This window comes from Channa argus, chromosome 15, assembly GCF_033026475.1.
Source record: "Channa argus isolate prfri chromosome 15, Channa argus male v1.0, whole genome shotgun sequence".
NCBI lineage: Eukaryota > Metazoa > Chordata > Actinopteri > Anabantiformes > Channidae > Channa > Channa argus.
In genome coordinates, this window is record NC_090211.1 from 21885855 (window position 1) to 22025405 (window position 139551).

Genomic DNA, 139551 nt, shown 5'->3' on the forward strand with positions numbered 1-139551 from the left:
CAAAATAAACTATTCGGTGGAGAAATGTCAAATATGTTATTTATCTACCATCTTTAAATCCAAATAGCAAATAATAATAAACCGCTGGGGAGACGTAGTAGAAGAATATGAAACAAACTTAAATGTAAAAAATAATAATACACTTTTATCCATTTCTAGCAATAGTGATTTATTTCAGCCTTAAATTTGTTCAGATCTTCTTGTGCTGAAAGTTTTACCACATCTACTGATGTTTTTATAAGTCTAATATAATATAATTATTATAATTACTAGTTTTTGTCAGAACATAAAAACATTTGTTTTTCTTATTTGAAGTCTTTTGACTGGACGTAAAATATGTTAGAAAGAAACAAAGCAGACTGACTTGCCAGCAAACATTGTTTGAGACTCTTTTCATGGTGGAAACTTCCTGCGTTTTTTTAGTGTGTATTAAATTGTCAGAACGCTGACTATTTTAAAGGGTGGTGTTGATTTCAGTACTCAGATACTGCAAGTTATTTTAGTATTTGTACTGACTTTGTTACAAAAAGGCTCCAAAAGCTGCAGCTGATGAGGAACTGACTTCTCAAATGGGATTTTGCACAAAGAGTGTACAGAGGTTACAGCCATGAGTTTCCAGGTTTGTCGTAAAGTAAGTTAACTTTTATTACCAAAGTAATTGTACTTTGAATAATTTGTTATCTTATCAAAATATGTAGTAAACCTACTCGCATATGTTGAGTAACTTTAATTTTAGTGTAGTTTACTCTAACACAGTGTGTTATAATCGTTTTAAAACAACTTATCTTAAACTTGGTTCACAGGTTTGCTTGGTAAAACTTTTTTTAGATCGACAGTGCAGATGTGGAAAGCAGTAGAGTAGCGTGTCTCAATGACGGCAGAGCGATGTCTCCTCCATTTTAAAACTGAAACTAACACAAAAAGGCTGTAGAAGTTTCCCTCGGTGTGTCTGCTCCAGCTGAGAGACACAAAGCAAAGAAAATGTCAGGAAGCAGCTTTTTCTATCACTGGATATTAACCCATGAACACGGATACAAAACAGGACCACAACAATCTCTCATAAAGGCCACTTTAATAGATAGATAACCGAAATTAACTGTGGCGTTTAAAATCTTCTTCAGAGCCTCTAAAAACATTTGCTTGTGTCGAATTACTGAATCATTTCAAAGCTTGCAGACAAATGCGTCCTTGCGACAACTGAACAACTGTGAAGGAGAAAAACAACAAGACTACGAGTAAGAAATTCATCAGGCTCCTTGTATTTGTACAAACGCCTTCCTGACAGGATGTCAGCCGCTGAGCTCCGGCCTGTAATTTTACAGCCTAATTTTCATTGGCGATTAAGAACTAATCATAATACAAAAGTGAAAAGACAAATGTGTGTGTGGCGATTAGCCAGTGGGAGTGAACGCGGAAAAGTTCAGCTATTGACTGTGAACAATGTGCTGCTGTAGGAAGCCATTTTAACCTCCCTGCTAAGATCCTTAAATCACTTTTATATCAGCTGTTATAGGAGTAATAACCTGCGTTATTAATCCTTCCATCCGGTTAATGTCTGTGACATTTCCTGAATACTTCTTATACTAGATCAACCATTGTATTAGTAATCTGCTCCTGCCTGTGAGCTGCCTGCTCAGTCATTAAATGTGGTCACGTAACAGCATAAATCCCCATGTTTGTCTGTATTACAGAGGTTTCAGGAAGATTCCAGACGTCCGGCCGCTTGCTGCACATTTTACTGTTCTGAAAGGTTGAACCATCGCCCCAAACTCTGGCTTTCTTGAAGAACCTTTGTGTATTTGGCTGCAATTATCCTCATCTCAACTCTGGCCAGTCTGTCTGTCGCTCGGTCCACTGACTGATCACATCCACAAATCTGTGGTCTGACAAAGTCCAAAGAGTCGCTGCCTGCTGCCTAACAAGAGGCTTGTGCTGCCACCTTCTCCCATCTGTGCAGAACCTCTGAGGCCTCAGTTCTTGGTCCCCTCTGTGACCAAAGTTTTTGTTTGATCTGATCCTAAATCGAAGACTCACTGCAAGCAGAGTCCATTTGACTGAGCTGCTCCTGGGACAAATGGTATTGTCCACTTGTCCCGATCTGCACATTAAGTGTATTTCATCTGATTTTATGGCCATATTTTTGTATTTCCAAAATATCCTGTTGCTCCCGGTGGTTGAAGATACTTCATCTGAAAGGCATCTTCACTTCCAGTTCAATGAACTAAAGAAACTTTTGTGAGGATACTGAACTTGTAAATTTAGTACTTTTCACGTTTTTTGCCCTGACATGCAGTGTGAATCTTATATAAGCTGGTTAAATTTTACACAGGTGGACTCAAAGTAATCAAAGTAAAACAAAAATCATGCACCTAAACACATATGGGAACCCAAGCAAAGGCTCTGATTACTTTTTTTACGGACCATTTTTCATTTATGGGTTTTGTTTTGGCAAAACAAACGTCTAAAAGCAGGGCGGCACGGTGGTGGAGTGGTTGATGCTGCTGCCTCACAGCTAAAATGTCCCATTTTCCTCCCGTGCTTGCGTCGGTTTCCTCCTTTCTGGTTCCTTATTTAAATTGGTGACTCCAAGTGTGAATGGTTGTCTGTCTGTGTACGTCCCTCTGTGTTTGCCCTGAGATAGACTGGAGACCTGCCCAGGGTCTGAAATAGTCTCCAGACCAGGGTAAGCAGTAGCAGATGATGTGTGGATGTTTAAAAGCATGTTTTCACTTGGTTGTGGTTTCCTAACTGGACAAATCAGAATTACAACACGACAGACTGTGCACACAGCGAAGGGATGTGCATGTTTTCTGAAGCCACTGTACATCAGCGGGTGCACAAAGGCCAAAGCCTGTTCTCTGAATGAATGATGCTGGATTTTCCCGACATCGTCATCGCACAAAAGAAGTTGGTTATGACTGTATTCTCCCATGCAGCCTGCCCACGCTGCCTCTCTGTGGAAATAAAAGGAGCTCTTCCAAGAATCTGACCCCCGACAGAGAGAGCTGCTGGGCCAGTGGAGTTTGAAAACGTCTCACTGAGGCCAACTACTAATTCTTATGACTCACCCCCACCCTGCAAGCCGGCGTACATCTCTTCTCCACCCACATCAACCCCTTTCTCCCCTTTCCCGATCCCCAATGTGGGAACACTCTTTTGCTTTTTGTTCCACTCTGTGCTCCAGGATGAACTCATCGCAAACCGCCACAGTAAGAACAAAACAAGCTTCTATAAAGCTGCCCAGTCCCATCTCACCCCCTTCTCCACCTTAACGTCTGATATGAGCTAGGATCCATATGTGTTAAAACATGGGTGACCACCTCTCCTGTGCAAACTTAATTCAATTCAATTCAATTCAACTTTATATATATAGCGCCAATTCACAACAAAGTCATCTCAAGGCACTTTACAGAATAAAGTCAAGATTATAAAGATGTATAGAGAGAACCCAACAATTCCCCCTGGAGCAAGCCATAGGCAACAGTTGAGAGGAAAAACTCCCTTTAACGGAAGAAACCTCCAGCAGAACCAGGCTCACTTATCAAATGTTTTTGAAAAAAGGAAGCGTTTGGGATCAACCATGGCAAACGTTTAAAATGCACCGAGATCGCGTGAACCCTTCTTGCAAGTTAAACCATGAAAATGACTAAAATTGGAGTTAGAAAGGCTCTGCTCTCAAGAAGAGACCCTACTAGGAAAGAATGCCTCCTTATCAGTGTTGACACTGTTCCTCTTGGGGGTTTTATCACACAATATGGGACAAGCAGAGGGTGAAGGGTGGAAGGTTAGATGTTTAAGTGTGAGAATGTGAAGACCGAGGGAGGAAAAGAAAAAAGGGAGCCAACATGGAATGAAACAAAGCCTCTATGGTTTGGAGAAGAAAGGAAGCTGTCGTCACTGCTAAATTTAGTTTGGTTTCTGAGGCCGTGAATGAGCGAACGCAGGGCAGCGTGGAAACACCTGAGACGTTTTGTACAGACAATGAGGGAGCTGTCAGTCTCTTACGTAACACAGCGAAATCTGCACCTTCTGCTTGTCCCTTGAGGGGGGGTCACAGTGGAATGTGTTCCGCACGTTGATTTGACATGAGTTTTTACGCCGGATCCCCGCAACCCTCCCATCTTTACCCAGGTATGGGACCGGCACCATGGTTGGCCTTGATGGATGGACAGGGCCACACATGCTGGGATGGGATTCGAACCCACGGCCTTCTGCCTCCCAAACCCGATGCTCCACCTAAGAGAAAATAAATAAATACACAAATAATAATAAAAAACTCTAAATCACTACCCCTAAAGTCTAGAAGAGCTGTAAAACAAATGTAATTCCTCCTATTCACGTTTATAAGGAGCCAAAAAGCTTGAAAATGTAAAAGCAATGTAAAAATGTCTGTATAATATCTATAGTTTTTTGTATTTTGGGGGGTGGGGGGTGTGCATGCACCACTTTTATAGGACCGAATCAGCATAAGTAAAGAGTCATCTTCGGTGGAATTAAGGGCATTTTGGGGGAAATTCTTTGATCTTGCCAAGCACAAACATGTCATTCAGTGGAGCGGTTTGGGTGGCTGATGTGGTCCGTGGCACTGAGCCCTGCAGTGATGCCATTGTGGATTTCAACACTCACAGCATGGAAAGTGCAGGGCTGGAGCCAGAGCTCAAACACTGAGACCTGCTGAAGGTTTACATGGGAAATGAGGATGTTTGTCTTTGCATATAGACACAACTGACACTCACATATGCAGGCTTATGTCTAATCAAAAGCTCCAAATGGAGCCTCTTCCTGTGTTTATTTGCATCAGAAAATCCCTACTGAGTGCAGCAAGTTCAAGCAGCAAAGCTACTTCCGCCTCCTGATTCATGCTACATGGGATCAGATTCTTTTTCTTTAAAAGACAAAAAAAAAAAAAAAAAAAAAAAAAAAAAACAGCTTTGTTTAAATGAGGGAATTAAATGAATGAACATTTCTGTGCAGAGGATTTTAATAAAAGCTAGCGGGCTTTAGCAAAAATGAAACGAAGGGGTTTTTCCTGTGAAAGATGAGGCCTAACGGGTGGTGAGCTCTGTGGGAGCCTGAGTAATTCATCAGTGTGAGCAGTGTCCATGATCTTTTATCATGTGGTTTTACTGGGCCCCCCCTGCCCTATGGTGGATAGGCAGCCACACCACCAACTGAGCTGCCCCCCCCCCACCCCCCCACCCCCACCCCCCCACACACACACACACACTCATAATGCAATTAATCACATTTAAATTGAATGTATGAAAAGTGCATGTGAGTTATTTAACATCATCTATGTGCATGAGTTTCCTAGTTTCTAGATGCTTTAAATTCATGTTAAACTACGAAAAACAGAATTTGTTTAAAATTTGTGTTAAACAAAGGACCTTTGAGCAGAAATTGTGTTCTTGTGCTTTTGCAAAGATGCTTTCTAGGGTTCCAGGTCATTCGGCTTGAGAGGATTTCACAAATTACCTGTTACGTCACTCATGCTGTACGTTACAAACAGAGCGGAGTTTTCCATGATTTGCATCTGGTTGAAGGAGAAACGGTTGAAGAACAGTAAACCGTGTTGCAAATGCAGTCAAATGCTGAGCGTATGAAGCATTAAATCCTGCTGGATAAGAGAACAAAGGGACAATGAACATGCAGACAGAGCAGCTGGAGAATCGGGGGGTCAGGTACAGCGGCCCGCCTGATTTAGAAGCAATGGAAAAAACCATTTCCAACATTTACATATGTTCTTCCCATTTCCCCTTATTAGGAAGCTGAGAGCGAGGTCGTTGCCCTGCACAGCTGCACATGACCCAGTGTGGCAGAAATGCTGCGCCGACAAAGGCGGGTCATTTCTAGGATTCCCATAAATGTCTGGCAGCCCCTGCGGCCCACTACATCAGAGCGTACAGAGACGTTCTTCCTCCATAAGCACTTCCCCCAAACTCCAACACAGAAGGGGCCAAAGAATCCATGGCCTCAGTTCGGCCTTAACTAACAGAGTATCAATATTACTAGTCTGAGTTTATTATCAGCAGTCGACATGATGATGCAGGCTTCAAGTTGACAGACACCAACTATATTAAAGCTGGTAACAGTCTCAGAGTCGCTTAGCAATCAATGAGAAGCTAAGTAGCATATTTTCTATGATGAACTATTCATGTTACTCGACAATATTTCCGTGAATAAGCAGCAACACCTGCAGTGTGAATTCACAAGTTCTGAATACTAGTTGTTTAAAGTGAAAAAAGGTGTGAATGCTTTCACTGGGGCTTTCTGTTTCTGTCAGAGGTGGGAGCCGCATTTCGAAGTGTGATTTTGTTTTACCCCAGGGCCATCGATAACACCTTGCAACAGGTTCGAGTGCTCGACGCAAGGCTTCGAAAAGATGTGTTTACAGTGTGTGAACTGAACCACGGGGCTTCATGAAGCAGAAAGCTGAGGACAAGTGGGACGTTTTACAGTCTGTCCAAAAAAAATTATGATTATTTACACAAACATTCCATCAGCCAGACAAACAATGTCGTCTCCTCACAAACAGCCGCAAATCTGAAGCCCGACAAAAAACAGGACCCACTTCCTTTCTGTAAGAACATTAACGTCACAGGAAAAAATGAGCCAGAGCCAGGACTCCTGCTCAGAACTGACTGAATGCAGAAACCCCCTCCCCTCCCCTCCCCCCCGAGTAGTGACACAGCTGGGTGGGTCTGGACTGGTCACTGTGTGCTAACAGTCTGCCTGCGGGCTGAGGGGAGGAGGCCGTGGTGCAGCAGAACCCATCTGAGGGACAAGACACAGAGCAGAGAGTCCTGCTGTCAGGTCTCTGTTTGGTAACTAATCAGAGGCTGCACGCTGGGAGTCCGTCACAGTGTCACAGCGGGGGGTCAACTGCCACTTAGAGCCTGTGAGGGGGGGGCAGTTCATTGTGGTTAAAAGCTGCGTTTACACTACTGCATTATTACACAAACACACACACACACTTCATCCATCCCTGAGACATACTCAGGACACACTGGAGTCACTGCCACCCAAACACATTTAAAACAAGTAAAGATGATTTTCACACAAAAAACTTCAACGAAAACATCACATTTTGTGCACTGCACTATTCCTCATCCTATTTGTTATGCAGCTGCACTTTTCTTCTCCTTGGTGTGACCACATGTGCCTCATGTTGTTCAGTGTGCACGTGTAGAACGTGTCCACATACCCATGAATGTGTCTTTAGGGATCAAAGGAAATGAAGAAAAAAAAAAAAAAAGTCAGGCCGTTGGCAACATACTGGAAATAATGGGACGAGTCTGGGAAATCCACTTTTTTTTCATACTTTTTTCATGGATCTTTGCAAAACCTCAATCCTTTGGCATCTTTAACACTTTTGTCATTTATGAATACAATACAGTTTATGAGCTTATATAGTCTTTGTTTTCTACCCGTTATTCGTTTTCGGCTTTGTGAATACCAGGATCTTCTTTGCAATGTTGCAGTGGTTCAGTGTCTTGCCCAAGGACACATTGACACGTAGGCAGGAGGGACCGGGAATCGAAGCACCGACCCTGGGAAAGACCCCGGGCCTTTCATAAGTCATGTTGCTGCGATCAGTTGAATAAACTGAAACGTGACGATTCCAAGTAGAACCTCAAATATGAGCCTACAGCTGCTGAAGTCAAGATCCCAGGAGGAAACAATCAGTGTCTAATGAAGTCTTCATGATGTGCTGGAAACTTCCACCGCTAAAAGTGGAAGTGAGTAAGTTGTAGGTTATGTGTTGGCTGCACGTCACTCTGTAGTCATACCCGCCTTCGTGTGTCAATTCCGACTAATGACTTCATTTGTGTTTTTCTCAAGGATATCCCTCTCCTTTCTAGGCACAATGAGGCCACTTCCTGTTTAGAGAAGGTCCAGACCCGGCTGCACTCAGCCGCCCTCTGGCCTTACGTAATTTCCCCTCCTTTTTTAAGGCTGAGCAGTGTCAGTCGGGGGCTTTGGACGATCCTTGCAGACAGTTGTAGCAACAATCACCATTGTTTGGGTAAAAGGGTTAAAAATGTCTCTGAAATTGCAAACAGAACTGATGAAACTGAATGATGCAGAGATGGTCGTACTCTCAGGCATAAGTGCTGGTTTGCCGCATACTTCTGTCTTCAGTTCAACAATGGAACACTGCAACAAAAGCAGTTTAAACTGTCTATTTGTGGAGCAACATTTTGAAAACAGTGGCAGCAATGACGACGTTCAAATCTATGTTTACTGCTAACGACCGTCTGGCTGCAAGAGTTTAAGACAAAGTTCATTTCCGTGCACAACATGCGTTTGCACATTTAAGAAAAGTTATATGAAAAGTGCAGAAATTTGAGGAAACAAAAAAGGCTTTTTTCAAATTTTGGCTGACAGTTAAAAACAACTGGGTAACAATGACACATTGAATAATTCAATCTGCTCATACTAGAATACATCCTTCCAAAGCTAAACCTCGGCGTTACTATTGTGTGTATATGAATTACTATCATTCATATACACACAAAAACTGCGTTAACATTAGGAAAACAACTTCAGGCTACGTCACGTTACAAGAAAAACACCTGTACCCTGGTCTCCCGTGGAAAAGTCCTCTGACTTGCTGTACCGTCCACCTCCCTTGAGACTTTTTCACTTTATATTCTACAGTAAGTCATTGCTTTACGCTCAAACACTGAGGCATTAGCGTCTCCTTTGCACCACATTGACAGCTACAAGCATTGATCACCAATGCAAACGGGTTCGCTACGCGTCAGCACGCAAAGCAGGAGGGACAGGACACTTTTTCATGCTTTGGGAATGAGAACGGGCTGTTGTGACAGTGTCCAGATCCCATTGGGTCCCGATACATTATCATCTGGATGGAACCATGTGTCTCGCAGCATCTGGACTAGTTGAGGATTTAAACGTAATTATCTTTGGCCAACTACTAGGAAATTACTGCTACGTTTAGAGAGAGAGTGTGAATTCTTCCATTACAAAAGACTAAACTAAGACTTGACTGAGAAACTGGTTTCAGTTAATCAGAAAGTGGTCGTGGGAGGTTCTTACCCGACACTGGCAGGTGAAGAGATGCAGAGTTTGCTGATAAGAGATTTGCTGGGATCTCTCCTGTGGTGTTTGTTAGTGTGACGGTGAAGTCAGAATTAAAAAAAAAGAGGAAATCAGCTCATTCAGGGTGACAACAAAACACCACTAATCTTAATTTCTTTAGCACCTTCCACAACAAAGCCAAAGACAAACAGCTTGATTAAAAGGTAAAGGAGGATTTTATAACCACTAGTATGGTTTGTAATCACCTTTTGTGATTTGTATCATTGTGGCTTTCATGGCTTTTCTCCGAAAGCGGAGAAAGTGTGTTCAACATGTGCAGAGTTGATCTCTAGGAAAAAATAAGATCCATAAAAGGCACGTTCGCCCAAAAAAAAAGGTCACATTTGAAATATGTGAGCTAAAACATAATAACAGATCTGTGCAAGTTATTTTCTGAAATCTGGGGTTTCTGGGCTGCAGAACAGACCCAGCTGCACCACACTCACAAATTACTGTTTTTCCAAATTAACCTGTGGTTGAGTTTACTTACGAGTGTGAAGTTTCTCTTTTATTAACTGTATGTGTGGAAGAGACAGAGAAAACATGACGGTGATGAAAGAGCAGCGACTGAGCTAACAGTGTGTAGGAAGGTTGAATCAAATGTGACACATTGGCACAACAGATCAATCAATAAACATCAATTTGTCAATCTATTCTATTACTTATACTACATGTGGGGATATGAGCCCATTCTGTACATGGCAACTACAAAACATGACAGAAGATACTGGATGGGAGCAACAGAGTCACAATCCTGTTTATTGGCCAAGGAAGCTAACGCATCCAAGCAGCAACCAGCTCGTATGAAAAGTGTCGGAGATGTAAAATTAAATGTTACATGCTTCTACGGACGAAACAAGACGAACAAATATAAATATGAAGGCCATCTTAACACTTCTGCACTGGTGAAAATGATGTCAGAAATACTGCAGTTCATTAGTGACAGGGCTGCGTGTCTGTGTTCACGATGTACATTTCATCATCTCCCTTTACTGAGTAAGGAGACAAACTCTCTGTGTGACGGGGGGGGAGGCCAGAAACTGAGGGTCTGCAGGCCCAGGGACTGTGCTGGGCAACACATTTATCAACACTTTCGCTGCTGCTCGCTCGAACACAGAGGAACAAAAGTTGACAAGTTGTGAACGTTTGTTCAAGCTTGGGCCCTGCAACATGGCTGTGAACACGCTTGTGAACTTTTGTTCACAAGCACAAAGCTTGTGAACCACTTTGGATTCACAATCTTGTGAACTTTTGTTCACAAGCACCATGGGTGTGCACAGCCGTGTTGCAGGGCCCAAGCTCTACAGGTCCAGGCCTAGTTTCCATTCAGGTGTCCATACAGGTTTGACATACTGGAAAACAGGATGGCACCTCTGGACAGTAGCAACAGGCTAGAGGGATGTAGTGGGGACTGGACAGGTGAAGCGGTCTGGGAAAAGGTTTTACCCCTAAAAGTCTGGAATAAACACCAAAGGAAGATCAGAGGAGTGAGGACAGATTGTGAGCAGCTTTATTTGGCTGCATTATTACTGATCCAAACACCAATTCCTGCTCATTTCCCTCATTAGTGTTCAGTTTGGTTCCGTCTTCATTTCACACATTTTCTTCAAGTTAGTTTTCTGTTTTCGTTCTTCTTTGCAGTGTTTGAAAACCTGCTCTCCTTCCTCCAGTGTTTGTTCACGTCCATGCTCTGGATGTTATTGGCACTTTTACAACATAATCTGACAAACCTGATGAGCAACACAGAGCCGCAGCAGCACAGTCATAACTACACTGGATAGTAGGAGGAAAATGCACTTGGCACCGCTGACAGGAGCTCGCACCTCAGGGCAAACTGATAAGGTGAGAATCTCACTTTCTTCTAAGGAACATTAACTGTGTCTGAGCTGCCAGTATTTCCTAAAGAGGAGGAGTAGGAGGAGGAGAAAACCCCTGGAGAAGAGAGAGGGAGACCAACCCACTGCGTGTCGAGTCCTGCCCTGCTCCATCCCCACATCACACTCACGTCTCCGCGCCGATCGGCAGCCTGCGTCCTCCGCTCCCACCGTGGGATCACAGCTGCCGCTCAAAACTGGATATTCACACGCGTCTCCAGGTGCGTGGAAAAAATTTTTCTTATTAAATATATATGTAATAAGCAGAGAAGCTGTGTGCAAGAGTCGTGTAGTGCGTCCGAGCTGCTCGGTGACACACTTCCAGTGACTTTAAGTCTGTGACATGGATCATTCTGACTCACTCCACGGTTTTACTGCGAAAGGCGGATTTATGGTTTATACGACAGAGGGATTATGATATTATGATCTGGAATTAGATTTGCCGGTCTGTTCGGGGTCAGTAGGAGCGACACCGAACCAGGAAAGAGCTGAGGAGGTTTTGAGTAGTTTATGATTCGACCAACATAGCAGATGACAGGTACAAATACACAAGCGCAATACTCAGGTAAACTGAAGTAAATGCTTGGAAATGTACTGTGAGCAGCAGCGCTGCGGAAAGACCGTGATGTCTCTGGGCATTAATCCCATTCACTTACTGAGAAAAGGATTTTAGCAGTACTGAACTTGTTCCTGGTGCATGTAGGTACAAGCTCGGAGCCGATTTGTTCCATGTGTTTCTGCAGAATTTTGAAAATGCGCAGTTTAATTCGCACGGATTTCTGACTAGTTACTGTGAAAAACCTGAACTTTTATTTCATTTCTTCAATTCAGAAATACAATTACAAAAGTACCAAAAGTAAAATGCAGCGTAAAGAAGCTTCGTAGTACTTACAGTAGAATGTTACCACTGTGTGGGTATGTGTTACTACTGAAAAGTACTAAATTAATGAGTCAGTAATTATATGTTTTTACGTCATGACTCATGTCTGATACACATTTTTTGTTCATGGTATCAATTTAAATTCCAGTCGAACATTCGTCATAACTGTCTACGTTTCTAAAGCCACAATATCGCTTTTTATTTTTTCTAAATGCATCTAATAAACATCCCGCACATTTTATACTGTGAGATCGTGTTCAAGAAAAGCTTGATGTCACTGGATCAGGGTCAGTTTACAATTTGAAAGGGTTTGAAGTTCAAGTTCTTTTTCCCCTATAAAAACATGTGGTAGTTTCCTGCATGATCTGGTATGATGTGACTTTGTGCAATTATTACTGTGAGCTCTTAAATGTGGAGAGTTTCTTTAATTAAATGTGTTTTTTTTAACCTTTGTTAATTATGGTTTTGTGTGTTGCCTCCTCGTTTCACGCAGGCTGGAGCTCATCGCCTCCTAGTGGCCAATATGGGGATTGAAAAGAAGTGATTTTTTTTTTTTTCTTTGGAGGAAAAATTCTCAAACCACAGGAAATCCTATCTGATAGCATCAAAAGAAGCACTTTTCCCCTACAACAGCTGTCAGCATCTTTCTCTCTAAGTTGTCAGTGCGCAACCAGGGGAACTTATGACGCCTCATCTGTGGATTTAATTTGAGAAACTAAGTAGGAGAGGAAACGATTAAAACATCCACTTCTGGTAGATGCCAAAAAATGTCTGCAGAGCCCCCCCATGCCGGCTATCCTGCTGTAGCCCCCTCTGTGATCCCTATATCCCCCTCCTCAGGAGAAATGTTCGCTGCGTACCACAGCAACGCCGTCCTCATAGAGCACTACAACTACACGGGCAAACTGAATGGGAGACAGGACAATGAAGGACTGAAGCCTGAGGCCGTAGCGTTCCTGCTGGTCTGCCTGCTGATAGTCGTAGAAAATGCTGTGGTTCTTCTGGCCATCTGGAAGAACAAGAAGTTCCATATGCCCATGTACTATTTACTGGGAAACTTGACTCTGTCGGACATGCTCGCAGGTTTCACCTACATGGTGAACATCATAACATCAGGCGCCAACACGCTAACTATGACCCCAGTGCTGTGGTTCCTGAGGGAGGGGGGGGTGTTTATCATGCTGGCCGCCTCCGTCATCAGTCTGCTGGCCATTGCCATTGAGCGCCACGTCACCATGGTGCGGATGAAGCCGTACCAAGGGGACAAACAAGGGCGGATGTTCGCTTTGATCGGAGCAAGCTGGGTGCTGTCCGTCTTCCTGGGCATCCTGCCCGTCCTCGGCTGGAACTGCATGGGACGTCTGGACCAGTGCTCCACGGTCCTGCCGCTTTACGCCAAGAGCTACATTCTCTTTTGCATCACCATCTTCAGCGCCATCCTCATGTCCATCGTGGTGCTGTACGTCCGCATCTTCCGTATAGTCAAGGTTAACACCCAGCGCCTTGCTTCGGTTCCACACCGCAAAGGCCTTTACCGCAAGTCCCAGAAGTACATGGCCTTGTTGAAGACGGTCACCATAGTCCTGGGGGTCTTCATCTTATGTTGGCTGCCCCTCTTCATCCTCCTGCTACTCGATTTCTGCTGTACTGCCAAAAGCTGTGATGTCCTCTTCAAGGCTGATTACTTCTTGGGCATTGCCATGTTTAACTCGCTTCTCAACCCCATCATTTACACGCTGACCAGCAAGGACATGAGGAGGGCCATCATCCGTCTGCTGTGCCGACACTGCCTCATAACAGAAGATGGACAAGTGAAGAAGTTTGGGATGCCCTTCCTGGACTGCAGCACCACTAAGACAGAAGGAGCCTCTCACAGACTGGAGGGACTGGATACAACCGTGTCTTCCGGTAACTTTACACCCTCCACTATCAAAGCCATTTACCCCAGGATGTGTAAGATTTGACACAGAGACTCTTTTGGACTTTGCCCAAACAGCAAGCGTTCAAACAAAGAGTCAGACGACTGATTAGGCCACGTCGCTCCTCTCTGAACTGCATTAAGTACGTGCTCTAATCGAGCAAACGTACGAGGAGCTGACGTTTTGTGATGCAGTGTGCCACAGTTTCGGTATTATTAATGCTTGACATACTGTCTGTGAAAGCTCTGCAAGCTGGGAGACAAAACAATGCATATATTTTACAAGGGTGACTTGAAAATCTCCCTGCCTTCATAGTAGTTGGAGCTTCTTGGGAATCAAGCATTACATTTGTCTTTGAGACTAAACAAGGCCAGTATTTGTCAGGGGAGGTCCATCGTGTACTTCTCGTGTACATCCAATGAAAATCCAAAGCCAGCCATGCTGTGCATAATGGTCAGAAAGATCAGGCATTAAGTTCACGCAGGAGATTTATCGTCATCTCCTCTGCCTGTGAAGCCAATAATGATATGTTGTTACAAACAGAGCATCCACACCCAGGACCTGCTGCCAAACCCATGTAATCTGTGCCATGTGAGTTTTGGTCAGCAGCAGTGCTGGGTAGAGGTCCCCACGACCAACATCAGAGGCTCAGCGGCCGGGAGACGCACTGACGACGTCATATGGAGGGATTGTGCTTGGCGGTTTGCAGCTTTGGAGGTCCCTTCGACATATGTAGCAACACATGATGAATGACTAAAAGCAATAAAAGCTGACAGTGGAGGACTGTCGACGGGTGAACAGACTAGAACGTTGCATTGATGCACCACAGTTTGGGTGCAAACATTTGTGTTTTGAAGCTGTAGCGATGAGATAACTTCATCTAAATATCATGAAATGTCTGATTTTCTTGTGAAAGAGCACAAGTATTACCTTGATGCCCGTGAAAACCATCTGTGAAAACCCAGACATCTCTGTGTGTGGGCTTCAAAGTACTGAGGAACTTCACTGTGGTAAAACCTTGAACAGAACACTTTCCCTTTTGTCATCTTGTAAATACATGTAAAAAGAAAAAATATATATTTACGGATGTTTTTATACTTTGTAAATATCTATAGTCTGTTCTGAACTTTTGTATTGTGTAAAAAAAAAAAAAAAAAAAACTCACTTAAGTTATGTCAATTTCATATACGCACTGAATAAACATGTGAATTTTACATTTATATTTGCTCTGTGAATAGTTTTCAAACCGACAATGTGGCAGTTTCGCTTCTCACACTGACATTTTCTATTTGTCTCTGACTAAAACTAAACTAAAACTAACTAAATTTCTGAATAAGCACAGGCCGTGTGATTTTGATTAGTATAAAGTACAGTCTGATAATCTACTGTTTAGTACATTCATATTAGCTTAAATTGAAATTTTTCATTACACTGATATTAAGTTGCTGTTGCTTTCTGCAAATATTGACCCCAGAAGCCACTAGAAGATGCAAGGATGGTTTTTTTGTTTGTTTGTTTGCTTGTTTTTTTAATAAAGAATTTTTGCCCCCGCACTAAACATATTTAATTATTTTAATGAATAATGATGAGTACTTGTAAAAAAAAGTACATGAATACGTGTAAAAAGTTTCATAGAGATCTTAATTATAAAACTTGCTGAGGACCAGTGGTTATAGGTGTGAAGCTGACACAAAGATGAATATAAAATTCCACTCAACAAAGACTCAAACTAGTTGACCCCGTTTACTCTTGACAGTAAACATTTCGAAGTGAAACCAAACTTTGACGAATAGGTTCTTGACACAACCAACCCCCACCTCCATGGAAACCACTTGTTAAAACCGCTGTGGGTAATAAAAGCTAGAGTTTAAGCAAGAAGCCTGTGTATGTATTCAGTGCGCTGTTTACCGTAAGGAAACCACATTTTGGTGCGTGATTCTTACAAGTTATGGTACATGTGAGTAGAAACATCCCCAACACCATAGATCACCCAGCCTACATTCGGCCACCTGCCTTTCTGCAGGGGTACGCAGTTGTGGCACATTTTCAAAGAAGGTTGAAGAAAGTTTCGGTTCTCAGTAATACAGGCCCATGGGTATTCAATCAGCATGCTTTGCACAACAGAAACCGTACGTGGGCACCATCAGTCAAGTCTCACTACACTTGTTTACATGCATCACCATCGTGGCCTGATTGTTTTTCCATATGGTACGTTGCTCACCCTTTCTTCTTCTTCCCAACTTAGCTTTTCTGCTAACTGAGTGAGTCACGAGTCTAATTGGCCAGAAGCACCTGGCAAATAATTAAAGGTAAATGTGCCAGAAATGGACATCTAGATGCATCAGTAACAGCAAAGAAACATTGTTTACAGTGTAAACCGAGAACCAGAAACATTCGATTTGGTCACGAAATGAACCCGACTTGCCCAAACCAGTGATTCAGTTGAGCCTCGGGCCAGACAGACAGACAGACAGACATGTCGACAGGGTGGGAGACGTCACGGGAGGCAGAAAGTTCTTGCTGGTTCTTATTGTAACATGGCGATTTAGAGAAATTAGTCACTAATGGCCATTTTGAAAGAGTTTCCGTGGCAACTGTAAGGGAACAAATAATGAGCTTAACAGTTAAAATGTGGCTTCACAACCTTATTAGCTAGAAAAACTTGAAATAATGAATAAACAATGGAAATGTAAAGGAGAATAAAATAGATTTAAAATAGTAAAAAGTGGTTAAACATTTGACAATTTGATAAATTGCTGAAATAGTTAAATTCCTCCAGTAGTATGTGTGCAAAGTCCAGAGCAACCCAAACCAGGATTTTTCCATTTGATGGGAAAAATATACATTTTAGTTGATATAACAGTGATGTAAGCGCACAATCAGAGGTTAAAAACCTCTAGTCTGGCTAATCAGCCACAAGCCACTTGAAAGCTTTCAGCATCTCGGCGCGTTCAGCAGGAATTTGCTTGGTTGTCACGACGCCCAAAAACATAAAAGGAAGCTTCTCTCTCAGCAATGTCTCATCTGAGCTGGTAGATCTTTACAAAAATCACACGTCTGACAGAGTTAGTCCAACAAAAAAAGAGCAGTGCAGTAACAAAGACAATCAGGACAGTGATACATGAACCAGGTCATAAACTGCTTGACTGGCTCCCAGTAAAACACATTGTGCTACTGGTCTGCACAGCTCTCAGTGGTTGGGGCTCTGCAGTATGTGTCTAACTTGAGGTGGAGGCCTCGGGTGATGTTGTAGCCATCTGTACCGAGAACAAGATCCACATCTTAACAGTGAGCTTACAGATACTTTGGCCCTGCGCTGCACAACTGCCACATGTAGTTTAAGCCTGAAGTGTGACTGTTTCCACATGTAAAACACAGCTTAAAACCTGTTTCCTCAGGTCCATGATGATGTTTTATTATTATTTATTTATTTATTTATTTATTTTTAATTATTATTTAAATTTTAAAATGCTCTAATTTTGGTTTTTCTGTCTGTTGTATTTCCGTATTACATGGTCTTGAGCATTGATGTATTTGCTTTTGTGCTGGTTTTGCACTTTGAATTTTACCATTATTTTTTTAAAGGGCTATGCTTTGACAGCTATTGTCATTTATCACACACACACACCTCATTTGTATCCAGCTCAAACCTCCTTGTGTTTTCTCCACTGAAGCCTCCATCCGGGTGGATTTAAAGGTCTCGTTTGAGATTTGCTTCACCTCAGATTTTCAATGTGGTTTCACACTTTTGGACATGAAACCTATTTACTGCTGTTCACTGTGTTGCACAACACTTCTTCAATCAATTAAAACTGACTTTGCTTCACCCCTGTTTAGCTCTGCAGTGACATCTAGTGACAGACAGTCTGCGTAGCCTCGTCAATACGTGAAATAATAAAATACCTCAGAGAATGTTTCTAACTAAACATTAGGAAAATTTAATTTTGAAGACAATATAAAGGATGTATAGAATGTAACCAAACACATTTACAGGACAATATATAAACATTTATGAGAACACATCTACTATTCAGTGCTGACAAAGCTCCACAGCTTGTCGCTTACGTCAATTGGTGATTGCGTGGAGGTGTCAATGTTGATGGGTGCTGCCAACTCTGCTCCATAGTGCACTGCCAAAAAACAAAGTGAAGCTTTCACTGGAGATCATCGTTATCAAGATCATTATGATACATTTCCTGTAATAGTAAGAAACTGCTCAGAGATTTTTGATCGACAAATGTGCACGTGCATCAACGTGGCTGCACAGTCATCCTGTTAGACCACTGTTGGTAGGTACTGGCTGCTAGACCCAAACCACATGCTGCTTTGGAGACGCACTCGTCACAGTTCGATCCTTGTCAGAGTCGGCCATTTTTCCTGCTTCCCAAACCTCAACTTCAAGAACTGTCTCATTTACTTGCTGGCTAATACATCCCACCTACTGACTGGTGCCACTTTAAGAGACTTGCTTCACCTTGCAGTGACTTTAATGTTATGGCTCATTGATGTATGCTAAATATATTTCCTCAATAACCTTATTAAATGTGCACACATTAATAATTATCTGGCAGTCTAAAAACCGTGTCGTCCATATCACCAGCACAAACTTACACATGTCATAAAGTACTGAACAAATAACAGCAAAAAGCACAACTGTACCTCCTTTTAACATGTGGGGTGATGTCTCATATTCCCACTTGATCTTGGTTATCAGGTAGTACATCTGTGCCACATACCTGTAAAGGAAAGATTAAAGAAACTTATGAAAATGCAGTAAACTACTTTCAGTAATGCTAAAACACGTCTGGTAGCAAATGAGCTGCAAAGTTAAATGCATGTTTTGTTTTCCTAAACTGAAGTGTTTTTTCTTGCCAGCTAATATACAAAGTTTTTCCAATTATTGTGTGGTTTGGTTTCTGCCCTCATTTTACCATCTTTATGCCATTTACTAGATTATTAGACAACGAGTGAATGTTTTTACATAAAAATACTGGCAAATAGAAAATGGCCAGTATAATTTTGATAGAATCTAAGATGTTGTCGTCAAATATCTGAACCAATAGAAACTAAAGACGTGCAATTTACTAGCATACAAAGGGGACAAGCCCTGGTAAATTATGATAATAATAATTATTATTTATAAAGCAATTTATATTTGCCAGCAAATCTGAAAGTGCAACACAAGCACATTAAAAGCAAGAGCAAAAAAAAAGTAAAGCATAGAAACATAAAACAACAAAAAAGGTAATGATCACATTAATATGTTTTTTCTGAACAGAATAATGATTAATAAAACATTAATCAACATGTAAAAAGTAACCGGGACAATAAATTAGTTATAAGGACACATGTCAATAATTTTCTTTGCATTGTCCAAAAAACAGAGACCTTATCGTACATACCAGTGATGTTGCCAGACCTGGAATGCTTAGAACTCGCCTCAGAATCTTCAGGTTTGGCAAAAACTAAGGGCTAATACCTTATTCGACGTGTTCGGATTTTCAAAACCACCCAACAGACCCAAATATTCCACTAATGTTCCGAATAAAAGCCCAATAAAATGCACCATGTAACCACTTTAGTCGCATTAGACTCCGCCTCAACCAGAAGAAATGTTCTGAATGAAAGTGGTGGTGCAACGTTTTAGTCAAGTGAACACTTGATCTAATTATTTCTGTCTTGATAAGACAGTTTGCTATGTTGTAATGTTTGCTCATGTCCCACATGGGGGTGAGGTGTCAAATTTTATTTTTCTTTAAAAGGTTTTTTATTCATGACCGAGGACAGTAATCTCTCATTGGACGTGTAGTGTACAATATACCCATTTACATCTGTCTGCTGTACAGCTTTTCAATAATTTCTGTAAGTTCAGACAAACATAAAAATGTGCATATTTCAGAAGGCAATAGAAAGTCATGTAACTTTATTTGTGACTGAGTAACACTGACTTTGCTGAAGGGATGATCTCTGTGGTGTCTTCATCCACCTCATTCTGAAGAGTCTCAAGCTCGTGATTAGTGTTTCTCAGATGCTCCAGTTCTCCCTTTAGGAACCTGGAGGGGGGGTTAAGGATGAACGAAGCAAAACAGGATTTTCAAACCACGCTGTTCACAGCCTTGAACTTTCCAAACAAATTTTTAAACAAAAAGATACTGTAATTCTGAGTCAGTGATCTGGCTCTTGGCTGTGCACTGCCTCAGCTGCTCCTCAAGGTTCATCAGATCCCTCTCCCTTTGTTGCTTCTCCTCCTCCATGTCCAGGAATCTCTGGCCAACACCTTCCTGAATCTCATTTTTCTCTGTGCGATGAGGAGATAAAGGAATAAGTGAAAGTGAAAGCAAGAACTTTATTTACAGTGGCAAAAAAAAAAAAAAAGAGTTATTGCAGTGTTGGCAGTTTCTTGGTTTTCTGCATAAATTGATCATGAAATGTGATCTGATCCTTACCAGTCACAATTATCAACACGCAATATTTCTAAGCTGACAGAACACAAACTCATAATCTTTCATTTCTTTTTTAAAACACAAAGTGATGGTGGAAATACTAATGGCAAAATTGGTTTAATGATTGGCTGAACCTCTTTTGGAAGCAACGACCTTAGGCAAGAGCTTCCTGTGGTTTTGGATCAGAGCTTCAGAACCATCAGGAGGTTTTTACCATTCATTACAGAACTGCTTCAGATCAGCCATAATCTTAGGACATGTCTGTGTCTCTGTAGCTGTTCTGTAGTAGCTTCTTCTAGCTCCAGCCTAGAAGCTGGTATTCTTAGCAACTCCTTCATCAGTCTTGTATCCAAGGAAACTTTGACATGACCAGAAGGAGCCAGGGGTCGACCCCCTGACTCCACAAGTACAGAGTTCTTCCACTTCTTTGATAATTTTTTACAAAACTTCAGCAGATTTGAAAAGGTGAAAAAAAAGATTAAATTTCTCACTACTTGCCTTTTAAAATTTCTGTCACAATCTTTTTGGTTTCTATGTGCTGGTCAAATAGAGCCTGGAGTTCATCTTTAACTCCTCCGAGTTTCTCAGTTTGGGCGCTGTTGATCAAGGCCACCAGTGTCTCGCCAGTCTCCTCCAGGTCTTGAAATTTATGACCCAGATCCATTGTGGCTGCAGCGACTAGAACTAAACTAAAAAAAAAAATAACACAACAAAACAAATTAAAGTAAAATTATTACGCATTTTGCTCCGTGAGAAGCTCTGAGTGTGACAAAGTCGCTGCTTGTCGAGCTTTACAGTATCAGCAACAACATCCAACCAGTCAGTGCGTGTTTGTGCAGTGGTGGTTACTGCACATAGTAACCACACAGTGTAACAATACTCCAACAGTATTTACCAAAAATACGTACATCAGTTTGCTACTGAGCAGAATCTAAAAACGAAATCGCTTAGGATTCCTAAAGTGAAATGTCCCACACAACAGAAAAGCAACGCGTTCGACCAGTGACGATGCTGGGAGCAAGCTAGCTTCGATATTTCGCCTATTTCACGTCCGTACACTTACTGTCTTCTCCTCGGTGAATGTTCAACCGTCAAAGCTAAAAACACGTCGCTGTTGGTGCGTTTGTTTGCAACGTTAAATGGGCCTTAAAGCGCCACTGACACACGTTATATCTGTTAATGTTTATGTGAGGACGATCTGGACGTAACGCCACATACCGGACAGGTCGCCTCCGTAGTTTAAACTGAGCGGCAGCGCGCCTCTTCTCTTCTTCTGTGGTAGTTGGAGAATTGGGACATGCGCACAACGCCGCCTGCTGCACAGGGTCAGAGGTCAAACGGTTCCTCTTGTCAAAAAAGTGCTCAATAAACACAACAAGTAATAGATTTAATTTAATAAGTTTATAGTTTATTGAAAATTAAATTTTGTTCTGCCGTGGTTACAATTTATTTTAAATCAGTAACTCAGTCGGATCGATGCCTGGAGAAGTCACTTCCTCAATGAGAAGAAAGCACTTTAGCATTTAAAGTGGTAATTTTACTTGCAGTGCACCACTTTTTAGTATTTTACCCAAATACTGAGTTTCAGTACTTCTGCCACATCTGGCTAAATTTGAGCAATGGATTAGAGTCTAAATGATAAATAACTGAAAAGCCTAATGCCTCCACAATGTTTTAATAATTTCTTCCTCCCCCATGACAACTACAGACAAACCAGAGCTCATTAAAATCTTTTCAGCTGCCCTGAGTAAAGAGGCACAATTCACCTTTGTGACGTATGATGTATTTGTTCTAGAATAAATGCGATTCAGTTTTTTACGTCTACATTTCTTCTGTCCACCAGGGGCAATTAGCTCACCAAAGACTTAACGAATCCTACAGAAGTTTGAAATCTTGATTAGTCAAATCTGAGTGGTCAATATGCAAAATAACTTACATGTAATTCATAAGAGTCCCGCCCCCTTCTCACACCAAAGTATCATTTGACAATTAGTTGTGCGCCGCTAAAGGCAAAAATACATTCAGAAATATGTTTCGAGATGTTTCACAGCAAAATGTGAGTTGTGGACGCCAACATTTATGTAAAGTTTCAGGGAAACAGCTCATCAGTTAGTCTGGGTTGAAATAAGTTACGAGAACAAATGTCACAAAGCACGAGTGGCTCTCGGCCATTTTCATTTTGTAAAAGTAGCTCACGGGCAAAAAAGGTTGGAGACCCTGATCTTTACACAGTCTTTACACATTTTTTTGCCTATATAAACAACCTGACAATAATGCCAGTATGTCCACACACAAAAAAAACTCCACACAGATCATATGAATGATTACAGTTCTTTTTAGTTTTAAGAATGTAGGAATACACCCGTTCAATTATTATGCTGTACTGCAAGTACATAAATAAACCTTACAGGTCAAAATTCAACACCATTTAAAATATTCACTCTTTTAATTGGAGGCCATGAAGCAGAAATGCTTCCTCATATTTCATGTAGAAAGCATGAAAAACATAACCCAGTGGAAGCCAATCTCACTCCTTGTTCTTCTGCTTCTCCTTCTTCTCCTGTGCTTTTCGTTTCTGTCTGCCGAGCTGTCTGAAGTACAGTCTCTTGGGGTTCAGGCCGTAAGCCTTCAGCCTCTGCCTGCTGAACTCCCGACCGCCTATGTTCACCCCGACAGCTCTTGACAGGAGACGTCCACCGGAATGCTTTTGCTTCTTCTTGGACCATTTTGGCCTCTCAGTCCTGCTGACCACTTTGCCAGCTTCATCTGCTGCTTCCTCAGCTGAAACCTGGGGTTTCTCTTGCAGTTTCATCTTCTTCTTCTTGGGTATCAGAATGTCTTCCTCCTCTTCTTCCTCTGCCTCTCTGACAGCTTGGACCGGTGTCTCCTCTGTAGAGTCCACAACAGAGGCTTCATCACCATCCTCTGCTCCTCTGCCCTGTTTCTCTGCATTCCTCAGACGATCTCTTCGCTTCTTCCCCACCTTGGATTTAGCCTCTGCCAGTTCTACATCTTCTCTGTGGATCAAAGTTAGATAAATTGTGTTACATATTGGTGGATCCCTTATTAGGGGGTTTGTGAGATTTGTGTGTGCATCATGGTATACTCACTCTGAATATACAGAAGTCAGAATGTCTTTCTTCTTCCTGTCATTCTGAGCCTTGATTTTATAGTTCTTCAAATCACTCATCTCTTCTTTCAAAGACCTTAAAAAACATTTATCAAAGCTTCCTTTAAAACACTAGACTGGGGTCCACACGTGATAAATTGAACTGTTTGCAGAAGGTTTAGAAAGGCCCACATCTGTTTACAATGTGTTTACAGTTTCTATAGAAAGCACTAAACTAAGGACTGGAAGACTTCTGTGACTGAGATGTTTCCACTGTCACGGTTTGTTACTGAGTGTAAACCAAACATCCAATTCAAACCAAATCTAAAAAAAACATTAGCATCTAAAAAAATGAAGCTTTTTTTTTTTTTTTTTTTTTTTAGAAAGAGAACAGACAGTACCTGAACATGCAGGTCTTCTTCAGGGAGCACCACCTGTTCAGCTCCTTCTCATCAGCTTTTAAAATCTGGACAAAGAACAAGAATCCCTCATTAGTTCCAATGAAAAGCACTTGCAAAGCACATTCTGTGTTTTTTTTGTTTTGTTTTGTTTTTGCATAATTAGGTAAAGATTTTACATTTGCTGCTGTGTTGTCTGCTCAGAGAGAAGATTAAAGTGAGATCATTCCCTGGTCAGAGCTCTCCCCAGAGGGAAGCAATACCAGATCAGTCCCTTCAACACTCATCATTGCACAGATTGTACTACAGCTGTGAGCTGAAGTGTCCCACTGTTCTCACCTCATCTGTGCTCAGGCCAAAATCGTTGGGCACAACTTCCCTGTAGCGAAACCTGCACGGGAGGTCGTCTATGATGTCCTCATAGTCCAGCTTGTAATACTCATCCAAGTACTGCTCGAAGCTTTTCTCCTCTGAAACACACACAGCCTTCAGTCAGATTATTGACTTTATTCCCAAAATCCCCAAAAAATTAAAAATAGGTCAGTTTCAACTGGTGGTCTGTGTTTTACAGACTAATATAACGTTTCTCCACAATATAATTAAACCAAGAGCTTGTTGCATTCAAAGTTAAAGGGACGCAGTTCATTCAACACAAACATTCACCGAGCTGGTGGAAAAGTAAGTGAACCCTTGGAACTAATACGCTCATCCCACAGCTTCTTTTTTTGACCCAAAAAGGTGGATATTCTGTTCAGATTTACTTCATTGTTTAGAATTATTTTCCAGCTGCATCAGCTGCTCGTGACACTAATAAAGTCTTTAGTGTAGTGTTACTACAGAATTAAACTCCCATCTCCAGTTATGGACAGTTAATCCAAATGTGACCACATGAAAATTCAAAAATCATTGAGAATATTTTCAACCTTCACAGCTGTGTGTATAATCTACAATATAATGTCTTTAGTGATATGTTTGGCGCTTGGTTTTGGGATTCGAACTAGCTCTAACCCCCCCACTCACATCACTGACTGGAGATGTGTTAGTTAATGTGCTTAAGCTGAGGAACTCGCACGCTTTTATAAATGTAACACAAAGGTCATTGCAGAGAGTTCACTTACATCACGCTGCCACTGTTCTACTGTGTGTTACGAGGCGTTAGACGCCGACTTACGAGGATCAAACACAGGCTTGTTTTTGGTGATGACCTCGGCAAAGTGAGATTTCTTTCTCTTCTTGCCCATTTGTGGCATATCCTCTTTTTTCATCTTCTTCCTCTCCTTTTTTTTCTTCTTCTTGGAGGCAGAGTGCTGGCTGGGGTCATACTCTGCATCCATCTGTTTGAATAGATGACATCAAGTGGGCACATTCCTCTTCACCACCGACAGACACCAGTCTCTCTCTGTCCTTTGCACAAAATACTCACAACGAAGCCTTCGTCCTCACAATGTGGCTCCTCAGCGTCAAAACCCTCCCCCTCATACTCTCCTTCCTCTCCTGTCCATGTGTCCCAGTTCCAGTGCTCTGCAGAAACAAGAAGCCATGTGTTAAATTAAACTGGCCAAGCATCCACACATCCTGAGCTGTCAAAGTCACAGTAACACTTCATCTCATTTTCGTTTTGTGCTTTAATAAAAAAATGTTTTCGTTTTTCAACACAAAATACAAATAACCAACAATGTTTCCATACGATACATTTAAAATTTCCAATTACTGGGACAAAAGTGAAAAAAGCCATTGATTTATTAGAATAAATTGTAGATAACATATCAATGACTTATTCAGGATTTTTCGAGCTGGTTTAAATACATATCTTCCAGCCATGTGCAGGTCTGCTGTTCTAAATCTGCCTGGACTTAAGTGAGTTCAGTGAATTTGTACTTAGCAGATTCAAAAGTTGAAGAATTCCTGCAGTTTGTGACATACAATAAAACTCGCTCTGGTTCTGGTTGTGGATTACGTTTGGTTGTATTCTGATAATTTTGACCCGACAACTGTTTTACCTGAGTTTCTGATTTACTCTGTGAGTTGAGGATGTACCTGAACACAGTACTTAAGGTCCATTTGTCTTTCACATTTAGTTTAGTTAAAGAAAAGAAGAGCTCATCAGTGTCAGCAAGGCTGACAAATATTTTTACTTTACATTCTGCATCTTTACGACAGGACTGAAAACTGGCTTCAGCCACAGTGCACCAGTCAATATGCAGAAATCACAGGCTTACCCTCATCTTCACCGTCATCATCATCAAACTGAGGCTTTTCTTCTTCTTCTTCCCCATAGTATTCATCTCCAAAAATGTTCTGGAAAAAAAAAAAAAAAAGAAAAGCTGATTCATATTATGAATATTAGTATTATTCATTTTATAGCCAAGAAGAGGAGAGTGACTTCTTTTAGCAACAAACATATTTTAAATGTATGTTATTGACAAAAAACACTGTTAGTTCAAAACATTCGGGCTGATAAAACCTAACATTTGTGTTTGTAGCCTCACTCCTCAATGAGACCATGAAACTCTGTTGAAGCTCTTTTGTGTCCAAACGTCCAGACTTTAGTTTGTCACAGCATAAAACAAAGAAGCTGCAAATGGAGCTGAATTCTGCTTCTTCGCATCAAAGGCCGTCTCAGGTGCAGCTTCGGTCTCGCTGAGCTGCAAAGTAACCGGTCGAGGCAGATGATCGTCCACCCTGAGCCTGGTTCTGCTGGAGGTTTCTCCCAATAAAGGGAGTTTTTCCTCTCCACTGTTGACTGGGGCTTGTTCAAGGGGGAATTTTCTATACGTCTTTATAGTCTTGACTTTATTCTGTAAAGGATCTTGAGATGACTTTGTTGTGAATTGGCGCTATATAAATAAAGTTGAATTGAATTGAATTATTGCATTTTAGCATAACATGTCTAGTCTGTCGAACACAGAACTCAGGGCAGTTGATCCAAATTATTTTCTGTCGATTTGCTCTTATTTAAAAGAAAATTATGTTTTTTATTCTTGGAAGAAAACGAACTCTTGTCAACTGACTCACCTGCATCAGCTGGTCGTGTTGGTTTGAATCAAAGTCTCCGTCCAGGTCGACCTGACTGAAGGCGAGCTGCTCATTTCCACTCAGCTCCCGGAGCTTCTTCAACTTCTCCATGATCTCGTTCCTCTTCAGGTTCTTTAGCTGCTTCAGCTGCTCCCTCTTCTGTTCTTTCTCCTGAAATGATTGACAGGAAAGATGCTTCTATTAACTAAAGAACCAAAGCATTTTCACTGATTAGATTCTTGTAATGCGACAACACACCTTTCGCTTCCTTGCTTTCACTTCCTCCCTTTTGCGTTTTCTGCTGTCGTCCTTGGAGCGCACCGACGTGGCGATGTTGCGGGGGTACGTCTTGACTTGCTGGGCGTCAGGTTCTTCAAAGCGAAAGTTGTAGCTTCTCTCGAAGTTCTCCTGCCGCTCTAAGAAGGACTCCCCTTCTTCTTCTGAATCCTCCACATCATCCTGGACCACCTCATCGTAGGTCGGGATTCTGAGTAAATCAGAAGAACCTGCTGTTAAAGCAGACTGCAACACCCAACTCAAAAGCAGAGTTGTACTTCCATTCTTCACACATAATTCTTTTTAGTGGATTTTAGCTGGAGAGGTTTTGTTTTCCACCTTCATCTTTAAAATTCAAAAGTCCTCTCACTTTGAAGTGTTAAAAAAGTAAAACCAGACGTCTGTAATTATCATGTTTGTACTATTCTTTTTTCCTTTTTATATACACATATGTATATAAAAAGAGTTTTGTTACTTCCAATGGTAAAGAGATTCATACTAGCTGAACGTGCATAGTTGTCAAGTTAGCTTTAGGGTTAACTTTGCATCCACTTCCACTGAATTTGCATGTAGGTGATGCAAACTTTTAAACTTTGATCTCCTTTCAAAACTCCTGTAGTTTGTTTGGGATCACTGTCATTTAAGAAAATTACTCTCTTGCCAAACATCTTGCTAGTCGGGTTCATTGAATTCCAAAGGAGAAAAAAGTGATCGCAGGTGGACTGACTCCAACTGATTTTGCTGCATGATTTATCGTTTCAGCATCGCTGCTGCGATGTGCACAGACGCAATATTCACATTGCGATAAAAAGTGAGGCAAATTAATGATGCCACTGGTAAATTGTATTATTTTTTTGTCCTTTCAGCTTATCCCGTGTTCTGTCCCGTGAGTTCAGGGTCGCAGCGGATCATTTTCCGCATGTTGATTTGGCCGTTTTTACGCCGAATGCCCTTCCTGACACAGCCCTCCCCAGTTTCCACCGGGCTTGGACCGGCACTGTACAGCTGGGGATGGAAAAGGCCTGTTGGGAGACACTCCAATGTTTGGCCGGGACCGGGGATCGAACCACTGACCCTGTGGTCCGTGGATGACTGCCACTGGTTGTTTCAGAAAAAAATGACAACATTGACTAAAAACCACTTCCTTTCTCAACAATAACTTCCTGCTTTCCTTCATCCTACTTCCTTAGGGAGGTGTTCAAGGAGCGTAGGTCATGTTTTTCAGCTCCAACATCGCCCCAATCCTTCTAGAATGATCACTTCTTTACAAATGAAGCTATTTAAGCCAGCTAATGAAAATTGTAGAAAGACAACATTTTGCAACATACATTTGTCCAATATTGTGCAGCGCTACTTAGGGATGTACACCAAGGGCTTCATGTTTCCTTCATAGTTTCAGCAGCTACTTACCGTTCATTATTGTCGTCGTCATCCAGATAAGCCTTGTTTAGGACATAATCTCTGAGGAAACGCTCCTTCTCTTCGAGCTCTGGGTCATTCCAATAGTCCCTTAGGTATCGCTGTTTCAACACACACCAGCTTTGTTATTCCACAGTGTTTTGCAGTTACACACTTTCTTCCAGCCTGTGCTGTCTGCAGCTACTCACCATGTCCTTCACCTCCTCTGGGTCCTCGAGCTCGGCCTGACCTTTCAGCCATTCCACATAATCCGTCTCTTCTTTGTCCTACAAGCAGACACATTTCTACATCTCACATCTCTAATGCTTTTCACTGTATCAAGGTGAGGAGCAGCAGCTGGTAGAAGCTTCTCACCTTCTCCTCCTGTGTTTTGATCCTCCTGGTCAGCAGCTGGGAGCCTCTGTCTTCCTCACCACCTGCATCGTCGTCGCTGTCCTGGACGAATTTACTGAAGCTGAGGACAGGTTTTGGTTTCAGTAAATACTGTGTATAACAACCAGTGTATACAGACGCATTCAGAAGGTGCAAATTTTACCTTTCTTTCAGCTCCTTTTGCTCCTGGATGTAACTCGGAGATGCTGCTCTCTAAAGGAAAACAACGCTAGATTATTAATCCTGACATAAATTTAGTTCAGTTTACTTTCTCTGGGGCGGTAAGATCTTCCAATCCATGAGGGAACCCAGTTATTTTGTAACTTTGTCTACCTCTCTTATCTTGGCCGCCTCTTCATCATCACTGTCATCATCATCTTCATATTTTCTGGAAAAGTAAGTACAAAATTAAGCTTTGTTTTTACAACAATCTAGGAGTAAAAACGCGACTTCCTGACGCCTTGATCTCCTTACAAACACAAACATAGCAGAACGTTTGTTGCATAGTAACATTGTAACTTAAAAATGATATTTCATGCAGCCATGAAATCCTTCATTACAGTAGCTGCCAATTAATTTTGAGACATTCAACAAATCAGTTAATGGTTTCAGTTCTAGGAAAGGCACAAGGCAGCTTCACATCATTAAAACACATTATGAAAAAACTACATTAAGCTAAATTCTGCTTTACATTACTTGATAAGCCTGTCACAGATGGATGTTCAGTCTATGAACATCAATTGAGGGCTTCATAGACAACTAGAATTTAAAATTAATCCTTAGACACACGGGAAGACTGATGCTATGTTTTCTCTTCTATTGTTAAATCAGAGTCTTTGCCTAAACAAAACTGGACGTCTCCTCAACATCAGCGCGGACACATTTTGACAGATTCCCTAACCTGACAAGTTTTAGACACTACAAATTTGAACGTGGTGCGGCCGAAAGTCAATGACGACACACGAGCTGCTTGCTCACCCTTCTTTTTCCAGTATGACCTTCCGCTCATAGTCCTTGAGGTACATCGGCTTCGCTGCTTTCTTAGAAACTGAAGGTTTTTCGTCACTAGTGGACGCATCTGAAAGCAAGAGACAAAAATTATGCGCCGTTTGTTTAACATTCAGGTCACAGTGATAACCATAAGTCTCTCTAAAAGTAATTACTAACGCTGCTTGAAATTTCCAGTGAGTCATCTACGATCAGAGATTTTGGACAGAATATTATAGAATCCAATGGATTGTAGAGATGCCTTCCGAACAACATTGTTGATTAAAATAATTTTTAATTTTCATTGTATTATTTTCTAATATATCAGGTAAAACCCCGGTAAGCTTGGCAGCTTCCTTTCCTACTGAGACCTGATTGAGACCATAATTTTCTCTATGCAAAAAATAAAAAATAATATATATATATATATATATATATATATATATATATATATATATATATAATAAGAGCACCAGGAAAAGAGAAATGAGAAGAGGCTTGAATCCGTGTTTGCTGTAGACAGACAGCTTACTTTCTGAGTAGAACGTTGCATCTTTTTGGTAGATCTTCTGGTCTTTCTTCTTCAGAAGGGACAATGTTCTGTAAAAGTCTCGTTCAAGTTCTGGGTCCAGTTCCTGCAAGGGTAAATACAAGTGCAGAAAATAAGAGCACATGTATAGAACGGCAGATAAAGGGGGTCTGGACCACCCTGAAAGCTGATGGAGAAGACTGGATTGGATTACTGTCTCCAAAGGTACAAAAACCACGACAAAAGACGAACGCACAGAGATGACAAACTGCCAAACTGAGTCAAAAATGACATCAAACTGTTGTACACTGTACCTCTGTTATGGCAAGTCAATAAAGATGTGTTCAAAAGTGAAGATCCTCACCACTTCACTATCATCAGAGCTGGACTCAGACGAACCGGAGTCGCTGTCATCAGCCGGGTCTCCGTACCGGTCCTTCACTGCACACAAATCCACACATTAGCCTCAAACAGACACCAAACTTAAAGCCCCTAAACTTGTACAGGCCCACGTTGTGTTGTTAGCATTCAACTAGCTTAACTTAGCTAGCAGCGCCACACTTACGCCTCTGTAATTCTTCCTTTTGTCGGTATTTTTCGTATTTCTCAGCAAACTGTGAGTTGATTTTCAGTTCCGCTTTGCCCGACATGTTCCTGCTGACAGAATTGAGCTTTGCGCTACGGTAAAATCTCAGTTAGTAAAGAGAGAACATCCCAACATGTCCTGCTGCTAACACACGCGAAAGGGCGAAACCACGTGTTTCCGGTGGCGTAACGAAATCTGTTCCTCCGGTAAATAGTGTCCCCTCGTGTTAGAGCGGCTTTCACTGTGACACGGGGAGAAGGTGCGCGTGTGTGTAAATACAGACATTTATTATATACACATATATTTGGCTGTGCCCATAGAACGCGTCCAGCGGGGGTTTGAAGATTAAGGGGGCGGGACACAATCCACGTGGGAACAGATATGACGCGCATTGTCCTGCTGAGGGCGAACTAGCACCTAATTATTCAGTATGAAGTACTTATACTCTATGGGCCCGCTCGTGATCTACTCTTTGTTTTTACTTAAGTTCAAATGTTTCCTATAAATCAACGAGGAGCGTATGAAATATGAATCAAACTACTCGGCAGTAAATACAAGCAGAGCTTAAATGATCAAATGATCAGCAATAGTGATCATCACTGAAAGCAACTTTTCAACTGTAAAAATACCAAATATTTTCTGGTTCCAGCTTTGAGGTTTAGACAAAACGCAGCTATCGTCTCACTTTGGACTTATTTTTACTGATTTTTACTAAACAAACAAACGAGTCATTACGTAAATAATCAGTAAATATTTTTACTGTATTACTTGAATTCGTGTGCAAACTGGATAAAGTAGTTTAAAATATCTCCACCTTGAGAAACTACAACACTAAAATGTTGCTTGCACATTAATGCACGAGTGATTACAGACATTTGAGTACTTTTAACACATTAAGAGTATTTTTTTTGACTATAATTCCCATACGTTGACAAGTAAGCTTTTAACTGCGGGACTTTTATTTGACATATTAAACTTTTATAAGATACGTCTGCAGGTCACATTTGTGTCTGTTAACAGTTCGTTTTTTCAAGAAAACAATTTCTAGTCTCTTTCATTTCTTGCATCTCTTGATCTCTTGACATCCAAATGAAAGAAATTCTAAATAAAGTGGGGTTTTCTCTGAGCAGACAGGAAACATGTTTCCAGTGTGAATAATCCTTTGAACACTTGAATTAAGTAAATCAGTAAAGTGTCAGGCTGGTCTCTTTTGCAAAACGCATTCCGAGCAAAGGTCAGTGGCAGGACAGGGATTTTGGGCCTGGTGAGTTGGTTTTGTTTACGTAGTGTCGGGTGAGTGGTGTAATGGATAATGTCAAATCCTCACATCACGTGTGTGATAAACACCAGGTGCATTTTATTGGAATCTGCTCTAAGATGTTAGGAGAAGGTATAAAACACGACACTGAACAATGTTTATCTTTTTTCTTTAATTTATTTATGTACTTATTGTATGTTCCATGTTACCTGTTCATACCTTCACTTACAGGGGGTAAGTGAAGGTATGAACAGGTAACATGGGTTATGTAGCATGTGCAGTAAACATGTCACGGTCATGTCATGTTTACTGCCCCAAACCAAAAAATCTATCTACAATTAGAGTAGACTGTGTTCCACAAACTATTTTTTTTATTTCTAGGGGAGGGTCGATTTAGGGGGCCTGGTGACTCAGTGTTAGAGCATTGGGTTGGGACGAAAAAGGCCGCAGGTTTGAATCCCACCCCACCAAGTGTGGCTGTCCTCAGCCATCAAGGGCGACCGAGCCCAGATAAAAAAACCAAAAACGTGAGGGTTGCAGCAGGAAGAGCATCCAAATCAACCATCAGAACACATTACACCAAAAGCTGTGGATCTGATCGGTCAGTCAATTTACGTAACGTGAGTCGATGCGTCGCAAGGCTCCAAATGAAGCCTGTCCGGTTTCCCCAGGGACAGTAAAAGTCGCACCTGGGACACAAAGATTCACAATTGTTCTGTCCAACCTATGGGACAGGCCGAAAGACAAAAAAAAGACAATAGAACAACAAATAAAGTTCATAAGAGTTTATTTTATTGATAAGAAAAGGTTTTTAAATTTGAATTTAAAAACCCTTTTAAGTCATTTTCTAAATGCGCCCCCCTCTTTTAAGCTGGCCACCCCTCTAAGTTCTAGATTCGCCCCTGATGTTCAGGCCTCAGTAATATTTACTTTATTCATCTGTGGAAGCCACCGTGGACCTTTGCTAAATTAATCATTAGTCGAAGGATTCAGATGAAAACCTTCTTTGACAAACAGATATTTTCTGCTACGCTTTCTGTTTTCACACGTGTAGAAATCTTTTCCCGGTCTTCTGTTTTCAGCTCCACACTTCGACTCGTCTCAGCCTTGAACATTGCACATGACATTCACAGATGTTTGCATCTCTTTTCTTTGGCAAAGAGTCCTCATGAACACGGGGTTTATTTTTCTAAATGCTTATTTAAACTCCAGGTACAATTGTTATTTAGGAAATGAAATTTGAAAGCTGTGGCCGGAGTCAGGTCAGACCACCACTCTGTCAAAATGATCGGTTTTATATTCCAAGAAATAAAAATACATTGGACACACACACACACACACACACACACACACGGCCTTGGATGTTGTTTTTCCAAATCCCAGTGCAGGATAATTTCTAAGAAAGTGTGTGGCTCCACCTTTCACTGTGACGTCTGGAAAAGGGCTTGTTTTCCAAAGAAGAAAAGCACAGCCAAAATAAGGAGGGGTTAACCCCCCCACACACACACACACACACACACCCCCACCCCACCTTACTACACTTTCAGCTATGTGTGCAAACCAAAGCTGTTTGACGGTGATTAATGTTACAGTGATAACGACACACAGTTAGACAAATAAAGAAGTGTGAAATAATGTCCTGAAACTGGCTGAGGAACATCTTCATGTCCTACAGCTGCTCGTTAACGCAGACAGACCCCTGTGGATTAAACCAATGTGAACCAACTTAAGCAAAACACACTAACTCAATTAAACGCGTCTGCATTTGTAATTGATTAAAAAGTCCCATTTGTTGGGGACATTTTAGCACAATGCGGAAAATGATGATGTGAATCGAACGATTAAACAGCTACAACTGTGCGTGTTCCAACCGTCAGCTGAAAGCAATGGGAGGGTTTATCTCAAGAGCTGAAATGGGTAAATTTACTAAATAAAAAGACGGAATATTTAATTGTTCTGTTCCTTTTTCATCCATTGTCAGTTAGTTTGCTGTTGCGACACTTGAATGAAGAGTTTGGCACAGTAATAATTTCTTTTTCAACAGAATTTACAAAATAAAAGGTAAAGTTCTGAGATCAAGTCAAATCAGCCACATCTGTCCAAAAACTGCAACAAGTTTCGATAATAAATAGACCAGTTTATTTATGTACAGCAAATGTTGAACATTAACAGATTTTAAAACCCTGACATTATCCCCCTCCCCCCAAAAACCCAGTAAAGAACAAATATTTACATTTATGGACATTATATTTGCAGAGTTTACCTGCAGAGATTACAAAATGAAGTCATGTGGAGCTTGTTTTGCCCGTGTGTCACTCAGTCCTCATGTCAGGCAAACACGACTTCCACAGCACCAGCACGTGAACCAAACGTGTCACGGAGAAGCTTCCCTCCCTGTCCCGCCTGAAGCTGAAGTCCTGGTCCTGAGGATGTGGATTCGTACGCGCGCTGTAGTACAGAGCATTAGACTCTGCCCCACTGCTCCCACACGCTTCCATCGAAGCTCTTCTGTTTTTTTAGGAATGCAGCGGGGCTCCTGAGAGGGGCACAGCCAGGAGGGTCCACTCCGTCAAACTTCAAGAGGGTCCACCGGCGAGTCTTACTGCGGTTAAACCGGCACATTCACCTGCTGTGCTGCACCCGACACAAACCCAAACAATCAGGGCGTATCAGCTCTTTTTCTGGAAGAACCCGTCTGTGGCTTCAGAGGCACTAAACTGTGTTTTGTTAATGTGTTTCATGATGCGATAAGTTCTGTTGTGTGTGTTTGCAGAATTAGACGTGTGCAGGATTCAGCTTCAGAGTTACAAGTACAGAAACAAAATGATTTGGTGGATGGAAAAAAAAAAAAAAAAAAACGATGTGCAACCTGAGCAAACGTTTTTTTTTTTTCCACTGTAGAGAGCTCGTTCGTGAGTGAGGATATAGTGGTTCAAGATTGTCTGATACTGTCTTCGACCTTCATGTCTTTAGCTGAGTGAGGTAAAAACACGCAAAGGACGTCAGCCGTCTTCTGCAAAGACAGGATTGTCTGCTTCTTCATCCAAGCTCACGACTTGTCTCTGTGAGAGCGGCAAATAAAAAGGCAGTCAGTGCAATTTATGCAGCGGTGTTACTACTATTCAGAAAATAGAATTAGGTTCTGGACCCACCTTTGGGTAGGAGTAACCATCAGGGCTGTGGCTCCCCCAGATGTGCACCTGGTCCTCTGTGGTTTTCTTGTAGACGGGGTTGTCAAAGTGAATGATGTTGGTGTTCTTCAGCCTGTAGTTCCTCCAAAGCAGCAAGCCGCCAACAGCCACCACACAAACAATCGCTGCACCAGAACAAGAGACGACGTAAGATCACACACTGTTCGCATTAGCTTCAATCTTTTTATGCGTAATGAAGGTTTGTGCAGCAAAATACCCAGAGGCAGCACGATGTAGAGAGCCGCTGGGGTGGTGGACACGGTCTTTGGCGAGGCCGGAGCAAATTCACGTGCCACACCTGCAGGAAAATTGAAGACACTTGGTGACCTGAGAGCCGCTCAGCCAACAGAAAAGCCAAAAGCCACCGGCACGGTTGCTAAAGTTACCTGCAGACGAGAGGGGGGCCTCTGCGGTGGTCTGAGGAATTTCAGGCTTCGCTGGCTTCGGTGAGGACGTCTTTGGTTCCGGTGTGGTCGTCCTCACAGGAGGCTGCGTGGTGTAGGGCAGTGGCTCGGCCGCTGTGGTGGAGATCACGATAGGAGCTTTAGTGGTGGTGTGTGGCTCGGGTTTGGGGGTGGTGCTAGGTGGCAGTCGAGGGGAGCTGGCAGGGGGAGCTGGAGCTGAAGGTGTCGGCACAGCTGGGGGAGAACAGAATCAGAGATGGAGGAATGAGAGCTACTAAAAACGTCCATTGTGCTCCTGTCCTTTTCTTCTGGACAGCGTTTTTACTCACCAGCTACACAGGTCCTCATGTCCCCGGCCAGCATCATGTTATCTGGACAGACGCAGGTATATTTGGGGGGGTGTCTCCCAATTTGAGGAGCTGCCAGACACATGAATTCACAGCCGCCGTTGGACACTTGGCACCAGTTCCTGCCTGTAACAAATAAGCAGATAAAAGGGTTTTTTCCAAGCAGAAAGACACAAACTCAACAGTCAAGCAAAAGTTCTCTCACCCGCCAAAGAGAGTATGGACAGTTTTAGGAGACAATGCAGGGGCCTCAACATTTGTTTCTGATCATTCTGAGTCTGTTTGTGGTTATTTCACTTTCATTTGGCCTTTTTTGGGTCTATGTCTGTGAACTTGTTGTGGATAGTTTTGGTTAATTGTTTTTGTGTCGTTACATCAAGTATCATCAGCAAAAACTGGGGTGAGAAAAGTTTGTATCCTCTTATTTTGACAGGGCAAACAGGAAAACAACCGAATCATCAACAGAATATTTAATTCAGCTGGTACAAATGTCCCTTCATCAGAATTTACTTAGTTCATTTTTTATTAATTAACAAAGATTTGCACTAATTTAACTCTTTCTTTTACTAACTTTAACTTATTTAAAGGCTTTGTAAATTTCTTTTCTTATATTTTGTAAATTATTTGTTGTTGCAGTTGCTACCTGCGATTTCACTGGAAGTGGATGGAACCTAAACCTATTGAATTTCTGATGAAGGGAAAAACGAAAATGAATAATTTTACGGCCTTTGCCATCTTAAAATAAGGGGACACACTTGTTTGAAGTATATTTGCTAATCAAACCTTCATCTACTGGTGGGGGTTGTGTTTATTGGTGTCCCATGTCTCGTACCTGCAGGCTGTTTGAGGTTATGGTAAAGAATAATGTCTTCAGGGGACAGTAAGTGCTCCGCCACCGGCCCGATGTCTCCGCCCGTCAGCCTGTTTGCACTGAGGATGGCGTTGTTACTGACGTCTGTCCAGAACACTCGCTCCTAAAAGCCCAAAGCAACAGAACCTTAACATTTAAGAGCCTGAGGACTAATGAGGAAAACTGCTACCAACACAAAGTGATGTCAGCTACAGCAGCAAATTTTCCCGTTACAACAGAATTCATTGTTTGTGGACAGCAGAGGTCTAACAAACTATCTGAAGCAGGCGGCAGACTCCCAGTCTGTGGGGGAGTTGTTGAATGTATTCTTCATTAAGGAAATGACTAAAGTTCTGCTTAAATTGCTTAAAAATCAATATTGATCGATATAAGACAGGTGGTAAATACCTACTTCAAACACAGTGACGCCCAGAGGGTGAGCCAGCCGGTGCTCGTCAGTGATGAGGGTGCGTCGGCCTCCGCCCTGCACGTCGATACTGGAGAGGGTGTGCAGCTTAGAGTCGACCCAGTAGAGCCGCTGGTTCAACAGGTCTGTGCGGAGGAGGGGAGGATGGAGGAGGAGGGAGGGGGGGAGGGGGGGAGGGGGGAGACAACCAGTCAGACCAGAGTGACCACCGGGAAAATTACTTGAAACCAGAGACGTGGACAAGCAAGCTTGACTTTACCAAGTGTGATGCCGTTGGGCCACACAATGCCGTCAGTGACCAGAGCCGTGCGGTCTCCTCCATTAAGACCCCCCTTCTCAATCTTAGCAGGAGTCCCCCAGTCAGTCCAGTAAATGAAGCTGGGAGGTGTAAAAATCCAGTCAGTTAAATCCCTCAGACATTCTGTTCGTTTTAGTCGCGACTGCCACTTTTTAACCAGCATCGGAACGTTAATTCTAAATGAGCTGCTAACAGTTCAAGTTCTGAAGCTTTTAATTTCCTGCAGAATCACCTCAAAACACAGGTCTGTGCTCGTGATTATCAATTATCGAACAGCAGAATTCTGACATTGAGTCTGCTGCTGCCTTTTATGTCACAGATGTTGGTCTGGTGGAAATGATTGTCTCTAATTATGACGTAAGGAAAACAGAGGACTTCGTAAAGATTGGATTATTATTATTATTGAGTTTTAATCAGCTCCATAAGACTCACTTGCTGTGGGGGTCGACCACGATAGCACGAGGTTTTGACAAGTCTTGGTTGAAGAGGGTTTTGCGGCGGCTACCGTCAGCAGTTACTACTGAGATGGTGCCGCGGATGCTGTCCGTCCAGTACAGGTTACCGTGGATCCAGTCGAAGGCGATGCCTTCAGGAGCGTCGATCTCGCTGCCGATCACGACGCTGTGATGAGCCAAGTCTTCAGCCGAGTCCATCTGAGCTCTGGATAGAAAAAGAAGAGCTGCTATCAGGGAAGAATAAAAGAAACAAAGAACGGATTTCAATCAAGACTTTCATTTTTGCTCACCTGTAGATCTTCTTCTGGGACAGGTCTGACCAGTAGAGCTCTTTGGTCGCCATGTTCATGTCCAGGGCCACGACATTCTTCAGACGGGGGATGACTCTTGTGTATTCGCTTTTGTCCAGAGTCATTTTTCTGACCTCGTGATGGTTAGTAAAGAACAGGTAGGCTATTGTTCCTGCAAATCAGAGCGGATGAGATGTTTTTTTTTATTGGAGGGTTTGAGTTTCTCACAAATCAACGCAGAATCTAAAGATTAATCTGGATGAAGCAGCAAGTACAGAAAGCTGCTGTTTATGATCCACGGCAAGTCTCTGTAGCAACACCGATCTTTGTCCTCTTAAAAAAAAGCTGCAGTCTTTTTCAGCTTCACAAACACGTAACTAGAACGTTCAGCTGCTATTTACCAACGGCCTTGCAGGCTTTGGTTGCAGGGTCGACTTGGTAACCGTCTTCACACTCGCATTTGAAAGTGCCAATCTGGTTGATGCAGATCTGGCTGCAGGCGTCCGGGTTGGCACACTCATCGATGTCTGAATGAGTCACACAAAGAGTATTATTAGAGGGAAGTTGTTCACTGTGGCACCAGATGGACTTTAAGACAAAGATGGTTGGCGTTAGGTCAAAGTCAGAAGCTCCAGAGACAAGAATAAAAATGTTTACTTTCCGCAGTCTGAGATCTTTATCTACAGACGGGTTCCTCTCAGTACTCAGATGCTGCTTCTTTCTGCAGCCTCAATGTAACATTTTAAGAAGATTCCTTTAACAGAATCCGCCTAAAGTCATAATTCTTTAGGAACTTTAAGCAAAAACACCTTTTTAAAATATTATCAATTATATCGTGACAATCATCAGTATCTGCTGAAACGATTGGCCTCAGTGTGACGTCGTTACCTTCACAGCGTTTGTTGTTAACCAGCCTGTATCCGACAGGACACAGGCATTCATAGCCAATCCTCAGGTCATTGCAAACATGAGAGCAGCCGCCATTGTTGTACAGGCACTCGTTGGAGCCTGCAACGGGAAGAAGTGGATGAGAACTGAAGCTGCAGACATGCTCATTAAATGCCTACAGTACAAGTTAAGCAGGGGCCGTCTAGACTCACCACATTCCCTAAGAGGCTCGTCCGACCAATCGCTGCAGTCCCGCTGGTTGTCACACACTCTCTCCATGCTGATACACTCTCCGCTGAGGCACTTGAACCTCGCAGGACCCTCGCAATGAGTTACTGTGCACACGACATAGGAAAAGGACTCACATTTCTGAAATTCACGTGGTTGCCAGTGACTAGGGCAGGAGCTGGTGCAGGATTAAAGTCTATAACATGCCCCCCAGGTCCCCTTCCTTTCTAAGCGGAGGGGCTTGGGCCATTTTTGGGACCCTTGATTCAAAAATAAATCAACGTGTCACTTACGATTGACTGGCCTTGTGCCTACTGAACTTAAATCTGCCATTGTAAAACCTAAGCACCGAAAGCCAAACCTTGATCCAGAATGCATTAGAAACTCTCACCCACTTTCAAACCCCCCTATTCTCTCTGAGATACTGAAAAAAAGTTTTGTTTCAACAACTATCTAATGACATTCTCCGTGAAATGGACAAATCTGCATTCAGACCCAGGAACCCAAATGAAACCCCACTCAGTGGTTGATCTTTTAATTAATGTGGATTTTGATTGTGTTTCTGTTTTGTTGTACACAAGAGATCACAGTTTACTTCTGCACCAAGCTGAAGGAAAACTGGGGGCCTCAGGTCTTGCTTTTGCATGGATGAAGTCTTATCTATGTGACGGAGTCCAGTTTTATGCTGATGATATTCAGCTTTATGTCCAAGTAAATCTGGATGATGCTTCTGGCATCATTAGGCTCCAGACATGTTCTCTGAAAATTCGTTGTTAAATCATTTTTTTTGCTGCAGATGTTGAGGTTCGTACCATTGACACAGCCCATCTCATCGCTCATGTCCCTGCAGTCGAACTCATGGTTGCATTGATGGCTCCCATGGATGCAGGTGCCATCACCACACTGGAACTCATCGGGCCTACAGGTGGGATGTGCTGCAGGGATGCAACATGCAGGAATTAGTTTGAGAGTCCAAGAGATGGCGGCTTGGAATGAAAAGACGGGGAGGGGTTTTGTAATGGCTCTTACCGCAGTCGGCTTCGTCTGATCCATCGAGGCAGTCGGCTCCTCCATCACACTTCCAGATGTCAGGGATGCACTCTCTGCTGGCACAGTGAAACTCCAGGGACGAGCACTGACGGGTGGCACCGGGGGGCGGCCCCTTCGTACTACAGGTCTGGGGCCACTCATCCGAGCCATCGTTGCAGTCGCTATCACCGTCACACACCCACAGACGGGGAACACAGACTGTGTTATTGCACTGGAAAGACGTGCTGCTGCAGGTGACAAGGGGGCAGGACTCCTCGTCACTGCCGTCGTCACAGTCGGCCTCGTCGTCGCACACGAAGTAGGACGACACACACTGGCCGCTCCTGCAGCTGAACTCTGTGCTCGTGCACTGCTTTGGCGCTGAGAGAGAAGAGACGTGACATCAGAGCAGGAAGCGAGTGAGAAATGAAGCTGCACATCCTCTGAGGTGTGCGGTAACTCACCACAGCTCACTTCATCGGCTCCATTCTCACAGTCGGCTTTGCCGTCACAGCGCCAGCTGCTCGGTACGCACTGGTTCAGACGGTCTGCACAGCTGAACTCTGACAGTCTGCATGTTTTAGCCGCTGAAATGGAAGTTTAAGCAAATCAATAACGGGGAAGACATAAGAGTACAGGACTGTGAGACTCACAGGTCCAGAGAGACAGGTCAATTAGGGGACACTTCATACTCACAGCAGGTACCAGGAAGTTCATCCGTGCCGTCTCCACAGTCGTCTGTGCCGTCACACACCCACCTGAGTGGGACGCATTTCCCGTTTCCACACTGGAACTGGTTGGATGCACATGTTGTCAGTGCACCTGCAACACAGACATGGAGACACACAGTTCAGCTCACAGGAGGAAACCGCTCAAAAGGACAATGCTAACAGGCAGCATGATGTCCACCGTGTCCGTTATCTTGGCTTAGTAGACACTAAATGACAGCAGAACACGTGATGTGGTAATTATTTTGTGAGATTAATTGGACATGAATATCTGCACCAAACTTAACACTCATCCATCCAATGTTTCCCAAAGTCAACCTGCTGATTCCTGTGGACCTTCGTAAGACATGTTGTGGCCATATTTAAGACACTGAATTCCAGATTAAAGTGGTGGATGGAAAGAGTAAAAACGTTTCTGTGGTCAGTCTCAAGCTGAGAAAAGGCGATTAACGTGCTGCCAAAGCGGGAAAAGGACATGGACATGTCAAAGACATGGACATGTCACCATCTTATTTTGCTGTTTAACACACTGTCCGACTGAGTGAAAATCTTTGATTTATTCACCATCATCATTATTTTGCTCTCAGAAAGATGCTAAAGCGTCACATTGCTGCGACGCTCTGCACAGAAACGGGATTTAAAATGCAGTTTTCATGCACCATCGTCAGTCTTTGCAGATCCTTGAAACACCTCTATAATACGAGTGTGTGATGGTTTAAGAATCACAGTGAATATCTGCATTTCAGGGAATTAACATTTATGGGAGGCATTTTAAGCATTTTGACAAGTTTGTGTCCCGTTAAAAACACAAGATTTATCTCTTTGAGCTTCTGCAGGTTTGGGGAGAAGGTTGTAGTATTTTCGATGACAGAATAATTACACGCTGAAGGAAAAGCCAGTGATTTCTTTATGGCCAATCTCATGAAAGACTCTGTCAAAAAGATCCGCACTGGCTCCCTCAGCCAGGTCTGAGCAAGAAATACAGGAAAAACATGCAGCTACCTTTTCTCCTGGAGTTTCCAAATTTTAGATTCATGGTTTTAAAGGTGAAAAACTGCTGAAAATATAAAGACCTGATGGATTTAAGTCTCTGTAGTGGATCATTGCTCTTGTGGACAAACCCGTTTTACGAAACCTTTATAAGCATCAGTGTTTGTGACAGAAAACAGGATAAAAAGCTTCTAAGGTTAAAAATCAGACACCACCCAAAATATGACAAAAAAAAAGACACTAAACAAACAGAAATGAGCTTAATTTGTAGTTTTCAAATATGAACTATTATGAAAATACTGCAGTTTCTTTCTTTTACATGTTGTGAGTGTAAAGGCCTAAATGAGAAGAAACATCTCGTCCTAAACTGGTTATTTACTCATTGAGCTTAAAGTTCAGACCTCGAATGACAAATGGACCAAAAGTACAAATCAGCTCTGGTTGTTTAATCGATCGTCTGTGATGTGACACAAGAAACTAATTAAAGGAAAAAAAAGTGCACAAGTTTAAAGTAAATACACCCGAAAGTTCGTCTGTGCAAACGTGACACAGAGGGTTTGTGAAGAAAGGGGACGGAGACATTAAACACGACACCACTGTCAGCGACGACCAGTTCCAACACGTTTTGTCATCACTTCCCAGAACCACCAACGGCCTGGGAACAGGTCTGTCAGTGACTCAGGGTAAAAGATGGCTTTTCATTCACCACCACTGTGTACAAGTACTGCAGTTTGTACTCACGTTTCTCTTCTACACTGACCTTTACATCATGTTGGGGAAAAGGGTTCGTGGTGGGTTGTAGTATTCGCTACGGCTTCACGTGAGACCATGTGGGCTTCTCTAAAGACAATGACCTGCTTCATGTTAGCAAACCTGACCCTCAAAGGTTTTTCCCTGTTGGCATTAGAAAGAACAAACTCTTCTATGAACGGCCCAATTCAAATGTGATCTTTTCTTCTTTTCCTATAAAATAATCTAAACTTTATTTTAAAAGGTTCTTTTTTCTGGAAAGGTTCATACTTTTTTACTAAATCGTGCCACTGTTGCATCCACCAGCAGAAATGCAGCAAAGTTTGAGCTGATTTCAACACTTTGTGTCACTTCCTCCACATTAAAACCACAGAGTTGATCCTGGTTTGACAACGTGAACCTGCAAAGTTGCTCCAGTAACAAAACGTCCTGATGGAAAAGTTCAGCGGGAAGCACCTCGGCCCTGCAGCTTGGACTCACGACGCTCCTGCCCTCCGCATCATGTTCCTGTGACCGGTTTTCTACAAGCACGGAACAACAGATGCACCACAAACCGGCTTTTCAGAAACCCCGCTTGGCACCTCTGGTTCGGCATTGGCTGCTGCGCGCTGCGCGTCACCAAACGCGCGGCTCCATTCGATTTAAAAACGCACGTTTCCTGATGAAAAGAGGCTCCCGAGGGTCGCGACGTGGACAAATGTAACGGACTGCGGATGGAAACGTTTTTTTCCGTGTGGGGGAATCGAGACCTGACCTACATTTGGGGAATAGTCGCGCCCTCCCCCCATAACGCGCATCCGGTGCTGTCAGAGGAGTGGGCTCAGCCTGAGCACTCGGTGGGGTTGGGGGGGGACAGACTGTGCTCCACAGCATCACACAGCGAGTCGTTGTTACCCAGAAAGTGTGAGAAAACGCTGAACTTACTTGTTGTGTGGAGCAGGGCGCAGGTGAGAAGCAGCAAAACCCACTGTTCCATGGTCTCTGATGGGACCTGGTCTGTCACGGCACCAGCTGCAGAAAAGGTCGCGGCTCCTGGTGAGGACGGACGCCCGGCACACTGTTTGACAACAGCCATCAGACCTACTTCAATGTGGCCCAGAGGTGGGCGGCGCCCACAGGGGGCCCCAGGATGGAGGAAGGCGGGATCTGGAGTGGTGTGATTTCTGAGGCTCCCAGGCTCAACAAATGGGAGGCGGGTTTCCCTCTGGTTTTAACCCTTTCATACGCCCACACGTGCACATGCAGGATTTGGTTTCAGACGGACCAGTGCAGGACTCACAGGGGCTAAGCGAGAAATATGAGGGGGGGGGGGGGGGGACTTCTCAGAGCCAGAATAACTGCTGGGGCCACAGAGAGACAACAATAATAAGAAAAAATGTGAATGTTCTTCAAAACGGTTTCAATGGTTTTAAAAAAGTTTAAACATTTCAAAAATACATTGGAATTATTTCGAAGTTTAATAAATATTTAAGAATTCGATCTTTTTAGCAAAAATACTTCACAAACATTATTAGAAATCACTTTTGAATATATTAAGAAAACGTTTGATGTATATATATTATGGGCGGAGGGCAAAACCTTATTTTAATACTTTCAATATTTTAAAGACAAAGGTGGAAATATTCTCTCAATAGTTCTAATAACAAACACTTCCTCAAATGTTCCTCAACAATATTATTGAAACCATACAACAAGAATATTCATGTATAAGTATTTGAAGAAACGTGGACTTTTCACCCCAAAACAGTTTTCTGTGGTATTAAGTGAAGATATTACTTTTTCTCATTGTTTTTATTCTTATCATTTCTTCCTTCTCATCAAACAGACAACAACACATTGTTCCTCAAATGTAGTTTCCCTTATAACATGTAAAACTTACATGTTATTCACAAAATATTCAAGTAGGTTTTTGTTCAAGTAGTGTTGTTCCTCCAAGAAAACAAGGTGTCCCCAGTCCACTGGTCTGAAGTCCAGACTTTGTCCCCAGATGTGGCCCGTGTCGGTCTAGAGCTCTGGCATGTGGCCGAGTCGAGCAGACGGTCAGAGTTTCAACACCAGGCAGAGATTCAGATAAATGAGTTAAAAACACTCGTAATGTTCATTTATTGATCAAATATTTAGGAACAGCAGAAACAAGTAACCGCGTGCATGTAATAAGTACTTTAATTACTCCCTAAAACCAAATATACTCAACTAAGACATGATGGGATGTCCGTTTGTTTCAAAATCCAGGTTTTTGAAGTGTTTCAACCTTTGAATTCGTGCACGAACTAAACTGAACAAGACGAGAACAGAAACACGTGGAACAAAGCTGAAGTGAAGTCATCGACAGCATCAAGCTCGACTGGATTGAAATACTTTGTTTTTATCAGTTACTCCGATGTCAGATTGTTGCTCAGAGTACGTTTGGACTTGAAGTACAGGTGTGTGGTACCTCCCAGGTTACTCAACCAGCAAGTAAAACCTTTACTGAAGTAGTAACAGGAGCACAGCTGTTATCTTCACAGCACCACTTCCTGATCTGAGGTTTGTCACCTCTGGTTAAAACATGTGTATAAGGTTCAAAGTCTAAAATACTTGTAGCTCCATGACAGAGTTTACAGTGAGGTTTGTATCTGAGGAGATAAAAGCTCAAACAGCAACCAGCGCTGCAGAAACACACCTAATCCAGATGTTCCTCCTCACATCCAAGGAGGCTTTTACACAAGTACTTTAAGGGGAAATACTGCAACTTCCCCCTGTGACATGAAGGGCTGCACACTCACATTACACACATTCCTCTTCTCTGTAGCTTTTATCACGTGGGACCTTCAGTGTTACTCTGATAAGTGTTGGAGATGCTTGTACGCTGCAGTTACACTTAGCAGATCCGCAGGTGGACGACGCTTCAGGAATGTTCCAGCACCCTCTCGCTTTTAGCACAGTTTTACTTTGTAATGGATGAAGTTTCCACATGAATCCAAACACAATGAGCCAATATTGGAAAGCGTTTCGACCAGTCAGGGTCAGTCCCAGGTGTCTTCATCAAGAACTTCTGTTTTTTGGCTTCACACTCTCGTCATCCCTGAGCATATATTTATGATCAAAGACGAGTAGGTGATTGTTCAGGGGCTCATGAAATGTTCAAACGCAGTCACAGTACATTGTCTAAAAAATTAATTTGCCAGATTTTCTACAACTGTTTTGTGAAACTGAATCCCAGACACTGCAGACAAAAGAAAAACGGGAGGTTTGAGGAGGACACACCCCTTTACTCACTGGCTTTCCTGCTCGCTCTCAGCCGCCCTGAACACGTTCTGGTTCTTCCAGTTCACTCGTCCCCCCCCCCCACAGATCCTCTCCCAATAAATCAGATTCAGTGAAGCTTTTTAAAACATTTTTTTATTAATCATTGGCTCCTGTTGACATTCGGATGCAGCAATAGTTCAGAAACTCTCAGTACTGACTCAGTTTGAATACTTGTACTTTTTGTGCTCACTGTGGGGGAGGGCAGGTCCCTTAAACCCATTCGCAGTTGTCGCCTTGGTCCTGGGACACAGGGGAACAGGGACAGGGTTTCAGTCGCCCTTTAGTTTCATGTGGTCCAGGTGAAACCGAGTGGGCTGTTTACATATGAAACACTCGTCATCAGACGCTGACTTTTAACGGGGGAGAACCTGCCAATAATCCAGGACCCTCAGGCTGAGCCGAGGCTTCAGAAACCTTCCACACAGCAGGTTCATGCCAGAGAGGACGCCATGAAAGATGTCTCTCCCGTCTCCTGTGAGACAACGGTGAATCAAAGTAAGTCGAAATAAATACACAATACACGGCCCAATCTGTTTTTTTTATTTATTCATTATGTTTGATCCTGATTTCATCCAAATATATGAAGGTTTGAAGACCAGTGGGGCAGGAAGTTCGAAGGTGCAGAACTACTGTGGTTCAGTAGTAGAAGATGACACCTTAAGGTTTAAAATCACACCAGTACTCACAGTTTTCACTATGAGCAGTTTTGGTCCAGTTTATTGTACTGTGTGTATTTATGTCTGTGTGTACTTATACTTACATAGTTGCCACATCAATGCTGATGGTGATGACACCATGATGTGGAACACACAGAAATATCTGTAAATAAGTATCAATTCTTGTTTTATGTAGATTTTAAAAACCAAAACCAGGGACAACTGCTGCAAAGTAGCTTCAGCAACATGTCCCATATACACATATGGAGCTTAAACCAGCAAAATATTAAACAAATCTGAAATAAAGGGTCAAAGGTCAGATTCTAAACAATATCCAGACACTAAGCCTTAATTGGTAAAAGCTGCAGCGGCCTGGGTTTGTCGTGGGTCTGAGACGGATGGTGGTGATGTGAGCTGCTGTTCCTGGCACTTAGTAAATATTTGTTTTTTCATGAGCCTATGATACCAGTACTAGTATACTAGTATAATCATAGCTACGAGAATATTTAAATATAGTGCTATTGAAAGTAACTTCATAATTTAATTACTATTATTTTATTTTCAAAGTGATGAAATGAGGACGTTCAGTTTGACAAACCTGCAGACGTTACTGAAAACTTCTTTCAAAGCTTCATCCACCAAATCACCAGTTTGAATTATAAACAGCAGAGAGTGGGAGTAAAAGTGAAAAACTAAGAAGGACATGGCTGTGACGCGGCTTTACGTTTCCATGGTGACAGGAAACGTAACATAAAATGAGTTCACCCGAGTTTCCTTGTCGTTTGAACAGCATATTCGGTTTTGTGTATTTGAAGGTAAACAAGTAGCCTGAAGTAGTAATTAAATACACTATTAGAGAAAATACTACATGGTGAGAGGCCTCCATCAGATAAATACTGCACTTATTAATACGTCTCCTATGGCAACTAGTTATAAGGCCCGGATGTAATGAGTAGCCAACTACCTGAATATACTGACCACGTTTTTCAGGTATATTTCACGATGATTAACGATGAGTCCAGCCCTTAAACCAACTGAGAATCTTTGGGATGGAGAAGACCAGGAAGTGGCCTCCAGTCAGTGGCCTGACTCCTATCATCAACACAACATCTGTATGAAAACGTGTGAGACTTTGTTGTTTTCCACCACTTAAATCCTTGATGTAACTGGATGGATGCAGCCTGTTCTCTCTGCACCATCTAGTGCACAGACATGATGACTGTAGAGCAAAAAAGGAAAATAGCTCAGACAGATTAATTATGAGATGCCTTTATTGTACTTTTTGGAATCCAGTGACACCGACACGAGAAAATGGTCCCATCCCTTCCCCCCCCTTTACATACAAAACCTGAGAGGGAGAGGCTGCAGGGTGGGAGGTACCGTGATCCCGCCTGTAGTCTTAAATTAAACACAGAGATAATAGTGAAGACACATCCAGGTGCATTTCCACAGACACGCACGACATGCATTCAGAAAGGGACTTCAGCCAACGCAGTGGCTCCCGGTTCGTGGAGGCTTTGTCTCAAAGTAAAAGACGACAAAATGAATACCACTTAAAAACAGCTGTCTTCATGATCAGTCTATAAGTCGGGCTCGGCTGCGTTTCCACGTACAGGAGAAAAGAAAAAAGGCAAAGAAACTACTATTCATACTGGGAAAATCGTTAAATATGGGAGTGAAAGGTTCATATCTTTTTAATTAATGGTTTAATGAGAATACAATAGTCTCACTAAAAATCAGCTCATCTAGGTAAAACTAGCCCATTTCCACTGCCTGACTGTCTCCCAGCTGTATCTAAGTAAAACATATAAAGTCCAGTCAAGTAGCCGAGTGGGTTGTTGGTCCAATCAGGGGGGATTTACTTCAGTCGTCCTCGCTGCCGCTGGCCGAACGCTCCTGAAACAAAGAGGCAGGAAACAAGTCGGTTTACTATACGTCTTTATTCAGATCCTTAACTCAGGCAAATGTCCTGCTGTGAGAACGTCCCGGTACAATTCACACATTTAAGTCCTGAGACTTCGGTCAAAAGGCTTTAAAAGTGATGATTATTGCTGATACGTGTGGTAATGTGTGAGCAGCATCACGGCCGTGTTGGGCTACAATAGCTTCACCTCAACCATCTTATACAGAAGTGCAGGTATTTTTTTTTTAAAATCAACGACTAATTTGCTGATTTTCTTCCTCAATGACTCATTAGGAAACCGTGAGTTCACAGCTTCTCCGTTTTATCTAGACCTCAAAAGAATTTAAACACTAAAAAGATTTAAAAGCAGCAAAAAGCCGCTGTAACAGGAAATACTTGGTTTTTCTACACAAAATATCAGTTCAATAAATCTAAAGTAATATTTTGAGTATTGGAAATTTGAAGTATCTATTGAAATACATTTCAATAACTAATAAATCTAATACTTTCAGCTCTACTTGTACCTACGGCTAGAAGGTTTAATTAATATTAAAGCTTCAGGTTTTACTCCTTTGGTTCGTGTAAAAACCACGAGTTCCCTCTCAGTTAAAATGTATGTACATCTACCTTCACACTACAATAGTGAAATGTACTTAGTTACATTCCACCAGTGTCATCAGAGCCGGTGTCGACTTGATAATTACGTCCAATAAGAAGTTATGTTCATTGCCCACGTGTTGCTTTCTATAGGAATAAAATACTACAATACCAACAGTACAACTATTTCTTTGTGGGGAAAACTACAGGTCTAAATCTTTTTAAGTGCTTCGTAGATTTGAAGTTAATGATTTAAACATCTAGAACTAGTGAATATTTTCTTAATGAAATTGTTGTGAGTTTTATTCTGCAGTTGGACTAATGCAGGTCAGAAAGCTTTAGCTGTGTCGGTTCAGGCTTTAACACCGATGCGCTTGCGTGTGAACGTGTCTCACCTCCTCCTGCTCTTCCTCGCTGTCATCGTCGCTCACCACAGGTTTAGCCCGGGAGCCGCGGCCCCTTCGTCGCTGGCTTTTTCCTCCTCTATCCCCCTTTTCTTTCCGGCTCAACTTAATCTTCACCTTCACTGAACGAGCTGGAGGAAGAATCGAACACAAAACACAGAATGATGTTAATAATGTCTGATGTGGTTCCAGTGTAAAAATACACACGCTGTTTTTAGTGTTGTTGATTCTCACATTCAGACTCCGAGCCTTCGTCTGCCTCCTCCTCCTCTTCCTCGCTGTCCTCTCCTTCACTCTCGTCGTCCTTTTCAATCTTCTGCCTCACGCTGGTGAAGACGGACTGCAGCACAATGGAGTCCTCGTAGATCTGAGGAGAGGAAAGATAAGGGCTCAGTAACCCGGACTTTTCTTCAAATGACTAGTGCGTGTGCGTCACAAAGAACTCACCAGAGACCCCTCCAGGTTGAAGGTCTGGGCATTTTGACACAGCAGCATCACATCCTTCTCCAGGTCGTTGAGGCTGCGGTACTTATGGCTGCGGATCCTCTCCTGAAGGAAGGAGGTGAACAGGAAGCAGCATTGAAAACTCACAGGAGATAATGACATGATGAAAACACAAAACAGGCTAAAAAAACCCCCATTTTTCTGCACCTTGATCTTTCTGAAGTCCACAGGTTTGCGGATCAGCTCGTAGTACTCGGGCAGCTCTTTGCGAGACGGCAGCTGGATGAACACTTCGCTGAGCTGTCGCCCATTTCTACAGAGGCACAGAGAGGCCGAGGTCTTAGTTTCATCACTGTTAGTGTTTCAAAGGTAGCATTTCTGAACCATGTTCTCACCCGTCCTTGTACTTGATGACAGCATCCACGATCTTCTTCATCTTCTTGGTGAGGGAAGGAGGGTTGGGAGAGAGTTTCTCAGCCGGTGGACGGCCGCGCTTCTTTGCTTTTTTCACCTCCTCGTCTTTGTCTCGACCTCGGCCGCCGCTGGAGCTCGGCGTGGCCGGGCCGCTGTCATGGTCGCGGTCTCTCTTGCGCTTTCTTGTTGTCTTTTTGTGTCGCACTTCTTCCTCGATGTCTTCTAGATTACCCTCCTCTATGGCCTGTGAAGAGAAATCAGACGGTCGCTATAGATAACTTCAATTTTGGGCTTTACGTGATCTTATTCAGGATGAGCTTAAATAGTCGTGATATCTTTGCTCCAATTCATAAGCTACAATAACACTGCAACACATTTACACTTTGATAAAGTTCTGAATAGTTCATAACCGTTGGTCGCCAAGATTCAAAGAGGCTTCTTTTTCCCACCTTGAGCCATTGTTTCTCAGTGAGAGAGTCACTGTAGTCCACCTCCTTCCTCTGGCGCGATCCTCTGCCAAACATCTTCTCCTCCTCTTCCTCACAGGTCAGCCTCTCCACCTCGGCATCATCTTTCAAAATCCAGCCAGGCAGGTCGTCCTCCTCCATCAGGCGGGGTTTTCTCTTAGGGTTGCGGGCGTCTTCGCGACGTCTGTCTAGATCCATGCGCTGGAACAAACCAAATCAGCACAGCAGACGGTTAGCGGAGTCACATTATACAATTTCCAGCATTTACTAGTTAATGTGGGAGGGGGCCAAACCATGAACTGCTCAAACTCCTCTTCACTTCTGGCAATCATCTGATTGACAGTCTCATCATCGGGCACTTCGTCTTCCTCCTGCAGACGAATGAAACAAATTCAGTGAGAAGATAATAAAGACACATTTATGTGGCACTTCAGAGCCAAGTCTCTGCACCAATGATCCATCTACACATTCAGGTCCAAAGGTCTAAAGCCAGTTCAGTAGTTAAAACGAGTTTCTCCTCTTGTAGTGATCTGGAAACGCTCACTATGCTTCTATCAGTTCAAGGCTGGACTAGTAATCTGCTGTTTAGTTAGTATCACTCGATCGGGCTAGTTCAAAACGCAGCGGCACATGCAAACATGATCACATTAGCCTGGTCTCTTCATGCTGCACGGGCCCCCAGTCAAGCACAATTGATTTCAAGCACATTGTTTGTTTATTAACCTTTGACTGGTCAGACTCCACAATACGGTTCTGGGCTTTTAGATTATTATAAACTAGTCAGACCACTGAGATCTTCAAATCACCTATTCTTAGAATCCCATGTCAAAACTGCAAACGCAAGAGCGACCAGGCCTTTGCAGTGGAAGCCCCCCGACTCCAGAACAGTCTTCCTACATTAGAGCTGCAACATGTAGGGAATGTTTTAAATCTGTGCTCCAAGTGCACTTGAGTTGGCATTCGGCGTTTCAGCAGTCACTGGACTTCTTATTAGTACCGTTTCTTTAACTAGTGGTGATATTTTTGCTTTTGTTTGTTACTTTTACATTCGCATCTGTTTGGTGGAGATAATAATAATAACAACAACAACAATAATAATAATTATTATTATTGCATGGCTCCAACAGTGTGTGGAAACTAGATCAGTTTTGTCAAAAGATCCCGATCAGGCACTGACAGTGTCCACAGCATCAGTAGGTCAATACATCAAGCGTAGTAAAATCAAATCAGACACTGCAGCCATTTTCATGACAGGTAAAAAAACATGGCTGCTCTTTATTTTACATGTTTGAACTTCATGTGTCTCCAAATTCTCAAATGTTTTCAATATTTCCCCCCCAAAAAATCACAGGTTTTCCTGCTGGATTTAGACTTTTGGACCCCATTGTGTATAACTCTTTACTCCATGTAGACATTGGAAATCACTAATCTCTGTTACATCTCTTCATATTCAGTACTAGAAAAAACACTAAGTAAATAAGTGTCAAAAATATTTTGTGCAAAAACGAGGGGGGGAAAAAAAAAAAGAAAAAGGTAAACGTTATGTTAGTGTAGAAGATAAAGTGTCATATTAACCATCAAAGGTTTGTGCAGAAGCAGAAATTCATAAAAGTCTGGGCTGATGAAAGCTCACAAATCCCGAGAAAAGAGAGAAGTAAGGAAAAGAGACAGAGGAGGAGAAGAAAAACTGGAGAGAATGAAGAGGTGGGGCAGTGCACAGGCGGATGTGGGTGGGTGGGCGATGTAGGAACAGGTTCAGATCACACCCACCCACGCCCCCCTAGCGCGGCAGCCTCCTCGAGCCCCGACCTCGTCCTGCTCCTCGTGCTCCAGAATGGCCTGTAAGAAGGCCCGGCGCTCATAGCCTGAGGACTTCTGGTCGAACATGCCGGCCTGGATGACCTTCTGGTCCACGTTCAGTTTGTACTTGGCTGCCGCCAGGATCTTCTCCTCCACGCTGTTGACGGTGCAGAGACGGAGCACGCGCACCTCGTTCTGCTGACCAATGCGGTGGGCTCGGTCTTGGGCCTGCAAGTCCTGTAGAAGAATGCACACGATTGGTTTAGCCAACAAAACAACAAATGTGATCTGCTGCATGCGCCGCATACATATAGATTTAGAGTTTCCAGGTTGCTAAGCTGCAAATGAAAGCAGTCATCATCAGGCAACTGTTTCACCAGTTAATGCAGCACAGCAGGGCCCCGATCATCACCTTAATTCACCCCCTTACTTCTTGTTTTTCATAGTCTGCGCTCTTGTATGGCTCCAGTTGACCTTTTTCATTATGTTATATTCAGTATATTATGTTTGCTACCGGTGCCACCTCTATTGATATGTTGGCATTTGAGTACCTGATGTGGGTTCCAGTCACTGTCAAAGATAATCACGGTGTCAGCAGACTGCAGGTTGAGACCCAGACCTCCTGCCCTGGTACTGAGCAGGAAGATGAAGTACTCAGAAGCTGGGTCATTGAACGTCTTGAGCAACATGCCACGGTCTTCTGCTTTAGTGGTTCCTGTGGGAGGACATCGGAATGTTATAACGTGCAACTCCGAACACGAGAGCCCGAATATTACTTATATCACACGAGTCTCACCGTCCAGACGCAGGTACTTAAAGTTGCGGTACGCAAAGTAGTCTTCCATTATAGTCATGAGTGAGGTCATTTGACAGAAGAGCAGTACTTTGTGATTGGTGGCCCGTAGCTTGGGTAAGATTCGATCCAGCAACTCAAACTTTCCGGAGGCGCGGTACAGGTCAGGTCTACACACACAGAAAGAATATGAGCAAAAAATATCTTGCACGCAAGTAAGAGTTGTAAAAGTATAAACAAATCAAGGTTTACATACCCAGTTACAATTCCTCCAGAAAAACCGAGGTGCTCAGAGAAAGACTCCTGCAAAACAAAAAGAAACAAGCCAGAAATGAAACCACTTTGCTCTGTATCGTGTCATTTACTGCTTTAATACAGTCAACTCGGGGGGAAACCAGTGTTTAAGGTGGTGGAGCTCATCTCTGGTACCTCAATGTGCTGGAACATGTAGGGGTGGTTACAGATCTTCCTCAGTTGCATGATAGTGTTCATCAGAGTCTTGGTTCCACCTTTACCCTGGATGATTCAAAGAGGAAAACAGTTAGTTCCCAAAAATGTTTAAAACAACATTTCTATTATCCTCAGAACCTGCACAAAATGTGGTTCCACCAGTGAAATCTTCTTACCTTCTTGTCTTTTTCTGACCCATCTGTCAGCAACACTCCCTTGGCCTGCATGTGTCTATACAAAACCCTCTGTAGAGCTGACATGTCGCATTTTATCACATACTCCACCTAAAAACGCCAAAGAATGGAAAGACTTACATTTAGTCATTTAGCTTTTATCCAAAGCGACTTACAAGTGAGGTACAAGGCAGCACAAATCAAGGAGTCAAGGAGAAAACATCAAAGCCAAGTCCTATCTTAGGACTAATCCAACATGTATGCATTTCTGAGTTAATGTATAGATCTGCATATTTGTGCAAATGACAGTTTCAGAAATCTAGAAGTTGAAATAGTGGACAGGTAACTATTTAAAAAGCTGAAATAGTTTTGGCTTAAATAACCAAAGGGTGTGGTTAAATTACTCAAATGAAAAAAAAAAAGAAGTCAAATAAAAATCTTAAACATCTGGCAAAACTGATAAAATTGTAGCCATTTAAATAATTAGCTGCAAGTAATGAAATAAAAACTGCTAAATGTAGACTGAGCCAAGGTTAAACCACAGTTAGAAAGTGAAAAGACCCAGGTGGCCTATTTATCTATGTCGTCTATATGCAAAACAAAAGCCTTAAATAACTGAAGTAAAAATAAATAAGCCGAAAATAAATTAATAAAAAAAGGATGCATCAGTATGTAAGACACATGGAGGATAGTAAACAGTGTAGTGAGAGATGATATATAATAGGATTCCTTTAAAAGTGCTACGGATGATGTTAACAGTCCATTATTAACCTCAATACCACGTGTTTGGGTGGAAACGATCTATGATTGTACGGGAAACGATCGGCAGGCCGATGGGTTCGATCTGTCATCACCCAAGAGCTATATTGATCGTGTGGTCAAGCCATTTACCAATATTTGTCTTTTGAAACTGGGGATTTCCAGATCAGATGCAAACTGCTATTCATTACATCTTGTAAGTCTGTTCACCGATTTTAACCATAAAAAGCCGTTTCATACCACAGATCATATTACTGTTGAAGAAGTTGCTTAGTAGGAGCTGTGCTATAGTTTGTTTTTAGCTTGGAGGACTCGTTGATATCTTAATTTATTGACTTATTTGTCTAAAATAGGACCGAGATTAGGATGATGCCATAAGCCTACACAAATACAAAGTAGGGCTATAAAACAAGCTTTGGCTTTCACCTACTTCCTCTTGGTTTTACTTGAGAGGACATGGCTCATCATGTACTGGAGCACTGACTGTAAATGTTACAAAGATGCACTGATAAGTATGATTAATGTTCATTTCATTGTAAAGACTCAAAATAAATCAGAAAGAAATAACCACTGCTTCTACAAGACTCAGAGCTGTGAATAATTCATTTGGGAGAAACCAAAGTGAGGAAGTAGGAAGTTAATTAAGTGACCTTCTCTGGCAACTGGGCTTCCACTTCTTTCTTGAGTCGTCGCAGCAGGAAAGGTCGAAGCACCTTGTGTAAACGTCGAATGATCAGGATGGTCTCTTCTTCATTCAGGTCAACCTTAAAGAAAAACGCGAGTAGGAAGGCGAAGCGAATGAGTTCACCATCGACACAGATAACCCCCCCCCCACAACACACAGACCATAACTCACCTTCTCTCCAGTCATGGCAAAGGGAGCATTGAACCACTGTTCGAAGGTGCTGCAGCTCTTGAAGATGGTGGGCAGCAGGAAGTTGAGCAGGGCCCAAAGCTCAGGTAGTTTGTTCTGCAGTGGAGTTCCTGTGAGCAGCAGACGGCGTGGAGCCAAGTAGTGTGTGTTCAAGACCTGGGTCAGCTTACAGTGGTGGTTCTTCATACGATGGCCCTCGTCCACAATCATGTACTTCCAACGGATCTTTGGGAAAGAATAACAGACAAGTTTAACAGACTGTTTATACGACAGTATAAATGTTAATGTTTAGACATTTAACGTAAATGATGCTTTCCTACCTTTGCGAGCACTTGCTTATCTTTGATGATGTACTCATATGTGGTGAGCAGCACGTTAAACTTGCCGCTGCGCAAGATGGGAACAAATGAACGACGAGCAGCTGGAGATCCCTGAAAGAGAGAGGAAAGGAATCAGTTCGTGTTCGACATCATGCACGAATCAGCCAAATCAAAACCGATTGTCCAAGTCAGCGCCGCTAACCTTGTAGGAGACCTTCACGACGGATGGTGCCCACTTATCAAACTCATAGACCCAGTTTGATAGAGTTCTGGAAGCAAAACACAACTCTGGTCATAAACATGAAAGCACAACTCCGACTGATTAGCTCGCGAGGAAGAAGCATTTAAACTCACGAGAGAGGTACAATAATGAGGAAGGGTCCGTTGAGGCGCTTGTACTCCATGAGGTAAGTAATGAGGGCGATGGTCTGGATCGTTTTTCCTAGACCCATCTCATCGGCCAGGATGCCATTCAAGTTGTTGTTGTAAAGCGACACCAGCCACTCCAGACCTTTGATCTGAGGAGCAAAGGGACAGTTAGCTTCAGGTTACTCACATCATTACCGTGTGCTTCCATTTCAATAAACACTCAGAAAGTCAAACTTCTCCAACACAATGTTGCATTTCAGTTCATTAAGTTTGGTGTTTGTGCAGGAAAAATTAAACAATGAAACAGTTACTAACTGCTTTAAAAAAAAAAATCTGCTTGTGTTCTACTTATATATACAGTTAGGTAGTTAATTAATTTGGTCTGAATGTAAAAATGTTGATCTGTAACGTAACTAAAGCTGTCAAACTAATGGAATGGGGTGAACTGCTCCTTCTTGACACATGTTTTGTGTTCGCAATTATGTAATTGAGACTAGTTGTGTGGCTCTTAAAATTTGAAACACTGCACTGAGGGTTGGCTCTTTCGGGAACCACGACCCAACCACTTCCCTTTCTGCCTCCTTCCTCAACGCACCAAACAACTGTGTTTTTACTTATAGGATCTGGCAGATGAGACAACAAATTCAATTTACATTGAATTATATATTTGACCAGCTAAAATCATAATGACCATCATAATGGCCTAGAATTCATTTCCCTGCAGTTCTTTCAGGTGGCTCAAGCAGAACATACTAAAGCTTTCTAGCTCATGATGATAATGCAACATACGAAAACTCAACATCGTGATGGTCGCAGACAGAGCACACACATCCTCAGACTCGTACCTGGTATTGCTTGAGCTGCCCGTTGATCAGCAGTGAGGACTGTCTATCCACTTTCTCGGTGACAGCGTGAGCCACGGCGTAGTAGGACTGCAGGCCTCGATTGAAAGATGCACTGCTGTACTCGTCGTCTACATCCTGCTTGGCGTGTCTGGGGGGGGGGGCAGACCAAACACAGAATGTTAGAGATGCACAGAGACCGTGTGACTTAAAGGAATCTTTGTGCGACAAGACCCAGACACAGAAACGACTACTTTGAAGCTGCCGCAGTCAAAGTTGGAACAGAATCGAATAAAAACATCCCAATGCTTTCATCGTACTCAATGATGTGCATGACGTCCACTTCAGACACATCCTCGCTGTCAGGGTCAGGAATCTTCTTCTTGTCCTCTGTTGAAGCTGAAGAAGGCTGAGGTTGCTCATCTTCTTCCTCCTGACAAAAAATAACAAAGAGTCCTACAGAAACCATTTGCCAGGAAATTACAAGTGAGAATTTTATTTACCGTGTCACTCACCTCGTCCTCCTCCTCTTCCTCCTCTGAACCACTGTCTTCACTGTCTGAACGCGGCGCCACTTCATATCTGAAAATGTTTCACATATAAAGATACGATTACAAGATGTCGTGAGTCATTTCTGTTCTGCTGAAGGATGAAAGTTCTCTATGCTAAAACAAAGCTTTGAGGATGATTTCTGATGAAATCCCTCCTCCTACCACATGGGGACACATCAAAATAAAAGCTTTCCTGGAACTGAAGTGTCACTTTCGGCATCAGACTGATCTGTAATCAGCCCTGCGCTGCGCTAAAACCACGGGGAACACATGACACTCACCCTGGGTTCATTTCGAGCCAGGCCTCCAGCTGACCAGCCCTAGGTGCATCGACGCCAGTCAGGATCTTTCCACTGTCCACGTGAATGACCTTCACCGGCAGGTCGCTCATCTGACTGGTCTCATCTAAAGGCTGGGACAAGAACAAAAACGTGTTTTAAAGCCGATCCAGTTAGATTTAAATGGAAGAATATTTTCAAATGTTGTAAATTGGTATTTGTCCTGATAATTTATTCTGTACTTTCAGAACTCACCTCTCCGTCAGGTCCCAGAGCAGGAGCACCACCCTCTGCTGCTTCTGGCTTCTGAAAATGTCAAACAAATTTGAAGTATGTGTATTAAATGGAAAGAAAATTAATAACGCAAAAGCCACATTTTAGACACCCGCTACAAACATTTACCTTCTTTTTCTTCTTCTTTTTCTTCTCTTTGAGAGCCTGTGCAGCCTTGTGTGCACGCACCAGCTCAGTGAGGTTGGCCACGTACTCGTCTGTCTGCTGCAGCAGGTAAGCCAGACGCTTGTCTTTCTTCTGGTCGATAAGTTTACGATAACCTTCTTCATCTTCAGCCTGAGGAAAGAGTCACACCGAAAGGTCAAATGCTGACTGATGGAACCGCCCCCTCAGACTGAATGCAAACTCCCGTAATATGACACAGTCTCACCATCAGCCTCCTCATTCGCTCCTTTTCAATGCGTTCATTCTCCTTCTTCTGCTCACGCTCTGTGTTGGCGTGGTAGGTGGAGACGGCTTTAGTGGCCTTCTGGATCTTGGCTGTGATGGAGCGGTGATACTCCTTAAAGTCCTTGGCGTGCTGCAGGATGCTGTTGAGGTATTCCTATCAACAGAAGACGCCACTGCCATTAAATAATGTGTCAAATTCATTCATTTAAAAATGTTACTTTTCCTGCGACAAAATAATTAGAGCAGAAAAAACTAAACTGACTAAACTAAACTAAACTGCCCCACTTTAATCCACACGCATCTGTCTTTTCCCACCTGGTGTTTCTGGCGACGTTTCCGCTCCTGCTCAATCTTTTGCTGTTTCTCAAGCTTCTCAGTGATGCGGGCTTCACGCAGGGACTGACGTTTGCTGCGTTTGTAGGCCTTAGCATTGAGGGCGGTTTCCAAAGCAGTGTCACGACGCATGCACACCACCACCTCTTGACGCAACTGTAGGGACAAAAAAAAGTTTCTGATAATGTATTTATTCATTATTTCATTTGTGAAAACACATGCCAGTGACCAGTGCACTGCTTAAATAAACAAGAGGCACTTGTCAAAGTGCACATCTACCTGTCTCTGGAAGTTGAGCAGCCTGAGGGCCTTCAGCTCAATAGTGGCCTTTGTGCGCAGGTCCCCAGCTAAAGACCCCGGCAAGTGCTCCAGCTCCTGGATACGGTGAGCGATACGGGCCTGTAGCCTAACACAACATAAAATGAAATCGGTATCAATAACAACCACAAAAGAAAAACTGTTTTGTCACCTTCCGAATGATCATCTGCACAACACATGTAAAATAACTCCATCCATAACTGCAGGAATCACAAGAGTAAAATGTATCCTTCTCTTGGATCTTCTGGAACTACGGAAACACACAGCTGTGCTACAGAGTGGAGCATCTTGCCTGATAAACAATCTTTGGCTGAGTAGGACACCAGCTACAGAGACATGAGTCTCCACCATGTCTCACCTGTATTCTCTCTCTTGAAGTATTTCCACTGGGTCCAGCCCACGGGGTTTTTGGATGGGGGTAATGCGGTTTTGCTTCTGGTGTAGCATCATTGGAGGAGGCTGGGCAGGCTGCCCTGGGGACTGTGTCTGAGGGGGCATTACAGGAGAGGCAGCAGGGGGCACAGAGGGAGGAGCAGGAGAGGGTCTGCCAGTGGGTTGAGGAGGAATTAGTTTCTGAGGAGGGTTGGAGGGAGCAGCAGCGTTCACCATTGGTCCTGGAGGAGAGGAAGCAGAGATCATCAGTTTTTATTCAGGTGCACATAAAAACAGAGTCCTGACAGAAGTGAGCCACCGAGCACAGTTTACCCTCAGGCCACGATTTAGGGGGTCCATTGGTAGGCTGGCCTTGCATGCCTGGGGGGACTCCAGCAGGACCAGGAGGCGCCATGTTGGGACCAACAATGCCTGCACCAAGATGAACATTACGCAAATGTTGAGACAGATGAAAATAAATGATTGTTCAACCACCAGAGGTCTCTGTTGAGCTCTCAGATGTTTCTTTTGTTCATGGCCTCTGTTACTAATAGGTGGGGATACAGAGTGAAAATGGTATTTTTCATGAAACCCCGGATAGAATCAAAAAGTTTGAGAATTTAGAAACACAACACGTGTTCTAACGCGTAAAATAAAAGGTCAGAAATTAATCTGAAGCTGATCATTGTCAAACCAGGCAGAAGGGTTGGAGATGCCTCCTCATTCCACTTGTGAAGCCTCTGAGTAGGTTCAACCCAGAACTATAAATGTTCTCCACTAATGAACTATGACCTTGTTACTTATTCAGCATTGTTTTGCTGGGAACTTGAGGCAGAAGTGAACAACAGCTACAGGTTGATTTGCTGGAACAAGCTGCTGGTGAGTTGACCAAATTCACATGAGTCATCTGAATAAAAGCTTCAGTGGAGAAAACTCAAGTTAATATGAGCTTTGACCAAAGTACTTAACACGGTAAATGACTGATCAGCTTCACGTTGATTCCTAGCCAAGAAATGGTTCAGAATCTGAAATACTTCTTCATTAACCATGTCAGAGCTTCCTCTTGATAGCCAACTTTCTTATTAATTGCAGGTTCACATAAAAATATGAATGTTTTGACGTAGTCAGTCTGTGCTGTAGAACACACAAAATTCTTCCAGTCAGGCTTCACTAACTTACCATGCGGTCTGTTGTAGTTGGCCTGAGCTGGTCCCGGCCCAGGCCCACCCCCAGGGCCTGTAGAAGGGGGCATGTTGGGCATCGGCTGTTGCTGCATCCCTGGCATCGGCCTCTTCCCCTGCACAGCCATCTGCAGATGCTCTGGTAAGGCCTGATTGCGTGCCAGCATCTTGTAGGCCATAATCTGGGCCCGGAGTTGGTGCAGCTGGTTCTGGTTGAAAGGAGTGGGTCCACCAGCGCCACCAGGCCCTCCGCCTACACCTCCTGGCCCACCGGGCCCAGGGGGGCCTCCGCGATTAGTTTGACCCATGCCCTGATTGGGGTCGGCACTGCCCTCCATAGGCCCAGTCACAGGCCCAGAAGGACCTCCAGGCATCATTGGGCCAGAAGGAGGGCCATTGGCCGGCACAGGGCTCGGAGCGTGCTCTGAGCCTCCTAGTGGAGAGGGGTAACCTGGGGAGGACAGGACAAATGCATGATGCCATAACCTGATTCAGGCAATGCGCTAATTAGCTTTTAAACAACTGAGGCAAATGTACCCAGATTAATATTTAAGACACCGAGTAGCATTAGTTTAGCTGCAGCTGTAATAAAAAACATAACACTTCTTCCGCAGTGTTGGCCTCTGTCTGGAACAAAATGGTGCTTTCTCCGTGTAAAACTGCGCTTCACAAAAACCCTCTCTTCGCAGTGTAAATCTGACACTGTCCTGCTGTCGTAGTGTGCAGGAAAACAGAGTTTGTAGTAGTGCTGGTACATCAGTAACCAAACAGATGGTGGGGTGATTATGCATTTCAGCATAAAAAGCAGTTTGAATTGGTTGTTTATGCAGACAAAGAGTCTGATTTGCTCTCCCAACATTCTTGTCGCCTGTTCAATATAAACAATGAGCTTGATGCAAGAATGTGTTCTTGCCTCAAATCTCCCTTTCTTCTCTTTAGCAAGTGGCTTTAAATGTCTTTTTTTCAGAGTGATGGACGTCACCTACTCATTAGGTTTGATCCTTAACATAATTTAAACCCATAAAATCACCACAGCAGGATCCTTTTCTGCCTAATTTGTGTGGAATAACATCAGACCAGAGTAAAAAGCCAAATGTGTTAGTGTGGAGAACAGGACACGGAGAAGCTGAGTCCAAGTATGATGAAAAAAAAACAAACAAAAAAAATCTCAGTAAACTAGAAGCCATGATGAGGATTATATGGTGAACAAATAAATATTTAGAATCAAATTTTCTATACAGCCAACTTAAATTCTCCTTATTTGCTCATATACACAATATTGTAAACAGATTTTTAATACAGCTAACACTGCTGTCAGTCCCTCTCTTCCTATGCTGATTGCAGTTGCCTTTGTTAGTGCCTGAAGCCCCCCCACCCACCCACCCACCCACCCACAACTGCCAAATGAACAGCAGGAGAAACCAGCTTGATGAGTCCACTCACACATGTGGCACTTGTTGCTCTTACACCATGTCTGTGTAACTGTTCTATGTGCAGCTTTACAGCAGCAACAAGATATTTAACTTCAACCTTTATTAAAAAAGAAGAGAAAAAAAAGAAGAAAAAAAAACAAACCTTATGTTTGTTGAAATGTATGTGTGTCTGACTGGCTGCATAACAGTGAACTAAATAGTGAAGCTTGTGTGTGTGAGTGTGTGAGAGTGTAGTAGTAGATGTAGTTAATGAATGAATGAAGGAATGACACCCTTCATTTTACTGACTACTCATTGTTTAGTGTGCAATTTCAATTTTGTAATGAGAATCAAAGCCATCTGCTGAATACAGACCTTGAAATACATGAATATACATAAAAGTGTGAGTGGGGGGCATCTTACCCTGAGAGTGTTGGTCCATGGGGCTGGGTGGGGGTCCCATCCCACTGTGGCCCCCTGGTCTCATCCCCATGCCCTTCATCTGGCTGTAGCGAGGGTCGTCAGTCATTCCCTTCTCATGCATGGCTTCCATGGGCTGATTCAAAGACGCACAATAAGAAAGCATGACACCCAGTAAAAATACATTTTACAACTTTTATACAGTTTTTGTTATTGGAGATGTAGAAGTAATTATTTAAATTAGGATAAAACAAAATGAGTCACAAGGTGAGAAGTTAGAATGAAAGCGCTACTGATTTTAATTACTTTATAACTATGTTCATATAGGCAAGGAAGCAAAGGAATAAAAAAATATTAAAACTGTACTTTGTGCATCTGGTGCATGTTGTCCTGAGGATATCCTGAGGGTCCCTGTGGAGGGTGGGGGTGTCCAGATCCAGGAGGACCTGGGCTGGGCCCCATCATGCTGTGGGCTGAACCCGGCGAGGGACCTGGACTCGGGCCCATCATGCCTCCTGGAGATGGTCCTGGGCCTGGGGAGGGTCCAGGCCGAGGTGTCCCTCCCATAGGGGGGTCAGGAGTGGACATCTCTCAGGGAGAACTGTGTGACAGCAGCGAGTAGCACCAAGTACCCCTGGAAAGCCAGGTGACAACAGAAATTTTACAAATTATCCCACTAAATCATAGAAAACCCAACACGACCCACCTCTTCATATAATGCAGTCCAGCATGACTGCACCACAGGCAGGTGGAACTAATATAGTGACCAGTAAGACGTTTTTTAATTATGTTCTTTAATATGTAAGCTGATACTAAAAAAATGTCCACTATCATTTCCCAAATTCAAAGATCCCCTTCTCTGTTTATTTGGTTTTGACCAAAAATATCATGTGGGTTCATTTCCAGCGATTTACCAAAATATAATTCGATAATTCTCAGATTTTATAAGCTGGAATCAGTCAATGTTATTGAATGACTGAAAGTATATTAATCTATATCCTTATTCCATTTTGTTTCCTTGTTATTTCTATTTGTCTCTACTCTTAGTTCTAGTTTTCACTGCACCGTATCACCAAGTCAGTCTCTGTGCACAGTTTACATTTATGATTTTGAAACGCAGGCAGCACGGTGGGGGAGTGGTTAGCACAGCAGCCTCACAGGTAGAAGGTTCCTGTTTCAAATGTACCTGTCAGCTGGGTTTCCTCCCCAGTCCAAAGACATGCATGTTAGGTAAACTGGTGACTCTACACTGCCGTAGGTGTGAGTGGTTGTCTGTGTATGTCTCTCTGTGTATGTCTCTCTGTGTATGTCTCTCTGTTGGCCCTGACACTGGAGAAATGTCTCCGGTGACCCTGGCTTCTCACCCAATAACAACTGGGATAGGCTCCAGCAACCCATGACCTGGAGCAGGATAAGCGGTTACAGATAGACTTAACAATGAAAACCACAGTGGTGGATTCACTGGTGGTATCAATTCAACTTTCGCACAATCACAATCAGATAAACAGACAACCGACTGGTGCTGCACTTAGAAAGTCGGTGACAAGAAGGGATGGATGCTTTTATGGTACTAGGTGGTGAACTGTACCTTTTGAATTTGTTCAATGTTAGCTCACATTGTGACAAACTGTCAACTGATGAACAAACACTAATGCCCCACTTGTCGGTTTATTAGGAACACTGAGCTAAGACTTAGTCAGTATAATCCAGGGTGACTCGTGCTAATGTTCACTTTGTGTTCATATTGTTTCAGAGAGGATCTGATTTAGCTGTGTGATGTATTTTTTTAACCATCAGCAGCACCTCGTTATAACGCAGTACAGTTCAGCATAACTAAAGATCATCATGCTACTGTGTAAATGATATTCCTGCCTCATGAGGATCAATCACCACTGCAGAACGTTTTCCAACATAAATTCAGATATATATATATATATATATAAATACAAATGCACACACACACACACAGAGAGAGAGAGAACCCTTCATGTCTTTATCAGAGAACTACAGCGCATTTAAACGAGCTTACAGAAAACAGAAGTGGGACGATGAGAGCAGCTGCTCCCACTAAAAGCAGCGTGACAGCCTTGTTGCTATCATGTTTACATTTACTCACAAGTAACAATTAGCGTTAGTAGCTTTGTTAGCGTCAGCCGGGCCTGGCCGGATCCTGTAATTTACATTACATTATGTCGAAAACCGTTGACTCGCCATTCAGTGTATTGCGATGTGGCACGAGTTGGCTCCTATTCACTTGATAACAGGTATAAAACCGCTTAAAATCTGCCGGGAATTTACGAAGAGCCCAGGTCAGACTAACGTTAGCCTGCTAGCATTAGCTAACATAACAACATAAGCTGGCAGCTGACGATGACTACCGTGCTAGCTAGCTAGCTAGTTAGTTAGCCTAGCCCCGGCCATGCTGTCTGAGGACAATAAAGCTGAATAAACTGGTGTTTTTCCGATTTGTTTGCCCAGAAGCGGCGACGTGTGAACGGGGAAAACATCCCTCACCGGCAGGGATGATTGATCCCACGCGCCTCCCGTACCCTTGGCTCAGACCTCCGTCTCCAAAAACAACTTTCATTCATTGCTCGCTGCCGCGCCACAGCAGCAGCACCGTAATGTCGGTCTCGTCTTTTTCCACAGAGAAAAAACCCACCGCAAAAAGCACATTTATCCCATAAGAGCAGCGTTGCACACGCGCAAAACGCCAACGAGCCAATATCAGAATAACAGCGGACTTACACGAGTGGCGAACGTTGACGTTTCAGGCTTCACCGCTTTCAACGTCTCGTAGTTTTCCTCCCAGCCAGAAACAAAGACCGACCGACCCAGTTGTTTTTTTTCCTCCACCCCCTCCTTCTCCTCCTCCCGTGTCGCCAGGCATGTGCGGCTCTGCAGCGCCCCCATCCACCGCCTCACTACCCGCACACAGTGGAGGTACCAGGGAGGGTGGAAAAAGCGAGAAGCCGGCGTGGGGGATGGGAGAGCGGCTAACGCTATTGTGAAGGAGACGGTCATTTACCAACCGAAATAGGTGAAGGACGTTATCCACAACTACACACTTACAAATATCATATTCACAGGTTTGACTACAACTACACAGTAGAAGCATGGATACATTTCATGTACCTGAATTATTAGTGTGGTTTATGCAGAATATTGTTGGATTATAAATAATAATGCATTTATGTGTAAACATCAGTAATGAAGAAGATAGATGTGGACATTGGAGTTGTCAACTGCTTCGTCCGCAACACATCAATACATTTCATACTGAGAGTATATTAAGCTGTCAGGTAAAAAATATAGTTGAGCTTTTTGGGGTTTTTTTTGCTCTTTCGGTTTATCCCGTGAGTTCAGCGTCGCCGCAGAGGATCATTGTCCGCATGTTGCTATGGACGCGAACCTCTGACCCTATGTTCGGTAGTCCACTCCACCAACTGAGCCACTGCCGCCTCTAGATGGATATTGTTGAGTAACATGTACAAATCTAAAATGTAGCATAGCAAAAATTAAATAAGTCCTAAATTATTTAACAGTACTCAAGTTTATTGTGCAATGATACAGTCCATCATCCAAAAACAGGTCAAATCTAATCCACAAACATGTCCTTTATGTCTTCATAAAAATAACTGTGTTCCTGTCCTCATCCGTAAACTGTCCATTCAGACAAAACAAGAATCCAGCTCATAAGAATATTCTCACCGTACTTCCTGCAAGAGATTCATCATAAAACCATCATCCTTCTGTTTTTAAATCCATGTGGATTTTATGGACAAGCACAAATAGTTTGACAAACAATTCTAAAGAGATCACCAAGTAACTAGTATTCATTTCACCTTTCTCCTCCTAAAAGAAAAAATAAAAAAGTAAAAATGAGCAAAAACGGCAATAAAAATATAGCAGTGTCATTACCAATACTTGACCCCTTTTCAGGCCTCAGGTGCTTATTACACTTAGTAGTAGCTACACAGTCACATTATTGTATTGATCATCGATTCACAATAGAACAAACTCATCCATGCTGCTGCTCGTGTTCGCTCTCTTCTTCCTCTGGATGTGGGTGATGTTGTGCCTGGGTGTATCGCTTCGTTCCTTCTCCTCCTGAATGCATCCCTCTGCAAATATAAACATGGGGTACGACTCTGCAGATGTGGACAGAGCCTATAGGAGAAAAAGAAAAATTACACACACACAGCTGTTGTAGCAGTATCTACACCTGAAAAAACAATAAATCCACGAGCGTTTCCACAGTGGCTGAGTGCAACCTCTGCTAATTCACAAGCCGGCAAAGTGTGAGAGTACAGTGGGCAGGCAGCACTTCTCTACTCACTGACTGTGGCGATGCTTTTCAAAAATCACCAAACACGATCAGAACACAGCCTTTAACTCACCAAGGGGGGGGATACTCACAAGATGGCACCAGGTGTCCCCCAATAGTTAACACTGCGTGCTATCAGCTTTACATTATCTATATGATCCATTAAAACAAACCAACCCAAACAACACAGTTACATACCTCGTTCACAACTGTGCACAATGAGTCAAATTCCTTTTGGCCCTTAGCATAGAACCCGATGGTGCAGCTGGGATCCATGCGTGAAAAAGCCATTTTCCTGGGGTATTTACAGTGAAACGACTGCCAGCATTGTGAAGAGAAGAAGATCAGGAGAAAAACTAAGATTAGAAAAATGTATAAGCCCAAAATATTTATGCACTGCAACATCTACTGTTATTAACATTTATAAAGTCAAAAGTCAGACTGCTGAGTAACTAGAATAAAAATTATATTATATATTAAATAAAATATTAAAATTATTGTAAATCTAATCAACTGAAACACTTGAACACCGGTGTGTGACAACTGTTAAGGCAAATCTAATGATAAACTGCTAAAACATTTCGCTTTTAATGTGTAAATTGCTACAAAAGTGGAAAAATGGGTGACAATGTAAAAGAAAGCTAGTATAAAAATGTATAAATGGTCAAACATGTCTATAAGCTGTGTATGTATTTAATTCAAATACATATAAGTGGTTAAACAATGCTGCTAAATGCTAAAATTTGTGTTTTGTATTTATCACAAATTCCCGTGTAAACAGTATCTGTTTTAATTATTACAAAAGTTGACTATAATGGAACAAGCACAGAAAAAGTTATAGCTAAAATGAAATACTAAAATGGCCTAAGATGAACGCAGGTCTAACATGCCTATGACAGTTGGTGCTGACGAATGGATATTAGAGTTTGTCAGGTCGGGTTTATGTGACTGAGCCCAGCTGCCACTTGAGAACACAAAGCCGAATGGCGACAGAAGAGAAATGCTACTTCTGCAAACCTCCAAGGGAAAATTCTCCTTTGTCGTATCCACTGTGGGCTGACAGTAGTGAGGATCCAAGTACAGCAGATGGTCACCTTTCACACAGCAGGGCCAGAGCAGGACAGAAAACAAGTGAAAGAACTGTCATGAAACAGCTGAGGACAGCAATTGGGACGTACTCTGTACTGCACATACCCTGGAAGCCAACAAAGAACAAAGAGTGCTTCGGTTTGCCCCCAATGATTCCAATGCAGCAAGTTAACATCAAGAGTTTCTATGAAGACAAAAAAGAAGAAGGCTTTGTTGCTCTTTGTACACGCAACACACACTTATTCGTGGTTGTTCTGGGTTTGAGAGCCAATAACGCTGTAGTTAATACTTAAAGCAAATGACAAAGCCCCTCATTTTAAGAGCTGCTGGTGTTGAACATTTCCCACAAATGATTCAGTTTACCCAGAGAGAACAGAGGAGTGAATGCATTCAAATATCGTTTAGATACTTTGACACAGGTTATGTAGGTGGGATTAAGATCTTGTCCTCCGAGCCTCACAGGAACCAGGATGATGACAGACTTCCAGGGCTGAGGTGGAGGCCGCTCACACGCCCTCTTCACGTCCTCCAAGTAAACTGAACACACAGAGAAGGAAAGACACATTTGTAGGCATCTCCAGACTGATGGTTTATTATAACCCTAAAATCAAAACTGCACGGACATTTTCATAAAACTCAAAACCAGGGCAGACAATCCATATGAGAAAAGGTTTGGAGCGAATTATGCTCCACATGTCTGATAACACCCACATCCTCCCTCCACAACTGGAGCTTGATTTAGTACCATGTCCTGAAGAGGAACAACATTTAGCTCCTCAAGTTTGTCTCCAATGCAGGCAGGGGACAGTTAAAACAGAAGCAGAACCTGCAGGTGGAAGTTCAGACCTGCTCCTGTAGTAGCGAGGAGCTACAAAAAGACCCCAGCCCACTGGCAGCCAGTCCAGAACCCCGCAGCTGCAGTGTTGGTCACTTTAGCTGCAGTGCTAAAGTGACCAAAATCAGATTGTTGCCATTAAGAGACAAACCAGGTGTGAACAAAGCAAATCAGGTTTCTTCATTCTATTCAACTTCCTCTTGTGGCGACAACTGTCAGAATGCCAAGATCAGAATTAATTAGATTTTATTTTTACTTTTTTTTTTTACATCTGACTTCTCTGCACATATCACCTGTCGTCATCTTTCAGCGTCGGCTCCTTACAGCCGGTAAAAAGAGGAGATAGAGGAGATCAACAGGCAAGAGGGTCGATGGAAAAAGGAGCATGTGTTGGACTTTCATTCATTGTTCAGGACAAACGGAAAGTGCTCACTTTGACTGTCACACAAACTGACTTCCTGTTATTGTTCACATCTGACTTATTTCAGTTACATCTGATCACGGGTGGCAGCCAAGCAGCTGGACAGATGTCACCAACAAACAAAAAGATCAGAAATTAAGCATCAGTCAGTAAAATCCACTGGCTAATGTGTGTTTGCCACGTCTGAGGTCAAATACACCGATTACTGTGAAGGACTCACCAGTGCAGTCTTGTGCTACATACACAACCAGGTCAGGAAGGTGCGATGATGCTGCCACAGCTTTCCTGAAACAAGATGATATTAACTGTAGGATGTGACATCTTGCTAACACATGGACTGTTTAGTCCTCACTTAAGGTCTCACCTGATGACATGAGCCACGATAGAAGGACCATACCAGTCTCCGGCTTTCTTCCCTGAGCTTTTGCCCAACTCCACCAACTGGTGTAACCCAAAAGGGGCTGAGGGCTGGTCTGCAAACCAAGACACCACTCTTCTGTGCTTTGCCTCCCTGGGTCTTTCCAGCCGGGAACCTAAGCTCAGGGTTCGGCTTCTCTTCTTGGGACCATCTTTGAAACTCTGCCCATCATCTGCAGGGTGACTCTCCAGGTCCATGTCATCTTTGACCACATGGTGGCTCACAGAGCAAGTCCAACCTCAAAATGATTCAAAGGTGGAGTAGTAAGATAGTGTACGAGTAAGAATGTGGACTACATCCAGTCTGTGACATTGCAGTGCATCTCTGTGTGTCGTCACCTGGTGGTAGCAGGTGCAGCAGCAGACCTTGTGCCAGCAGCATCTGCCCTGTGCGCAGAACGCAACCCCAGCCGCTGTCGGTGGTCAGGCCGCAGCCGGCCAGCGGAGTGAAACCACGTCTGTACGTCAGCCACAGGAGGGAGACAAAGGAGCGGCGGAAACTTTCTCTCTCCCCTGACACAGTTACAGCTTGAATTAACATCACACGATCATTTTAGACAAAAGCCAAATGTTTAGGACGTCACCTTGATCTTTGAGCTCATAGGAGGTTCCCAGCAAGACCACAGGGGATCTCTTGCTGAACTTGGATTTCTGCTTCCAAGACCAGCCTAAAACATTCAAGGGAAAGAGAAACTGTTAAATCTAGAACAAGTGATTTGGGCTCAGTTCACATCATTTTTGGTTCCCTGTCAGTGGGTCGATTACTTTATCTGTGTTCACCGCTAATGATTCCAACAACGTCAGGGAAACCAGAGATTTACAATAAATAAAACTTGTCTGAATGAATGGATCTGTGATGCACTCAGTGTTTGATTTAACAGTTCTGATGGATCCAAATCAGCTGCTAAAATATTAAAATAAGTAATTCTGGTGACTGTGGTTTGGAGGCAGCATTTTTTTCCATCATCTACTACATCTGTCACAAAACTGTCACAAAAAAAACAAAAACTTCTTGTCATTATATGTTAGAAACATCTCTGAACCTACATGTCTGTCTGAACACCGTCTCCTCACAACTCCTCACCAGTTTGAACAGGTCTGGAGCTCTGCTACATTTTAATAGAGAAAGGACTGATTCTCTAAATTAGGAACAGTAATAAATGTGTGTTTTAGTCCTAAAAATACAAGCAAAATGTGCCACTCCAAGAATTTCATTAGATACTCTAACAACAGCCGTGCAGTGCCGGACCAAGCCCGGTAGAAATTGGGGAGGTTTGTGTCAGGAAATCAACATTCGGACAATGATCGGCTATGGCGACCCGGAACTCACGGGATAACCCGAAAGGACAATACCACCCCCCACCCCCCCAAAAAAAACCTCTAGAAACACATTTCCTGCTCTGAGGTGCTTTGTATATACAGGCCCTGCTCCTTCACGCAGAAAATATTAAAACTGACCATATTTAACACTGTTCCATGCTGAGACCAGCTTGGATTTGAGCTTGCTCTTGTCCTCTGCCTCGTGGTCAATGCTTGCTTCCTGGACTTGAGGCCCAGCAGACTCAGTAGAGAGCAAGAGCCAGTCATCCATGAACTCATCTGCAGAGGACTGGTCCTCTGGAGGTCCTGATGAGGTACTGGGATTCATTACAGCTGAACTGAGGAGAAACGCTGCTGATCTCCATGGCAGCCTGACAAAACCAACACAGACAGATCTTTAAGGGTTTGGACAGTGGTTCTGTACACTGCCACAGCTTTCAATTGCACACGCTACACCTGAAATCAACTTTTGTGAAATGAAAGCTGACAGTCAACACTTTAAATTCACTGTGGTGGTGTAACGAGCCAGAAATGATCAAAACTGTCACTGTCAGAGAATAAACAAAGTAGGCTGTAGAAGTTTAGGATAAACTTTTACAAACAATGTGAAAAAGTGTGGAAAATGTATTGATCTAGAATTCTTTTTACTATATACACTGAGACATCTTTGTTTTACTGTTCTGTTAAGAACTCCAACTCTGTTTTCACTGTAATATGTGGGACTTTTTTAATAATATGACATAAATTGAGAAGAAGTCTAAATTTAAAACTAAATTTAAGACTTTGACATGTACATTTGTGTCGGAAACCTACAAAAAAGCTTCCTACAGCCAATGATAAAGGGGAAATCTTCACTGGAGCTGGAGGGTGGATGTTAACTACAGCTAAGTCAATAATTCTCCATCACAGCAAGTAAAAGGAGAAACCATGTGACTGCACCCTGTGATTCAAGGAATTTGAAAAATGTCTGTTTCGCTAGAAATGGTGAGAACTGCACCATCACATGGCACAGACGCCAGTGACATGGATACAGTATATTCACAATGCAATAAATGATGCAACGAGTACTCAGAATGTTACAACATCCAATTGTTAATACTGGCACAACAGCATGGAGTCGTCATGAGACAATTATTAGAGAAGGGAAAGAGCAGAAACAAAGCTCTGCTCCTCGAATTCTTACTCTCCATTTGTTAAAGTTATATACAAGATAATTAATGTTAGTTGTGGCTCAAACTACTTTCTAACTAGAGAAATGTAGTGACTGCTGGCAAAACTGTATGACCCTTAAAAAGGTCAAGTGGGATCTTTAACAGCAACTTTTCATCAGTTTCTCTTATGATTACACCGATGATTGGTACGATTACACCAAGAAAAGTACCCAGTTAAAAGTATGTAGGTGAAAGTATATTGCGTTGTCTACACTGCCACAACACAACACACTACTTGGTTTCACTACGGAATAAAACACATTAAAAAGTTCGCAAAGATAAATTATCCAACTGTCAGTGTGATATTAAAATCTTCGGTCAACTTAATTACAAATATCTTAGTTAGAATAATAATTATCCGCTACATTTCTATATACATAAGCGTATCTACCTTGTAGCCACACGTGTAGCCCGTTAGGACTTAAACACTGGGAGCAAACTCCTGCTGTCATTTCTCCGTTTTTAAAGTCCACAAATGAACTTTTGAGGCCAACGATGCAGACACGCAAAAAAAGTTACGTTAATGACGTAAAACGCGTAACGCTGCATTTACCTTCATCCACACATCGTTACTGTGTTTCCGTTCATTAGATTAACAGCGACTGGATTCAGCTGAAGATGTTTTCTTTACGTTGGTGTCAAACGCTCGGAGCTCGAATTCCAAAAAGCAAAGCGGACGTCAATTCGCTGACACTTCCTGTTTATATTTGTCACGTGTTAGCACTATCAGGATTGGTCAAATTAAAAACCAATCACATTGAGTTACCGGTTCTTTTTTTTTTTCTCATGCTTGTTGGCGCTTCCAGGCTCGAGCTCTGGTTTAGGTGTATTACCGCCCCCGGGTGGATATTTGTAACAATAATAAGGACAAAATATATATATATATATATATATATATATATATATATATATATATATATATATATATATATATATATATATATATATATATATATATATATATATATATATATATATATATATATATATATATTTTGTCCTTGAAAGGGGTCAGCTTTGCCCCACTTCCATGTTATAGTCTCTGTTACAAGCCACTATTAATAGACTAAACATATATATTTAGTTTTTTCATTATACGGGACCATTCGTGAAATTACAAACACAAAGCCGAGAAATATCCCCCTTAAAAGACATTTTATTAAATAAATTAAGTAAGTAGATTTACTTATCCGCAAAGGTCTTGCTGTTGTTGTGCAATAATAATGTTTTCTGGTTAAAAAGTCAGACACAACACGTGTTTTCTCTGAATATTTATTAGATTTCTGCACTCTAAGCTTTTTGCATTGCTTTTTTACAACAGTATTTAGTAAATATGTAATGAACAACAACAGTCACAGAGCGAGCTGTCGGAGAAAGGTCGAGCACTTGGACAACGAGGGACATGACAGCAACATTACAATTTCTGATTTATGGAACATCAACATCAAAACTGCACAAACTGGGGCCACAGACGTCTGGTAGATACTTCAATGCAGATGTGGATAAGATAGATGTCATAAATAAATAAATATTCACTAATAGTATGTAAACACATTTGAAAAAAACAAAAACAGAAAACAAACAAATGTAAAAAATATGAAAAAATGTAGTTGACACAAATGTGCAATAGTCTTACATCACACACAAAAACAATTTGTGTTTATTAAAATCAAGTTAAAGTCAGCATATTAGATAAAATCAAGACTTTCAAGCTGCAAATCTGATCTAAATGTGTTCATCAACAAGAAAATTGAGCATCGAATTTACGTTGTAAGAAATGTAAAGATCCACAGACGTCTGATTAAATCTAACAAATCTGTCTTTGTTCGTCAGGTGTCATCCACAGGGAGACAGTCTGAGAGCAGAATCCCAATGTTAGATCGTATTTCAGCTCTAGACCTCAACCAAAACTCCCGTCTGAACTGAGCTACTCCCGGCTGTGTGGCCTGTCTGCTACAGACACAGGTACACAGGGTTACGGAGCTGGGCACTCATGGATTGCATATCATTGTACATTAAAGTGTAAAAAACATAAAACCACATCATCTTTAACATAAAACCCTGGCATGTTCCCTCACACGTGACAATATATATATATATATATAACTGTATGTGCACAAACAGAGAATGTAAGAGCCTTCGCAGCTTTCTCTCCTGTGAGAGCTATTACGCTTCTTATAATAAAACATATTTCACCACACAAAGCCATAATTTCCTTTTCAGATAATAAATACATTTTTCCTCAGATTTTCACTATTCTGATAAACATTGAAGAAGAAGCTACACTGAACGACCTTTATATGAATCAGCAGATTTACAATAAAAGTCTTGTATTGTAGGCCTGTATATTTTAAAAAAAAGCAAACATGCCATTCATATTCTGCATCATTTTTAATTCAGTTTATTCATATTAAAGCTACAGTATGAGCCAGCAATCTGTCCACATCCAGGCCTCCTCCTCCTCGTTTCTCTGCTACGCTCCACTATGCTCTACCACGCTCTGCACAGCCATTCAGATATTAGTCAGTATCAATTTAGATCAAATAAGAATCTGCTAAACTTACTGATGAAGCAGAAATCATTAAAATTCTGTGTGGATAAACATTTCGGGGCAAATCTCTGGCCGTAACGTTTTTCAAATAGAGGCCCAAAACCTTTTACACCCAAATCCACAGGTTTTTCTTGCATTCTCAAGACCTACTTCGTTTTAAAAGATATTTCCATTAGAAAATGTTGGACAATGTTGGACATACTGGAGCTTTAATATGATAAAAAAAAAAAAAGACAAATGCGCTTTGTGAATAAAAGACAGTAGTTTCATCAAGAGGTTATTTAATGACAGTTGTGACTTGGGTGTTTGTTTGCCAAAGCAGGAGGACTTGTGATACAAATTTCCTCCAATAAATATCAAATAAAAATACCTTCAACAACTAAACAGCGCTTGTCATCAATTTAAAAAAAGTTTTTGCAGCTGGGACGTTTTTAGATCCTTCAGGCAGCGAAAACATCCCTGATTTTACCTGATTAATACTTTGTGAGTGTGTAAATTTTAATGCAGACGACACTATTTTATATCTGTGTGTGAGGCTTCCAGTCCACACCAGCTTTAACTCCACAGTGAAGCCTGCTACACCTCAGATCTCAGTAGTCAGTTTGTATCGCTATGATCCAATCGCTACTTCAGCTTAGATGGGCAGAAATTATTATTTTTTTTAAATTTCCATTTCCTCAATTTCTGTTGGACATAGCTGTTTAGTACTTGTACTTGTTATTGTAAATCACTGTAAAAGTCTTATTATGAATGCTTCTTGTTGCCAGGTCTAGCTTCAAAATACCCTAATGGAACTACCTGAAGAAATAAACGGTACTTTAGTGGAACACAAGTAAAATAAAGTTTTAGCTTGTATAATCAGAGTGGAGCACAATGGCTGCACTGGAATTTAAAGGGTCACAAGCCTAAAAGAGTGGGAACCACTGCTGTACACACACAATGTATTTACCTAACAGTCTAAAATATTCAGATTGATGCACAGTTCACTACAAACGCTAGAGACATCTTTTAAAATGAAATGCTTGGCTTATTGCAACCCTTTCCTCTGTCTTCCGTTTGCTCTTCGTGTAAACATGTTAGTAGGGGACACCAGAAAAAGTGGCATCGTGAGCACATTGCATAGTGTCCCTGTGCAAGTTCCTCTCGTCTCCAGCCCTTAAGCAGCTCTGAAACCAGCGGCTTCGATGACTGCGAGCATTTTGGTCCAGTTCGTCGACTACAGCATGTTGCTTGCTCCTTTCCGCGCCGGATCCCTTTCACTAGCCGAACATTGATGACATGCTGTATGGGTTGGGGGTTAATGCCCATTTGGAAACAGAATCCTGCCTTTTGAAAAGTTGTTCACAGTGTTCGCTACCTTAAGGTCTGATTTATATTCTGTCTAATGTACAATGTCAGACATGCATTAAGACATATATACAACACATTGGGATGAACGTACACAGGCCTACATTATGATACCATAACAGAAGCTGATGCATCTCTGTTCACATCCTATGTGTTCACGTGTCTTTGGTGTTTCTTCTCTTCATTCTAAGCCACGTTAATTCATGATATGTCAAAATGATGCTACAGTAAAAGGCATTACATGGGAGAGTCCGACTCGCACTGAAGAGCTTCTATCATGAATGATGCTTGGAGCTCCGAGCGGTTCCTTTATCACACTGGACTGTTCCAGCACCTGGCGAAGTTGCTGTCTGAGCTCCCCGACGTCCAGCCCCAGATGAAGGCTCTGCTTTTCCAGCTAAGTGATCTTTAACCTTGGCCCCCTCCTGCGATCCCCCCTTTATTGGCCCGAGCACTGTTTTGGCCACGCTTGTGAGCTGCGTGACAAAGCTGGCTTTGTCCCCTGCAGACATGGGGCGAGACTTAGACGAGGGAGACGTGGGATGCTCCTCCAGCACCTCCAGTGTAGCCCTCTCCTCTCTCGCCCCACGGAAGCTGCCCGATACCTTCTCTGCTCTGGATCTGGAAGAAGTTGGCAAACAATCTGCAGCTTGAGCGTGGGCTGGAATTGGGGGTGCAGGTCCTTTGGTCTTGGGCGTCTCGGCTGCTTTGTCGCTGCCACTGACGGCGCCTTTCTCTCCCGTCTCGGAGCCTTTGCAGGGCTTGGACTGCTCTGCAGAGGGTGCTTGCTGCACACTACGCCTGTCTGTACCTACTGTGCCTTTCATTTCACTCTTCTCTTGAGGTTTAGCTGCAGCTCCACTCTTTGCCTGCTGCTTGCTGTCTTGCTGCTCGAGGCCTTTTGATGAGCCCAGAGTTGACATCTCAGTGGGTTTACTCATGGAGGCTGTTGCCTCAGATGTCGCAGAGCTTGCATGTGGAGGTTTGTCCCCAGTACTGGGCTTGGAAGTGGATGAGACCAGTGCTAGACTAGACTTTTCTTCCACTACGGCTGCATTTATGTTAGTCTTCTGAACCTCAGCAGAGGATAATGTCTGACTAGTGTCCAGAGCACTGGTCGTGGAGTCATCTTTAACGGCTTTGCTCACAGTCTCAGATGCTGTGGTTGGGGCATCCTTCTCTTTTGCTTCGATCAGCGTGTCGTGGCTGAGCGGTGATTCCTGCCTTCCCAGCCTCCTCGCAGGTTTCAGGCCCCCAGTCTCCCCTCCCATGGGGGGAGAGGGGGAGGAGGAGGATGAAGGAGACGGTGGGGCCGGTCCATTCTCTCCCTCTATCTCTAGCAGACTCTGCAGACTGTGCTCACAGTGGAAGGATTCTCTCCTGTAGTCGCCATGCGCCACCTCCAGGCTGTGCTTGCGCAACGACACGCCACTCGTCAGAGGAGAAGGCGACGATGATGAGGAGGAGGAGGAGGGCAGGATTGGTGTGCCTAGCTTCTCCGCCGATTGCACCCGTTGCAGCAGGGGGGATCTGGGGGGCTCTGCACTCTTGGGCCGAGGGCGTGCGACGGGAGGTGAGGAGTGCAGCTTGGCGGGAAACATCTGCGTGGTGTTGGAGCTCCCGACTGTGTGACCAGTGAGAGGCGGAGGAGAGGAGGTGGTGGGGGAGGGAGTGTGAGCCAAAGGCGACAGAGGGATGTTGCCGGCAGATTTGCAGCGGGCAGAGCGGTACTGGCGGTGCAGTTTGGGAGAGAGGCCATGCAGGGAGCTGGGCCTCATGTGGTGGGAGGCTGCAGGAGAGTTGGGGGTGCTGGACGCTGGGGAGCTGCTCTGGGAGGAGGTGCCTGAGGAGAGAAGGAGATCCACTTATTTCCATGCTGTCAGGAATTCAGTTTGATTTTTCCCCTAATCTGTTTCTTTTGTCTTTGAAATGTTTAAGCCTTTAATGCAGCCCCTAAAATATATGTCTAAGATAAAGTCAAACCAAGTGACGGAGACATGCTACGTCCATACCAACCCAGATAAGGGGATTCGAGAGTGGAGCGGTAAGTCTGAGTGGGCGAGCGGGCTGAGAGGCCGTGGGTGGGGGACCCTGGCAGACTGTCTCCAGACGACAGAGAGCGATTTAAGGAGGAGAGGCTCCGGCTGGTGTGGAGCAGGTTGGACTGCTTGGTGATTTTCCTGAACAGGGAGCTTCGTTTCTTACTGCAAAGAATTAAAAGGATTTAATAAATACATGTTGAGGGGAATAAACAAATGTCATGTGTTGCAGTAACTTACTCTTGTCCCTTGTCCTTGGGTCCTGTTCTCTTGCTGCGCCGTGCCATCTTGGATTTATAGCTGGACTTGCGGGCAGGACCCACTTTGATGGAGGTGTTCTCAAAGGGAGTAGTTGTAACCGTCACCTTGTTTCCACTCTACAGAACATTCATGCGTGAATGAATCATGTTATCGTGAGAGGTAATCACAACCCTAATTTCAAAGAAGATGGGACGATGTGTAAAAGTGAAATAAAACAGAACATCAACCCATATTTCATTCACATAAACATACATAAACGTATCAGATGTTGAAACAGACATTTTACCATTTCATAGAAAATATGAGCTCATTTTGAATTTCATGTCAGCAACACATTTCAAGTTGGAACAGGCAACAAAACAACAACCCTAACCCTCAAATCAAATCCATCAAATCCAGAATGAGCTAATATAATGGTAATATTTCACAGTTCCAACATCTGATATTGTTTATGTTAGTGAATAAAATCTGGATAAATGAAGATTTGCAAATCATTGCATTGTGTTTTATTTAGGTTTTACACACCATCTAAACATTTATGGAGATGAGGTTATTAATAAAACAGTAGGTTTGTCCCTTTCACCTTCAGGATGAGCTCCACCACCTCTGTGTGGACCAGACCGTGGACTGACTCCCCGTTTACGTGGGTGATGAGGTCTCCGGCTCTGAGTCCAGCCTCCTGGGCCGGACCTCCGTCCTCTATATGCTGTAATTAAACCAAATGAAAAGGATTTATACCTTTACATATAGAATAGCTATTTATAATCATAATCGTATTAAGAATTGTGTTTCCCCCATTTTCTGAAGACGTGTGAATTGTCATACAACCCTAGTAGCTTCCACAAGAGTAATAACTGAACAAACTGCTTCCGGTTTAAAAGTAGAAAACAATGTAACACTCCACACAACACAGGGAGGAAAGAATTACAGTATCTTAACGTTGGAATGTCGACATTATCATTAAAACAAACGTCCAGTGCTTTTTAAAACTTCATAAGACCTGCAGAAACTGTGGAGCGTGAACATTTCCTTCTCATCGCGGAGCACAACACTAGTGTTCCTCACCCAGACAATGTGATGGACACTGTAAACGTCACTGTCTCCCATGTAGACTCTGATGGCTCGGAGAGTGAAACCGTACTTCTTCCCAGAGCGATGGATGGTGATGGGCGAATGCAGGACGTTGACCACGGGAGAGTAGTCTCGGCTGGGAGAGGAGTCACGGGAGGACGGGTAGGATGAGAGGGAGCGAGGAGACATGGGGCTCGCCAGAGGGGAGGCGCCATGTTGCTCCACTGTGAAAAGAACGACTGGAGTTACATTTGCATTCCAGGATTAAATGCTGAATATGTTCTCACAGTTACTGTCGGATGTGTATTTACCTGCAGGGATCATGACGGACAGAGCGGTAGCAGAAGCAGATTTGATCACTTTGGTTCCTGGTCGTGAGCTTTGCTTTTCTCCTTCGGCGGAGAGCTGCTGATGGCGAACCCTTCGCAGCACCAGGTCAGTAGTGGCTCCACGGGGCCCCTGCGGGTCTGGAAGCCCCAGAACTGGCAGAGGCAACGACACATCGGCAGGTCTCAAAAGCTTTTCTGTGGAATATGTTCCAGGCATAATACACAGTAAAGGAAAAGATGTTGCGGATGTACATTGGATGCGGACACGATCTCAATTCTCCCGTAAATTTTCAAAGTCCTAGTACCAATTTAAATTCTTTAGTCAAGTTACAGTATTAAAATGTACCTTAAGCCCAGAAGTAGTAGTACTGCAAGAAATGGTCGCGAGTCTCAATCGGACTGAGTTACTAATGAAAATGTAAAAACAATTGAACTTGATGCTGTTCTATTTATCTGGAAGTCCAGTCCAGATTGGTTCCACGTGTGCCTCATAAATAAAGTTTCTGCAGAAATTTTGAAATGTCCAAGTTTATTTCATGTACAGACAAAGAGAGACCCACTTCACAAACCTCATTTCTGACAGATTACTGTGAAAAGTCATCAACTTTCCCACATGCTATGGTTTTTAGCGACTTGATGTGGACGATGCAGGAGAAGGTGAAAGTCGAGCTTATTTTACCCACTTTATGTATTGAGAGCTGCTTAAGCTATAAAAATGGATTGATTTATTAACATTTATGAGTTCGTTACATCCTACAACTGCAGTTTACATGAAGGGAAGGAGAAACAAAGCTATACTCAATGAAAAGTACCTTTAAACTACACTCCTATACATACTCACTCACCGCCTCTCTCTTTTTTACTTCCTACCTCCGGCTGTGACTCCGTTGCTCTCTTTGAGGTAGGTTCTCAGATCACAGGCGGCGGCTCCTTCCAACGAAGTCCCTCTGGCCTTCACTGAAGCCTGCCTGCTGGATGGAGGCACCTCGGAGTCAACTTCCAGAGGGGATGGCAAACGGTGGGAATCCATGAGGGCGGAGAAGCGTCTCCGGGCTCCAGAGGGCGGGCTGGACTCGCTCTCGGTGAAGGAGGACTCAGAGCAGGACAAGCGCTTCCTAAAAAAGACGGAGGTTTTACTTTGGTGTAAAGACTTTCCTGACTGACACTGATCACGAAGAGGTGCCGGCTACACTCACATCTCCGGTGATCCCGTCCTCCAGCTCTTGTCCCTGAGGGTCACGCTTCCCAGGCTCTCTCTCTTGGCCACTCGGTCCTCCCTGGGGACCTTGTGCTCCCGTAGAGTCACGACATGGGGTTTATGCTCCAGCTGGGACAGATGCTCCATGCTGCTGTACACCTGCAGGCCCACGCAACACCACTGATGAAAAGCTTCACACATTCTCACTTTCAGAAAGAGGTTTTAACGGGAATGTCAGGTCTGACCTTGCTGAAACGAGGGGAGCAGGATGAGAAATGATGTATTTCCACAGGTTCATCATCGTTCGTGTCGTCTTCGTCATACGAGTGCACGTGGTGGTAGCGCTCGGAGCGGGCTGATGAAGAAAGGTAATGAGATGTTTCAACGTAAAAATAGCCACAAAACCAACGAGCAGTTAATTATTCCTACACGAAAATGAATCTGCGAGTCATTCAGGTCTAAAGATGGTCCTGCTGATTGATTAGAAGGAAGCTCTTATATTTAGGAACCTGTCTCTGATGCTAATACAATGTCTGGTATTTTTATATCTTTTCTGGGTCCCTTTGTGTCTCTCTCTGTTTTGGTCTATTCTCGCTGTCCGGTGTCTCGTCTGGGTAGTTCTAAGGCACTTGTCATCAGTTTGGGATGTTTTGCGTCTCTTTGTGTGGTTTACCTGAGGCTCAATAACCTTCAAACACCTTGTACAGAGCCTTGACTCAAACCGGGGAAAAGCTTCCCACATTTGCACGAGTGGACTCACTGTCAAAGTAACTGGTGTCTTCCTCCGACTCAAGGTGAGGGATGAACTCTGCTTTGTGTCTCAGCAGACTGTTCCAGTTCACCTCTGTGAAGAATGAGTGTTGCTTCACTTCAAAGGCCCCACCTAGAGGGTGGAGAAGGTGGTGGGAGAGAGGCAACGTCATTTCCACGACAGGTAGATGCAGCCTTAAAGCAAACTACCGCCTGAGAAAAAGTGACTAGTTCAGGTGAACCACCTGTGTGGGCCTACCTGCAGCACGACAGGTCAGTGGGTCATACACTGCTCAGCCACAACGGCAACTACACCTGCTGGTTTGAATATGAAAATATGTCTTTTTTTAATAATAACTATTGAATTACAGTGTATCCCGGGTTGCTGTGTATGGGGCTGTGTAGCTGCAGACTGATCACAGTCGCCACACTGACCCTGGTCCTCCATGACATTATTAAGACCAGCGGTCTTAATAATCAGCCTAAAATATTTAAAACAGTCAAACTTGCTAAAGTAATACATTAATTTTTAAACTTCGCTAAAATAAATGGTTAAATATTGGAACCAGATAAAAGTAGTGGGTGAGGGAGTTAAAGTAATGTAGCTCTGAAATTGTTAGCGAGTAGTGCTAAGATTTTAAAACAGCTAAAACTCACAGATAATTATTGGAAATAGTGAACCTACAATGCATTAGGGCCAACTTAATGTAAATCCTAAACAAAAGTATTCAGAGTAATGAGCTGATGGCTAAAAGCAGTGGATGCAGTTGAAAAGGAAAATATTGAATAAACCTAAATATCCAAAGATGTTAGTGACAGTTGAAATGATTAGACAACAGAAAAAAGCTAAAGTAGAAACCTAAACTTAAGCATTCAGCTAAAAAGTTAAGGTAGAAAGCTGCAACAGACAGACAAGATGAACAGCTGGAATAAAATATGGAAAAAGTAAAAGAAAATAGGAAGCAGTTTTCCAAACTGTTGAAATAGTGTTTGTTAGAATATTCAACTGTCATAAATGTAGGCAGGTAATGAGTTGAAGCTGAGACAAACTAAACCAGACTGAGTTCAGCTGGATGAAACTAATTCTGTTACACGAATCAGAGTAGGATCCAGTTTTAACCTGTGCCCAGTCGAACCAGCGGATTGGTCTGTAGGAGGGAGGAGATCAGGTGCTGGGCGTCGACAGGTAGAGCCTCATCCCCCTCTGGCCACACTATGTCGTCTGCAAGACAGCAGACGGAGACGGGGGACACGAAGAGACACGTGAAGGTGATGAAGAACAGCAGCGTCTTAATGTATCCAGCATTAAACAAAGGTTTGACCTCTCACCTGTAATGACCTGTCCAAACAGCTCCTCCGGAGTGTCTCCAAAGAAAGGCACACAACCTACCAAGAACTCGTAGAGGATGATGCCCATAGCCCACCAGTCCACTGGTTTGCCGTAACCCTGCCGAAGAATAACCTCTGGGGCAATGTACTCTGGAGTTCCACACACCTAAAGTAAGAACACGGGAGCATTTTTAGCATTTTGTTTGTAGACGCCGAGACGAGATTATTATGAAGTAAACGACTGAAAAACAAGAGTAGCCCTATAAAGTATTCAGACCTCATCCCGTTTCTTTCTTCTGGAGATGTGACTGGATTCTACCTGTGGCTAATTCCATTGAGAGACTGTGTAGAAAGTCAAAGAGCTCTGCAAAATAAAACCATTTCTCAAGCTCTGGATGTTCACGGTGGCCTCAATACTTGTGAAATGGAAGAAATCTGGAAGCACCAGGCCTCTTCCTGGAGTTGGCTGGATGTCCAAACTGAGTTATCTGACAGGGACAGTGCGTTTCAGCTCCCTGCAGACATGGAAGAACCTGGCAGCAGGACGGACATCTCAGTAACCCTCCATCAATCAGACCTTTATGAAAAAGCTGATGTTTTCTATTTGTATTAAATTAGTAAAGATTTCTAAAAGCTTACTTGCACTCACATATTGGGGATAATTGAATGGAGGTTTATGAGAAAAACTGAAGCTGAAAACATTTGAAAATAAATCTCCAGCAGCACAAAGAGTGAAGCAGTGTGAATAGTATCTGGAGCCACTCTGTGTACGATGCAGAGAAGGTGTGTTGCCGCCAAGCCGAGCAGATCCCACTGCAGATGAAAGCCCCAGTCTGGCTTCCATAATTCATCCCCATGAAATAATGAGGCTTCACAGGAGCACAGAGTGAAAAGGCTTGAGAAAATAAAGCCTGAGTGAAAGACATCTGATTATAATAACTGAGGAAATACTGACTTAGTATTGTTCTGCCAACTGTCAAAATCAGACGAAGCTCTTCCTCCGCTCGTGCCTCAGTCACACGCCGACAGGGATTATGTTTGCACGGAAATGCAGACATCAAAGGAGGTTTTACATTTAAATAGGATCAACAGTGTACACTGCAATACAATGGGAATTTATTTCGATGTCTCCGGTGTCCTTCATGGACAATACGTCACACCATTAAGGTTGATAATAGTCATTTTAAAAACCCGGATATACTCAAGCATTAATTTTTAAAAAATCCAACGTTTCCCTTTGCAGCATTGGCTGAGGATGAGTGTGTTATCAGCTGTGTGTAGTGTGTGTGATACCTGTTTGTCCAAAAACTCCCGAGTGTCTTTCTCTATGTGTCCCTCATACAAGTTAGTGGTCAGACTCATCAGACCCATCTTAGACAGGCCGAAGTCCGTCAGCTTGATGTGACCCATGGAGGTTATCAGGAGGCTGAGAAGAGTTTTGAGAAACACGAGCATCACAGTGGGATAAAATGAAAGGCAGCAACGCTCTAATGCAGTTTGCGTCATCACTTTGATGAAAACCGAGTCCGTCTTACTTGTCAGGCTTGAGGTCACGGTGCACGATGCCATAGTTGTGTAAGTACTCCAGTGCGAGAACAGTCTCTGCGAAGTACATTCGTGCCATCTCCACAGGCAGGGCCCCAATGTTCTTCAGCAGTGTGGCACAGTCTCCACCTGCCAGCACAAGTCATTAATTCATTAGTCTTCCTGATGACATTAGCAATCAGCGTGAAGCTTTCTGGCCCCCTACTGTCCTGCACTGTTTCAGCTTCCATTCAGGCCGACGAGCACAATCACCGAATGTTTGTCGCCGCTGCTCTGTGGGCTGTGATGACTGTGCTTTGAGTCATGCTGCATAACACTTTCATGGATACTTTCTGGCACATTAGTGTTTTACTTTCACAGGAACTTCATAATACCTGTGATTAAGTAGAAGGGAAAATGTCTGAGGGCTCGGATCACTTAGCTACTTATGGTTGCGTTTTAATCCTGCTGTCTGTCCATCACTTGTCTCTCTCACAACAGTTTCATATGTTCCCCAGAGAATAATGATAATATTCTGATGATATCATCAGCTTAACCCTTAAGTTGTCCAGTACTTTAGTTTATGATCAATTACTCTCAAAACTAATTGCATTTTCATGCCCATGACACCAACTTTTGGTAATAAGCTAATTGTAGCATATTAATACACCTCATAAAAACTATGCTAATAAATATTACAAATGTTTCCACGTCCGTATTGTTGGATGTTTATATAGCATTTGGCACATCACTGTATCTATGGTCAGTGGTGGAAAGTAGTCACATTTACCTAAGCACATTAATGAGTATGGAGTATTTCTATTTATGCTACTTCATAATTTGTCTGAGGCAAATATCAAACTTTCACTCCACAACATTTATTTGATAGCTATAGTTATTTATCACAATCAAATTAATCTAACTAATTACAGACGTCTAGTGTGTAATTCAGCTGCTGCCCAGCAGTATGCAAAGTAATTCCCATTCTAATTATTACATTCCAAAAATATGATCATTAAAATAGTTTGTTAAAATCAGCTCCATTGTTACTGCAACGTGAGACAATGAGACTCTGAATAAACACTACTTTACTTTACCTTTGAAATATTTTTGGAGCTGATACTTCTGTATGTTTACTTAAGTAACATTTGGGACACAGGCCTTTTACTTGTAAAAGAGTAATGTTACTTCTGCCTAAGGTTTAGAGACAGTGGCACTGAAGAAAAGACATGAGACAGAGCTGGAGGTAGCAGAGCTTAAGATGTTGAGGTTCTCTTTGGGAGTGACGAGGATGGACAGGATCAGGAATGAGGACATCAGAGGGACAGCTCATGTTAGATGTTTAGGAGATAAAGTCAGAGAGGACGGATTGAGGTGGTTTGGACATGTTCAGAGGAGACACTGTGAATATATTGGTAGAAGGATGCTGAGGTTGGAGCTGCCAGGCAGGAGGTCTAGAGGAAGAGCAAAGAGGAGATTTATGGATGTAGTGAGGGAGGACATGAAGTTAGTTGGTGTGCGTGAAGAGGATGCAGAGGACAGAGTTAGATGGAGGCACATGATTCGCTGTGGAGACCCCTGAAAGGGAACAGCCCAAAGGAAAAGAAGAAAGCTACTTCTGCCTAATTAAATGATCTGAGTTCTTCTGCCACTGGGCAAATCCCAAAAACAACAACAGTTGTAGATCTTTGCTCCCTAACAACATATTTATCAGCCACTAAGTTGCTCCTGCACAAGTCTCACCTTCTACGTACTCCATGACCATGCAGAGGTGTCGACGGGTTTCAAAGGAACAGAACATGGAGACGACAAAAGGATTCTCTGCGAAGGTGAGGATGTCTCTTTCCACAAAGGCCTGCTGGATTTGGTTCCTCAGGATCAGGTTTTGCTTGTTAATCTTCTTCATGGCAAAACGCTGGCGTGTCTCCAGATGACGGACCAGGTACACGGCACTGACAGACATATAGGACACGTTTTTTTTTTTTTCAACTCTATGACCACTGTGCCTGTAAAAACCATTTGCGACTCTGCCGGATTTACAGGTGTTAAAATGAATCACACACATTCTCATTAGTTAAGTGAAGAGGACCTTGTTCATGCTCCACTCACCCATATGCTCCATTACTGATCAGCTTGATGGTCTGAAAGTCTGCTTCTCCAGGTGGTTTCATTGCTCTATTTTTGCCCTGTGGATAAAGATCCAAAGCCGTGATTGAATATGACCGAATGTGAAAACAAACCAACATCACCGCTTAAAGCTTCAGCTGATTATTATTGTCTCAAACCAAGTGTGTTCACATTGATGCACAGCTAAGGAGAGCGAGGCTGCGACGATTATAATCTACACCTACTGTACAGCTAAATCTGATGTAGCTATTTTTTTAATGGAGTTTAGCTTCATTTAGTCAGGAAATACAAATAATGATACAAACTCATGGGCTGTATCAATTACTTCCTACTTCCAAGCATTAATCGGATGGGGAACATGAGCAGTTTGTGCTTTTGCACACGTTTGGTCTTTTTGGAAATTCACACCATCTTAAAATTAAACAGGACGGTCTGCAAACTGAAAAAGTCCTGGTTTGTGCTGGAGCTGAAAGTCTCCTCTTTCAGTCCGGGGACGTCTACTGCTCTGTGGCGAGGGGCCTATTTTCTCACAATCCGTCCCTTGCGCTCACTAAAGGATGGACAAACGTAGAAATGGACTGAGTAGCATTTGGGGTCTCACCTCGGTCGAGTCGTCTGTCTCAGGTGTTAGCGGCCCCTCGCTGTCGTAGCTGTCGATGTTCACCATTTCTGATGAGAAAGGAAAAATGAAACACCACCACACATCAGCTGGAATCAGAAGACAGTCCAGTTATTGTCTAACAAGCTAAACGTTTAATACTGCGTCTCACTCCTACCTTCAATCGGGTCTCTGGTCAGTCCCAGCTGGCTGATGATGTAACGAGGAATGTCAGTTTTCATCAGGTGATCCTCCTTAGCGTGGTCCTCTGCTGCCTCCAGCAGGTGGTAAAACTCTGCAGGGTTAAACTCCTGAAAGCCCCAGTGTTTAAACTTACAAACTTGATGACATTAAAATCTTTGCTGTGCACATTTAAAATTCGATTTGTGTTGTAATGTGCTGTAAAGTGCTGTCAGAAGCTTCTTTGAAAACCGAATTTCGAAACATTTAGGTGGCTTTCTGCACATAAAACCATAACCAGACCTTGGGAAAGCTCAGCTAGCGGTAACCTGAGATTCTGAGCGAGTCCTTTTAGCTCCTTTATCCTCCAATCATCACCACTCTGAGCAGCAAGAAGAAACCAGGGTAGTTTTTATGATGTTACTGAATGACTTTCCTCACTACAGAGGGTGGGGAAAGTGAAAGTGAAACCGAGAACAAGGTCACAGCGAAAGTGGGGTTTGGATCATTTCTTGGAGATTCCAGCTTTGGAACTGATTTAAACATCTGACTCTGAGAAAATATCTCCGAGTCAGCATCTATCTGCTACATGAGATTTCTTATTACAGACAGAACAAAGCGTCTAAAATGTTTCCTGCATTAAGTGTTGGAACCTGCTTAACAGAGAAACATGGACACACAGGTTAGAGACAAAAATCTGCTTTTTAAAAGTCAGCCGACAAAGCAGCAGTACTTTAAATTAATTCAGATGGTTTTGTAATATAATATTTCAAATATTAGGAAGGTGATGAGTAAAATGAACACTTAAAAAAATGATACATACATTACACATAGTGTAAAGTTCTTTCCGCACATGCAGCTGTTATCAATCTGGACTTTAGCTGAAACTCATCCTACACTGCACCACGTCGGTGTGTGTGTCTGTGTCGTTTCTCATCAAAAACCACGTCAGCGTGTCGTGACTCACCGAGGGAGACACAGACAAACACACGTGTAAACCCACCAACTGTAGCTGACACCACGGCTGGAGGGTGAGAGGTGGGATGCTATTAGTCGATGCTGTGAGACTGTGGCTGGACAAACTCTAATCTAAATGCAAATATCTTCTCCATCCAGACAGACTGGACCAGCTCTTATACTGGAGTGTTGAGAGGCCTTAAACGCTTAGAATGGGCAAAGAAAATCAACCGCTCTTAAGTCAGAAGAGAGAAACTGTGACACGTCCTGCAGGGAAGAGTCTGGAAGTCACGAGTGCTAATGGGGGAAAACTTTGTGTGTCGCCTTACCAGACACTCCAGGAGCCGGGCCGGCCGGGAGATGATGATGAGGAGCTTTTTAACCAGCTCCGTGACGAAGGCCACCTCGCTGCTCTCTGAACGCTCAAAGGCCTGGAACGGAGACAAAAAGGCTCGAAACATTTAGTCGTACAGAGAAACTCTCGGACGTCCCAGGCCCAACATCACGTGTCTGAATGAAATGAGTGTGTTTGTATCAGTTTTCGTTCCCACTCATTTCACAGGTGCTGCCACATGAGCTCGCTGTGCAAATGTGCAGGTCGTGTGTTTCACCTCTGCCCGTCGATTTAGTGGAAGTGCAGTCGTTTTAACTCACATCTTGATGCAGCTTGTCCAGATTCTCCTGCAGCTCAAAGAAGTACACAGAGGTGATGAGGCCCTCGCGGGCTTTGGTCAGGCAGTCTCTGGCCAGCTCAGCTATCTGGTGGTGGATGAAGCTCAGGACTCCATCGGCCAGCGGGAGAACGTTTTCAGGAGAGTACGTCTGGATGAAGTCGGCCAGCTTCTCCTCCATCTGTGCTGTGGCCTGGTGGCACGAGAGAGGACGAGAGGCGTGTTGGCATGGAGGGAGGAGACGGAGACGGGAGATTAGGTTTAGAAATAATTGAGTTTCTTTACAGGAGCCAGAGGTGCAGTATGTGACAGAGTTCAGAAAGTTATTTCAGTTGTTGTTCACATAGTGTGACTGTGGGGATTTTTCCCGTTCGACTTGAGCGAGAACAAGCCAAAGAGCTTTTTACCTCGGATGAACTAGAACCTCTAATGCCAATTTCCTTAAGCTCGGTGTTTTTCGCTGAGGAAGCTCTCAGCCAACTTCCTTCTGATAGCAACCTCAGCCCAGTGAGAGGGAGAAGAGTGTGCGTGGTGAATTATTTCGAATATTCTGGCTGGGATTAGCAGCCCCCATGACTCACTTTCTGCTGTGTTCGCAAGAAAGCTCAAGACATAAATTCTCCCCATTGTTAGGACTAATATTTGACATCTGACTTGACAGGATTAGACGGACAGTTAGTGCAGCTGTGTGTATTATGCTGATGTTTTACTGTGTGTGTCTCACCTTTGGAAATCGCTCCTTGTACACGTGGTTCATCATGACTATCTCATTATCATAGCAGGAGGAGGAGCGTCCTGGGCTGAAGGGACAGAAAATAGGTTAGTACTTTATGTCCAACTTTCACTCTACTTTACTCTACTCTTGAGGCTCTTGTTGCAGATTTTGCTGAACTTGTCCAAAATGTTTAAATTCAATTCTGTCACCATTTTAAGGTTAAGCTGCTGTTGTACTGGATAATACTGGGAAATTCAGCAATTAGAATATTAACCTTAATGTCGAGATGTTGCAGAAGTAACCTGGAAATTCTGTTCGTCGCGTTTCCTCTGTACCAAATCACAACTGCACTTTACCATGACAGTTTCTCTTCATCATCACCATCATCACATCGATGCATCCAACTTTGGACCATTGTAATAATCACAGGACTAATCATTGCACTGCATAACACCTTATCTATGCCACACATCTTTTTCATTCTGCTTTTTTTAATTCTTAATGACGCACGTTGAAGTTTTTGTATTTGTCTTGGTGTGGTTCTTTCCTTTTTCCTTCCTTGTTGAGCAGAGAGCTGCTGTAACAAAGCAATGTCCTTCTGGAATTAACTTGTTGAGTGAGTTTACTTGTGTTTTAACAGTTTTTCACTTAAGGCTCTAACGGGAGGCGAACTGTAAATGAAGGTTCAGGCAGAGCATGTCTTAAGCTTTAGCTCACACAGGCCACAGCTTTTTATTAATAAGCTGAACTTTTAGGATGATACACAGTGTAGCTTTAAAACAGGAAATCCAACTATGTAAATGCAGTAAAAAGCTGCCTTGAACAGCTGAAGCTGCTGCTTAATCTCATGCCGCTGCTAACCTGAGACTGCGGGAGCGTGGGCGCATGTGGGGGGAGCAGCGGCCCCCGTCATCATCTGTGATGCTCTCGGTGCTGCCAAAGTGCTTGGATAAGAAGTGGAGCTCATCCATGGTGGGCTGGAAGGGCAGCTGGTGCAGACGCTCCTGAGAGGAGCTGGAGGACTGTGGTCAGTGAGAGGGGAGGAAGTTAATTTCTGTGTCTGTAGCTGAAGGATAAAAATAAAAAGTGTAAATGAGTCTGTTTAGGGAGTCACAGGGTTAAAGGTTATCTCAGACTTGTCTCAGTGCTGCGTTTGCCTTCATCAGGTCAACGAGGCAGCGACCTCCTTAATACTTTACTAAGCAGAAAGTCACAGGTGACAGAGTTTTCACATAAATGTACAGGACATCTGAGATGTAAGTGGGTCACAAAAGGTCTGAGCGTCCAAACGTTTCCACCAGGAGGAGCGAGTTTGGTTGGATTAGTTTAAAGTCGATTTAGGGATCAGACCTTCAGTGATGCTCAGCCTTCATGAGAATGTGACCTACAACAATAAATTCTTCTTTCAATGCATTTATCCCCCCCCAAAAAAATGTCTTATATTTGAATCGTGTTTCCTTGTTGTGCTGAGGCTGCAGAGCCATAGTTTGTAGAAATGTTACCCGTGGACTCGCTGCTCAGTAGTGTAACACAGCAAAACCTGGTTCGTTTATTTTAACAGAGATTCAGAGAAACTGTGAAACTGCTGGTTCACACAATTTCTGACCGTTTGGAAACGTCTCCAACCAAATCAAGCTGATCCTCCATCAGAGATTTTGTAAATGTAAAACCTTTGTGGGGACACACACACACACACACACGCTGCACCTTGGGGGTTCAGTCTCTCAACACTTTGACAAACGGTCAGATCGGGGAAAGGCCTTAAAACTCTCATTTGTCGAGTTGACAACTGCTTTTGCATGTTGTGTTTATTTTTGACCATTTGATTGCTTTGCGACTTGTGCTCAAATTGTGTGTTTTTACCTGAACTCAAACTAATAGGAGCAGTAAGTTTAGATTCTCTGGCCCACGGGTCCCCAAAGCTCCTTCCTGGTGGGCCTGTCCACTAATTCTATGAACACACTATGTGGAAAACAAATGCCTCATCCAAACACAGCATCTCCAGCCTCCCACCGCCCAGGACTGAGGCCAGCGTAGCCCCGGAATATGGCCTAATCCACTTGATCCCGGCGCTGCCCAGACAAGGCGTTTCTCCTACGTTTTTACAGATACGGTACCGTATCAGGTCAATTAAAAAATCTCTATTTCAGTGGGATCAGGATTGAGCTTTGCCGATGTGAAATGTCTGCGTGTGCCGTCCACTGGTCGTTGCCGTTTCAACATGTGTTTAATCACAGTTTAATACAGGCGATGTTTTGTACTGTAGTGGAACCAAGTACAAAAACTGTGACGGAAGTGCAGTAATTTAAATTAAGTTCGAGAAACTGAAGGAGCTACACAGCCTGGACTTGAGAAAGTAAGCGTGAAGAAGGCCGAGAGGCTAAACATGAGCACGGATGCACGAGGATGAAGATCAACGGGGCTGGTGAGGAATCTAGACATTAGCACAACAAGACTGAGAACTAGAAAAAGCCAAGAGTGAACAAGATGATGTTAAACTAGAGACGCTAGATGTGAGCACAGAGGGGAAACTGAGGAACAAAGCATGAACAAAAGGATTTTAGCAACCAACCACACGTCAGTCTAAAGCAGTCGACTTACAAACAGAACCGTGAACACAGACTGAGGAGCCTGGCAGAACCGGGCCCTTAGTTCAGAGACCGACAAGGTAGGTAGCAAGCATAGCAAGAGTGTGTGTATGAGGGCTGACCGAGTGTGTGTGTGTGTGTAAACGAGTACTGATACTCATCAATCCACTGCATTAAAAAATAAAAATTAAAAAATCACACGACAGCAATAATTCTCACGCGTTCTTCCACCTTAATAAACATGAATTTGATTTCTGTTCAGACACAGGCACTGAAGGAAAAACTGGGCAACACAGCTCAATGGAATTTAAACTGAGCAAAACTCCCTTTAGTTTCTAACGTGGCTAAATTTAGCCTGTGGTTAAATTACTCTGGCACAGATTGTGCTTTATCTCATGGACCTCCTGTCTCGTGACCCTCTCATCCCACCAGCCTGGCGCTCATCACTTTCCCCTCCTGTACCCCGTCCACAGCCAGATGGAGAGTAGGAATCAGGGCTCTGACGTTGTTGTTACGCAACCACAACACACACACACACACACACACACAGGGTGACAACAAGCCTGAGATGATGGAGTCAAAGTGGAATTTGTCAAAGACAAAAGTGGAGGAATGTTGTTTTGTGAAGGACAGTTTAAGTCTGTGGCCACAATCTCACAGTACTGATTATTTATTGCAGTGCTTTTTATCCATGTCTGTGTTCAGGTCGGCCAAGTTTAGAAGCATTTATACATAAACTCCACTGTTATTAAATAATGTAAAGGAAACATTTAAACTCTTCTTAATTAGCTCATTATTTTTGCGAACATTAACAGTCGTAACTTATTGAAATTAAAATCAACCAGTCAATCAACAATTCTTCATTTGTTTCATTACCATTGCTATTTTTTTCGCTAACAATTTTTAAATCAATTGTATTTAACTTTCAACTATTCTAAACTTTTTATTTTATAAACCTACTAGTTCTACTAATCAGCATTTACTGTTATGTAGCTCTTTCAACTGTCTAACCATTTCTTTTTTTATAACTTAGTAGCTAACTAGTCTTTCCATCTTTTGGATGTGTAGGAAACCTTGAGCTGGTTTTTAAAATCCCTCTTAAACCTAGAAATTGCAGCAAATGTAACTATCAGCCTGCTAATGATCCGTTCAACTCCTCATCTCAATCTAATGCTAATTTAAGATTTGTGTTGCGATTGAGTGCAGCTGCTGGATGATGCGTTTTGCTTTGGGACTCACTTCTTGGTGCGATGGGAAGGAAGTGGAGTGACTTACTGTGGAGCTGGGGGTGTTGGTGCCATATCCTGAAGACGACAAAGATGCCAAAGACCATCGCCGTCCGTCCGCTCTGCACAGGACAGAAGTGTCACGTTACTTCAAATACACATTAGTATTTTGTGCCATGAAATTCACTTGTTGTTCTATTGGGTTGATGTTTTTCTAGCAGCCAGAAGTTCAAAAAAGTGTGTTTGAGCGGAAATTAAATCACTCAACATGTGCAGGTGTTTCTGTTGCCTGTGAAAGAAAATGAATGTGTCAGAGCTCAGTGTTATTCTCATCTATTACACTGACACATAAAAACCTTTTCTTCAGCAGATGAATGACTGAGAGCACATCCAGTTTGTCAGGGAAGATTTACTTCATTGTGCTTCTGCCTGCGTCGATCGCACAGCAGAGCAATTTGATTTACAGCAGCACAGGCTCCAGGACTCCGACCGAGGGAGGGGGAGGTGAATCTGACTGGATCTGCTCACATACATCTCAGCCCATAGAGCCTGACTATCGTTAATGCTCCGGTTCTGCCCAGTAGAAGCTCGTACTCTTGCAGTCACATGTAAAAGCATAATGATAATTTCTAAAATGAACGAAGCTGTGTGCAGCAAAGCGAAGACGAGCATTGGCACAGAAGGCTCCTGCTTGAGCAGCTGAGGCCTTTTTACTTCAAACCACCGGTGAAAAAGTGTTGGAGACGCTGCACATTTTACAATGATACAATATCTAGTGTCTGTCTGATCTGGACAACAACACAAGTCTGAGGCACTGACGAATAAGCTAATCCAGGCTTCAGACTGACCGACAGATACGTTTCCCAACGTATCCTTTAATTATCAAATCATTTGTGTGAGGACTAAAGCAATAATGGCCAAGAGGCTCTCGTGACAAAAGAGGGTGAACATTACTTCTATATGAAACCGAAGTCTCTGTGAACCTGTGGACTCGATGGCCCAGTTCCCGCTAAAGGTGTTGGACAGGGTTTGCGTCAGTCCAGTCCACGTTTTTCAGCCCCAAACAGGGAAACACCTTGTGCGAAGTGTGCAATTAAATGTATTTCCGTTCAATTGTGTTTCACGTGTTCGTTTATTGATGTAAATTTATTGATTGTGTTATCGTTTGGTTTGGTGCAGAAGCCTTAACCCAAGACGCTTTTTTAAGGAGGAGGATAAATAAAATCAAACCTTGGCCTTGAAGGTTACGGTCTCCTTTTTGCTAACAATCGCCGGGATTTTTAAGTCACATACTTTGCCATCATCATGTCATTCACTATACGATATGTGATTTCATGCACAGATTGAAAATGCGCATCGACAGGCGAATGGAAAAGTTTATGCCACAACACAAACGTCACACACATTCGCGGCCACTCGTCAACACGTACACTGAATCCCTGCGGCTCCTCGCCACAGCGGCGTGAATGAACACAGAGGTGGTGGGAACGTGAACGCGATGGCTCGGCCCCTCACACACAAGCTCGATCTGTTCAATGTTGCCCCCTGTAGCTAGTTGGTGTGAGTGTGAGAACAAAACAGAGCAATAAGTTCGGATGCTACAAATGAATGCGGATGTTGTTTGGGTTCATCCCGAGAGGACAAACCACAGCGTCAGCAACTTCTCCGATTTCGACAAATTTCTACATTTGATCGACCGATTTCATTCATCTGCTCCTAACATTCACAAAGGCACTGAGTATGTGTGGTGGTAGGAAGTAGTGACCTTCTGGAGGACGCAAACGAGAAGTGTGCCGGGTTGCTGGGAGAGAAGTTTCGTGGGCTGTCCAGAGGGCTGCTTCCTAGTGGGACAATGAGACACGCACAGAGGGTGAGACAGTGGCAGACACAAGAAAAGCAAAGACAGTTGAAATCTTTGTCTGTGCAGTGTAGCACTGAAGGTGATGGTCAAAAACTGAGACCGTTCATAATGACCTGATGGTCAGTGAAATTGATTTTTGGACTGATGAATATTTGGAGCCTGACATTTGGATTTGTACGTCGGACAATAATAAATGTGTTTGCATGAATAAACACAGAGACTTAAAGATCTAATTTAAGGCAGCAGCACAGGAAACTACAGAACCTACACAACTTCCTGCTTCTCCCTTTTTGATTGATTTCAAAACTGCTGTGTAAATATGATCCCGCGCAGTGTCTGACAGCTGGTACTAGAAATGACAGAATCCACTTTTACATTTTGCTGAGCAGGAAACTTCCGCTGTGGTTTAGTCTTTAAAGTTGAACTAGGAAACGAAAAATGTGCTGCACAGGCTGCTTAAGATGTTCAAACGGTTTTTAAAGTTAGTTTGCTTTGAGATGAACAAGAGTAACTGGACATCAACTAATACGTTTGACTGGAGTTAATTGAATTTAATATCTTGAAGCTAAATAAGTGAAAAATATTTAATGCATGATGTAAAGTAACAAATGTCAAAAAGGCTCCAGTAAGAATTTATATTGCTATTAATGTTTTCATATTAACATTTAACACATGTGCATTAACCCATTAAGCCAAACACACTGCCTTTATTGTTTAGTTCAACTAAATATACATAGATATGTAGTGTGTGTAATAATGAGTTATATTTCCACTGTGGTATATGGTCTTATTAATGCTAGAGCTCGTTTCGCCACGTCGTCCAACAATATGTGTTGTGTTTAGTTCATGTTGGTTTCTTCCTCCCTACTGGAGACAATCAGTGCTATATGAGCTCTGGGATAAATTCTGCTGACTTGCTCTGCCTGGCATTTCTGGGTCCATTATTTATTTTACATTTCAAGTATTTATTTATTTTGTGGTAAAATCCACACACATACCTGAGAAAAACCATCATACGCGTAAATGATTAGAGAGAATTACAAAAAGCTCAGTTTCATTTTATTCGTATTTGCTGTTGTCTGATGGCTCAGGTCTCACAGTGTCCTACAGGCCTACAGTAATATAATGCTCACAGAAACACAAAATCATAATCATGATCCAGTGGGATGCTGAAATATTTTCTCATTATAAGTTGCTAAAGTGTAAATGTACTACAGTGAAATTATTTGGTCATTTAAATGACTTTTTTTTTTTTATGATTCATAACTGTAAACAGCATCAGTGTCACGCGAGTACAGCTAACTTTATTCCCAAACATTCTGAATAATTATCATAAAACATAATATCAGATCTTACAGAACTTCATAGTCTGTTATCGTGTTGTTTAGACTCTTACTACAGCACAGTTGGTTAACGTGAGAACAAGACTGTGGTTTGGCTTCGTAGAGAGAAAACTTAACCTTTAGATAAAACCGCCATCTTCCTCCAACCTTGAACAAAGTCCCTCTCTCGGGTTTTGACTAACGCTTTACGCGGCCGCCATCTGGTCCCAACTGGGTTCCCGTTAGGACCAGACGGCGGCGCTTCATCCCTTCAAAAACACGTTGCGACCCACTAGTTTCCTTCTCTACTGTATTTGCACTTCAGTTGCGTGTCTTTCAGGAGCCGGGTGTGATGTATTAGTGTACGTACCGAGGTGTCCAGGGAGGGGCAGGGGGGAGTGTGGGCGAGGCAGCGTGGGGGAGGTGGTGGTCAGAATCAGACTCTTTCTGTTGCTTGTACGACAACTACACAGAGAGAAAGAGAGAAAGATAAAGATAAAGGATTCTACAAGTGCGCTGTTAAACAGTCCCTCCAGGAATTTACAATAATAAAACAATATCATCACGTGGCAACATGCATCTAATTTTTGTAAAATTAGTTGTTTCAGGCAGCAACAGTCACAAAAAGGTCAATGAAATCCTAGAGAGACTGGTTAAACTTCTGTGCACAGCATCCGAGAGCAGCTGCATGTGAGGCAGGCGCGTTTCTCACACGGCAGAGAGAAAGAGGCTTCAATTTCCTCAGTCATCCATCTCCGTCTGCCGCTTCCCAGCCAAGCTGACACATGAAAGAAGAGGAGAGAGGGTGGAACGAGACGAGAGGGGAGTTTTCCAGAAAATAGTCCCATAAGACAACCACACACACACACACACACACACACACACATCAGCTTTTCCATGAGCTCAGTTAATGGGGTTTAAGGTAGAACAATAACAGCACTACACCGAGTCACTTCAGAGCTGCCTCTTTGTCCTCAAGAGATGCACACACACACACACACACACACACACACACACACACACACACACACACACACACACACACACACACACACACACACACACACACACACACACACACACACACACACACACACACACACACACACACACACACACACACACACACACACACACAGCAATGCCATTTGTTCAAACACGTGCTGCTCTGGTTTTGAAGCTGCTCTGAGAGGAAAATGAAGGCAAATAAAAACAAGTGGGAGCAAAGAGGTAAAAACAGAAGCAGCAGTGTCTGGTCGTCTCTGGCAGATGAAGGGTCAGAACGTGATTTTTACCCCGGATCCCCTTCCTGCCACAACCTTCCTGTTTTATGGTGGCCCTCGATGGCTGGGCGGGGCCACACCTGGGATTTGATCCATCGACATTAAGCATCCCAACCCACTGATCCATCGAGCCACCAAAGCAAAAACTTTCTATTATATTACTGAAAATGCAGCAGTAGGTGTGGATGTAGACAACATTACAGCAGGGTCACAAAGCTGCAGTGCGAAACTAAAGTATCAGTGATTCCAAATTCTCCATCATTCCTGCATTTAAAATCCCACTCTGGTAAAACTACACGTAATATTAATATTAATATTAATATTTAATCCATTATTGTGTAGATGCTTTATTGAGAGATGCTGTGGTGCCATTTCTCTGGATCAATGAAACCCTGACACTGTTCTATAAGCCCCAAAACTTTTATTCTAAAGCTGCAATAATCTCAGTCTAACACACTCTGTGGTCTGCAGCTGATCCAGGTGATCACCTCAGTGACAGCGTGTGTGTGTGTGTGTGTGTGTGTGTGTGTGTGTGTGTGTGTGTGTGTGTGTGTTGGGTTCAACATGCTGTTCATTAATACAATAACGTTTGGCCTTGGATTTTCTCTCTACATCTTTAGCAGCACCTCTGCATGTAAACACCACCCAGTGTGCTACACATCCTGCCAATCTGCTGCTGCTGAGGAGCCCAAACCTTAGTGCAAATCCCTGTTCTGGCATTTAAGATGGAGAGATTGATGGAGTCACACTCCAATGCTGTTTGCACTCTTGTGCCGTGCAGGCCCATGGGTGGAGAGAGGGATGGAGATATGGAGGGTGAAGAAGGACGTGCACAGGGAGATAAAGGTGCAAACATGACATGAAAGCAGGATGAGGGCAAGAAAAGGAAACAGGGCGGAAAAACAACAATTACAGTTTCAGGTTTGTGCACACACACAAGTCAACGTGACCCAGTTTCACGTTGACACACACACACACACACGATGTAAATGTTCACGCTGCGCAAACAATGGCAGAAAAACACTTGGGGAATCTTGTTCTCTCTCTCTAACAAAGCCAGACAAACAGGACCCTCCATCTTCTCCACTCAGTGGGGATCCTGCCTGTGTGCCTGTCTGTCTGTCTGTCTGTCTGTCTGTCTGTCTGTCTGTCTGTCCGCCTGCCTGTCTGTCCACCTGCCTCTTGGGCAAACATGTATGCATCGTAAACCTGCTACGCTATCATATGAGTCTAGGATCACTACTGTAAGTAACATGAGGAAATGTCTGTAAAATATGAAAGAAAATAAACCTACATTTGGTTTTTCTTTAACCGTGTCATTAGGTTTCACAGTGCCATGAAGCGAGTGCAGCCTCTTTGTTCCAGGAACAAAAAAAAAAAACAGAGGAAGTTTAGTTTAGTTGGCCACTGCAGCCCTGGAGGAAACGTAGAAAAAGGAAGGGAGCCGCGGTCACGTGGCGGCTTGTTGCTACGCGGCGTGCAGCGGGGGATGCTGGTGATAACACCGACCAGGGACGACAGAGCAGGAGAAGCAGCACCGCTCATTACTGAAGTCACTCAAGTTCACTGTTAAGGGTGGAGGGGGAGAGACGGAGACGGGGGGGGAGGACGTGCAGTACGGGATTCTCAACAATGGAAGTGAAACGTCAAACATCGCTTGGCCACGGGCGGATCTCGACTTTCTTTAGTTACTGAGGTGGCCGAGTAAAAACAGGGTGGAAAATTATTCACAAAATTATTTAAAAGGTTTTAAACTGAAATGTGAAAAGTATTTTGAAGCTACAGTAAATATTAAAAGCTTGTTAAGGGTCAGAAATGTTAAATATGTACAGAATCTACCATTTATATAGTAAATAGTAAAAAAAAAAATACTAAACACATTAGGTAAAAATCCATCTTTTGCAGAGATAATATGCTTAATATGAATTCCTTAATAATCCCTTTATTTTAATAATCACTTAGGTTGATCTTATCAAACTGGTAGATAAATCGATTTTATTGTAGTGTTTGATTGATTAATTATTTTTTATGTTTTTATTTGTTTGTATTTAATCCTGTTCTATGTAATGTGTAGAGTCCCAGTGAATTAAATTCCAATCCACAATGTCAAGTACTGAATCTTAATCTGAGATTTTGTGACAAAATACCTAAAACCACCTTAAATGTAAATACTTCCTCTATTTATAATGGTAGCGATTTATTTTAGCTTGAGGTTTGCTCAGTTCTGCGAGTGCTCAGAGTTCTCCATCAGGGACGTACCCACCACCTTGTCTGTCATACAGGAGGTGGGACCTGGGGGGGGGCAATCAGGTTTTGTGGCTCTGCCCCTGCACCTGCAAGGTAAAGTACCACATGACAACACTTTTAGTGTGTGGTTTACGTTGTGCATCCTCTTAGAAAAATAACCGTGAAGAACAATAAAAGAGCAACCGGCATCTTAACAATGTTCTAAATAAGACGTGTGACAATAAGTTAAATTCAGCTCCTATGTCAGGTCGCAGGTAGACGTGACAGAAGAGCTTACGTTCAACCCTTTTCAGGAAGAAGCGCCTTTGTTTCAGCGAGGCGAAGCGTCTGTGTAAGTCCTGATTTTCATTGGCCCGTCGAAGTCGCTGGGTCACACAAGCAGCAGGAAAAGACGAAGACAGAAGCTGAACTGGCCGTGGCCTAAAGGCACAGCGTCAATAACTATCAAGCACGAGTAAATTTAGTGGAGACGCCCGTGTCCCTCAGATGTGTTTCCTGTAAGAGGCATCCTGAGCAGGAGACACTAAAAGGAGGAGCAGCATCAAACAGAATAACAGCGCCATTATCTCACAGTGGAGGAAAGACTGATGGGAGACGCAGATGAACCCTGAGCTCCTCTTGGGGAAAAGCTGCAGCACTTAGTAGAAGAGACACGACAGTCTGACACATCGGCCTCCTTTGTTTGCACATAATTGCTTCGGTGATTTAGTCAGAGATGGCTGTTGATGAGCAGAATGTGTGGAGGCAGCTGAGTTATGTGACTGTAAATTTTACTGTCTTGGTCTGAGAGAAGAAGCTGATCTACAACAGCTGATGAAGTGCAGCATATGACGGAGCTTTGATCTACGCCACATCGAAAACTCAACGCTGACATTTTTCTACTGATTCTACAGTCAAAGTGCTGCCATTTAAGGAATGTTGCTGATTGGTGCACAAATACAGATTCATTAAAACAAACTCACATGTGTATTGACCTGTTTTAAGCCTAACAGTTGTTGTTTTCCAGTGCTGGAACGTGACCCTGTGTTTATGTGTGGTTCACGTGTTAAGCGACGCTCGGATACCTGCAGCGTAAAGTCACACTCTCTTTGGATGTTTGCTCTTGTCCCTCTGCTTGTGGGAGAATAATTGAAGACACGGGTCCCTGAACTCTTTTGGATGTAAATGTCCCGTTAGTGAGTTTACTGTGCACACAACCTCGTTCCAAGAGGTAACGATCGGATCACTGCTGCCTTCACTGTGATGTGTAGAAAAACAGGAAAGAATAAAAGTGGAAGAGACCAAACGGAGGATAAATGAGCGGCAGACAAAGCTAGTGTGGGTGTTTTCCTTGCTCACGTAACCTCAGTGAGCTGGTCCCTAATGGACGAGCAGACACAGATATTCCCCGCAGGGCCCTGCACTGCTCTCTCCGTCTATCCTCCTCTGACCTCTCGCACAACCGTCACTTTCAGCATCTTAAACACTCATTCACTCTCTTAGTAGAGAAGTAAAGAGAAAAGCAGCTGGGGCCAAATCTATGGTCAGTCTGTGAGTGCAACACACTGCAACTTAAGAAAAAAGTAAAAAAAACAAAACAAACCACATCACTAATGGAAGCACAGAGGACGAGCACGCGATCACGAATGAGATGTGTGTCAGAGACACTGTGTGTGCTGCTCTTCAACATCTAGTGTTTTTACAATACATTCTAACGAAAAATCGTTTCAATAATATCTCTTTCATTTTCTGTTGCTCTGATTATTTCCACATTTCAAACAGAACCATGTTATTTTTTTTGTCCTGTTTATTTTTGATTCTTCCAATTCAGTGCATTTTCCTTATTTCCACCATTTTTTCTATTTTCCATTTCAAACAATTAGTCATTCTTGTGTTTTTATCATTTGAGTTTGTTCATGACTGACAGCTTTGACATATTTGTTCTTGACGGATGATGAAGGACTAACACTCTGGATCTGCAGTGACGCTTCTTGTGTTGCATCGATTAGTTTGGTTAATTGTTTGCCCTGATTACGTGTCTTTTTGGTTTTTGACGGGTTTTCTTATAGCGGAATGTCAAACATCTTCAGCAAACGTCAGCAGGGTAAAAACGTGATGATCGGACTTCAGAATTCTCAAGGTACTGGTGGTTCTGTCTGACTCATCTCTTGCTCAGTTGATTGACTACATCAGATGGTGAATCAGCGACATGCAGGTCACTCTGATGAGTCACCGTTCTTCAGTGACTTATGTTAAATTCAGACCAGGGTCAACAAAACCACAACCAGGCACGAAGACACATTAATTGTCGGGTATATTTGTAGATGGTGTTGGTGCTCGGTGTTGTATGTACGCATGATGTTTAGTGATGCCAATTACTGTCAAAAGTCACACCTAACCGGATCTGTTGTTGACTCATACTCGAGCCCCACATAAACAGACTCCCGACTCCGCCTCGCGAGCACTAAGAGTCTTGGTAAGACGCAGGACATTTCTATCAGGTGACTGTTTGATTAAGGGATGACAGCATGGATACAGCGATTTCATGCAGATATGTGAATTGCTGCTGCAGACAGTTTGTCATTAGTATTAATGTTTTGTCAGTCTTGCAAATCAAAGTCTATTTTCAGTCGGGGGGGAACTGGTTCAGTTCACTCTGTGGTTTTGTACATATGATCATCCTTCAGCCCATCAGAAATAGTTTGAGGGAAGTGATTTCAGCATATGATTAAAGCTGTAAGCAACACAGCAACAAAACTGAGCAGAGCAGTGGGGTTTTGAAATTGTACCAAAGCAAACGAATGTGAACTGAGCAGTGAATTTAGTCAACTGTTCCCTCCCTGGGCTGCAGATGTGGAGGATTAACAACAGTATAAAGCTTACACACAGTGATGCTGCGATGCTTAATAAACTGAGTGACCAACGAGCAGAAACCTAAAACCAAGTTAGACAATCGCGAACACGATCTAAACACACAGAGACTGGCTGGAAACCGGTCCTACCACACCCCACATCACAGACCCAATCACGCCTCCCTGTGCCTCTGTACCTTTTAGTGCGTCGGAACATGCTGCAGGTTGTGCATCTAGTCGTAGCTCGGAGCAACGGCAGCAGCGGCTGAGTGCAGAGCGAGCGGCGTCAGAAGGCAGCAGGTCTCTGCGAAAAATGTCATTGCAGAGCAACACATTCTGTAGCTTCAGACGTGTGCTGGTGTCTCTGAGCAAGTGAGGCCAGAGGACAGAGAGGGGGATGCAGAGGGAGGATGGAGGGAGGCAGGGTGGGTCTGAACAACATAAAGCACAAGGGGATTGTGGGTCATTTTTTTTCAAGGTGCTGCCACTGTGTGACCTTTATTCCTTGTTATTTTCTGTGCACCGACAGAAGCTGATGGGGAGATAAAAGCCTTGGATAAAAGACAAGGTCATGTGGGCTGTTACATAACCGTTAAACAGATGCTGAATGAAGTCAGAGCACAACCTGCACAATCTGAATGACGGTGCTGTGTTTACCCACGAATGAATGCAGGACGCAGATTGAAAGTGAAGCAAACTGCACCGAGCTCATTTATAATGGATGGTGGGGCCGATGCTGTGTGAAGGACAGAGGCAGGACTTGATGCAACGGGAAAGAAAGTGGGTTTGAACCCCGAATGCGGTGCCAAGTGTAACCGATTTGCCAGAACATTAGCAAAAAGACAATGTCGCATTTCCTTTGTCGAGATCACAGCTGGTGGCCTGAAATGGCCATTAGTTGACTCCATTAAGAGGACGCAGCACGAGTCTCGTCGTGAAATGATCCAAAACAGGCAGAACATCATGAGCGATTTGCAGCCCGACCCAAAAGTACAGAAAGTGAACTGCAGGCACAGAGTTTGTCTGCGGCTTCATTTCATGCGTGATTACCCATGATGCCTCAGGAGGGAGCGTTTCTTGCTGGACGTGTTATGGATGTTAGTGATTATTCAGGGTGATCGTGTAGACGCCTTTTCATCAGCACGATGACTGCAGCAGGTGCTCTGTGTTTACTGTGAGTCCCACTCAGGCAGAAGTATCGGAAATGAGTCTTGAAGCAGCAGGACGATCCCACCGGTTTCCCTGATTTACACATTTCTCCAAATCCCTACAGCGCAGGTGGTGAATGGAAATAGAGCAGACACTGTCTCTTCCTCGTGCTCTGATACACCACAGAGAGTATTTACTGCACAAACATAGACACATTAACACACACAAACCATAAATATCACTTTATAAAGTCGCCTGCTCTGACTGATATTTATGCATATTTTAGCTGCAGTTTGCTCTCTGGTGAACATCTGTCCAATCTGCTGCGTGTATGAGGGGAGTTCTAAGCATCCGTCTGCTTTTCCTCTGCCTTTCCACACAATCAACCTCAATAACCTTTAGCTTGTTTCACTAAATTAACCTGTGAAATAACTTAAAGGGCGACTTCACCAATTTTCAACTTGCTTCCTTTGGCTTTAGTTCACATTGTAAATGTGCATTAGTGCTTTTAAACTTCCCTCTGACTTCCCTTTTTTAAAATATTGTTTTCCACTTCTATCTGAAGAACCTCTCCAGATGACATCGCCTGGAGGAGTTTTCATCATTGGGAGTCCTGGAAGGAGGAGCTCTGGACAAGCAGGTTGACTGTTATTACAAACTTCATAGTGTGAGCAACAAGAGGATATAAACTGACATAAAGGTTCCTCCAGGTGATGTCATCTGGTGATGTTTTTCAGCTAAACGTAGGAAGATGTTTTGTTTTGGGAGTTCAAGGGGAAGTTTAATGGCATTTACCAAACCTAGAACCAAAAGAAGCAAGTTAAAAAAAAAAAATGGGAAGATAATTGACCCAAATGCTGAAGGTACTGGTTCAAACACTACAAATGTTACATATTTTTATGAGTGAAAGTCAGTGGAATCGAACCCATATCACATATTTTTGTAACTCAAAGTCAATGACATGACATGAACAGGATCCTTTATGAGGAAGATGTATCACTCTGCTTGATTTTCTGGAAAGTGGTTGTGCAGTAGCGTGGCAGAGTGGTGCATCTTCCTTCACCCACAATCTTTGCCCGAGTACAGAGACACTTTAATCAACAAGCTCCTCACAGAATTAATGGCTGTAAGTGAAGCTGAAACCAGCTTTGTCATTTGAAGCAGCAAATGCAGCGTCAGCTCTGGTGAAACGGGAGACGCTGCTGCTCAGAAACAGTCAGGGTTTAGTGCATCCATGCACATGCCCGGACACAACCAACGCTTGCCTGCAGCTGCAGCAGCAGCAGCAGCAGCAGAGCAGCTGCAGGAGAAGGAACAACACCTGAAGTGTTTCAGAATGGCAGAGGCAAATTCCAGAAACCTTCTGCACATGTGTCACTGTCCATAGCTGTCAAAGAGCATCATATCAACCAGACACACTTCTTACGTCTACAGCAGATTACAACTAAGGGTTGGATCCTATGAAGCAGCATCCATTGGTATTTGTAGTGTGACTCTATTGGCTGCATGTGTTCATGTGCAGGTTATATGTGACTGCAGCGCCGAGTCAAACTGGGCTGGTTTTATGTCCCAGTTGGAACAGGAGCAGCTTAAAAACACAGCAAGAAGGAAAGATACAGAGCTGCAAGCTAAATGGCTTTTAGCACCACGGGCAGCATCCAGTGAGGCTCCCAGCTGGTCTTCATCAGACTCCCAGACTCCGATGTCTGAGAACCACGTCGATGAAACTGCAGGTCACCCAGTTCAGGAGAGGAGACAAACTATGGTAACACTCACCTGCTGCTTTTGCGAGGCAGTGGCAGATCCTTCTGGAAGAAAGACAAAGACAGAGAGACAGCGAGATCAGGTACAGAAAATGAGGAATAAACAAACATTGACAGACGGACAGGAGACATTTCTAACAGCTGTTTCCTGCGTCAAACAGAACAAACCCTGTTGTGTAGCTTACTGTGAAAAATCGACATGTGTCTAGAATTATGGGACAGATGATGGATTTCACTGACGACCTGTCACCACCACATGGGGCAAACATGAGCAGAAAGAATAAATGTGTTTATTCCAACAGGAGAAAAACAATCCGATCAGCGGTTCACGTGGCCAAAAGGCTCCTGCTGAACAGATAAATAAAGCTTTACAGGACACGTCTCATTCAGGTGATCGGCCCAGTTTGTGCCGATTGATGCATTTTTGTTCGGACGGTGAGTTAGTGGAATATTAGCTTCCCTGCAACACAATCGACGTACAACAACTAACAGGTGTAGCAACAGTAACTAAGCAGGGTGGTGCTACACACTGGCTCTGAGGACCTGTGGGGACCTGGGGACGCTTGTTATTCACACTGACAGTGTGTTTTTAAATCGTCGGTTTATCCTGGTGTAACGAGCATGTGAGGTGTCAAACACGTGGATTTGGTGTCCAGCTGGTTCTGGTGCCAGCACAACACCTGCACACTGAGATGGAGATGGAGGGAGGGCAGTGTAAGGGCGGGGTGAAGAGTGATGGAGGGGGGGACGCTGAGTCTCTTTGGCCTTCAGCTCTGTGTGAGGTACAAACGGAGAGATGTATGGAAGCAGATGCTTCACACTTTCTCCCGTCACACGGCGTAATGTTGTTAAGACACTGTTAGCTTCACATCGACCGCCTGCTAACCACAGCCTGCAACTATCAGGTTAACCTTCAGATATAATGACCGTGTGTGTGTGTGTGTGTGTGTGTGTGTGTGTGTGTGTGTGTGTGTGTGTGTGTGTGTGTGTGTGTGTGTGTGTGTGTGTGTGTGTGTGTGTGTGTGTGTGTGTGGACCTGCTGCCTCTGACTCCTGAAGCACAAACATGTCCATGAAAGCTGTGTAACAACCTCCAACACAACAGAGGGTTTTAATGTTGTCAGTCACCGTCCACGAGGTCACATCCGTGTCACAGATGATAATTACCTACAGAGCAGAAAGCCGGGGACAAACACTCGACAAGGAGAAAATAATCATTTTCTCATCTCGTCCTTTTCTCCTATTAAACTCATTGATCCTTCATCAGTCAGGCTAATTAACCCTGAGCCACGGGAGCAGAGGAGGAGGTGACATACAAAGGCAGGAGGCTTCTGAATGAGGAGGAGGGTTGGCAACGCCGCGGAAACCACCTCATCCATTCATCCACTATCTATTATCTTTAACTGCGTGTCCTGTTCAGGGTCACGGGGAGATGCAGACAGTCCCACCCTGCATAGGTCTCCAGTCTCTGTCGGGTCCAACACAGAGAGACACACACAGAGAGACACACACAGAGAGACACAAAAGCTCTGTCAGGACTAGCTGAGGTCGCACTGCCCTTCAAAACCGTCTGCATACATAAAGTAAATAGCTGAACGTTGACTTATAAAGACACAATTACTGTAACGAAAAGTGTGAGTCTGAATAAAACCACCAGCTGAAATGAGGCTGCTACTCTCCCAGAGTCCACGTGCTGCGTTGTTGCCACAAGCAGGTGTGTGCCGCTATTCAACTGAACTGAAATCACGCCCAGGCACAAGAGCTGAAGCTGAGCCTATTGTGCATGAAGCCAAGCGATGCTACATGTGCTCATCCAGGAAAGACACTGTTACGCCAGCCGCCATTTTGGCGCACGGCGACATGCAGAGTATCTTTCAACAAAATAAACCCAAACTGAGAAGCAGAGCCACGAAATGGACACACACACACACACACACAACTACTACAAAAACAACCGTGACCACCAAGTAAAAAGAAGCAAAGCCGCATAAAACTCATGTCAAATGACCTAAAAAGGACCAGAAAGACTTATTAGATCGTTATGTGTGAGGTTCCTCTATCGGGGGGCGGGAGGCTGCTCCCCATCTGCACTCCCATCTGGACAAAGCCTCCAGAGCTGCTCCCATGGCAGCATGTGAACACCCTCTGTACAGATCAGGTGTCCTACACAAGAGACAGAACTGCAGCCATCAGGACCACAAATATTCACCTTCACTGAGCTTCCACACACGTAATCAAACTGCAGGAGCCCTGAGCTGAACATGCAGCTTATTGGCCCAATAACGTCACCATCACTTCCACCTCCCTCATCATCCTCATTTCCAGTTTCATATGGAAAAAAAGAGACAAAAGAGGAGACAACTCCCAGTAAAAGCTCGCTCAGTGGTTTTGCAGGATTCTACATGTGCAGATGTTTTTGACAATGTCTCGCATCCTCTTTGTGGATGTTTTTGCCTCTTGTGGTCACTTTTTGTCTCCTTGAGGACATTAAACATCTCGTTGTGGTTCTGCACCTTATGTTTGTCGATTTGCTCCTGGGATGTTTTCCCACACGAAGCTCAGTGAGGACCAGTTGACTCATTTACTAATTCACCAATAAACTCACAAATGTGCCTTTGTGACTCAAAAATAACCCAACTATCATTGTGATCCTCAGTTGCAGCATCACAGCACGTGTTCAAATGTTTATCCGTCCACTGATGCGTTGCTGGGTTTGCACTTAATGCTCTCTGGGTCCTTCTAATGAAGTGTGGCGGTGGGGAAGGGGGACTGACGACAGATGGGAGGCTCAGTCCCCAGCATGACATGCCCACCAATCACAGAGTGGAAGGCAACGTAGTTGTGCACTATATTTGCTCCATTTCCTGACAGCGACGGCTGCTGTTTTGATCCAGGTTTAGCTGTGTCGTGTGGGGGGAGGCGGGAGCTCATAAATGTCTGTGTGATCCTCTTTAGTCCCAGGACGTGGCCCTGGCAGCAGTGTGAAGGAGCATGTGTTCGGGGAAAGAAAAGGAGGCTGTGCAAACGTCTGAATATTCAAATAGTGGTTTATGGTTTGTCATCATCCAGTGCAGGCAGATTTCTGTTGAGCTTTGTGGTAGTGAACCCACAGATGGCCTGTTTCTGCCACGACGTGTTCACTCTCTGTTTTTTTGGTTCAACTGCTTCCCGTGTCCTATATATTACGTCTGAGCGTGCGCACACACTCGAGGGGCTCGTTGGCTGGGCTGCCTCGCGTCCGCGTCATCCTCGATGCATCATTTGTTCCTTTCACTCAACCTCAGGCGAAATGTGGAAAAATGAGTAACATGATGAAATCAATGTTCATTTCGTCAATAATTGTTTTTACTGCAGGTCCTAAATCACGATCCAGGAAAAGACACAAAACGAGTGGGAAACAGTCTGTAACATCTGGATCATTAGGTCCATTGAAGGGATGACGATCAGGTGTTGGTCTCCTGCTTTATTTTTGCTTCTTTGTCCTTTCGGCTTTTTCCGTGACTTCAGTGTCGCCACAGAGGATCATTGTCACAGTTTTTACTCTTCCTCACGCAACCCTCCCCAATTTCTACCGGGCTTGGACCGGCACTGCACAGGTGGGGAGGGGAAGGGGCTGTTAGGGGTTAGAGACACTTCGACATATAGCCGGGCCGGATATCAAACCACTGACCCTGTGTTTCGTGGACGACTGCTTTACCACCTGCTTTATTTAAAAAAGACAAATGTTGGTCTTGACATCACAGGTGAGTAGAAGTGACTCAAAACACTTTTTGCAGATTTTTCTGAAAAACTAAATCTAAAAACAGCTACAACATTTAAATGCCATCCTCTTCTTCGTTGGTGCAGTCTGTTGGCAGTAAGTGAAGGACCAGTGAGTTCTCTTAACCCTTCCAGACCCTTAAAAGTCCCACGATGCCGTCTCCTTCACGTCCATCTTTGCTGCACTGAAGGAATGAAAACGCCCCTGTGGTAATGAAATGACAGTAGTGGAGCTGCAGCTCCGTCTGAGATGAGCTGGACACTTTAATCGCTTTGTGGACACACTGCAAAAAAGGTGGCGAGGAGCAGGCTGCAGACGGGCAGATCGTCCCATCAATGAGACGGGAACCGCACCAGCCAAGATCCACAGACTGTCTGAATGACATTAGTCTGACGGCTACAAAAGGACGAGGGGCTGATGGGACCCTCCAAACACACGTTTTATTTCTGACATTTGTCCGTCTTTTAAAAAGCGAACACCAAGTTGAGCCAAAGCGAAAACCTCTTTTTGCTAAGAGATCACTTTTGTCTTCGTTACAGATGATGTCAAATCATCCTGACCCAGGTCCTGATCCGGTCGCACGATGTTTCACAGATGCAATGAAGTTCTTATGTGCCACTGTGGATCCCGGCGTTGTGGTTGTGGTTCTGGTTGCAGTAATTGGTGCAGAGCTACAACCTTCTCAGGTGTAGACACACAATCTTTGTGGCTACGTTTAGGAAAAGCTCGTGGTTTGGGTTAAAATGCTGATGTACAAACATCTACAGATGTGGACAAAACTGTGAATAAAGACAAACCTAGAGTTTTCATATAAATGACCTGAAATGGCAAAAAGGTAAAAAAGGAAAAAAAAAGGAAATCATTCAAAAGAATATTTGAAATGACACAACAAGGCCAAAACCAAACAGCTGATGTATTTTCTTTTCTACATAAAAACAGACTAAATGACTTTTAGTGAAAACTCAATTATTTATGATCTTTGCTATTTAATCTGAAAGAAAAGAACATGTTGGAGTTTCAAGTTGATGCAGACAAACAAACTGCAGTCTCATCTTCCACTCGTCTGTTTGATACCCCCCCCCCCAGCAAAATCTCTGCATCAACTGTACTGCTGGGGTGTGTTTGTTACGGCCTCACTGACGACAGGAACAAGAAAAAAAAAAAAAAAACACACAGTAAAGTTCAACAACAAATTTTCCACAACGATCAGACAGTTGAATCTGCTCCTCTCGTAAACACAAGCCGAACATCATCACATCCATGAAGGAGGATTTGGTGCAGGACTGTTGGGTTCGACGGACTAGAAGCCAAATGGAGCAAATGCAGCAGGCACAGAACTGCCTCGACTGCAGGGGAGTGGGGTGTGTCACCATATGGTGCTGTGTGTGTGTGTGTGTGTGTGTGTTGATGAGGCCCATGGGAGTGACGAGGCAGCTGTGCAGAGCCAACAACACATTATATAGACACACACATATAACTAGATGCTGCGAAGTTAAAGCTACACACACTCACACACATTATAACAGCCTGCCCACATCTAGAAAGCTAGTGAGTGTGTGGTGATTAATTCCCTGGCAGCTCCGCTCATTCATCTACACAGCTGAGCAGCGAGCTGAGGATGATGGGGCCTCGGTCTTCATAATCTCCCCCTCACTCCCCTCTCGCACTAATAAGGGTCAGTCTGTTTGTGAGCCACTCGCTCGCCGCCGCTTCTTCTCCAGGAGCAAAAGAAGCCTCAGTGCAAATAAACTGAAGGAATTACTGGGAATTGATCCACACAGGAGGGAGGGGGAGGAGGAGGGAGGGGGGGGGGGGGGGGGGGGGGGGGGCTGTGGTTAAGCAGGCTGCTTCATAATGGATGAAAGATGACAGTCATGTGAACACGTCATATCACCTGTACACTCCAATCACTCACGCTCATGTTTACCACGTTATAGTTTGTCTGATTTTAAACTGAAACTTTTTTTGTGTATTACTGAGGTCATAGTGGGGGGTGGAGTCCTACTGGGTGCATCATATTATGAGGATGTTCTAATGTTTCGGCCACACTATGTAGAATCAATGAGGTGGCCAGAACATGAGAACCATGCTCACTGTTGGAGCAATTGTGCTGCAGAAACACTGCGATCACAGCAGAAACTGGTTGATTTATTTAGCTCCGGTGGAGACATGTCCCCGATTATATGCAGGACACTTCCTGTGGGCTAGTTTAGGGTCCGGGGACTTTTAGGTACTGCTCCAAATTCATGTTTAAACGGACTAAGTGGGGGGGGAGACATACAACAACTCCAAAAATACAGAACAAAGGACTTGACAGCGATGAAACTATCAAACAGAGGCGCAAAATGGCCTGTTCGTGCACCGAGGCCACTACATTCAAGCTAAAGATCCCGGGAACTTGTCACAAACACGCTGATGGACCCAGCTCTGACACAATGACAGACACATGGCGGGATGCTCGGTGTGCGCTCATCCTCACCTGCAGCCTCCGGCGCCGGATTATCCCCGAGTCATCCATGGCGTCAATGAAGAGCAGCGGGGGTCTCCCCACGCTAAAACAACGTCCCCACCACCCGGCGATGCGTGCTTTGACCCAGCAGGAGCTGCAGCATCCGCTTCACGGCAGACCTGCACAGCAACAGCAGCGGAGTCTGAAGAGGCGCGGGAGGATGTCCGGTGTCACGTCGAAGATGCGCACAACACAACAGTCATGTCAGGCGGTGAGATTACTGAAGGCGTCTCCGCTGCTCCTCTGACATGCGTCTCCGTGCTGCTGCCTCCGCGGTCTGCGCTCCTTCTCGCAGCATCCTTGACATCTTGCCAGAGGTCTGCGCGCTCCGACGCTGACCAGCCGAGCGACGGGAGGCCGCAGCAAACGCCGCGACAACCTCCTGAGAAACGTGATCCTCGTCCCACCTTCGGTCACAAAGCAACGACGCGTTCAAAGCTCCACGCAGGCGATGATTTCACACACTACTGCACCGGAGCCGAGCAGCGCTCCTGTCCGCTCCCGTCAGCATCACGGCGAAGGAGCTGAGCACGTCCTCCCCCTCATCCAAACCACACAAAGTTCACACTCGTACGCGTTTAGTGTGGCCCCGCCCAGCCACCAAGGGAGCCGGTCCCGAGTCCGGATAAAACTGGAGGGCTGCGGCAGGAAGAGCTTGTGCCAAATCAAAGTGCGGGACACGTCCGCTGGGGCGACCCCTGAAGAGACAAGCCGATGGTCTTCAGTCGCTGCTCCACCTTCACTTCCTAGGAGACAGGACAGGGCGACAGCAGCAACGCGATATTTGTAACCCCTTCCCGGGATCCCACGTCGCCCCTCCTCCCTCTGACACAGCGGGAGTCTCCCATCAGATCAAGGAGAAACAGGAGATCAAGCACTGTCTCCAACATGCATGAGTCTGATGGACAATCCGGAGTAAGAAGCTTTTCCATGTGCGTAAACATGTCAGTCAGGGCCTTATCTGGGGAGGGGGTCAAATACCAAATGACTGGTACTTCTCACATTTGGAATAATTTATTCCAGACTAAAATGCTCCTTGAACTCTGACACTGCCTTCGTGTACTTGTACGCACAAAACTTCTCTGAGGCAGGTGAAGGTGGAAAAATTGTCTGTTTTACAAAGTTAATTAAACTTGAGACTGTGGAGGAGCTTCACCTACCAGCAGGACAACAACCCTACACCTGCAGCCAGAGCTACAATGAAACGCTTTAGATCAAAGCATATTCCTGTGTTAGAGTCAGAGTCAGACCTGAATCCAATTGAGAATCTGTGATCTGAAATGTGGATTTGAACCTGACTGAGCTTGAGATACTTTTCAGCTATTTATTTGTAAAAAATTTAGAAAAACCATTTGTCATTTTCCTTTCACTGCACAGTTTCCACTTTGTGTCGGTCTGTTGCATAAACGCTCAATAAAGTACATTTACATTTGTGGATGTAACGTGACAAAATGGGGAAAACTTCAAGTGGTATTAATACTTTTCCAAGGCCCTGTATTCTAGAAGCAGACCAGTTTAGTACATGTATCAGTACTCAGTATCCATGAGTACTTAAAAGAAGAAGAAGTTTCCACGGTAAAGAACAAGACGTTAAGGTTTATTTGTCTGTGTCAATAAAGAATTGATTGTGTATTGATTTGATCAGAAGAGGCCACAGTATCAGAGATGGGACATCTGCAGACACAGTGGGCCACGAAATCTTCGCTGCTCTCACACTGCGTTCGCACTTAGTGTCGACAGCCGGCAAAGCCACCGCATGATGCCGTGTTTGGCATTAGGACTTTCACACGGTCTTTATGTAACATATGGTCCCGGCTGCCCACGCAGTCATGACCTCATCGGTTCAGATGCAGCAGGAGGTCTGCAGCAAATTGTGCAAACTCAGCCAAGAGCAACCAGCCAGGAGCTTTTTGTCTTTAGCTCAGAAAGCAAACAAACACATGCTAGTGGTTGTTACGCTGTTGGTCCACAACTTGGCTCAGACTGAAATGTCTCGACAAGTAGGTGATGGAATTTCCTAACATTTCATGAGGGTGGGAGGGGCAGGACGGGTGAAAAGGTGCTTTCATAGTGTCCCCACAGTCCTGTGGCCTTTAAACGTATCATGGATTGTTATTCTCTGCTGAGCTCATCACATTGTCGACGCTGCTGGATAAACTGCAGTAACTTCAATTTTCCCTTTTGGTGAGATCTTGAGTTGTACAGTCGGTAAAAAGGACAGAACAAACAATACAAAGCAGCGTTTTTTGGGAAATACACAAGGTTTTTCAGCTCCTCCAGGAATGTGCCATGTTGCAACAATGAATCTAACGAATCTCCTGTGAATTCTGTGTAACCTTGCAATGGAAAACATGGTTTAATCATCACAACATACACCACTTGTTTTTTTTTTTCAGAAAAGCTGTCATGAAATCAGCCATTTTAGGCCCAAACAAGCCCGAAAAATGTTCCCACAGTCTTCATACACAATATGCTGCTGATGAATTGATCTTTTTGTCCCGTGTGCATTTCTCACAATCCTCATACAGAAACACCTGGTTACGGCTGCACTCATCAACTCCTCTTGTAACTCAAGAAACTCACATTTTTACAGCTTAGAACTAGTAATAAGTGTAGAAATTCTACAGTCCCAGGTGTAAACATTTGGCTTCTGTTTCTGCCCTGATGAAGTCCAGACGTGCTTGAAACCATTTGATTAAATAAAGGCTTCAGTCATCTACTGTTCATCTTCACTGAGCACCAGGCTTCTCATCTGTTCTTTGTCATATTGGACATTTTTCTGATGATGCAAAAACATACATTATTATTAAATATACCATTATACACATTTTCTTTAAACTACCCTATATTTTTTTAAAATGCAGGACATTTTGTTGCATTTTTGTCTTTGGGATCAAACAAAGTGGAAACAATTTAACCAGAGAAAAACAAACTTGAACTTTATAAACAGACACATTTTTTTAATTTCAGGGCAGCGCGGTGGTGGAGTGGTTAACGCTGCCACCTCACAGCTGCAAGGTCCCTGGGTGGAATCCCCAGCCTCGGTAAGCAGACAGTCTCATTTGCTGGATTGAATCGGAGTCAGATCATCTCTGTGCTTTGTTCTGACAAAGCTCTCACAGCCCCCTCTCGGCCTTTCCTCTCCGCTCCGTCACGCACACGACTTGGGCCACTGTGGACTTTGTGGACACATAACAGGACTGATTCCGGACTGTGAAAAGCCAGGAGCAGGTGAAGTTCACAGAGTCAATGTCACTACAGTCGCTGCAGCGTTAACTGCTGGACAGAGATGCTGCTGCCTTCATTTCCTTTACCAGAAGGATTTTTTTGACTGTTGAGTTTGTTGGAACAAAAATTGATGCTCCTTTGCAGGACAAAGTGTCCTAATTAACCCAGGATTCAGAGTCTTTTTGTTATGAGGCTGTCGATACTGCCAGCAAGCATCTGCAGTAGGATCATCATCATCATCACCTCTCCTTCTTCTTCCCATCAGAAAACGGATTTGTCTCCACGGTGTCAGCTGGACGTTTGCTTCCTGATTACTATTCAGTTTTCTGAAGCTCTGAATCAATGTGAAGCAAATGTGTTGGAAATGGTTCAGTGTTTTAAATATTATATTAAGTATTATTACAGTAAAGGCAATTAATTATTTCATTTCATCCCTGTCGCTTTTTTTGTGGAAATGAACTAATTAATCTGATGATCTGATGTCTGATGATGAGTGAGGAAGTAGCTGAAATGACTAGACAGGAAATGGAACAGAGGGACTACAAAATAAAAGTTGGGAAACAGGAAGCAGGGCTGTGGAAAACAGGTTGAGAGAGTGCAGAGATTGATGCGAAGAGGCAGAGAGGGAGAGTGGGAGAGAGGGAGAGGGGGAGGCAGAGAGGGAGAAGGAGAGAGGGAGAGGGGGAGAGGGGGAGGCAGAGAGGGAGAGGCAGAGAGGGAGAGAGGGAGAGGGGGAGAGGGGGAGAGGGGGAGGCAGAGAGGGAGAGGCAGAGAGGGAGAGAGGGAGAGGGGGAGAGGCAGAGGGGGAGAGGGAGAGAGGGAGAGAGGGAGAGGGGGAGAGGCAGAGGGGGAGAGGGAGAGAGGGAGAGGGGGAGAGGGGGAGGCAGAGAGGGAGAGGCAGAGAGGGAGAGAGGGAGAGGGGGAGAGGGGGAGAGAGGGAGAGGGGGAGAGGCAGAGGGGGAGAGAGAGAGGCAGAGAGAGAGAGGCAGAGAGGGGGAGAGAGGGAGAGGGGGAGAGGGGGAGGCAGAGAGGGAGAGAAGGAGAGAGGGAGAGAGGGAGAGGGAGAGAGGGGGAGAGAGGGAGAGGGGGAGAGGGGGAGGCAGAGAGGGAGAGAGGGAGAGAGGGAGAGAGGGAGGCAGAGAGAGAGAGGCACAGAGGGGGAGAGAGGGAGAGAGGGGGAGAGGGGGAGAGGGAGAGGGGGAGAGAGTGTAGGTCTAAGAGGTGACAGAGGGAGAGGGGGAGAGGCAGAGGGGGAGAGGGAGAGAGGGAGAGGGGGAGAGGGGGAGAGGCAGAGAGGGAGAGGGGGAGAGAGGGAGAGAGGGAGAGGGGGAGAGGGGGAGGCAGAGGGGGAGAGATAGAGGCAGAGAGAGAGAGGCAGAGAGAGAGAGGCAGAGAGGGGGAGAGGGAAAGGGGGAGAGGGGGATAGAGGGCGAGGGAGAGAGGGGGAGAGAGGGAGAGGGGGAGAGAGGGAGAGGGAGAGGGAGAGAGGGGGAGAGAGGGAGAGAGGGGGAGAGGGGGAGAGGGAGAGGGGGAGAGAGTGCAGGTCTAAGAGGTGACAGAGGGAGAGGGGGTGTGAGTGGGTAGACTGGTGTAGGGGAGGCCAAAAGGTGAAGGCGAGTAGAGTCTGGGGTCAGATCCATGACGCTTTGCTCCTGATTTAATCCAGTCATCCGCATCCCCACTGTCGGTCCCAAGCCTGGTGGGAATTGGGGAGGGTTGCGTCAGGAAGGGCATCAGTGTAAAACCTGTGCACGTGGCTGCTGCCTTCAGAAGGAGACGAGGACAAAACCATGTCTGACTTTTCCTGTATGTTTTTTTCCTGGCCACTAAAGAGAAAAGTTCTGAAGACACGTGAACTGAGTTAACAGGTGCAATTGTTAAAAAACGTGGTTCTTTATTTCGCTGCAGAGACGAAACCAGCGCGAAGGTGAAAGCAGTTTTTACTGTTTCTTTGATGGCTTTACACCTGTTTGGGGATTTTTCTGCACGAGAAGACGCATGATGAGGCTGTGGTTTCACTGATTGGAGACTTTGGATTCATTTGGCCGAGGCTCATCCTGTACAGACATGGGGGAGTGAAGTGATGTGACTGAAATAAAGTTGATGTTGTCAGAAGAATTATTCTTTGTGCACAGCACGAGAGAACCGTTTTATTTTTCTGTGTAATGTTACAGGCAGACGAAGATCAATAATGTATCTCTGGCGCCCCCTCATGTAATTCATCAAAATGACATGTTTGAGGAACATAAACACACAGGATTTTGCAGTTAGCTCTTTACAGTTGGGTCCTGATTGCAGATCCACCGAGAGTGATCGTGGTCTGACACTGCACAGCCTCAGTTTGACAATGAGCTGCATTACCTGAAGCTCCGGAGCTCCGGGGGTTTACAGAACAATATCCACTCTCTGAATGGTTTGCTGAACCAGTGATCGGGGGCCCGGTGGCTCAGTGGTAGAGCATTGGGTTGAGATACAGAAGGCCACACGCTCAAATTCCCCCCCACCAAGTGTGGCCCCGCCCAGCCACCAAGGCCAACCCTGGTGACGGTGCTGAGCCCGGAAGCTGTAAAAACACATGTCAAATCAACGCGACCCCTGAGCGGACGAACCGAAAGCCGTTGATCTTTGCTGCAGTATTAGTGTTAAGTAGGATAACACTGTTCCACGTCACCAATTAGAAGGCAGACAACATCACTGTGATTAATCCTGAAAACCATCGCGTCTCTTTTTGAACCCGGAGAAGCCTGCTGGCAGACAGAGGCCCGGCACAGAACCATGAAAGTCTGCTATAAACCTGGTGATCGATTACAAGATAATGGGTTCAACAAAAGTGGATGTGTTGGATGAAGTATGTGGCAGGTCCGTCCATGTGTGTCGAATTTAAACATGCTTAATCCACTTGTTGAGATATTTAACAGAGACCTAACACTGTCTACACAGTGATGCTTCCTGCTTCCTCTGACCAGCTTCCTGCCCTTCATCTTCCGGTTTGCAGGGGGGACTTTACGTAAATACGCAGTTTACGGAGATCGTATGTAAACGCGTGTACATACGATTTATGCTGACGGACCAATTTGTTGTGCAAAAGAACTGTGAAAACTCAAATGCTCCTGCTCTCTCGCTACACAAAGTGAAGAGAAGGAGAAGCAGGTCAGCTACCAGTGAGCCTCAGGCTCCATGCAGGACGGCACATTAGTTTATTTGATAGGAATCTGCACCTTGGCTTTGCAGTTGAATTGTTCTCAAAGTGTTTTTTTTTTCAAGTTTAGGGCAAAGTAAAACACTGAGATGTGAAGAGGAACAGAAAGATAAAGTGAGGAGAGGGCAGCTTTGCTGGATTATTCATTATTAGCTGAAGAGGCGGAGAGCAGCACTGAGGCTGATGGCATCTGGGTAAAGGCCTTTTTTTAACCCGATGATTAAAGGCAAGAAATGTTTTGTGTTTGTGTTTGATTTGGATGTAATTTGTGTGCAGCTTCAAAGCAGCGCTGGCAAAAACCCAGCGAGTATTTTAGTCCTTCAGAGAGCTGATGAAAAGACCTTCCTACACACACACACACACACACACAGAGCTATAATCCTACTACAGTGATGCACAAAGTTCTGCAGTTCAGAACAACATCCAACAAGTCGCACACGGCTGTTTGTCCTGCACTTGTCCTGACTTATGTCTCACCACAACATGGTTTTGTCTACAGAAAGTTCCTGCTACGCGTGAACACGAGTCTGCTCCCTTCTAAACGATGTCCAGTCAGTCAGGTTTGATCAGATGTATGATGTCGTCATGATCTCATCAGTGGTTATTGACAGTGGGCTGATCGGTAAAATGTCAGCTGTCAGACGCAGAGAAAGGGCAAAACAAAGGTTTGTCTCCTCCATCGATCTGGACGCACCGAGGTGTCATTTGAGGAGCGGAGCTGTGGGACTAACATCAGTTTGTCTGGATGTCCACCGGCACAAACATGAATCTGTCTGGTGCATTTGTCCAGTGATGGATCTTCCTGGTGCTGCACCGACACATTAGTGTCTGTGTGTCTCCTTATCCTCAAAGTCAAAATGTCTCACGACACACGTTCTTCCTCCGAGAAAAGGCTTTATTTTTACAGCGACAAGTGATTTTACCAGGCTCCATCCCAGAGAGCACTAATCTGACAATGAGAGGAAGGAAGAAGCAGAATCACCTGTTTTACTCCTACAGTAAAAGAGTTGCTGTGTTACAGTTTCCCCTATTAATGTTAGAATGAATTAAACAATCCATGATGCACTAAAAGCTACATCATCACCTAATGCAGAAACGTGAGTGAGTCAGTGGGTTTTTATTTGGGTATAGGGCTGTTCCAGTGTGTTTTTTATAGGACGCTGTGCAGTTTATAATCACGGTCAACCTGCTTTTCCAGACCTCCCACAGATGACATCATCTGGACTCCTAATGATTAAAAACTCCTCCAGGTGATGTCATCTGGAGGAGTTGGAGACAGATATGTTAAAGTTGCAGGAGCCGGCTTGTGTCTCCAAAGGTTCACATTGTGGCTTTAAGCACAAAAAAAGAAACAAATCCCTTCTTTAAAAGGTGAAAACCTGAGACCTTGGTTCTGAAACACACTGAAAGTCAAACCGATTGACATTTGCTCCTGTTCTATTATCGAGTCCTGTCTGGACAGTTGCACTGCAGCAGGGGGCCCGGTTCTCTGTGCCAGTCCTTGACGTACTCTGGCACCCAACTGATCTGAGGATTTGACGTGAGCACACAGGGCCGAGCAGATACAAAAGCACGTTGGTAGGACGGCAAGCGGTCGTTCTGAGCGTTGACACTTGGACTCATCAGCTCCTCCAGCAGTTGAAGAGCAGCAGCTATGGAACCTGCTGCACAGACAGTGGAAGCAGCGGACGCTCACTTACAGAGGCGAAGCTGGAGGTTGGTGGCCAAGTGAGGAGCCTCATCGCAGTTTTTGAGGAGCACCATCCTGATCCTGTCCACTTACGCTGTGACCACCCTCACTATGAACTGTGGGAAAAACCAGGAGCGGAGATTACGACCAAGCAGCAACTAGCAACATGGGCTTCATCTGTCTTTCTTTCTAACAATGACAAGAACGGCAGAAAGAGCTGAAACGCAGACAAAATCCCATCATGCGAGTCCTGACTGGAGAAGGTGGTGCAGTGCTGACACGTGACCACTTGGTGGGGAGCTGGGACTGTTTCTCTGCCGGTGTCATTTCCAACAACCACAAATCCCGCTGGACATTTCCACCAGCCGCAGCTCTAATTCACAAACTTTTGACATGTATTAGAAAATATCTGCAAGCTCTGCAACAACCAGCTCATTGTCATAAATGTGTCTTTGATGTTTTCCAAAATGCCTGCGTGACTGTGTGATATTGTGCTCGAATGAAGTAAAAAAGATGATTTCTAGCGGGCAGCTGCATCGCCAACATTAGAGGCCTTTAAAAAGGTCACAGCAAAATAAATAACAAAGACTTAGAGATGAAGAGCAGCCACAACATGTTGACTCCATATGATGCAACAGTTGTTGAACAAAAAACATGATTCGCAGTCGTTTTTGTTCCTTTCATTTCACATGAAAAGCTCAGACTCACTTCTTTAACCTTAGATGCTCGGCCTCCTGCTCCTTCACCAAATGTACATCAATCCCTCTGACTCCACTGTGTTCAAATATTTCTTTGCTTCTAGCTGAAAATCTCCTCCAGATGACATCACCTGGAGGAGTTTTTCGTCATTAGGAGTCCAGATGATGTCATCTGAGGGAGCTCTGGAAAAGCAGGTTGACCATGATTATAAACTGCATAGTGTGAGCAACAAGATGGCATAAGCTGAACTAAAGGTTCCTCTAAGTGATGTCATCTGGAGGCATTGTTCAGCTAGAAGCAGAGAGATATTTTAATGTAGGGAAATAAGAAGGGAGTTTAATGCCATTTATTACGTGCTACTTAAAACCAGAAGCAAGCAGCGGAACTGTCAGTTTGGTCCAGTTAAATAATCCCATCATTGTAGTACCACACCCTCATTTCTGTTATTATACAGATAATCACATAGTGTTTTGCTGCTATATTTAAAGTTCACCCCCCCCCCCCCCCCCCAAAAAAAGGAGTTTTAAAGCCGGACGCCCCACCCTCCCATTTTATCCGGGCACCAAGGTGGCCATTGGTGGCTGGGCGGGGCCAATGCTGGTGGAGTGGGATTCAAACCTGTGGCCTTCTGCATCCAAAGCACCATATTGTACATTAAAACCTTTTTTCCTCGGGGAGTTAGGAAGATGTTGATTCTAAAATCATTTCTACGCAGAATATCTGAATGTATTCCCAGACATTAACTATCAGATCATCAGCTCATGCCCCCCTCCTCAGATCCACACCTAGCAGATCCTACCACTTTACCCGTTTATTGAATTCCTTTATGTTCTAATTACGCTGTAACCTGCTAACTTTCAGATATTAACTCTGTAAAATATGAAGTCCAATCCAAACATCAAACATTTAACTTTAAGCGATGAAGCATTTGTTGAAGACTTTTGACTATTTCAAATTCCAACACTTTTAGCTACTTTAACCTTTTATTGAATACTTTGAACTATTTCCGGCATCAGTACGAGATACTTTCAGCCACAATGTAACAGAAATGCACTTCAATGATGTCATTACCTGTTAAGTGAACAGCTGTTTTATTTTATTGTATTTCTTTATCTTAACTGTTAGATCGGATATTTTTGCTCTTCTAGCTTCTTTTAACCAATATTTTGACTTAAATATTTCAAAAACATTTCCTACTTGCTTGTTTCGAGTCATCAGGGCTCACGGACAGTTTAAGAGAAATGTTCATTCCTAGATCTCTGTGTATTTTCAGAAACAATGAAAAGTTGCTATTTTTCTGTTGGTTAATTGGTTGAGTTTCCACATCCCCTGGCAGAACTAGGCTACCCCCTGGGGTACTAACGCTCCCAGCTGGGAATCACTGCAGCACACAACACCATCCTGTAACACTGCTGTCATGGGGACTGGAATAAAGAAATGATCAGTAGAAGACTTCGATATTTTTTATTTTTTAATCACTGTCAGTGCAACATGACAAACATCTGCTCCCTCTCTGACTCTGCTTAGTCCCTAGAGTCTGAACTTTTCAGTCAGGTTCTCTCCACTTCTCTCCTTTCATTTCCAGCTTCATGCAGATGCATTGGAATAATCAAAGACAGAGGCTCTGTCAGTTAGTGAGGAGACAAGGCTGGGACACAGCGGCCAAGCTCTGGGAAATGAGAACGGAAAGAAGGGAGCACAGAGAGCAGTGATGTCCTGCTTTGTCCTCTGTCCCCGGTTCCCTGAATAGCTCCTGCACAAAGGATATTGTTAGTGCTCCTCTAATTACCAGATGGACGGCTGTTTGTCTGCGTCTCGCTCCTCTGCTCCCACCCCCAGAAATAAAGCTCTGCAGTCACATCCCTCAGCAGTTATGAAACAGTCTGTGGCCTGAGTGAGCCCCCGTTTCTTCCTTCAGCCCATGTGAATGTGATTCCGCTGAGACTATGTCGTCTGCACACAAGGAGTGTGTTTATCTGATGTCATGTGTGTCTGGTGCCTTCCGGTCCCCGCGTGGTTTTAATGCCAAACCCAATCCTGTCTAAGGCATGTCACCAATTTCACAGTCTTGTTTTTAGGCGGACGTATCTAGGCCACAAGACACTCACCATCTGCTCTTCTGTGGCCAAAAGCCTTGGGAGAGAGAGAGAGATCCATCCAGCTAGGGATTAGGTTGGCACAACAGGTCTAAGGGGAGGTGCGATTATAACAACACACACACACACACACACACACTTTCAGACTGTTTGCTTCGCGACTGTCAGTCAACAAATGTGACAGTTCAAAGGATAATTCACAGTGAGTGTGGATGGAATAGAGGAAAACAGCTCCTCGCTGGACATACTGTAGGTGCAGCATGTGCAGAAGGTTGAATTAGCAAGCGGAGGCCATCTTTGTTCCAAATACCGACGCCTGGACTGTCGTGGTGCACAGACTGGAGCGTGCATTCAGTGCTGTAACGCACAAGCAACACAGATTATTCAAATATGTTTGCTGCAGTTACATCACGTGAAACTGCCTTCAGACGTAAGGCCTCATTCAAAAAGAGCTCGAGCAAATGAAATAAGATTTCGTTGTGATTTATTAGTTTTAAGGTAAAAATAGCAGGAGGTTTTCTCAGCAGTCTGATCAAATGCAAACCTGTCCCCAAACAAACGATGGGCCTGGACTCAGCATCAGTATCCTTAATGAAATGCTGTCTCAGGCTCCATATGTGATATGATATGTTCAGCATCAACGCATTTCTGCCTTGTGATTAACATACATTAATAATCCTCATTAGGACAGAAAACATAATCCAACAAAAATATGTGCATTTGCAGTTTAGTTCGATAGCAGCAGATTTTAGGACATGGTGCCACAGTCTGTCCACCGTGTCCACTGTGAACCCTCTGCAGGCCCCTTCGTCCGCCGACCTGACCTCGGTCTTCATGACCGGGTTCTGCTGGGCGCTGCACTTTCTCGGTGACTTCACAGTGTTTTGTTCGACGGCGATTTGTGTTTGCTGTCCTCAGCATATCATTGAGTATTAAATCTCAGCTATACCCTCCTCTAACCCTGTCGCCTGGAAAAAGCCCTGACCTCGCTGTGCCGGCCTGGTGGGGGAGGACAGGTGTGATTCAGCACCATCTGTGAATGATCCTCTCTGCATCAAGGGCAGCACATCTCTACGGATCGGATTGTGCTTTAAATCAATTAGAGAAATGTGGATTTTATTTGCAGACAACATTACTTAGAAGGAAGGATGCAAGGAAGGATGGAAAGGCTGCCACCAAGGAGGATTTGGTAAACATCTCATTGAAAGATTAACACAGAGGGAGTGTGTGTGCGCGCGTGTGTGTGTCTCTGTGTGTGTGTGTGTGCAGTGGAGGGAGGGAGGGAGAGAGAGAGAGGACTTCCCAGCATGGGGCTGAGGGAGGGGGTGAGTCACCTGCAGGATGGGACTGAAATGTCCTTCATATAAACCGGTGACAAAGTGGCGAGCAGCGGCCCCCGGGCAGCAGAGATCAGAGGCAGCACAGAGCGCGACGCGGACAGACGGGGACAGACGGGGACACACAGGAGAAGACAGGAGGAGACCCGAGCACCGAGCAGTCGCAGTCCAGCGCAGAGCAGCGGGAACACGGACGGAAAACGCGCGTCAAAGCGAAGAAACTAAACGGACGGAGCATCTCCCCCACGACCCCCCGACAGGTAAAATGGATCCTGATTTGTAATGAGACTTTATTGATTTATTGATTTGTTTTTGTGCGGATTCATTTGACTGATTCACTGCGAGCAGGAAAACATCTAAAGGTCACTGCAAGCGCACTAAGAACATTTCCTTCGGTCATTTTGTTTAGAAACGCGAATAACTTAATATGTCGTAAATACAAAGGATATAACTTTTATTTCATGCTCGTCTGTTTTAGTGGTTAAATCGCAATAGTGGATTTTTTAAAACAATTGACGCCCAACAGGCTTCAACATGTTGTTGAAAACGGAAATTAGCGCCAGACAAACGTGTTGAAGTTGTGCATCTTTTAATCTGCTGGATTAAATCAGGAGCAGCCCTGTGGCCACGTCCAGCTTTGTTTAAGTCGTGTTATGTAGGCTCCATCTCATCCATCTCAGCACGGAGTAATTAGCTTCACCCAGTCTGGGTCAGCACATGCAGAGAAGCAGCCACAACGTTAACACCAGCTGGTGGTTTTAATTTTGGGGGGGGGGGTCTGGCCCGTCTGCACCTTCACAGCCTGGTACACGCGAAGCTGTGATCCTCTGTGACACCTGTTGATCATCATTTGCACTAAGTTGTCCCAGACCCAACCAGCTGGTGTTAATGTTATGGCTGATGCTGTTTGGCTTTGGGTGAATCTGTAATGCAGCTCTCGTGGATTAACGCATGTTGCATCACAGCTGATCAAATCACAGTGGCTTCATGTGATGCTTTGCACCAAACAAGCTGCATTTCGGTTGCACAAACATCCATTGCTCCGATCCCTCACATCTGAGTGCACAATTAAGCCGATGCAGCATTTTCTCCCATATTACACTTGTTTGAGCAAAACCAAGCAGCTGATTGATTGAGGTGCTGCTCTGCTGATTTGATGGCGTTTAAACTAAACCAATCACATCACTGCAACAGGAATTTGTGACACATCTTACCTGAGTCATGGATCTATTCTCTTGTTATAAATTGTCACTATGTCATTTCTCCTCCTCATGTTTCATTGGATTAGTTTCTTGCTGCAGAGATGACTGTCACCTGTCGCCCTTTGCTCTTGGCGTGTGCATGTTTGGCGGCTGCACTGGTCGGTGGAACCCACTCGGAGGGGGTTTGCCTTCAAGACGGTCAACACAGGGCCACGCCCGGCCCGGAGCCACACCTGAGGGACTGTTCTCTGTACGCAGACAGTGAGTGGCAACCGCTGCACGTTTTCTGCTGTAATGACAGCCCCTGATTGACGTGCTGGCTGAAAGGTTTCCCTGTCTTTGCTGCTGACAGATAGCTGCTGCACAGACCACGACATCCAGGATATCTCCCATTCTCCATCTGTGAGCAACCAGAATGAACCGTGGGACAAGTGCGGGCCTCTGAGCTCCGAGTAAGTCTGATCCACTTCATATCCTCCTGATGCCAACTCTCTAAATTCAGCTAAATAGCAAAAAGTAACTGTGAATATTTAGGTATGAAATAGGTTTTCTTGCCACAGACATTTCCATTTGCTAAAAGTCCTAAACTCGGACTGTCGGTTAAAGATTCGTATTGAATAACGTTGCATTGCAGTGTAGATCTGATCAGATTTGTTTCCAGAATTTGAGCTTTTTGAAAAGCAGAGAGCGACAACACACACAGTCAGATGAGCTGCTCAGCGAGGACATCAAGCTATGATTCAGTCTTTTTTCTGCTGGATTCAGCTGGTTTTCCCCGTCCATGTATCTTCTGACTGAAGGAAAACTCTGCTACGACGGAAGATTAATAATATAAGCTTTTTTGGTCTGTGTATTTTAATACTTCATGTTACCTGATTCAGGCTTCTTGCAAATGACATCACCTGTAATTGTTCAGGCCAGGACCCACGTTTAGCAAGCTTGGAAAAGTGGGAAAGCATTTGGGTTTAAAACCAACCAGATGATGACGCTGGTCATTGTCAACACCTGGACATTGTATTTCTTAGAATATCCCTGAATACCGTGATTTGTCCTTGAGGGTGGTCTTTCAAAATTGGGTCCAGGCTCAAGAAGTTTCTTGGGTCACTTAAATGTTTTAAAGAAGTCTCAGACTTCTGAGAAGTCTCAGATATGTTTTCAGAACTTTCAACTTTCAACTCCCTTCTTTCCGTTTCAACCCATGAACAGTATGACAATGACTCCAGTGAAGACACCTTGGGAGGGACTAACCGTACTAACTGCCTCCCTCTGTCCCCTCAGGTGTGAAGGTTTCCTGAAGCGTGTGTCATGTTTCTACCGCTGCTCCCCTGACGCAGCGCGCTGGCCTCATCCTCATCGCCGCTCGTACATCCAGGCTGTGCCGCTCTGCCACAGCTTCTGCCGTGACTGGTGAGGCTGGGGAACATGTCGCATTGCAAACCTAAATCTGAATTTGTGCCACTTCACCTTCACCAGCCGGCGGAACTGTCCATACAGAGACAGGATCCACAGGGGCAGGCAAGACGGGTGTCCTGGGGTGTCACCGGCCCCCCCAAACAATCTGACTGACCAACCCCCAATGCCCTTGTGTGAGAGTGGCCCCGGCTCATATACACCCACCAGAATAAGGCTTAATTTCAGTTGTTGCCTTTTAATATTCTGTGAAATGATATATGTTTAAAATCTAGCTGAGTTATGGTGAGATCACATCACTGTGTCTGTACAGTTTTTATGATGCTACAGGAAGCAGCTGGTTAGACTGGAAGCAGAGGGAATCTGCTGGTCCGCTCTGTCCAAATACAACACATTGTACCACTAGTGAAAGACGGGACGCAAATCAACACAAACAGCAACAAACGTGCAAACGTGAACATGAAAGCTGGCACCTGAATGTTCTGCTGTGGATGTTTTACTTTGAGAATTGCTTTTCTTCAGGTTTGATGCTTGCAAGATGGACTTGACCTGTGCTCGAAACTGGGCCAAAGACCCCAGGGGACAGAACTGCACTGGAACCTGTGTTCAGTACCAGCAGGTAGGCAGTGATCTGACTTTCTCACATTGTTTAACATAACTCCATAGTGAACATGCTACATACATATACCTCTTAACAGCAGTCTGGGGGGGCTTGTTTCCCTTTGACTCCGTCTGACTGACCTTCACACTGGTCATTTGAGCTGCAGAGCCTGTGTGCGGGCGCTCGAGAAGGGTGAGGGAAGGGTTAACAGTGTAGGGGCTGAGGCATGAAAAGGTTTTGGTCCTGCTTCAGTGGGCAGGGGCCAGCTGGTCGATTTAAAAATGGACAGAGTGGCCGAGGGGCTGCAGCTGGGGCCGACAGCGTTCCTCTATCGTCTCTCCGTTATCGTGGTGCCTTCTAATATCTGCATACAGTCTTTACCGACAATTGTTTGGCTGCACATACATGAATTCTTCACTGTGTTGAAGATCTGGGGCTAATTTAACCTGTTTTTTTATTTGACTGAACAGATCTTTTAAACATGCACCACCAACACCAGAGAAACTATATTTAAACTCCTTGCAAGACAAGTTCTGGGATGATGGGAATGAACTGGAAGCAGCAGTCAGAGGCTCTTAAGCCTGACTTAGCGCAAAGACTGGAAACAGCTATTAAGTCTCTGGTTTTCAATGATTCCTGGAAACGACAGATTTGTAGAGAGAGAAAATCTTTGAATGTGTGTTGCTGAAACACACACACACAATCAATTTAAGTGGCTCTTAAGAAGCACAGTGTGTCCAAGAGCTGCTAAAAACAAAACAACAGCACAAAGAGACGAGTCCTGATGTTTGCTGATCATTTCACTTAGAGAAGCTGCTTGTGTGGTCAAAGGTCAATGTTCTGCACCTAGATAGCACTTTTCTAGCTATTGTCACTTAAAGCACTTTACACTGCTTCTTATTCACCACAATCACACAACATGTTTGAAGGTCAAAGCAGCAGGCAGGCGCTTAAACCAGGCTCAGGGCTGAGACGCACTTGTTTTCAATCACGTAAACCACTTTCTGAGGTCCAGGGCTGTGTAATATGTCCCAGTTGCTGGAAATTCCAGCATCAGTGCAACACAAAGTGGTTGTTTTGGTGAGACCATGCCAGACCAAGGGACTCTGATGACTCCCGTCCTACCTCAGTCCAATGTCCTGCACAGGTCCCCACCCCCCATGACAGTCTGCGTGTGCAGTGCGTCGCATGTTAGTGGAAACATCAAAGCAGTAACAACATCTAAACACAAGTTGTCTCCTGGACACCTTGGGGACTTATGTATATGGACAGGTGTCCACACCAAGTACAAACAGGGTCACACATTTTTAAACTTCTGGGTACTTGTTTGTTTGCACAGGTCTGAGCACAGCGATCCCACCTGGATCCAAACCAAATCAACCGCAACCGCACCAAGACCTTTTACTGGATTTTGTCTCAGTCGGGTCACAAATGAACTAAATGGTGCTGTGTAACATTCAGGTGGACAGAACAGGCTCTGCTTCCTATATTTACTGTCTTGTTGCTGCCCTTGATCTCTTTAAGCAGTTAGCTCTGATCTTGTGATGCATTTTATTTTGCTTGGATTTTTCTATGTGTGAAAGGAAACTGAACGAAGAGGTAAATGAACCAAATTTACAAACTGGTTCACTGGGTCCAATCACAGCGAGCGGTGGTCTCAGTCCAGATCCGACCCTCTGACCAATTACAGGAAGCTGAGGAGTAATTACAGAGGAAAAAGAGAAGCAGGACATGTTTAGAAATGAGGTGTGGGAGCATCAGAGGAGGAGAAGAGATGTGATATTTGATTTCATTTTGGTCCATGATAGAAATAAAAATGTAAAAACATCTAATGGTAGTACAACCATGGCAACGCCACAGTGGCGACGAAATGAATTTATTGATTCATTTTCTTTCTTTATCCCAGAGAGAGATGAACTATCGACAATACACTGATTTCAGACGTTTGTCTGTCCACAGACCAATCAATATACAGGTACACAAAGACACAGCCCGTGTAGGCAATGAGGACAGGAAGTGGGTACGTCAATAAAGGTCCTACAACGTGAAAGCAAAACCAAATTTAACAAAACCACGAACCTGATCAGTGCTCAGTGACACATGGACTGTGAACAGTGATCACAGTCCAACGACTGGTTTTTAGTTTTTATTCTGATGTCTGATGTTTTTCTAACAGAAAACCCTGATGTGTTCATTTAAGGGACAGGAACAGGTGCTTTTGATCAGTCTAAGATCAGTGATTTACAACCATTTTGTGCGTCTTGAGCACAAACAAAACCTCGACACAAAGACATGTTGTCGTGTGGAAATGGTCACAAGTTTGAATGTAGATGTGCTGATAAGGAAGCTTTGCTGATAAATGCTAAAGTAATTCACAGTTTCACTATAAGTCCAATCACAATTCTTCCTTCTGAAAAGTTCCCCAGACTAAAGCAGCATGCAGGTGCGTGTTTGTGTGTTTGTAGAACACAGATAAAGGGTTTGTAATGCTGCCGGCAGCAGATAACAATCTGCATAGTAACAAGCTTATACGTTTAAAAGCAAACACAGGCCGACACATCAACTGCATACAAAAATCCCTCGGGCGCTTTGTGTCCGTCTTTGTCTTTGTGCATTGCTGACATTATTTATCTGAGCATTAGACGCTTTCTCTCGCTGCTCTCAGCTTTGTGGAAATGAGCTTGCACCTGCACAGAGCGTCCGAGTGTCTGAGCCAGACGCTGGCACCGAATCTTTGGCTCGGATGTAGTGAACGGAGGGTCGGAGGAAAGGGAAAACTGTCAAATGAGGCTACTGAGCCACATGGTTTCAACGGAACCTGTTGTGACACTTTGGATCACAGTTCCCAAATCAAGAAAAGGAAAAGCTTTGCGAATGTACGTTGTCCACTTAAATATTTACCAAGTCTACGTGGGCAACAAATTTACATTGAAGGTGTTTAGAGGTAATTTATGCTTTAAGGGGCTTTTAATTAGCTGGAACTGGGTCTGGTTGTTGTGGGTTTCCATCCGACGTCAAGCTCGGAGTGGGAAGTTCATCAAAAGGATAAAGACTAATGGCTGCGTTTGTGGTGGGAGCAGAGTCTGGCTCTCTGTGAACTGTAAACTCCTTAATATTTTCTCCTTGACTTAGATTTTTTCTTGTACCTCACTTCTAAGTTGCTTTGAATAAAAGCGTAAATGTAAGTTGAAATGATTATTTTACAGTAGGAATTCTTTGCTGTTCGTCTTCTGAATCTTCTGTATTATTTTATGAATTTCAGCAGTTTACTCGTCTTGGCTCTGGTCTTTACCTTTGACAACATTTGTGTTTCCCTTGTTTTGGCCTGACGTGGCTCAGCTATGTGACCCAGTCGGTGTGACCATCAAAATGATTAATTTTATCATTATTTATCTCGGGGACTGTTTTTGTAGAAGGATGTGAATAGTTACTGGATATTAACAGGGGACTAAGAGAATTAACTTTTATTACATTTCTTTTCACAATAGCTCTTTTCTTGTGTGCGTTTACACAATGTTACATGTCACAAAGACATTACTTTAAAAAGTGCTTTCTTGCACATTTCCCATAGTAGTGAAGCGTCACAGAAAGTAACGTCTGTCACCTAATCAAAGGTTTTTCTCAGTTTGGGAACATATGAGCAGCTTGTCCCTGTATTGTTTATTATGTCCAGGACACTACTGTTGCCAGTTTTCACTGAAGAGTTTTGTGTGTGTGAATTGTTTCAGTATGAGTGAAAGTATCAGCAATGGTGATACTGAGCAGTAACAGTAGAAATACTCCGCTACATTCAAAATATTACTCAAGTATAAAAAAAACACAATGTACCAAAGGTAATGTAGTGAAACAACTTGTAACTGGGGTTGTACCCTCTGAAAGAACCCTTCACATCAGGTAATTATTGTAATTATATTATGTAATTATATTGTGGTAATAGTTGTACTCATTATTCAGCACCTGGAGTCCATAAACAATACTCACAAAAAGGGATATTTGACTTTCACATGGAATTTATGGAAAATGTCAAAAGTTCAAGCTACGGTGATATTATATCATGAAAGTAGGACATTTGAGTAGAAGCCTGCAGTGGTGACGTCTTCATCTCAAACTAATTATTGAACCCAAAGCTAACAACAGTGGTCGGTAAACCGCCGCAAAACACGTCAACGTGTCAATAAGTTTTCAGTTGTTAGGTGTCGTCTTGGTCTCATGAAGTCAAAATGTGACCAGCGTGAAGAAGACGACCGTTTAAATACAAACTGTCATTAGACCAGAACATTTAGGGGTCGATTCATGGATCAGACACGACGCGTGATGCACGTTGGGATGTTTGTGGTTAATCACCTTGTTGAACAGTTGGACACGTGCATTCAAACGTTTAGAGATGCTGTAAAGGTCAGAGGCCATTTTAGGTGCATTCATAAATCTGAAAAGTCTTTGCTTTTCATCTACCTCAGTCAGTGATGGCTGCATTGTGGACTTGGTGCTTTAACTGAAACATCTTTAAAAAACAAACGGTCTCCTGAATCTATGACATTCATACGCAGCTTTTACTGCTTATGAACATACAGGCATAACTTTATGACCAGCTTTGCCTCATACAGCAGCTCTGCTGTGAATTCTACCTTTACAAGGTTAAAATATCTCAGTTTTTAGGTTAAAACTATTAGAAAGGTGATAATTCTAAAATGTGTTTATTATTGAGGTCAAAGCTGCTGGTGGAGTCGTACTTCGGTGCCTTGGAAGAAGAGGTGGTTCTAATGTTTTGCCACCTCATTCATTTTAAATAGATTGGCCAACATTAGTTTCAACCTGAAATCCGAGAAATTATCACCTTGTAAAAGTAAAATTCATGGCCGAGTTTTGGTTTGCATTTAATTGCACACGTGGTCATAATGTTAAGTCAGGCCCTGAAATTGTACACGATGAAGAAATAAAAAACTGTGTGAAAACCTTCTGAAGTGGCTGTATCAGGATTCTTGGTCCAAATTAAACACAGCTACATGTCATCGTGTGCTGAAATATTTCAGGAAGAAATGACCGATGCTAATGTAGCACAGGATCCTTTAAATGTTGTGGAAAACATTATTTTAATTACTTGAAAACCATCATCTGAACACAGACGCAACGTGATGGAGAAAAACGGTATTTTGACTCTTTGGTTGTGGGAGAATTGTTGCAGCAGACAAGTAATGTGGGAAAGAATAAGTCAGTAATTTGTCTTTGCTGTTTCATTTTTCACACCAGGTGCAAAGTCGTGGATTTCAGAGAGAGAAGGCCGCAACTGAATAAGAGAAAATGGGACGGACACGATACAGCCGCAGGAAATTTCTCTATCTCACTTATTGGATCACGCCGCTTGCGCTCGAACTCAATTAGCTTTGGCAGCAAAGCGTGTCCGCCTGAAGTGTGTGTGCGTGCGCGTGCGCGTATGCTGTAGCCCTGTGTGTATTACCGGGTCACCGCAATAAGACCCAAGCGTCACAGACAGCGTAAAGCAGTGGAGAGAACCAGCCATCATCCTCTTTGTCCTTCGTACACAGTAAACGCATTCCAGCGTTTTCTTCGCTGAGCTCCGCGTGTGACTCAGCCTTAATCCCAAGCAGACGTGGGGGGGGGGGGGGGGGGGGGGCGCACTGCACACAATGAGAGAGGGACACAAACAGCAATAAGCAAAAAGGGGAGAATGCAAACGAGCATAGACAGAATCTTACTGACTGGTTCCGAAGCAGCACGTGTCAGTGTAACATCTCTAACGAACTTCCGCCCGCCACTTTGTACACGTGCACAGCTTAAATGTGGAATTATGATTCTACAATATCCCGCTGTAATCCACGACTTATTAGAGACGAGGGTCATTTGTCGCGCTCCACAAACCTTAAAGCGAATGTCAGCAGTAATTGGACGTCTGGGATCAAAGTGTAACTTCATAGAGGCCGAGCGCCGTCATTAATATCCTGTCACGCGAGGTGCTGGACGTGACCTTTCTGATCAGGGCCCGCAGACTCCGTGACGTCATCGCTCCGCTGCACAGACTGACTCGCGTCTTTCTGACACCGCTGTGAGCTTTTTCAAGGTCACGTCTCTAATTTGCTCTTAAGGCTGGTGGAGGACGCGAGCGAGAGAGAGGCGGACAAAAGCAGCGCGTGGGAGCAGCTGCCAGGTGCCTGTGGCCCCCTCTGATACCCGGCTAAGGGTGTTTGATTTCAAGGCCGGCGCTGCCCTGAAAGCCAAAATCAATTACCCACAGAAAAGCCCATTGTGAGTGTTGTATTTGGACAGAATGTGCTGCCAGTGTGGAGCTTCCCAGCTCTTAGGAACAGGACCTGGGGGACTTGCGTGGACTCTTTGCCTGGGGGCCCCCAGGACCTTGGATCAGAGGCATTGGGGCTGCACTGTATAGTACCTTTATGAGCGGGGGGGTTATAGTTGTTTGTCTGTTATTGGGGTGCCCCAAACTCTATGTGGGGGATCCTAGTCTAATGATTTTGAAAAATGATCCTGAAAAATATTTAAGCATGTTAATTTAGAGAATGCTGACTTTACCTTTTCGTGCCCAGTGACGTTAAAATTGAAAACTGTTAAAACTGTACTCGAGTAGAGTTTTTAATGCAGGGCTTTTATTTTTTAACTAGGCTACTACTTGATCAAAGTGTCTGACTTACTTGTTTCATCCCTGGTTTTCCTCCATTTTGACGGAATATGTGTGTGTGTGCGTTTGTGTGTAGATGTACCAGCACGGCAGGGATCTTTGCGAGAGCCTCTGGGGGGACGCCTTCATGACGGTGGAGGATGAACCCGAGGGCGTGGGGGAGGCCGGCGAGATGGGAGCAGAGGGCGGCGGTATTCGTCCCTGCGGCTGCCTCACCCTCAGCCCCTCAGACAAGGATGTGATCGCTGCCCTCAGGGCCCAGCAGGACAACCCGGAGGAGCTGGATACCACCAAGACCGGCCTGCCTCAGTACCGGGCCCCTTGTCAGAGCAAGCTGCCCCTGCAGCCGAAGAGCAGCAGGAAGGGGAACTCTGTGCTGCGCAAACGCTGGGTCATGGTGGACGACATGGAGGGGAGTGGGAGCGGCTTGTAGACAGAAGTGACAGGCGGCAGTGCATTTAGAGTTAGACGTCTACCTGTCCCCTGAATAACCTCATACCACACACACCTGCGCTCTCATTGTCACTGTCACTACGGCTTTGAATAGTATCTGACGAGCTTGTAGCACATAGTCAGTTACTGTATTTGACTGAACAAGCTATTAAACAGCCAGGATTTAAAAAAAAAAAAAAACCAACCCAATTAATGTTGTTGACAGTATAGAATTATTCTGACCGTATTTAAAGGCAAAGTCATCAATTCTGCAAGGGCTCTAACTCTAACACTACCACCGCTTGGTGACATTATTAAAAGGATTGATTTTCAGCTAACGGCATCAAACCTCACCAGTAGCAAAGTCCGGTGTTCTCTCAACGATTTGCATGAATCAAGCACTATTATCATGATGTACCAGAGTAGCACTTCAATGTCCTGCTTTAACCTGTGCTTTAGTCAGCTGTTAAATACCGATCTCACTGTTGTGGTGTCGTACTGTGCAGTGTACATGTCGGGATGATGCTGGATAGTGGACAGAATCACGCGGAGATAATACCCAACGTAACTTAGGCTTTGTAATCGAGATTACCGGCCTGAATGTCAGGGACCTGCTTAATACCCGAGGGGGGGGTTTAATATCCGGAAGTAAAATCAGCCTATCATACCAGACAACGTCGCCCCGGTAGTTTGATCCCACGCCACCAATGTACTGTGGATGTTTCTTTAATGACTTTGTGGTGTATTTCTAGAGTGAGGCACCGTTAGATGGAAATGTTTTGTAAAAAAAAGAGGCTTGTTTTTGCCCAAATGGTCGTTTCTGTGCTTTTCTTTATGTTCTCAATAAAGACAACATTTCTCAGTGTCACCCCGAGTCTGTCACAGTGAGGCTGAAACACCTATCAGGTGAGCTCAGGTGAGCTCAGGTGGCCCCTTAGCGTAGGAATTATGTCCTAGGTGAAGAGGAAATTAACCACCAGCGGCTCAACTCTTCATTCACTTGTAGCTGGAGTAACAGGATGTTTCAACCACTCAGCCATTAGTTTCAGTTTATTTGTTTTTCCAGCACATTTTCTTATCTTTATATTGTATTTTCAGCACTTTCAGCCTTACTTTTCCTATAGCTCAGTGGTTTATCCCTTAGCTACTCAGAGTTCACTCTTGGTTAATTTGAACTACTTCAAATGTTTAGGTAACTAACTCATTTATCTTACTTAACTATTCTGTATGTTTCCATACCTTTCATTAGCCTGTTGAAGGGTCTCAGTCGCCCATGCGTCATGTGTCAACGCTTCTTCTTCTTAGCTGGAAACACATTTCTTTTTTATTCACGTTTAGATGAGTTCAACTTTCTCATGAGTTGAATTACTTTGCTGCCAAATTCATTTAGTGAATGATGGAAGCTGAGTTTAGTGTTAATTAGTTGATTTTCTCCTCGCACCTATTTCCAACGGCAGGGGTTCTACTTTAATTCACAGCTGGGGGGGAAAACACCAAAATACACGCAAAGCTTTTCAATCTCTTACTTCGAAAAGTTTTCACGTAAGGGAAAGTTTCATAATACAGAAGAGATTTCTGCCTCTTTATCAGAGATGGTGAATCCTGCAAAGAAGTAGTTGTTCAGAAGAGATACTCGAGGCTTCCTTCAAAAAGCAGGACCCCCTACTGAGCATAGCTTCTTTGCCTCATGCACCAGAAACCTCAAAGCTCTGGAAATAGACACAACCCACTGCAGACAGCTAACTTCCTCTGCTGCTCCACTGATCATTGCAACTTAAACTGCAGATGCCCATTATTTATGAAGAAAGTATTATAAAGTGTTGCGACGTTGTTCTTCTTCAGAAGCGACTACATCAAACCCCTGACTGCCTCGGGTGGACAATTGCATGTTGATGTGCTGAGAAACTGCCGTGTTGGTGTCTCAATACATGACCTCAACCTCTAATTATGGGAGCAGGCAGTGTCCAAGCAATGTCTTCTCCCCACTGTCATCCTCCAATTTACTGATCCATCATGACAAGTGTGTTTACCCTCCCGTCCAGACAGCTGTCACTCAGTCTCCCCCTTCCCTGCCTGCAGCTTTAAGACAGGAATTCAAATGTTTCTATATGTAAATAAGCATCAGGACAATTTATTTCAACGCTGTCAAAGTCTGATTTTATTATACAAATCCCATTCAGAACCAATGCTTTTGGGGCTTGGGAGGATTTTTGTCCTTCCAGTGATTCCACTTTGCAGCCATCAGAGTGATGACAAGACTCATCAGGATCCATCTGAATAGACCGTCCCCGTGAAGACAGTGAACGCAGAGTACAGATAATCAGCATAATGTGGTTTTAAATAAGTTTCAATAAGTCCTCAGTAGTGTTGCCTCTGTGTGCCCCCTGCTGGTGAAAACGGTGCTGTACACTTTCTTTTTCATATCACTTCATACTTCAGAGTTGATGGAGAAATATTACACTTATACTCAACTAATTCGTCTGACAGCCTTAGTTATTTGACAAATGGAAATCTTTGTATATAAATCATAACAGCTTGTAAAATATTTGTTGTAAATTAAACAACTACTAATCAGTAATAATAATCAGTAAGTACTGTTACAAACTCAAATATGGCTTTTTGTTTTTTTGCTTTTTGTTTGAAACATTTACATTTGTGGTGAAACAGACACTATGAAGGTGTCACTAACACATTCTTTAATAAATAGGATTTATGACTTGAAGTCCGGCATAAAATCATTTCAGTAAAATGCTGCTTTCAATTTAATAAGCCAGTGATAAAGTATGTTATTGTATAACAGTCACAGGGACAGTACTGAAGATACATTTTTCTGGTTACTGGCATGTACTTTTACTTCACTAATGTAACTGAATACTATCCCAACCACATGTACTGTAGTTGAGACAGCAATACTTCACTGGAATAGTTCTATTTTCTTTTACTTTTATTCTAATATTACTGAACATTTGTCAAATTAATCAGGACTAGAATTGTACACGTATTCACACCATCACAATCAAAGATCAGTTGCTTTCAGCTTGTCCCTTTGGGGGAAGCCAAAGCAGAAAATGTTCCGCACGTTAATTTCGCACGAGGTTTTGGGGACCAGGCTTGGGACCAGCACCGGCAGTGGAGTATTTTTCTCGAGTCAGTCGTGTCAAACAAAGGGCCCCCATTGTTGGTGTTAAAGGACGAGGGTATAAATGTACATCGTTGCTTTTAAACCTCCCTGTGACTTCCCTATATCAAAATAGTTCTCTGCTTCTGGCTGAAAAACTCCCCCAGGTGACATCACCTGGAGGAGTTTTTCATCTTTAGGAGTTCAGATGATGTCATCCAGTGGAGCTCTGGAAAAGCAGGTTGACCATGATTACAAACTTTGAGCTAAGAGCGACGAGATGGCCTAATACACAATTAAGGTTCCTTTCAAGTGATGTCATCTGGAGGCACTTTTCAGATACAAGTAGAGACATATTTTTATATAAGGAAGTCAAGTGGGAGTTTAATGGCATTTATTTACATGTACTAGTCAAACTAGAAAGAAGCAAAAGAAGCCAGCTCCAAAATCTGTGCGGGCTCCTTCAGCTGACACGTTTCTTGCTGCTGTTTTGTTTTGCTCCCACTAGATGGAGACGTGGGGCTGCAGAAATCCTTCAGACCACCAGGTTCCCCTGACTCAGAATGAATCTGAAAACTACACCTGCTGTGCTGAGGTGTTGATACACCAACAGGCAGGACGTTCGAATGGGAAGGTTTTTCCACAGCCGCTGTCTAAATGCCAGCTCCTCTGTTCTTACTATATGTATTCAGTCACAGGTTTAGTGACTGATGTTACTGTGACGAGAACATGCAGCGAATGATTATGATGCTGCAAAAATTGACCTTTTAATAACTATTTTTCACATCTATTGTATAATTATCATTAGTAGACAATACGCTTCATTACATGTTTTCTACATGTGGGACCATGTTTTGTACACATTCAAAATGAAAACACTCACACTCAGCGGTCAGTTTATTAGGAACACCAAGCTAAATCTAAGTCAGTCCTGA

General features: G+C 43.7%; 8 protein-coding genes, 1 long non-coding RNA gene and 1 other non-coding gene across 25 annotated transcripts; 2 read left to right on the top strand and 8 right to left on the bottom strand.

Moving 5' to 3' along the window:
* The first annotated feature begins 11024 nt into the window (after window positions 1-11024).
* Window positions 11025-14964, top strand: s1pr5a (sphingosine-1-phosphate receptor 5a). Of its 2 annotated transcripts, none has more exons than XM_067477628.1 (2): window positions 11025-11200; window positions 12353-14964. In XM_067477628.1, the coding sequence occupies exon 2, from the start codon at window positions 12627-12629 to the stop codon at window positions 13821-13823; it is 1197 nt and encodes a 398-aa protein (XP_067333729.1). In that variant the 5' UTR covers window positions 11025-11200; window positions 12353-12626; the 3' UTR covers window positions 13824-14964. The 2 variants fall into 2 exon arrangements, with proteins under 2 accessions (XP_067333729.1, XP_067333730.1); XM_067477629.1 differs by lacking the exon at window positions 11025-11200 and adding an exon at window positions 11238-11517.
* A 2728-nt stretch (window positions 14965-17692) lies between these two features.
* Window positions 17693-21508, bottom strand: spc24 (SPC24 component of NDC80 kinetochore complex). 3 transcript variants are annotated; one of them, XM_067477631.1, is made up of 6 exons: window positions 21440-21508; window positions 20720-20910; window positions 19932-20076; window positions 19727-19831; window positions 18438-18514; window positions 17693-17908 (listed from the first exon to the last, which is right to left on the bottom strand). In XM_067477631.1, the coding sequence occupies exons 2-6, from the start codon at window positions 20883-20885 to the stop codon at window positions 17805-17807; spliced, it is 597 nt and encodes a 198-aa protein (XP_067333732.1). In that variant the 5' UTR covers window positions 20886-20910; window positions 21440-21508; the 3' UTR covers window positions 17693-17804. The 3 variants fall into 3 exon arrangements, with proteins under 3 accessions (XP_067333732.1, XP_067333731.1, XP_067333734.1); XM_067477630.1 differs by having other exon boundaries at window positions 21285-21469; XM_067477633.1 differs by lacking the exon at window positions 21440-21508 and adding an exon at window positions 21130-21269.
* Window positions 21509-22538: 1030 nt separating this feature from the next.
* Window positions 22539-31230, bottom strand: kri1 (KRI1 homolog). 2 transcript variants are annotated; one of them, XM_067477962.1, is made up of 18 exons: window positions 30892-31230; window positions 30691-30767; window positions 30330-30432; window positions 29789-29888; window positions 29144-29198; window positions 28974-29023; window positions 28793-28892; window positions 28627-28704; window positions 28430-28539; window positions 27002-27230; window positions 26744-26914; window positions 25948-26026; window positions 25152-25249; window positions 24900-25062; window positions 24068-24198; window positions 23732-23796; window positions 23332-23427; window positions 22539-23238 (listed from the first exon to the last, which is right to left on the bottom strand). In XM_067477962.1, exons 1-18 carry the CDS (start codon window positions 30974-30976, stop codon window positions 22749-22751), a joined length of 2280 nt encoding a protein of 759 aa, XP_067334063.1. In that variant the 5' UTR covers window positions 30977-31230; the 3' UTR covers window positions 22539-22748. The 2 variants fall into 2 exon arrangements, with proteins under 2 accessions (XP_067334063.1, XP_067334064.1); XM_067477963.1 differs by lacking the exon at window positions 30892-31230 and having other exon boundaries at window positions 30641-30767.
* Window positions 23925-24023, bottom strand: LOC137100646 (Z30 small nucleolar RNA). Its single transcript, XR_010910951.1, has one exon. It is a non-coding gene; the product is annotated as a Z30 small nucleolar RNA (small nucleolar RNA).
* A 3056-nt stretch (window positions 31231-34286) lies between the features above and the next one.
* On the bottom strand, window positions 34287-45485 carry ldlra (low density lipoprotein receptor a). The gene is made up of 19 exons (XM_067477662.1): window positions 44925-45485; window positions 43970-44385; window positions 41274-41399; window positions 41042-41164; window positions 40578-40958; window positions 40361-40483; window positions 39533-39655; window positions 39321-39440; window positions 38834-38959; window positions 38433-38604; window positions 38120-38347; window positions 37649-37767; window positions 37375-37514; window positions 36945-37086; window positions 36095-36238; window positions 35748-35999; window positions 35579-35659; window positions 35323-35486; window positions 34287-35232 (listed from the first exon to the last, which is right to left on the bottom strand). The coding sequence occupies exons 2-19, from the start codon at window positions 44118-44120 to the stop codon at window positions 35173-35175; spliced, it is 2775 nt and encodes a 924-aa protein (XP_067333763.1). The 5' UTR covers window positions 44121-44385; window positions 44925-45485; the 3' UTR covers window positions 34287-35172.
* Window positions 42464-43963, bottom strand: LOC137100057 (uncharacterized). Its single transcript, XR_010910843.1, has 2 exons — window positions 43316-43963; window positions 42464-43189 (listed from the first exon to the last, which is right to left on the bottom strand). It is a non-coding gene; the product is annotated as an uncharacterized lncRNA (long non-coding RNA).
* A 2757-nt stretch (window positions 45486-48242) lies between the features above and the next one.
* Window positions 48243-66054, bottom strand: smarca4a (SWI/SNF related, matrix associated, actin dependent regulator of chromatin, subfamily a, member 4a). 4 transcript variants are annotated; one of them, XM_067477660.1, is made up of 34 exons: window positions 65896-66054; window positions 63514-63781; window positions 63151-63283; window positions 61314-61766; window positions 60468-60566; window positions 60121-60376; window positions 59724-59850; window positions 59427-59600; window positions 59092-59265; window positions 58830-58997; window positions 58683-58733; window positions 58431-58561; window positions 58114-58180; window positions 57919-58031; window positions 57602-57749; window positions 56742-56905; window positions 56590-56656; window positions 56388-56498; window positions 56050-56292; window positions 55844-55957; window positions 54438-54545; window positions 54241-54327; window positions 54068-54114; window positions 53815-53981; window positions 53570-53733; window positions 53028-53255; window positions 51512-51589; window positions 51201-51419; window positions 50733-50995; window positions 50545-50650; window positions 50341-50442; window positions 50128-50260; window positions 49885-50024; window positions 48243-48885 (listed from the first exon to the last, which is right to left on the bottom strand). In XM_067477660.1, exons 2-34 carry the CDS (start codon window positions 63733-63735, stop codon window positions 48853-48855), a joined length of 4890 nt encoding a protein of 1629 aa, XP_067333761.1. In that variant the 5' UTR covers window positions 63736-63781; window positions 65896-66054; the 3' UTR covers window positions 48243-48852. The 4 variants fall into 4 exon arrangements, with proteins under 4 accessions (XP_067333761.1, XP_067333759.1, XP_067333760.1 ...); XM_067477658.1 differs by having other exon boundaries at window positions 52989-53255; XM_067477659.1 differs by lacking the exon at window positions 65896-66054 and adding an exon at window positions 65662-65680 and having other exon boundaries at window positions 52989-53255.
* A 627-nt stretch (window positions 66055-66681) lies between these two features.
* On the bottom strand, window positions 66682-73464 carry LOC137100056 (cysteine protease atg4da-like). Of its 2 annotated transcripts, none has more exons than XM_067477664.1 (11): window positions 73321-73464; window positions 71695-71927; window positions 70821-70904; window positions 70576-70749; window positions 70184-70475; window positions 70040-70104; window positions 68973-69100; window positions 68669-68747; window positions 68492-68568; window positions 67673-67792; window positions 66682-67317 (listed from the first exon to the last, which is right to left on the bottom strand). In XM_067477664.1, the coding sequence occupies exons 2-11, from the start codon at window positions 71882-71884 to the stop codon at window positions 67153-67155; spliced, it is 1374 nt and encodes a 457-aa protein (XP_067333765.1). In that variant the 5' UTR covers window positions 71885-71927; window positions 73321-73464; the 3' UTR covers window positions 66682-67152. The 2 variants fall into 2 exon arrangements, 1 of the variants encoding a protein (XP_067333765.1); XR_010910842.1 differs by having other exon boundaries at window positions 67178-67317; window positions 68365-68568.
* A 1549-nt stretch (window positions 73465-75013) lies between these two features.
* On the bottom strand, window positions 75014-114144 carry LOC137100052 (microtubule-associated serine/threonine-protein kinase 1-like). 7 transcript variants are annotated; one of them, XM_067477652.1, is made up of 27 exons: window positions 112923-114144; window positions 106698-106726; window positions 97782-97876; window positions 95994-96069; window positions 94278-94350; window positions 91276-91436; window positions 90424-90499; window positions 89683-89892; window positions 89358-89459; window positions 88070-88202; window positions 87895-87962; window positions 87276-87352; window positions 86910-87118; window positions 85178-85316; window positions 84936-85068; window positions 83643-83808; window positions 83434-83535; window positions 82324-82446; window positions 81809-81918; window positions 81562-81722; window positions 81236-81480; window positions 80348-80560; window positions 80031-80260; window positions 79549-79671; window positions 78945-79081; window positions 78682-78869; window positions 75014-78508 (listed from the first exon to the last, which is right to left on the bottom strand). In XM_067477652.1, the coding sequence occupies exons 1-27, from the start codon at window positions 112959-112961 to the stop codon at window positions 76941-76943; spliced, it is 4986 nt and encodes a 1661-aa protein (XP_067333753.1). In that variant the 5' UTR covers window positions 112962-114144; the 3' UTR covers window positions 75014-76940. The 7 variants fall into 7 exon arrangements, with proteins under 7 accessions (XP_067333753.1, XP_067333752.1, XP_067333754.1 ...); XM_067477651.1 differs by having other exon boundaries at window positions 106698-106729; XM_067477653.1 differs by having other exon boundaries at window positions 80348-80518; window positions 106698-106729; window positions 112923-114143.
* An 11026-nt stretch (window positions 114145-125170) lies between these two features.
* On the top strand, window positions 125171-136366 carry rtbdn (retbindin). 2 transcript variants are annotated; one of them, XM_067478117.1, is made up of 6 exons: window positions 125171-125461; window positions 126503-126664; window positions 126756-126855; window positions 127682-127810; window positions 128336-128432; window positions 135143-136366. In XM_067478117.1, the coding sequence occupies exons 1-6, from the start codon at window positions 125206-125208 to the stop codon at window positions 135497-135499; spliced, it is 1101 nt and encodes a 366-aa protein (XP_067334218.1). In that variant the 5' UTR covers window positions 125171-125205; the 3' UTR covers window positions 135500-136366. The 2 variants fall into 2 exon arrangements, with proteins under 2 accessions (XP_067334218.1, XP_067334219.1); XM_067478118.1 differs by having other exon boundaries at window positions 125328-125461; window positions 126490-126664.
* The last annotated feature ends 3185 nt before the right edge of the window (window positions 136367-139551 follow it).

What these genes read in the sequence shown, in the direction of transcription:
- s1pr5a (XM_067477628.1), top strand. Translation starts at nt 12,627, where the DNA reads ATGTCTGCAGAGCCCCCCCATGCCGGCTATCCTGCTGTAGCCCCCTCT.
- LOC137100056 (XM_067477664.1), bottom strand. Translation starts at nt 71,884, where the DNA reads ATGAATCCCAGTACCTCATCAGGACCTCCAGAGGACCAGTCCTCTGCA. An exon ending in CTATGAGCTCAAAGATCAAG is followed by an intron (nt 70,750 to 70,820) that starts GTGACGTCCTAA and finishes TAACTGTGTCAG; the next exon opens with GGGAGAGAGAAAGTTTCCGC. An exon ending in GCTGCACCTGCTACCACCAG is followed by an intron (nt 70,476 to 70,575) that starts GTGACGACACAC and finishes AATCATTTTGAG; the next exon opens with GTTGGACTTGCTCTGTGAGC.
- LOC137100052 (XM_067477651.1), bottom strand. Translation starts at nt 112,961, where the DNA reads ATGGATGACTCGGGGATAATCCGGCGCCGGAGGCTGCAG. An exon ending in ATCAGTAATGGAGCATATGG is followed by an intron (nt 87,119 to 87,275) that starts GTGAGTGGAGCA and finishes TATGTCTGTCAG; the next exon opens with TGCCGTGTACCTGGTCCGTC. An exon ending in AGACACCAGTTACTTTGACA is followed by an intron (nt 81,919 to 82,323) that starts GTGAGTCCACTC and finishes TTTCTTCATCAG; the next exon opens with CCCGCTCCGAGCGCTACCAC.
- rtbdn (XM_067478117.1), top strand. Translation starts at nt 125,206, where the DNA reads ATGGGACTGAAATGTCCTTCATATAAACCGGTGACAAAGTGGCGAGCA. An exon ending in CCCCCACGACCCCCCGACAG is followed by an intron (nt 125,462 to 126,502) that starts GTAAAATGGATC and finishes TTCTTGCTGCAG; the next exon opens with AGATGACTGTCACCTGTCGC. An exon ending in TGCGGGCCTCTGAGCTCCGA is followed by an intron (nt 126,856 to 127,681) that starts GTAAGTCTGATC and finishes CTGTCCCCTCAG; the next exon opens with GTGTGAAGGTTTCCTGAAGC.
- kri1 (XM_067477962.1), bottom strand. Translation starts at nt 30,976, where the DNA reads ATGTCGGGCAAAGCGGAACTGAAAATCAACTCACAGTTTGCTGAGAAA. An exon ending in GCTCTGATGATAGTGAAGTG is followed by an intron (nt 30,433 to 30,690) that starts GTGAGGATCTTC and finishes TTACCCTTGCAG; the next exon opens with GAACTGGACCCAGAACTTGA. An exon ending in TGCAACGTTCTACTCAGAAA is followed by an intron (nt 29,889 to 30,329) that starts GTAAGCTGTCTG and finishes TCTTGCTTTCAG; the next exon opens with ATGCGTCCACTAGTGACGAA.
- spc24 (XM_067477631.1), bottom strand. Translation starts at nt 20,885, where the DNA reads ATGGATCTGGGTCATAAATTTCAAGACCTGGAGGAGACTGGCGAGACA. An exon ending in TGTGACAGAAATTTTAAAAG is followed by an intron (nt 20,077 to 20,719) that starts GCAAGTAGTGAG and finishes CTCATCGCACAG; the next exon opens with AGAAAAATGAGATTCAGGAA. An exon ending in GAGATCATCCCTTCAGCAAA is followed by an intron (nt 18,515 to 19,726) that starts GTCAGTGTTACT and finishes TTTCCTTTACAG; the next exon opens with GTATGTGGCACAGATGTACT.
- ldlra (XM_067477662.1), bottom strand. Translation starts at nt 44,120, where the DNA reads ATGGCTGTTGTCAAACAGTGTGCCGGGCGTCCGTCCTCACCAGGAGCC. An exon ending in ATCAGACGAAGCCGACTGCG is followed by an intron (nt 40,484 to 40,577) that starts GTAAGAGCCATT and finishes GCATCCCTGCAG; the next exon opens with CACATCCCACCTGTAGGCCC. An exon ending in TAACAACAAACGCTGTGAAG is followed by an intron (nt 38,960 to 39,320) that starts GTAACGACGTCA and finishes TGACTCATTCAG; the next exon opens with ACATCGATGAGTGTGCCAAC.
- smarca4a (XM_067477658.1), bottom strand. Translation starts at nt 63,735, where the DNA reads ATGTCCACTCCTGACCCCCCTATGGGAGGGACACCTCGGCCTGGACCC. An exon ending in CATGGACCAACACTCTCAGG is followed by an intron (nt 61,767 to 63,150) that starts GTAAGATGCCCC and finishes TGTCCTCCCCAG; the next exon opens with GTTACCCCTCTCCACTAGGA. An exon ending in TGCTCAACTTCCAGAGACAG is followed by an intron (nt 59,601 to 59,723) that starts GTAGATGTGCAC and finishes TTGTCCCTACAG; the next exon opens with TTGCGTCAAGAGGTGGTGGT.